A 144,179-nucleotide genomic window follows, 5' to 3' on the forward strand; every position below is an offset into this window, starting at 1 on the left:
GCATTTTCCAACTCAAAGCCATCGTGTTATGGAAACAGAAATTGATTATCCTCCTTTTTTATGGATGGATCTGTCTCGTTTTCCCTTTGCCCCCCTTTTTTATGTAATGTGTCCTGTCCAGCCACATTACAATCATCTTATTTTTGAAGAGATTTTGTGTGACTCAGTTACTTTTTTGTTTGAAAATGTACATCTATTCTGCACAGTCATGTAACTTTTCTTTATTTTTTAAAAATGTATCTTCAGGCTTTTTATGCCTTTATTGACAGAACAGCAGGCTGACAGGAAAAAAGGTGAGAGAGATGCGGAGTGACAGCAAAGGTCATTGGGATCTGGGCTCGAACCCAGGACACACTGTCTGTCAGGGATGTCGCTCCAAATTCGGGGCCCTGGGTTCAAGGATTCACTGCGGGCCCCCCATGAATGTTCTTCATAGGGGGAGGGGGTTTAACCCATTAAGACTGGGAACGCATTATTACACGTTATTGTAATAATGAAAACTATTGAAAAATAGCAGATATACAAGCTCACAGCGTGGCAAGCGTGGCACTGAGTGCTGCACTGCGAGCTTGCAGATCTGCTATTTTTGAAAAATCGTGAAAAAGTCTTTGAATATATTTCAAATCCTTCTAAGGTTTTTTGAAAAACATATGTTTAGAATGTCAGTGGTGCTCAAACCTTTTCATGTCAAGGACCCCCAAAAAGATATGTATTTGGCCACGGACCCCCATCTCAAAATATTTAGTTCCAGGGACCACCCAGAAGCAAAATTTGAGTTACAAATGTTTGCTTAAAAATTACATATATTCAATGATTTGCACACATATTCACAACTTTTTCAAAAATAGCAGATCTACAAGCTCGCAGCACGGCACTGTGAGCTTGTATATCTGCTATTGTTCAATAGCTAATGTATAAAATAATTAGGGCCCCTCCTCCTTGGGCCCTAGTAACTCATCCCACTCCACCCCCCCCCCCCCCCTTGTGAAGCCCCTGCACACTGTCAGGCTACAGTCCACTGAGCCCAGGTGCCTGGACCATTATGCCAGCAGTGCTAGCCAATAATGCTACCCTTTCTGTTTGAAAGAACCTAGATTGTATTGAGGCAACATTGGTATCCTATCTAAACACTACTGCCAGAGGCCTCATGCACCCAGCAACCGTCAATACAATTTCTACATAAGGATTGTTTGTGCACTTTCAAATATTGTAATGCACTCAGAATGCATTAATATGCTTTTTTGCTTTCCTCTATGACAGACCTATACTGTTCCATTATTTTTTTGGCAACCAAATATTTCCCCCAATTTCCACACTCATTCCAGTCTATCATCCCCTTATTATACACAAGCAAGCACACACATAAAATACTCATACATACATTGCAAAATAGACAACAAAAAGGACATACATACATAGCCTACTGTACATATGAAAAAACAACCAACTAAAAAGGTTGCTTGCCCAATGCTGCTGGTAAACCCTCTTACAATCATTTTGTTGTTGTTGTTGTTATTTTCCCATCCAGCATTTTATAAAACCATGGGCTCTATTTTCATTCATGCCTTACCCCTTATCCCTAACTCTTTGAAAAACATTTGAATATTTCATATACATGATCTACAAGCTCACAACATCTCGTTGTAGATCGTTTATTTGAAGTATTTTAAAATGTTTTTCAAAAAATGTAAAAAGGCAAAGGAGTTTAGAGATAATGGGTGAGGCATGGACAAAAATATAGCTGTGCGTGTTTGTTTTTACAATGAGATACTTGTAAATCAATCACAAAGCATACATCAGCCTGTGATATAACAACAGAAAAAGATGACACAACGTCATATTTTCAGAGCATGAATGGGGGCCGAGGGTGTGAGGGCCTGGGGGCCTACAGCTCATCACAGACTGACAGCCCACCACAACTACTGATGACACAGGGGCTTGTTATCGATCCACAGCGTCTCCCACATGCACACGCTGCAGCTGACAACTCCAATAAACCTCTGGAAACACTGCAGCAAGGGGCGTCACAAGGGGGGGAAAGTGGGACTGAGTTACTAGGGCCCAAGGTGGAGGGGCCTTAATTATTTTATGCTTGAACTATTGAAAAATAGCAGATATACAAGCTCACAGCGATCTGCTATTTTTGAAAAGTTGTGAAAGTTTGTGCAAATCTTTGAATGTATATGTATTTTTTAAGTGAACATTTTGTAACTCAAATTTTGCTTCTGGCGGGGTCTCTGGAACTAAATATTTTGAGATGGGGGTCCGTGGCCAAATATATATCATTTTGGGGGTGCTTCACATGAAAAGGTTTGAGCACACTGACGTAGAAACATAGGTTAGGCACAAAGTTTCACAATTAAAAAAAAGAAAAGAAAAAAGCAGATCTAGAAGCTTGCACTCGGTGCCGCGCTGAGCTTGTATATCTGCTATTTTTCAATAGTTAAAGCACAAAATAATGCGTAATAATGCGTTTCCAGTCCCAATGGGTTAAATCTCCACCCCCTATGAAGAACATTCATGGGGGGCCCACAGTGATTCCTTGTACCCAGGGCAAAGAATTTGGTGTGACACCCCTGACCGCAGCCTCTCTGTGTGCCTGTGTGAGAGCTCCTGATGTAAAGCAGTTGCTCTCAAAGTTCTTCATGTCAAGGACCCCCAAATTAATATATATTTGGCAGTGGACCCCCATGTGAAAATACTTTGTACCAGGGGAACCCCATACTAAATCTTAGTTGTTAACATGTTTCTAAAGCGTTTCGTTGCCCCTCGGTTTGTTCTTGTGCCCCTAAAAGAAATGGCATGCCCTGAGGCCACAGTGGCCTTAATGCCCCAGCAGCAGACTGTACTACTTTCTCCTCTGTCTCTGTCTAGTCAATATGAAGACAGTAGTGTCTCATTCTTGTCATGTAGACACCAGTGTCTTGTGTTGAGTCCCCATTTTTAAACTAATCCAGTATCTTTGATTAGTGCAGGGCTAATAATATACATACATTGGCTATCACAATAAATGTGATAGCCAATATATAGGATTAAAGTGGTTAAACTGATTAACTAATTTGACTGGGGACACCCCGGAAACCCCCTCAAGGACCCCTGGGGGGCCCTTACCACACTCTGGGAACCGCTGGTGTAAAGGGCACACACATAGCTCTAACAAACAGCTCAGCTCTTGTCAAGGCCACTCAATAATGATTAAGACATTTGGTCAATAAATCAGGATCGATTTGCTGGAAATTGTATTAAATCTCTCCATGAGTGATAATACTACAGCAAAATACTACAGATTTGTGTAGGTACTGTAGTAACTTGCAAAAAGGACAAAGATACCATTGTTGAATATTTACCTCTGTTGTTGTGGATGTTTCTTTCACTTGTAAGTGAGGATTATGTTAACGACGTGAGCCTCATTAAAAGTAAATTGACTCCCCATGACAAAACAGAAACAACTAAAGCCAGAGAGAAACAACAGAGCTAAGACTCGAGGACATCATTTACTACATGTAGCCTATTGCTATTTATAGCTCTGTTCCAATGAACAGTTTTCCCCTTCACAGATTATGGAGCAATACACATACACATGCATGGCACTTATGTAAGCCATATTACTTCCATCTTTTGTTCAGGAGGTTCGGTTTTAGATCCTTCCAAGGGGTGGTTGCATTCATAAAATGGTGCATTTATATAGCACTTTACATAGATTGTGCATTACATTCACGCACACATTCATACACCGGTGGCGGAGGAAACCATGCAAGGCACCAACCTACTCACCGGGAGCAATTAGGGGTTCAGAGTCTTGCTCAAGGACTCTTCGACATTAACTCAGGGGGAGCCCGGATTCGAACTGGGAACCCTTCGTGCTCTAATAACGGTTTCTCTACCCCTGAGCTATGCCTTCATAATCATTACCTAGGCTCAGTGGTGGAAAGTAAATACATTTACTCAAGAACACTTGAGTTCAATTTGAGGTACTTTTGAGGTACATTTTAAACTAAATATGTCATACTTCTACTCCACTACATTTCAGAGGCATATATAGCACTCTTAATCGCACTAAAATCATTAAAAAAGGGACTTCTTCCACCAGTGCAGTGGTTCTCAACCTTTTCAGGCCGCGATGTGAAAATAGCAGATCTAGGCCACAGATCGTCCATTTTCACAATTTCTGCCTTTAATAATTGACAATTTGGCATTTTAGAGGTATAAAAAGTCCTTTAAAAATGTGCAGATACCCTCTATACACTTAAACTTTGTTGGTTTGTTTACTGTTGAGTGAGAAAACAATGTTTCAAATTAAGTTAATCATCTGGGGACCCCCCAAAATAATTTGGAGACCCCACTGCAGGGGTCCCGACCCACAGGTTGAGAACCACTGCACTAATGGATGGGTTGACTCACTAGAGGGGTCTTCAACAGGGGGTCCGCGACCCCTAGGGGGTCCGCGGAGGTACTGCAGGGGGTCCGCGAAATTATTGCTTAAAAAAAAACATTTATGTTAAGAAAATAAATCATGATTCTATCCATTTTGAATAGCTTGAATACATGATTACTATGCAATTGACAGATTGTTGATATTATTGACATTGGTTCTCAGTTAATAAGTAGTATGTTTAGAAATGGTAGTGGTACGGCCCACCCTGCTCGCTGTAACTTGTACATGTTTAAAATAAAATAATATGTCGTAGCCCCGACCCCCCCACCCTACAAGGTGGTAGGGGGTCCCTGCTCCATCTCCCCATCAGTTTGGGGGTCCCCACCCTGAAAACGTTGAAGACCCCACTAGACAGTAGGCAGTAGGCCAAGGAGGAAAAAACGGAACTGGATTTGAAATGCAAATCTCTCATTATGTGTGAGCTCCCGACAGAGAATCATTCATCACTCCATGTTTATGCAAATACATCAGTCCAGTTCACACACTGCAAAACCTTGATACGCCAGGGCATTTTATTGAAATGAGTTACGGCTTCATATTGCAGTACATCACAACGATGAAATGGCAATTAGTGGTACAAAATGATGAGTGCATCAATTCTGGGTTCAAGGCATGAACCAAGTGAGTCATACTGCAATGTAAAAAATAAAACAAATCACTAGTTAGTAAAATATAGTGAATACATTCTAATCCAAAATCAAAACTATGTACTGTATATGTATGCTGAACAAAAGATAAAACCTTCTACATCAGGGGTCTTCAACGTTTTCAGGCCAGGGACCCCTTAGCTGAGAGAGCGAGATGAACAGGGACCCCCACTACATATTGTATAAAATTGTGTTGCAGAAGAAAGAGTTTCATAAATTTCTTATAGACAGCTTAGACTTGTTTGACAGCACTGTCATCATGTTGGAGTAATGTGTATTTTCAGACATTTACCAACTTGAACCATCAAATACTTTAGTCTGGTCTTCTTTGACAGAAATAGCCGATCTACAAGCTCGGAGCGTGAGGCGTTGAGAGCTTGTAGATCTGCTATTTTTGGCTAAAGTTCTCCTAGGAATAGGGATGGGAGGGTTCAAGTTGTTAATTTAAAAGAATTATCGTATCACACAAGGATTTGGTGGTCCCCCTGTACCATCTCTGAGGACTCCCTAGGGATCCCGGACACCCTGTTGAAGACCCCTGGTCTACATACAAATTAAAATGTTACGTGAGCCGAGAGAGCCCTCTGCTGGCGAACATACAGAACAGCAAAAACGCTGTATAAATGAAAATGCCATAACTGCAATATTGAGAGACAAACAATGTAACGATTGCATTTTGTACATGTAATATTGATTCCAGCTTGAGTAAAAGAGATACGTTGTACACTGACGTGGCTATAGGATTCCTAGGCTTTGAGCCCTCAGCATTCAATTCAAGGCAACATTGTGTCAATAGCTGCTGAACAATTTGGACCGAAATGATGATAATGGTTTAAAAGAAATGCAAAAAAAAAAAAAAAAATACTATAAAAGAAGGTGCTAATTTTTGCAAACAGGACTAAAGCTGTGGTCCGTTAGTTGACACAGAGGCACTTTTAACATTTGTTATTAAACTCTATATATATAGTATATATAATCTTGGCAAACATCTAGCATTATGCAGTAGCACAAGGATTGTACGTGTGTTGGAATATAGTTTTGTTTCCACTAACTTGAGTGACATTGGCTGATTATCAACAAGAGGAAAGTGATATACTGTGAACTAACATGCGTGACGGGGAAGAAAAGGCTGATGTAAGGACATGGGAAACGCTTTAAGCTACGAAGCATGTGATACGTTGTCCTTATGGCCGGTGATCCTTCATGTGTGTGTTGTTTAGTCACTTCCACCACACAGCTTCAACAGCAGCTTCTTGTAGTCTCCAGAGGTGTCACCCTAGGGAAGAGAGGGGGGGGGGGGGAGAGAGAGATAGTTAGTTCCCAATGAAACTCATACGGACAAATTCACAATCTCAACTCTCTGTTCCATCCTTGGGTCTGAGGCGACCGCGGTTTTCCTGGTGAACCCAAACACAACGGTGGGGGCCGATGGGCAAGGAGGGTCGCGAGCTTATGAGAAACAACTAAAATAGACCTTAAACCTGGCGAAAACAGTTGCGTGCATTAGCGCAAGGTGTTACATTATAAACTACATTGGAACAAATGTTTTGGACATACAAGGTTTCCACCCGACAGCAACGTTATGTACTGCATATTGTCCAGTCTAGGGATGGTACGATATGAAACATTCATGTCACGATTATTGTGACCAAAGAAATTGCGATTTACGATAATATAGCGCTAATCAAAATATCCCCAACATCCGCTATCCTGGGCTGGAACATTTGCCAAAAAATAGCCGATCTACAAGCTCACAACGTTGTGAGCTTGTAGATCGGCAATTAGATCGGCAATTACCAAAGAGATTTGGTAAAGAGTGGGGTAAAAAAAGACTGTATAACGTTATTACCAGGTCCGTTTGGTAGCGGATATGCAGCTCAACAAATAAAAGATGAATTGATCCCAGTGCATGACGCAGGATAATTCTATGATATGTAAATGTAAATCTCCACGATGTGATTATTGTGAGTGTTTTTTTATCACGACAAACGATAAATAACGATTATGGTCCCATCCCTAGTAGTCCGGTCCTACTCTGCTCCATACGTACCGAGATGGCGGTGTAAAGTGACTTGCCGTAGACCTTCACATACTCCTGTCTGATGTCCAGCATGTCCACCTCAGAGCGGGTCACCATGACACGGATGAGTGTCCTGTCTTTGGTCCCCGCTCCCTGTCAACAGAAATACTGCACGTTGCATATTATGCCCACAAACGCTTTGTTTGATCTACATTTGTGTTTTTAACAGTGGTTCTCAAAGTGGGGTCCTTCAGTGGGTTCCAGGGGAACAAAAAAGCAGTTAACATAGCCTGAAAATTACTTAAATCCTATTTTATACTTAATATATTCGTAGTTTCAAACATGCACAAAATGTACATAGGACCCGCAAACTATTTTTACTAGAATGAAATGTTTCGGTCAAAGACCTTCTTCAGGCATCTGCATACTTAGGATATTCAAAAATAGCCGATCTACAAGCTCACAACGTGTCGAGATAAGACGTGCTGTGAACTTCTACTGTAGATCGTCTATTTTAGAATGTTTTAGATGTTTTGAGAAGTTTTGAATAATCGTGAAATAACACATAACTTATGGGAGTCCCTGGCACAAAGTCTTTTCAGATAGGGGTTCCCGGCCAGATACGGATCGATTTGGGGGTCGTTGACATGAAAATGTTTTGAGAACCACTGGTTTATACAATGGAATAGAAAGACAGTAGGTCACACCGTACCGCCATGGCCTTGTGGAGTCTCTCAGCGAAGTAGGTCGGGGTGTTCCTGATGCATTTCACTGCAAAGTGACAGGAGACATCAGTGTTTAGACACTAAAACAGATGCTTCACTTCAAAATACCACTAAGATCATAATGGAAGAGTGTCATCATCATTGTACATTTGATAAGTGATTCAGCCAAACCTCACTAATCTGCATTTATCTGAAATGTGGGTCATTCGGGGGTGGTCAAATTGTCAAAATGAGTGGTTTCGGTTCCACGTAGCACGCACTAAAATCCTCAGTGTTCTGAGCATGTTACAAATGGATTTGGGTGGATTTTTCCATTCTCAGAGTAAATTAAACACAGAGGACTTTACAGTAGCAACACAGTAAAAGTCCAAAGCTCCAGCGTTAATGGAATATATTATTTTCTAAATGATGTTTTTTGAGCAATGGAGCACTTTGGATATCATGTCCAGAGAGCTACACGTGCACTGGGCGAGACATACAGGACAAACTCCACAAAGGAAAAGCATGCAGAATAGCAGACGTTACTCCAGTGAGAGTATGTGAGGTTTAAAGGTTTTAAGAACCAAATAAAGTAAATTCAATAAAACAATCATAAAACACCATTAACAAACTATATGTCAAGTGAGGACTTCCGCTTTAACCTTTTAAAAAATCCCAAGTGAAATTAAAGAAGACAATCTGAAGGTCATCGCAAGCCTAAGGGCCCAAAATAAAATAGGCTTCTTTTACCAGCCTCAGTTCACAAAAGGGGCACAGTGACAGTATAGCCCAGCCAGGGCTACTTACTTTACTGAGTTTTTGATCAAAACAAACTTTGAACAAATGAAAGAGGGGAGATTACCAAGAATAGCTTTGTAAAGGAAAATGTATCGGTGCTGTTAAAGACATCAAACCAACAAATTAATACAGGGAGCAATGGGTCCTGAATGCAGAGTTAGAGCTCTCAGTGCAAGCATGATACAGAGGATCTAGTTGGGCTAATATAGTGGGACACGCAAATCTATAAACAAGTGTCACTTTAATCTAGATGCAACAAGAAAAGGCCAGAGGCCAACTATTTTGATGAGTGACGCTCCTCTCTAAACACTGAACTATTTTCTACTCAAGACACCCAGGGTGCTCCGTAAAAGAACATAGGAAGCAGAGAACGCTGAATCACAAGGCACGGCACGGCACAGGGAATAGGAACGTTCCCAGTGCGCCTTTACCATAGACATTCATGGCAGAATCTAAGTCACTGGCAGCAAAAAATATATACAGATCAATTTCTGAAAATATTGTGTAAAAAAGCATTGCAGATGCCATAGCACCCCAAATCATAACTGACTTCGGAAACTTCCCACTGGACTTCAAGCAAGAAGTTTGACATTTCTCTAATATAAATCCTTGTTTTGAGTGGTCTCTTATATAATATTGTACTATTTTGAAATATGGACTTTTGATATTCACTTTTAGTATTTTTACACTGGCGTGTTGATTACTTTCACTTAAGTCCAAAATCTCAGAACTTCCACCATTGTTGTGAGTGTGTTTACATTGAGCGTACATGAAGAACTTACCAACTGCCACCATGCCACTCTCCACATCTCCAGACATCTCTCTGCAGATGCTCTTCTCAATGTCGCGGCCACACATCTGCTGGTACTCGTGGAAGACTGACGGAGACAAGAGTTATATCGGTTATAGTGAAACAATATTGTCAATGTCACATATCACTAAAACATTAGTAATAGTATTTAATATCTTCAACCCCCCCCCCCCCCCCATACAATAAAAAAAGACTCCAGGCATACCTGCACGAAGATGAGGCTTACTGCGGGCACATAAGATCGCATTGAACTGAGACTCATCTGTCCCTACTTTATTCTCCCCAGCAGCATACAGTTTCTGTTAGAAACACACACACACAGAAACACACACACACACACACACACACACACACACACACACACACACACACACACACACACACACACACACACACACACACACACACACACACACACACACACACACACACACACACACACACACACACACACACACACACACTTACTTAGATCGATGCTCTAATTCAGGAGTGCCCACACTTTTTTGATGTGTGATCAACTTTTAAACTGACTAGCTCAACATGATCTACCCATTCAAAATGTTTTAGCTGAGGGCCTGAGGGGGGCTTTGGAATAGCAGCACTGGTGTTAAATTTTAGACAAACACACTTACTGTAAGGGGGAAATAAATGGGAAATACTGGGGGAAATGTCTTCATCCCATCCCACACCCTTAGTGATCTACTGGTAGATCACGATCTACCTTTTGGGCACCTCTGCTCTAATTGGACATTCTAAATAGTGAAAGGACTACCGCTCATCTGCCAATAAATTTAGGGGAGGACCTTCTTCAGGCATCCTTACTTCATTTAACTGAAGAAGCTTGCACTTCATTTAACTGAAAATAAAGAACTTGATTTTGCACAGTTTTGAGTGTGCGGAGACTCCCTTACATTTTTTTCTAATTGGACATTGGACACTAAAATAACGATCAGTCTTTAAATACAATCTTCACCTGAGCATCCTGTTTGGCCATGGAGACATCCACATTTTCCCTTTCATCTCGATTGCCCTGGAAGAAAAGAACAATTTAAGTTTTCAGCAGGCGGTGCAAAGAAATCTTAAATCTAATAAACTATGTCCTCAGTGCTGTCTTGTCTGAACAACAAACATCAGCAGATGCCTACTGTACCTGACAGAGGGAAACCAGGAGTCTACGGAAGTGTCCTGAAGTGTCATTGCTGATGGCATCCTCCAGGGTCTTTCCATACTCTGGATGCAAAAGTAGCACAATACATGTGACCATCACCTCCACAATAAACAACAGCAGGGTTCCCACACATTTTTACCAATTCATTTCCAAAACTTTTCCAGAATATTTAACCCAATTTCCAGGACTATATAACAATAATTCAGCTCAATAACAAGTCGCTTACTCCTATGCGCAATGCCCAAAGACAGGAAGTGTATGCCAGTGGTTCTCAACCTTTTCAGGCCGTGTTTTAACTGGGGATCCGGCACCCTGACGAGCACTAAGAGTTGAGGAATTTTGCATAACACGGTTCTATTGTGAAAATAGCAGATCTACATGCTCACAACGCCTGGCGTTGCGAGGCGTTGTGAGCATGTAGATCGGCTATTTTCACATTTTCTGCCTCTAATATTTGACAATTTGGCCCATGTTTAATTTGTCATTTCAGAGGTATTAACAAAATCAATAACCAAAGACAATGCATAGCTAATTTTTCCAGGACCTTCCAGGACCCTTGATAAATTCCAAAACTTTTCCAGTACTGGAAAAATATTTTTCTAATTTCAAAATATTCCCAGGAATTTTGTGACCGTGGGAACCCTGCAACAGAGACATAAAGTACAAATGACATACATTTGTTCGGTTAACCGCCTCCCCCCATTTGATTTACTTATTAGTTGAGCCAGTCAAAGCTTTTTGTACACCAGAGGGCGCTGAAGACACTAAAACAAACCTGTGGCTATTACACATGTTGTAAGTAACGGCTCTGTACTTAGAGGTTGGTAAGAGCAGGAGTCCATGAGTAAGTGCAGCTGCAAAAAGCGTATTGTCCCACGAATACCTAAAAACTCGAAAAGAATCCAAAACATGTGACCTCTTTTAGTAGACCAGCGATGGCGTGCTACAGAGGAGGGGGCGAGCTGGCTTGTTTTGAAACACAACAGCGTATTGTGATTGCCCTTGTTTATTGTAGGGGCTCTGTGAATCCCACAATGCAGCACAGAAATTATACAATCCAATTACAATCATGCGGCGAGAACTATGCTGCTCATCATGGATACCTGAAACAAAAACAGAAATGATGAGTTTTGGGGGCACTCACCAGATTTGTAAATTTGATTGATTTCGCGTATCTCTGCATTGCTGCGAGATGACAGGATCTCAATCAGACATGCCTCGTCTGTCCCTGCACCCTGCAAAGGGAAAATAAACACCTTTAAATTAAAGCCGCTTTGTTAGTCAAGTAACGCAAACAGACTGCAAACCAGCTTGTGTGGTAAGAGAAAGCATACTGGGGCTGTTTGCCATCACTCGTGATTGAATTTTCCGTTTGTCTAGTCTGTATTGTCAGAATGGACGGAACTTCTTCTGGTCACATTGTGTGATGAGTCACACCATTGCTGACGTACCGTCTCCCAAAACAAATATTGTGTCATCTACTAGAACCATGGAATTACTGAGCCTCTGACCTGTATGGACTCTCTCAGTTCAGACGCATCGAAATGTGCAGGAGACTTCAGCGTGGCAATAACCAGTCTCTCATAGTTTCCAGTAAGCTCCGACTTCAGATCATGGAATATGTCCTATGTGGAAAAAACAGACACTTGAAAGTAAGGTCACCCGAGATATAACTTCCATATAGTGCTCCGTAGCCCAAGGAAGCACTTTCAACTGTTTTGCTGTAGCTCCTACCTTCCCATAAGTAGTTTTGTAGGCAGCAACCAGTGGGACCCTCTGCTTACTGCTGCGACTTCCAAGAAGTTCAGTGATAGCTGACTCATCAGTGCCTATTCCAAAAAGTTAATAGTTAAATTGTTATTATTATTTTTTTTTTATAAAGGATTGCATGTATAAAGTAAAACCCCATTATTCAAACAAGTGCAAGAATATATGCTGACCAAATCCCTTCATTGCCTTGCGGAGAACCTCCACATCCCTCAATGGATCCGCTCCTGGGTAGTCTTTAATGGAACCCCTGAATCCTCTCTAATAACAAACATAAGAAAAATACATTATTAAAAAATACAACAATAAAATAAATAATAAATGTTACAATTGCAGACAAACATTTGAATTAATCCAAACATGAGGTTCGTACATTAACAGGAGAGTGTGGAACGGCAGGGGCACCTCCTCCATGTCCCGGCATAGAGGGACTGGTTGCTGGGGCACCGGGGTAACCAGGCATTGGCTGTCCTGGTTGCGGCCCCCCTCCATATCCCTGGGGGGCCCCTCCCGGCCCCCCTCCATATCCCTGGGGGGCCCCTCCCGGCCCCCCTCCATATCCCTGCTGAGGACCTCCTGCCGGCCCCCCCGGATAGCCCTGCGGAGCCCCTCCCGGCTGGGAAAAGGAAGGACAGTCATTAGCGCCAAGTACACAGTGTACATAACTTATCTATAGAACAAACTAATCATCACAGCCAGAAACATTGCATCTCCAAGTTTCACATTTTTTTTTCGCAAAGTAAATCCCTGCTTCATCATATCAAGACTGTGGCACAAAACTAGTGAAAATAGCGGTTCTACAGTTCTTGTAGATCGGCTATTTTCACTATTTTAAATCGTTTTAAAAATAATAAACACAAAACGAGCGGCTTTGTACATACAAGGTTTCCACCCGACATAGGCCGACAACGACGCAATGTTACTGTGAGAGGAACTTAGTAGAATGCACAATACGTATAAGGTGTATTTGAGGAAATAAGAGATTTTTCTTAAGTCACTCCATATGCTATTAATCCTTTGACAGTAAGTTGAAGGGGTAGATAAGAGATTAAATGTACCATTCCAAAGCCGCCTGCCGGTGCTCCACCCCATCCTCCTCCTGGAGACAAGGGATTCGTTACATAACGCTCAAAATGACGGGGTTTCACTTACAAGCCAACCATTCATTCATTCAGAAATATGATATCATATTACAGTCAGTTGTTTACCATTGGCACAAATGTTAATGTGAACCAAGGAAAATAAAAAAGGCTCACGTTAAACGACGAGTGTGTCAGCCTTACCTCCTGCTGGCGGCATAGAGGGATAGCCCCCTGCTCCGGGCTGTTGCTGTGGTGGGTAGCCCCCGGCCTGGGGAGGGTAGCCGCCCCCGGCCTGGGAAGGGTAGCCGCCCCCGGCCTGGGGAGGATATCCGCCTGCTTGGGGAGGGTATCCGCCTGCTTGGGGAGGGTAGCCCCCGGCTTGGGGTGGGTATCCACCTGCCTGTGTGGGTATTAGGGTTGTCACGATCATGATATTTTAACTCGACAATTGATTGTCATATACATATAATTGCCATTAATGATTTGATTGTGTATATTGTCTTTGAACATCGGCAACATAAGAACAAAAGTTACTTTTCTTTTTGCTTTTTAGGCTTTGTAAACAACAATTGCACAGGTCAGATATGACACATAACAAAAGAAATGACTGGCTCTGATCAGCACCAATCATCAAAATAAATAATTTACCATTATTAAACAGGCCATATACAGTATTTTCTGGACTATAAGGCGCACCTGACTATAAGGCGCACTGTCAATGAATGGTCTATTTTCAAACTGTTTTCATATATAAGGCGCACCTGACTATAAGGCGCACATAATAGACGCTACCGTTACGTTATGCATCCAACAGATGGAGCTGTGCTAATGGGAATGTCAATGTCAATGAATGATCCATATATAAGGCGCACTGGACTATAAGGCGCACTGTAGTTTTTTGAGAAAATTAAAGGCTTTTAAGTGCGCCTTATAGTCCGGAAAATACGGTAATTAATAATTGTATACTTTACAAAAACTATCCAAAAAGAGCGGAAAGAGTCAGTCTACATGCTCACAGAGTGGTGCGACGCCATGAACGTTGTGATTATGTAGATTGGCTACGTCAGCTTTTTTTAATGTAAGAACATTTTTAACCATTACAATAAACTGGAAAGCATCTGTGTCATTTCAGATGTTTGCATTGGCTATTCAATCAGACAGCAGACATGAGCTTGTACATCTACTATTTTTGGAAAAATCTTTAAGTGTGAGAACCGCTGATTAGTTGAATCAGCCTCAGGTCTTAAGAAGATAATTTATGCAGACGAATGGAAACGATTCAGAATATCATGGAAAAAGAGAATTGTGATTAGGATTATCTCCGATAATTGCGATTACCATAGGTCAGTGTTTCTCAACATTTTTTCTGCATGGGCACACTTTTTATGTCCCAAGAATCCATGGGCACACCAACATACTACGGGGGTGTAAATATCGCCACTGTCGGGAAGAAACCTTGTATCTCCAAGTTTCAAATTCGTAAGTTTCTTCACAAAGTAAAGCCCTGCTTCATCATACAAGGCTGTCGCACAACAGTAGTGAAAACAGCAGATCTACAAGCACACAACGCCTCGCACTTGCAGATCGGCTGTTTTCACAAGTTTAAATCATTTTTAAAATGATAAATACAATACTGCTTTCAAGCAGTTTCACCAAAGGTCCCCAGGCACAGTGGTTGAGAAACACTGCCGTAGGTAATAAACTCTACCTGTGGTGGGTAGCCTCCTTGTGCAGGAGGGTAGCCCCCCGCTGCTGGTGGGTAGCCCCCTGCTTGGGGTGGATATGCCCCTGGTTGAGGCGGGTAGCCCCCTGCTTGAGGTGGATACCCACCGGACTGATTAGGGTATCCAGGATAGCTCATCTTTATGACCTAGGGTTGAGAATGTGATTATTAGTCCAGTGGCGTCAGTTCAGAAAAAGCTAAGGTATGGCAACATGACAGTCATGTTGCCATACCTTATCAACAGGCATGATTCATTTATTTTGAGTAGTACATTTTCTTTTTTTCCCCCCGTTTCTACGGTTTCTTGGGCTGGATATGGCAGCCTGGAACAGTTGTTCAAGTGCAGCTAAACTTGGCATGTTAGTAAACGTGCCACAATTAACAATAATGCATTGCACCTGTGCAGCTGACCTGCAGAACCTGGGAATATACCATTTTGTCAAGATGAATAAAAATGTGGAGAATATAATTATAATACCTTGTTGAAGTGACCATTTTGTAAAATTTTGCATTTGTAGTTATTTTACTGTATTTTAACAACATAATAACCAGCACAGATAGACAGAGACATTTATGTATTTATATTTAAAAGTAACTTTTATTTTCCCCCCTGGACCCAGGGTATGGCAGCTGCATACCCCTGCCATACCCAATTGACGCCCCTGTATTAGTCACAGTTTAGTTACCTTGGCTATGCTGTGACTGAACTGATACTACATCATTTATTATTAATTGCTACATTTATTATTAACCATGCAGATAAAACTGTGATTTTATACCTGCTGCTATTATGTTTTTATTTTATATACCTGCTGCAGTGCTGATTTTTTTCCATCTGCACAAGAAGCCTTTCTGCCTTTAGTTCATTAGTGCTATTATAGTGTAATGGCATAATACTGTACTTTGTTGGAGCTGTGTGCAGCTCCCTATACGTGGCTGTGTGGGTCTGTGTGTCTGTCTGTGTGTCTGTGTGTATGTAGCCTGACTTTGGCGCGTAACTAGTGCCGCACCATTTACGCCACTCGCGCAATATATACATCAAAATGTGCGGCTCGGCCGGGAATGGTGTTCTATTACCTTTCGTTCCGATCCGCCTTACCATGCCGACGTAATCGGCAAAAAACAACACTTAATTGTCCCCATTGACTTATAATGGGACAATGCAAGAAATCACTTTCAAGTATTTTTCTCTCGTAAACCATAGGAGCTACAGTTTCAAACCTCGGAGAGGAGATTCATAATGATTTTAAGAATGAATCGAAAAATAATTACATCACTCGGCCTCATGGTGGCGCTTTAACGGCCCACTTTACGTTTTGCCCCGTAACTCTTGAACCGTGGATCGGAAAATTAAAATTCTTTTTTCCCTGGATTCCTTGGGTCAAGACGCATCTCCCCATATGGGCCACGCCCATTTGCGCCAGGATAGATTTTCCGCCATCTTGAATTTTCTCCAAAACACACTTTTTGCTCCTTTTCCTACATATTTTCTTCAAATGTCACAAAAATCGGTACACATGATCTACACACACACACACACACACACACACACACACACACACACACACACACACACACACACACACACACACACACACACACACACACACACACACACACACACACACAGCTCCACTTCACACGGGTGTGATTTTTGGAGCTGTGTGAAGCACAGGCTCCCTATACGTGGCCGTGTGGGTCTGTCTGTCTGTCTGTGTGTATGTAGCCTGGACTTCCTAAACTTCGGCACGCTACTAGTCCCACAGTTTTGCCACCACACACTCGCGCCATATGTCAAATCGACCGGCTTACTCGGGAATCGTGGGCTAGTAACTTGCTAAGAGAAAGGTTCAATAGTTTAATTGATATTAATTTATTAGTGAATTAATTTTCCCCATTGACTTATAATGGGAATCGCAAAAAGTCACATTCAATTATTTGTCTCTCGCAAACCATAGGGGCTAGAGTTTCAAGACTTGGAGAGGAGGTTCATAATGATTTCAAGGATTAAATAAAAAATAATTGTGTCATTTGGCCGCATGGTGGCGCCATAACACCCCACTTTACGTTTTGGCCTGTAACTCTTGAACCGTAGGTCGGAAAATTAAAAATATTTTTTCCCTGGATTCCTTGGGTCATGACGCATCTCCCCATATAGGCCACGCCCATTTGCGCCATGATAGATTTTCCGCCATCTTGAATTTTCTCCAAAACACACTTTTTGCTCCTTTTCCTACATATTTTCTTCAAATGTCACAAAAATCGGTACACATGATCCACACACACACACACACACACACACACACACACACACACACACACACACACACACACACACACACACACACACACACACACACACACACACACACACACACACACACACAGCTCCACTTCACACGGGTGTGATTTTTGGAGCTGTGTGAAGCACAGGCTCCCTATACGTGGCCGTGTGGGTCTGTCTGTCTGTCTGTGTGTCTGTCTGTGTGTCTGTATGTAGCCTGAACTTCCTAAACTTCGGCACGCTACTAGTCCCACAGTTTTGCCACCACACACTCGCGCCATATGTCAAATCGACCGGCTTACTCGGGAATCGTGGGCTAGTAACTTGCTAAGAGAAAGGTTCAATAGTTTAATTGATATTAATTTATTAGTGAATTAATTTTCCCCATTGACTTATAATGGGAATCGCAAAAACTCACATTCAATTATTTGTCTCTCGCAAACCATAGGGGCTACAGTTTCAAGACTTGGAGAGGAGGTTCATAATGATTTCAAGGATTAAATAAAAAATAATTGTGTCATTTGGCCGCATGGTGGCGCCATAACACCCCACTTTACGTTTTGGCCTGTAACTCTTGAACCGTAGGTCGGAAAATTAAAAATATTTTTTCCCTGGATTCCTTGGGTCATGACGCATCTCCCCATATAGGCCACGCCCATTTGCGCCATGATAGATTTTCCGCCATCTTGAATTTTCTCCAAAACACACTTTTTGCTCCTTTTCCTACATATTTTCTTCAAATGTCACAAAAATCGGTACACATGATCCACACACACACACACACACACACACACACACACACACACACACACACACACACACACACACACACACACACACACACACACACACACACACACACACACACACACACACACACACACACACACACAGCTCCACTTCACACGGGTGTGATTTTTGATTTAATGGTGCCTTCCTGTTATTTGACTTTGTCTGTTTTCTTTCCTTCTCTATTGTATTTCCTTACACTTAAGTCTTCCTGTAACAGCAATGTTGAGAGCTTGCTCAAAAATATATTTCTCCCACTTTTTTTAACACAATTGTAATCATGACATCGATGATGATGACAATAAAGTTGATTGACTCTCGTTTGTCACCTATTAGTACTAGTAAGACACCTCAGGGTGACATGCGACCTCGCCCTAAAGGGCGAGGTCGCGCCAATTCTTGACTATCTGGCCAACCACAGTGTTTCTCTGACGATTCTAGTTGTTATCATTCTGGGGGGAGTTTGTTCATGTTTTTGTGAGGGTATCAACCCTAGGAGACACGGGGAAACATGCAAACTCCACACAGAAAGGCCCTATCGCCAACCCCATCGAGGGTGTGAGCGATGGGGCCTAAACATGGAAATGTGGAGAACACTATATATGGAGATAGTCCAGTCCATCATGTCATAATGGGACTACCGTCATAGACAGTAGCCATTGTTAGGCCGGAGTCAATGGCTGTGTCTATGATGGTAGTTCCATATGACATATTGGACTAGACTATCTCCATATATAGTGTTATCCACATCTCCATGTTAGGACTCATATATGGGCATAAAAAGTATGTCATGTGACATCACTTCCTGTACAGACAGTCAGCCATTGACTCCGGATTAACAATGGCTACTGTCTATGACGGTAGTCCCATATGACATATTGGACTAGACTATCTCCATATATAGTGTTATCCACATCTCCATGTTTAGACAGCCAATGACTCCGGCCTAACAATGGCTACTTTCTATGACGGTAGTCCCATATGACATGATGGACTGGACTATCTCCATATATAGTGTTATCCACATTTCGTGTAGCTGCCCTGTACAGGAAGTGATGTCACAACTCGCTGACATCACACTGACATCACAGAGGATACGGAAGGACGGTCACGAGGATACGGAAGGAAGGAAGGAAGGAAGGAAGGAAGGACACTCAAGCGACACGATTCTTCAGAGTATATGCGACCTTCGGTCGCAATTATGATCTTTCTTCTGTCTCTGTTTCTATCAAAGTATGCAAAGTAGCCTATATAATGTTATACGAGTTTTTAAAAAAAAGGTTTCCAATGTAAATAAGCTGCCTGGCTTTCTTGGATCTCCTTTTAGTTTACATTGTAGGCTACCAGTGAACTGCACTGTCATGACACTGTACCTTTTCCTATGCAAACTTCTAATAAAGTCTTAAATACAAATAAAACAAAAGTGAGTAGGCCTATAAATAAATATGAGTAACACAAGTTCGTCCCATGCCCCGCCTCGTTTAGGCACATAATCATAGAGTTATAATAGCACATAATACTGTCATCTGATCTGACTGGAGGAAAGGGCACCTGTTGCGTTCCTGCTGCAGCAAACAATCGATCTATTAACATTCCTTGAGAGTTTGTTCAAGGACATGTACCCGTCAGGCGGACAGGCTACGCCCTTCCCCCCGCTCATTCTACTGATTACTACTGTCTCTCTGTCTGTCCTGTCGCTGATCCAACATGAGGCCCACCCACACCCAACAGCATCACAGCAAGATTTGCAAGTACGCAAAAAGGCATTGTAGTTCAAACAAGCTTGCTTTCTAGGCCTGAATCGCCAGTATAGTTTGTGACAAAGATTTTTACCCTCCCATATTTATACATCTATACATACAGTATATATATATACATACAGTATATATATACACTAGTCTGGTAATATTGTACTGTATGTTGTCGTCATCCACTGTCTCTGTTACATAACATACATCACTTTGTCTGTGTCACCCGTCTATCGTCTAGCAAGCATTCTAGACTAGCATCCGGGGTGACCGTCGTCAAAACAACACACGAGCAGCCATGGATCATTCCGTCAGACAAGTCACTCATCATTCATTCATCACATTCATTCACCGCAGATCTTATTACAGTATCTGCTTACCAGAAGTCAACATTCTGTTCAGTTTTTTTTAGGGGGAGGGCTTTGATCCACTCTGTTATAACATTAACCGTGAGCGTTCATCGGGCTAACATGGCTAATGTAATCCAGATAATAGCCCTGCACTCTGTGTGATACCAAAACAAAACCACGTACGTTTGTTTCTTAAATGCACTTCTTATATTAAAACGACACGTTAACGATTTACACTAGCATAACGTCGGTTTTGATATCATATCCCGTGCATACTTTCCATGATAAATAGACATGAGATGAACTTACTGTAGAGAGCAGTGTTTCAGCACAGCAGATTCAGGAAGGGAGGACAGTGTGAGTGTTTAAGCTTGTATAAAGCAGCTAAAGTGGGTGGGTCCACACAGTTTGTTTGTTTCCTTCCTTTTTACAATACACGGTGTAATAACCTTTGAACGCGTTTCAAACATCAACGATAAGGCTACCTAGTGAACACATTAGAGTCTAATGATTAGATTAAAGTACTTGAAATCTTTTTCAAACTCATTATATGTTGGTTAAGTTTCTTGTTAAAAAAAAGTTCACTTCAGTGACAGGGGCCTGGTCTCCAAGTCAGACAAAAAACAACAACATTGAAATGGAAACATTGAAATTAAAATAATTATCAGTTAATCAATGTAAAGGCAGTCCAGCAACACTGTTTGTGTTTGTTCCAGTTTGACACTGTCCATGCAGTAGTGATCTGTCACTTTAACAACACAGACCACATGTGACAGTTGGCTGCTTAATTCTTCCACATCAATGTGGGCCTAACTCTTGGCTACTGTTCCTATACATTAATAAATGTTCAGATCAGGGGTCATCAATGTTTCCGTTCATCTGTCTGTGTCAAAGACATGTTTTTTCCCTCTTTTACTATTATAATGTTCTTTTTTGATCATAAGATAAGCAATGGTTGACACTAAGGTCTCAGAGGAACTTGCCCATTGGGCAAGTAGGCCTACATGTCATGTTTTACTTGCCCAAACACCTGAAAAAGGTCTTGCCCGAAAAATGTAAACTGTGATTAGGCACCGGATGAAAATTCTAATTACTGTTCATCTAAACACTTTTTTACTTAATGTGTGAATTCTGGGTCTGTGCAATATGGACATACCTCAATATGTATGCCAAATATCCATAGACATCTTGTGTTGTGTTTATAGCAAACTAAAGACAGTTGCTTCCCCCACTCAATCACAAATGCCCATTGGGCCACCTGAAAGCGAACTGAAACCAATCATTTTATCTTCTTGCATCAAGCTATGACACTATGTCATATTAGGACTTAGGAGTCCAACTCGCACTAGTGCTTCTCAAATGTTTTATTTGCAACTCTTAGAGTTGCACTCTTAGGAGTGTGGATCCCTAGCATCCTTTAAAATTGCCCTGAAAAACCACTTGCAGACAGCAGCCGTTCGCAACTGGTGAAAAAAAAGAAAAGAACCTAGCCCAGCCCTACCCTCCCCTGCCCCTTCTTTGTATATACTTACTGTTTGTTTAGACTTACTGTTTTCTTTTTTTTTGTTCTTTCATTTTATTTTATTTACATATCTACTGCATAGTACTGTGTTCTATTCGTCTGTCATTCAATGTTATATGAGATACTTTAATGGTTTCCTGTGGAAATAAGCTTAGTCTTTTCTAGGATCTCCTTTTAGTAGACCTTGTACCAGTGAACTGTACCGTCATGAAACTGTACCTTTTCCTATGCAAACTTCCAATAAAGTCTTCAATCAATCAATCAATCTTAGCTATGAGAGTGTACAAAAGTTCATTTGGTTCCATTTGTACACCCTCAGAGTTTCAAACCTGTTGTGTTTCTGGTATTATTCACTCATTGTGTATGTCTGTGGCAACAATTTAATTACAAAAATGTTGACCACAATCCAGCATGGCAATGACCCCTGGTTCAGATTGATATAACGTGTATTCATTTAGTAATTATTGCATGTAGATAACTTTATAATTGTATTGTTGGCACAGTGGTGGAAAGCAACCAAGTACAGTACTGTACACTTATAGGTACTTACATTAAAAATGTTACTTTCCTTTTTAAATTTTATACTCCACCCAGAGGCAAATTGGACTATTGTGGGCTACTTTTACTCCACTCAAATCATTTGACAGTTTTATTAATTTGCAGATTTACCCTATTAGGCCTATTATTCATGCAAAACATACATTAGCTGCTTATATTTTTGAGCGTTGCTAGCTGCTCCAATAGCCTACGTGGCTTTGCGTGTATGTCCATGTATGTATAGGCATGCAAAATGGACAGGCCATACTTATTATGTAACCTGGCCTAGTCTGCGATCGGTGCTGTTTGGTGCTGTCTGTGTGGGTTGGCACTCTGTTGAGGTGCCAACTTGCACTTTGTTATTTATATCAGGTCGCACTTGCCGGTGGTGACATCATCAAGAACGCTGCTCCCTCATTGGCTAAAGGCCCTGCCTTTGTGCTGTCAGCCGGAAACAGACAACACCGAAAGTACTCTATGACACTATGGGCCCTATTATGATCCAGGTCTTATGCCTTAACTTCTTTACCTTTTTGTCACTATTTTGAAAAACATTTTTAAATACTTCAAATGCTGATCTACATCTGCATGTTGTGAACTTGCAGATCAGCTATTTGAAATATTTAAAAAACAAAAACAAAATAGTAAAAAAAGGCAAAGAAGTTAAGGCATAATAAGGCATAAGACCTGGTTCATAATAGGGCCCTATGTCATATACTATATGCCTCCATACTCTCCATTTGTAATCCTTGGGTTTAATAGAAAGTTCCTTTCTTGAATTTTGTCTTGTATTTATTATACTAGAGTTGTGCATAAGGTGAGCCGCCTGGATCATCGTGTTTCGTTCCGCTTAAGCATCTCCATCAAGTGGACAACTCATGGGCGCCCGCTGGCCTACTGGCCCAGGCGCATACCTCTTAGGCATTGCCACATTGGCGTGGATCCCTGGCGGCGTCATTGGTTCGATTCCCGATCCTGACGATCTTTGCCGCATGTCACTCACTCCCCATCTCTCCCCCCATTTCCTGTCAGTCTACTGTCCTATCAATTGGCATAAAAGCAAAAAACTAATCTTAAAAAAAAAAGAAAAGAAAAGTGGATAACTCATTTGGTGAAGTATGGAGATGATGGTTTGTCATCAGAATATGTAACTGATTGAAGCTCTTATGTGGTGTGGAGACACCGGTGCGTCTTCAGAGACCCTAACTCACTGAAACCCTTGTCACACTGTTTACACTGGAAGGGCCTTTTTCCAGTATGGACACACTGGTGATTCTTCAGGTTACTTGACACACTGAAACCCTTGTCACAATGATTACAGACGAAGGTTTTTTCTCCAGTATGGACACGCTGATGTATCTTCAGACTCCCTAACTCATTGAAACTCTTGTCACACTGTTTACACACAAAGGGGTTTTCACCACTGTGGAGAGACGCTGGTGCTTCTTCAGAGTTGCGAACTTGCTGAAACCCTTGTCACAATGTTGACACACAAATGGTTTTTCTCCAGTGTGGAAACGCTGGTGTGCCTTCAGGTGACCTAACTGACTGAAACCTTTGTCACACTGTTTACACACAAAGGGTTTTTCTCCAGTATGGACTCGATGGTGTGTCTTCAGGTGACCTAACTCATTGAAACCTTTGTCACACTGTTTACACACAAAGGGTTTTTCTCCAGTATGGATACGCTGGTGTGTCTTCAAGTGACCTAACTCACTGAAACCCTTGTCACACTGTTTACACACAAAGGGTTTTTCTCCACTGTGGACATGCTGGTGTCTCCTCAAGTGATGTAACATACTGAAACCCTTGTCACACTGTTGACACATAAAGGGTTTTTCTCCTGTGTGGATACGCTGGTGATTCTTCAGGTTACATAACACATTGAAACTCTTGTCACACTGTTCACACACAAAGGGTTTTTCTCCAGTATGGACATGCTGGTGATTCTTCAGGTTACCTAACTCGCTGAAACCCTTGTCACACTGTTTACAGACGAAGGGTTTTTCTCCAGTATGGACTCGCTGATGTACCTTCAGGTTACCTAAATCGCTGAAACCCTTGTCACACTGTTTACAGGCGAAGGGTTTTTCTCCAGTATGAACACGCTGGTGAATCTTCAGGTCTCTTGTCCGACTGAAACCCTTGTCACAGTGTTTACACTGGAAAGGTTTTTCTTTGGTGTGGACATGCTGGACATGATGTGTCGATACCTCAATGAAACTCTTATCACACAAGAGGTTTTCCTTGCTGTGTAAGTCTTCAAATGTTTCTTTACTTCTCCTGGCTGCGTTGAAGTCCTCGCAATATCTCGGTTTTCCTGTGTCTCCTTGTTGCTGGCTGGTTACACAGCTGGTGATCGGACATGAAGATGAGGACAGCTGTCCATTTCTCATCATTTGACTGTAGAGGTCGTTGTGGCTCCTCTGCATGTTTTCATGGAGGGTGACCCGAGACGTGAAGGTGTATGGACACTCGGAAGAGGACACCTGTGTCTTGGAAGATTGATTCATGGACACCGCTGCGGCCACTTGGACTGTAAATTGCAAGGGTATCTTTGTCTCTTGCTGGCTGGGAAGACTAATAATTATATTCTCTGTCAATCTCTTTCTCCCCCTATATGTCTCTATATATCCTTGCCTCTCTGACTGTCACAGTATCCTCTGTCAATAAATCTCTCTTGATCGTATACCAGACTAAATGTGACATTTAAAAACTGTGTCACATCTTATTCAGGTCGACCAGAGCTGTGGTCTGACGTCACACAACACAAACAATTTACATCATTCCTAATAACACCGATTTGCTCATCTGACAGTTGCAATTCATCCATCTGTGAGTTTAGTTGAATCATTGAATCAAGATAATGACCGAACCCAGAAGTAAAGGCAGCTGGCCTAACCCTAACCCAAACTGGGAACTGAATTCTGTCTTACTTATTATAACATAAATGGTAAGATATAATAATATCTAACTATTAATCAACCGAATGTCTATCCATCTGTCTGGAACTAATCCTCTACGTTTGGTGAGGATTGGTCAAGCTTCATGACCTTTTGCACACATGGGTAAGGCATAAACAGGTAAGGCTGCACACGGGTAAGGAGAGTAAGGACGGGTAAGAACTAGTCTAATAGTATGTATATACATTCACATTTGTTCTCCTTTTTAGCCATTAACTATAAATAAGTTGATGATGACGTCACCAAGAATGCTGGTCCCTTCTTGAATTCTGTCTTTAATTTATATTACATTATTATGATGTCACTTCTGATGATGTCACTCATGTATAGTAAACTTGTAAACCTTTTTAAAACCTTCAGGAATTTCATTACTTTACTTTACATTATAGTAGTCTAGACACAATTTAGTGTAAATTGTGCACTGTAAAATGCTACATAATTACTTACATTACTTAATGATGCTAAAGATAAATATAGGCCTACACTGACTGTGTGGACACACACGCACAGTCGCACACACACACACACACACACACACACACACACACACACACACACACACACACACACACACAGACACACACACACACACACACACACACACACACACACACACACACACACACACACACACACACACACACACACTATAGCCTACACTGTAACTTTTTTAATGAGATTGCTCATTACTCACCATAAACGCTAGATGGCAGCAAACTAATATGTTAAGATGCTGTTGTTTTTTATCAACATATTTGGCTATCATAAGTTGTTCCTTAGCGGCCTACTGTTTTTATGATAAAAAGGCGGACTATTTTTTTTTATTGCTCACCATGAAACATTAACAAAACTAATAAACTGATTATGTGCATATTACCTTCATTTTATTTCACCATATATTGAGAGAATAGCCTATGTAACACATAATAATAATAATAATAAACTTGATTTGTGTAGGCTCTCAGGTAGTATAGGCACATATATTATACATACATATATTACCACAAGAATCTGTTAGTTACAGAGACTATTGTGTACTGTTCTACAACTGGACACACTACTGCAGAGCACAGCACAGTGGAGTTTGTAAAAACATGTAATAAAGTGCTTATCAGGTGACATCACATCAGTGCTTCTCAAACTTATACATTTGGCACAGGCCCCATAACTTTGAGAGCGTAGGGACAAATTGAACCAATTGGACCCTTATGGGCCCATGATTCGGTTCCATTTGTAGGCGTAGCCTACACTCACAGTTACATACCTGCAAACATCCATTAATTCAAACTGTCAATACTTTAACAGTACAAGGTGAGGACCCCTTGTACCCCATTAATGACCCCTTTAGTCCATGCATGGGCCATACGAGATGTCGGTATCCGAAAGGTGGCAAAGGTTACCATGCATTTTTGAAAAGCTCTATATCTGTAGATTATATTTTGGTATGATAATTAACCTTTCTGAGACACAGCTAAATTGGTATTGTCAGCCGCTAGAGTTGGTGTAGGCCTACTTTACTATACAGGGAAAAAGCAAAAAATGAATCTGCACTGTAGCATACGAAGGGTCAAACAAGGGGTTTTAATGATTCTGAATCCTTTGCAAGCGTCTGATTTGCACTAAAAACATTCCTTGGGCTAAAAACGGCCCCACAAGACTATGGTTTAGTGATGAAAAGTGATGAGTCATCACTTTTCACACTTTAGTGGGGGCCGTTTTTTCCCTCTATAGTAAAGTTAATGGGACACACCAACTCTAGTGGCTGATGATAACACCAATTTTAGCTGTGTCTCAGAAAGGGTTATCATAGGCCTATAATCTGCGGATACCGACATCTCGTATGGCCCGCATGGACTACTTGTGGTTGTGGTCCCCGGGCCCCACTTTGAGAACCACTAGCCTACTACTTCTTCGGCCTATAGGAACTTCATGGCCCCTGCTGGACCTCCTATATTGTGTGACGCAATAATCGGGACCGGGAGAATATGCAATGTGAGCAGCGTTCCTCCTTGCTCAGCCTGGCTGGAGCGCAGGCACAGGCAGCGCATAGATTTGGGACTGGCAGTCTGGCACACACAGACAGACATTCTGCCCTGTCATGCTTTCACTGCGCTCCCCCCGTGAGCATAACCCAGGGACCGGGGGTCCCGTAGAGATCCTGAAGCGAATGCATTACAATTAAAGGATCCATAACAATCCTGCAGATGATCACACTGTCTGTCACACAACAAGAAAGAAGTGGAATCGACTCGGGGGTGATCTCTTCAGACAGAAATACAGCTGTTCTGACGGCGCGGCGCAGAAGAATTCTTTCTTTCTTCCACACATCAACAAAAAGATAAAGCCAATATGATGTCCGCTATAGACACGGGCCCCGCGTCTGTGTACCAGCCCGCACAGCTGTTGAACTGGGTCTATATGTCCCTGCAGGACACTCAGACCAACGCGTTTGACGCGTTCCGAACCGATCAGTCGGACACCGGCTCTCCTTCTCCAGCGGACCTGAAGCGCAGCGCGGTGGAGCAGCTGAGCTCCAACTATCTCAACAACTTCTTACAGCTGAGGAGTGAGGTAGTGAATCCACTTTGATTCTTTTTATCCACTTTGATTCTTTTTATTTATAACTTTATAACTTTAATTTTATTTTCTTTACATATCTACTGCATAGTACTGTGTTCTATTCGTCTGTCATTCAATGTTATATGAGATACTTTAATGGTTTCCTGTGGAAATAAGCTTAGTCTTTTCTAGGATCTCCTTTTAGTAGACCTTGTACCAGTGAACTGTACTGTCATGAAACTGTACTTTTTTCTATTGCAAACTTCTAATAAATTCTTCAATCAATCAATCAAAAACCGTCATGAAACTGTACCTTTTCCTATGCAAACTTCTAATAAAGTCTTCAATCAATCAATCAATCAATCAAAAACAGAAACACTGTTGTAAAGTAGGCCTACTTGTAAAATCCTCAGTGGTCATTTAACTATAATGAGAAAATTGATAAATTAGGCTACCACGAGATTGTACTGTGCGTAGGCCTACTAAAGCTACTTGTTGTAGGCCTCTCATGCACCTGGCTAGTGTCTACTGACAACTGATGTCTTTCAATAAGGCTTTCCCGTGGATATTATTGTTAATTAGATTGGTTGCTATAGGCAACGCACTATTGTTCTAGATCAGAGAACTTTTATGCCAGCTAAAGTGAACCTGTTTTTGACAACCTTTTGACTGAAGTTATCTGGGTTCTAACTAAGGCCAGATATCTTGGACAATATAATGTCCAATCAGACAGGATTGTTCTGTTCACTTGACATCATAATATAAAAAATAAATATATAATTTAAATGTTCAGCGTCAGTACAACCACACTGATTTCCCCGAATTTCACCACTCTAGTTATTATTATTATTACACGTTCACATATTTCATACTGCAGGCTATTTTTGCTGCCCATAGGTCAGCTAAAAACCTCACCTGCATACCTCCATTGGACCTGCCCTGCGGTGACAGGGTAAAGAGCCTAGCATATGAATATGTGTTTTGTGCCCCGGTATACTGCCCGTGTGTATTCAGACTGTTTCGGTGTCAGTGTGCAGCTGAGGGAGGTATGGCAGGTTGAGAGAGAGAGGCCTCTGACAGGGTTTTAAATAGATGAATGTAAAAGGGTTCACCCGGGTCGCCCTATCCTCTCTTGGTCAGAGGAGTAGCCTATGCATGGTTCCCTGAACTGAGCCTGGTGGTGCCATATCTGCAAGGAGAGGATTGAGATATATAGGCTATGATAGCCTATATCGGGGACGCGCAGAGAATGTTAGAGAGGCAGGGACTGAAATTTCTAAAAGGGCCTTTTGGTGAAAATAGCAGACCTCCAAGCTCACAACGCGCTGCGTTGCAACACAGCGTGAGCTTGGAGGTCGGCTGTATTTGTGTGCTTGATAACACACTAAACTACAGTAAGCATAATCAAGTCAATACTGGAGATGCGGAGTACGGCATGGATTTCTACACAGAGTGGGCAATTCTTTCAACATAAGATGCTGCATTCAAGTTCAGGAGAGTTTGGACAAGGCAGGTATTGCATGGAAAGGAGGCATTTTAATTTCTTTCACCATAGTACTAAAAACTGCATTCATGGTCTGGAGAAGGCACTTTTTACAGATAGGTAAAAGGGCAGGGGCTCAAGCCCCCTTTGATGTCTACTGTAAGTGTGCACATGCCTGGCCTATATGCATTATGCCTTCAATACAAATAAAAGTTTACAAACGGCAGCAAAAATTACATTAATAATTTCACTTCAATTACCGAGTTACAGAAGCATTAGATGGCGGTGGCATTTTGCAATCCAGAGTGATATAGTGTTCTGAACTCTTTCATCTGTGCCTGCTGCTGGTGTTTAGTTGACGGTTTATTAACCAAGGGAAACCCATGACACGATGACAGTGTAGCTGTAGCAGACTGATGTCTAGGACAAAACATCACCCATCCAATCCCAATACAATTCCTTTTTCTGTGATAATGTGCCACTGTCTGTGTCGCCTGGTTCTTCAGTTCTTCTTTCTCTCTGGTACCACAGAACCCATGTCCTCAAGGGAAACAATGGCGCCGATTGTTATCATCCCAAACTACCAACAGGACCAGTTGGGGAAAAAAGAAAAACGCACACAACAAGGGCATTTTGTTCTGTTAAGGAAATGGACACTATAAGCTTGTAGAGTAAATGTGGTGCATCTGCGGAAATGAAATAATGTCTACTACTGTCTACTGTCCTCTGTACAGAGGAGACAGACTGGCACATAACAGAAACAATCAGTGTGTGATGGACTGATAGGGAAATGGCCTATAGTCAAAAACTGCTCTTTCATGCAATGTTGCAGTTGTGTGGTCCCATGTTTCTGCAGAATTATAGAGTACAGGGACATGCTGGGATATTTCTCAGTTTTCTTATTTTCTTCTGAAATTAGACTTGTTTATCAAGACACACCGTTTAGTTATCAGTGATATATTAATACTCACACCTTTTTCTTTCTTTCTCTGACAGGCCTTGAACAATTTCTACAAGGGGTCCTCGCCATACGGGTCCCTCAACAATATTGTGGAGGGCCTCAGCTCGTTGACGGACCATTTCTCTGACCTCTCCCTATCCCCAGAGACACGCAAGTCCAGCAAAAGGCCTCCACCCAACTACCTGTGCCACCTTTGTTTCAACAAAGGCCACTACATCAAAGACTGCCCTCAGGTGAGATGGTTCACGATATGGTTTCTGATGCTTTACCGGTATGTCTCGTTCTGGCATAGGTACAGTCAGGCACGGGGGGGTTGGTGGGCACAGAGACAGTAGCTTACTTCGAAACAGGTGTGTCATGTATCAAGTGAACTGTATATCAAGTTAATTTTCAATGTCTTGAAGAACTAGTGTTGCATTCTAAAAGGATTGAAAGACATTTACAACTTCCCTACACTCTAGGTTAGGTTTTGCTCATCGGTGTTTCATTTGAATTAATTCAACATAATCACATTCACCAATCTCAAATCTGACAGTGGCTTACTTCGAAACAGGTGTGTCAGTGTCATGTATCAAGTGAACTGTATATCAAGTTAATTGTCAATGTCTTGAAGAACCAGTGTTGCATTCTAAAAGGATTGAAAGACTCAAATTCCATACACTCTAGGTTAGGTTTTGCTCATCATGTGTTTCATTTGACTTTATTGAACATAATCACATTCACCAATCTCAAATCAGAATCTGATGTTGGCAGGCTGGCTTCTTTCAAATGTTAAAGTGATTCGACAGCACATTATTGTATATGCACATATTTCAGTTAGTTGTACCACCACAGGTTGGTAATGAAGAGCAGATGCTAGATTGGATCTGTAAGCCAGCCTTAATGAAAGACGATAGGCTTTTCTGTGGACCTAAGCAAAAGCTACACTCAAAAAGGGGCCTGAAGTATTACCACAACCTTTAGTGCACCTGGAGTTGCCTATTGATCATTTTCAAAAGGAAATACCTGACATTTGTCAGATGTAATGAAAATGGATCAAATGATTGATGGGCAGGATGTAAGAGGTATGCAGCGTTAGAAAAACTACACATTGAAGTCCTTTTCAACTCAAAAAAGTATTTAGTTAAGGTCAAATTCTATATGCACTGTTACCTGTAAGTATAATGGTTTCATTTTGTGAGCCAAACGGAAAAAAAGATTACTTAATTGGATCTTCAAAAAATGTGTACCAAATATCTATCTGAAAATACAGAGTATCTTCCTTTTCCCTGCTCCATACATTTTCAAAGAATATATATATATATAAATATAGAACATTAAATGATCATTTTAAAATACTGTACAAATATGATTGTCCCACAACTTAACTGCAATGCAGCAGTGTTACTTACCAAAGATGATAGATATGGAAAGTTATGCCACCATCATTGACTCCCTTTGTACTGGATCAGGATACAGTATACCGTTCTCTATGAGAATGGCCATCGGTCACAAACACAAACAGACCTGAGCACATAGCAGTGAATGAAGCTAAATGCTCAAACATTGTCATTACTCTTGATTTCAAATATGAGCACTGGGTTATTACAACAGTTCTAACATGTTCTTCTGATAATCATGAATTAACACATAATTACACTACAGGGACAGTCTGTGGTTGTGATACAGTATGTGTCACCTGCTCAACATCACTAGTAGTATTATTGAGGCTACATGATTTTTTTTTTTTTTTAATTTAGGGTTTTCTTCAAAGAATATGTACTTTTTTTTTAAAGATTTGTTTTTGGGCTTTTATGCCTTTATTGGATAGGACAGTAGACTAACAGGAAATGGGGGGAGATATGGGGAGTGACATGCGGCAAAGGTCGTACAGATCGGGAATCGAATCGGCGACGCCGCCAGGCATCAATGCCTACAGTATGTGGCAATGCCTATGCGTTATGCGCCTGGACCAGTAGGCCAGCGGGCGCCCCGAATATGTACAGTTTTGAAGAAGGTTGATGTGTGAATGGTAGTCAAAAGGAAGAATGACTCACTGAGCACTGAACTTTTAATCTGTTATGAAATGACGCAAGTAATGTATAAGTACAGTACCACTTTTAATCTTCCTGGGGTCTCCCCGTCTCCAACTCTTTAGTTAACAGAAAATGCATTTTCTGCTCGAGATACCAATCGTATCCAATCCTTAGAGAGAACTTGCACAGGACACAGATTAAACAAGTGAAATTGGAAGTGATGATGACACAAATAAATGTGTGGACGAAAAAGAAACTGTAGTGGCGTTTCCATAAAGCCTCTTAATGCGCATTTACGGCTTATTCGCAAAATCTTTTTATGGAAACACTTCAAAATGCATAATAAATGCATCATAACGTTTCATTATCCGCAAAAAAAAAAAATATCCGCTTGGAGGAGGTGGATTTTGAGACTTTATCGAATAAACTAAATGTGCATTTGTGAATGGAAACGGGTCAGACAATAAATGCGAATACATTATGACGTTCTGGTTCCATATCGTCCTCCAACTTATCACTTTCCCCTGCCGCTTAACGTCCATTGTATAGCGTTTATAGCCCACAAAACAAACCGTTTGTTTGTTACACACGGTCATGCCTGTTGCGTGCCAAAAGTGGCCGATCTACAAGCTCACAGCAGCTCGCATCCGCGTCTCCGCGCCGCACTGTGAGCTTGCAGATCGGCCACCTTCCAGAGGACGCTGAAACTTGCAGGATGAGCACTCTGTCAACCCATGCGACCATCGCTAATTCGAATGACACCCGCAAATGGAAATGGGCTAAATTTGCTTAGTCTTAATACACATCTATACTATAATTTTGCGAATGTCTGAGTGAGTGAGTGAGTGTCTGTCTGTATGAAACAGCGTTTCTCCTCGGTGGCTGGAGCAATTGATCTGAAATCGCATCACCATCAGCATATGAACACACCTGACATAACTGTGAAGGCCGTTTGTCACTTTCACAAATCGTATGCTGTATAATAGCATTTTTATGGTGTATCTATATCTATTTAGCCTACAGTACCTTTTGTGACCACACATGTTAAGGGAGGGGCGCTGTTGTTCAGGTCATGCACAATCACACCCAAACCCACACACACACACACACACACACACACACGGGGGGGGGGGGGGGGGGGAGTGTGTGTGTGTGCAGGCGGGCGGGGGGGGGGGGGTTCTGGCCCTGTTACAGATGTTGTCCAAAATCATGCAGATCGGTACACAGTATCTCTGTAGCCGTAAATGGAACGGGTATTTCTTACATTGATGCTCCTACATATTAGCATGCAAGCACCAGTTAAAGTTACTTTCCATCCCTCATATACTGTGTGCACAGTGCACATCCCATAATCCACACACTGCACATCATTTCGGAGCTCATATCTTTGAACGGGTAAGGGCTAGTTTCTGATAATTCGGCTCCCTAATTCCAATAAGTTTATGGAAACATGGCTTGTAACACCATAAGATTTAAGCTGATGAATGTGGACAATCTTCTGATTGTATGATTCTTCAAAATGGTTTATTAAAGAGACAGTGACCCCTATTATTGACACTCTTTAGCAATGATTATTATCAGAATATAGAGCTGTAACCTTTTCACAAAGACACGTTACACAGACACTACCTTTAACTTAACACAGAGGATTTTTCTGTGTACACAGTCTGTGGAATGCCTGTCACAGGCCTCCACAGCTGACTGGATTGGATAAGAGCAGCGAGGGATAGGATAGGAATCAGAGAATGTCATGGCTCAGTAAGAATGGAGAAGAAACACACAGGAAGTGGGTGCACAGGGGTCTCCTCTCTGCTTTCACAACCTCTCAGCCAGACAGCCAGCCTGAGTCACTGAACTGTAACGGTCTGTCTCTTTGATAAGGCAACGTAGTGGGAATCTATGGCAGTTGTTCTCAAACATCTTCATGTCAGGGACCCCCACATTGATGCGTATATTATGTCCACATCTGAAAAGATTTAGTGCCAGGGACCCCCATAAGAGAAGAATTGTGTAACCCCCTTCCACTCGACACGACAAGCCGACCGACAAGCTCACAGGGTGAGATCCACTGATCTATGGAAGTCTGCGGGATTGTACACTCCTGCTGCTATCGCTGATTAGCGAGAGAAATATACCATATCTTTCAATGTTGTGTTTCAACTGACAGGACCATACCAGTGGTCTGGCTTTGACTACAATACGTGGCATATTTGAGATTACTGCAGACCATTTTTCAAAGCATCCTGTGGTTTGTTTGATTGTGGAGGAGTCACTAGATTCCATTCATTTCAGTATGGTATGAAAGGCAACTTGAACCCCGTTCCCACTTGCTTGAAATGCCTGCAATTTAATGGGATGTGAAATCTTGGCATGATGTTGTAATGTGCATTGATTTTGAATGCTGGTATATTTGGTACTAGCAATATCGTGTCACCCTACCTAGTCACAATTACTGCATTGAAATCACAGCACTTAAGTGTGAACACGGAGCGTCACTATACCAGATGTCATGTCAGTGTTTACATAAGACCCATTAGTTCAATGAATAAAGTGTTGTTCTCATCAACAAAAGGCTTCATATACAGTAAACCATGTTGGCATCATGGCCCACCTACCACTGTAAATACTGCTATTACAGTGATATTTACCACAGATCTCCTTTGTTTGTTTAAATCACCCTCAGACCTGCTTTGACAGGTCTGAGGTCTGTCTCTATGATTTTGTCCACTGTGTCTGTCTGACACAGAGATTGATTTGAAAAGTCTGGCCAAACATCCCTGGAGAAAAGATTGATTTATAAACAAAACAAGGATTACTCCTTGACAGTGCAATGATGTTCAGCTGAGGCCGATTAATTTGTTCAGATAAGTTTGGCAGCGTTTTAATTACTTTTGAGAAAAATCTGAAAATATTGTCGGTATCAGCCAGTAACATGCAAGTCTCCTAGTGCCTAGACCCCTGGGAGATGGATTGCTGAGGTACGGTACCACTACTTGCCACATGACTTGCCGCACCCAATACATGCTTCTCTTACCCTGGCGGTGCCTGGGGTCGAACCCATGACCTTGTGGTCCATAGGCGAGAGCTCTACTGACTGAGCTACCCGGACTATCAGCTAAGTGGTCAAGTGGGTGGGCCGCGAATGCTTTCGAAATTTTCACACGGGCTCCCTCTGATCCAGAAAAGGTTGGGAACCTGCGCACTAGTCAACATCCTGTCAATCTGGCTAGCCGTCGCCAGGGAAAAGTTCTGTCGCTCTTTTCCCTTGCAGCAATGCAGAAGTCTGTAATGGAGAGACTAACATCCTGTTGACAGGCAGCATAGGCAAGAATTGGAACCTCGCAGTGAGGGTGAGTTTGTCCAAGGATTACATGGAGTTATTTACGATTCTCTTCACAGCCCCGCCCCTTTATATGTGCAAAATCTGGAAGCCATTTCTGCTGGCTTGATGTTCCTCTCTTGCTCTGTTGTAGGAAGATGATGTCAGACTTTTATCATGTGTTGCTGAGCTTCGAACCCAAAGCGGTGATTAAAGAGCCGCCCTCACGACAAAGAACTCCTCAGTTGAAGCTCAGCCGAGTATCTTGCAGCTAATGAACAAACTGCTTATTGTGCCTGTCGGGTGGAATCCATGGCATTTGTAGTGTGTGCAAGTCAACTGTTAATATGTACAGTATAGATTGATTACTTGTTGCCTCAGCCTGCTGTTGTTATAAGTACTATGTTCTATCCATCATCCATCTGTCTTTCAATGTTATATGAGATACATAAAGTGGTTCCTGTGCAAATAAGCTGTAAAGCATCTCCTTTTACCTTGTACCAGTGATTTGTGCTGTCATGAAACTGTACTTTTTGGAGTGGTGAAAGCACTCCCAATAGACAGGTATATCCGTGGGTATGTCCGTGGGTGGGTGGCTGGGTGGCTGGCCGTGTCCGTAGCCTGGCAATACCTTGAGTGGCCACACACAACACACTAGTTAAAGGAGGGGCGCTGTTTTGTGCAGGCCAGGCACACTCAACACACACACACACATACACGCACGCACGCACGCACGCACGTACGCACGCACGCTGCTCAGATTCACCACTCCACTTCGAACCGAGGTTTGATTTTTCTATTGCAAACTGCTAATAAACTCTTCAATCAATCAATCAATCAATCAATCAATTAACTGTTGGTTAACACAAAACAAGACATGCCACAGACACAAGAGAAAGAAAAGGGGCATGAAGTGGATATTTACAATTACAAATTAAGATATCACCCTCTTCAGTCAGTCCTCCAGCTGTTTATGTGTTGCCTGATGGCTGTTTATTATATTTACCCCATCATTCTGCATATTGTAATAAATATGTCACCGGGCCACCCTCTTACACCCCTGCCCCCAAGGTCATAACATTCCAGTGACCCTTGGCCAATTAAGCTGCCGAACTCTGTGGTGACTGTAAAGTGAATACACAAGTGACAATGTGCTGACAGTAAACGGCTGCATGATGGGAAGGGCTTGGGCTAAATAAGGAGTGCATTGTTTCTGCAGAGGGGCTGCCGCACCAAAGGTCAGGAAGTCAGGCCGTATTGTTGGCTGTGCGGACGCTGGCCGCAGTCATGCAGTCATCCCTGTCTGTCTGTCTGTCTGTCTGTCTCACTGTGTCTCTTAGGGCATTAACGAAAAAGTCGATAAGTCGACTCAGTCGACTTCATTGCACAAGTCGACTCCCACCAGAGAAAGTAAAATCACACCCGTGTGAAGTGGAGCTGTGTGTGTGTGTGTGTGTGTGTGTGTGTGTGTGTGTGTGTGTGTGTGTGTGTGTGTGTGTGTGTGTGTGTGTGGATCATGTGTACCGATTTTTGTGACATTTGAAGAAAATATGTAGGAAAAGGAGCAAAAAGTGTGTTTTGGAGAAAATTCAAGATGGCGGAAAATCTATCATGGCGCAAATGGGCGTGGCTACGGTTCAAGAGTTACAGGCCAAAACGTAAAGTGGGGTGTTATGGCGCCACCATGCGGCCAAATGACACAATTTCTTTTTATTTAATCCTTGAAATCATTATGAACCTCCTCTCCAAGTCTTGAAAGTCTAGCCCCTATGGTTTGCGAGAGACAAATAATTGAATGTGAGTTTTTGCGATTCCCATTATAAGTCAATGGGGAAAATTAATTCACTAATAAATTAATATCAATTAAACTATAGAACCTTTCTCTTAGAAAAGTAATAGCCCACGATTCCCGAGTAAGCCGGTCGATTTGACATATGGCGCGAGTGTGTGGTGGCAAAACTGTGGGACTAGTGGCGTGCCGAAGTTTAGGAAGTTCAGGCTACATACACACAGACAGACAGACACACAGACAGACACACACACACACACAGACCCACACAGCCACGTATAGGGAGCCTGTGTTTCACACAGCTCAAAAAAAAAGAAAGAAAAAAAAACCCAACGCAAGGCGTTGTGAGCATGTATATCGGCTATTTTCACAATTTCTGCCTCTATATATTTGACAGTTTGGACAATGTTTAATTTGCCATTTTAGAGGTATTAAAAAGTCCTTAAATTGGCACTTTAGAAATGTGAAGATACCCTCTATACACTTAAACTTTATGTTGGTTTGTTTACAGTTGAGTGAGAAAACAATGTTTCATATTGAGTTAATCATCTGGGGACCCCCCCAAAATAATTGGGGGGGTCGTGTGTGATATGATGAAGTCATCAAACGATAAAGTCGACTTCAACTCACCTTTTACTGAGTCGAGTCGACTTGCAAAAACCACAAGTCGTTAATGCCCTAGTGTCTCTGCAGACTGTCCCTCTGCCAGAGAGCCAACTGGTCCCTCCTTCAAAGGGGCAGTGGTCAGACTCAGACACACAGAGATGTCCGGACGCAGAACATGGTTTTGGGAGTCACAAGCGCAGCTGAGGCGCAGTGTGTCATTATTTAGTGTTTAATAATGTTTGAATGGAGGGTAGATGACAGGTTTGATGAACGACTTCAGACAGAGAATCCTTTGGCGATTTGCAAAGGGGCAGAGAGAGAGAGAGCACCTTAAGTCTGCTGCTTTGAAGTTTGAAGTCCTCTCGTTTCTCACCGGTTCACTTGTAACGTTTTCAGTCTCTTGTTGAAGCCTGTGAAATCTGCTTGAAAACTGTGAAATTGGATGGAGAAAAGAAGAGAATTAAAAGCCTTGAAACCCCCCTCCAAAATAAGCCATATTTATTGTTTGCCATTAGAATTCAGACTAAAGATCCACATACTTACATTGAGCAATGGATATCAATGTTGTTATAGCTATAGTTGTTATATAGCATTGGCAAATGTACTGCATCTCTAGTGATGTAGAGAGCGATACAGCGATACACGGATGAATGTGCGACTGGTGAATCTCAACACTGGCTGAAAGAGATTGCTTTGGTCCTTTTGTGTTTGCTGTTGATAAAAGGTGTTATCTGTCCTGAACATGGTTTCTGTTGCTCTTGGCCTGGGACTCTGCTGAGGATGGAACAGCAGGACGAACAAGATAGAGGAAACTCTGGAATGTGGGCTAGATAGCAGTGGTGGGAAGTAACTAAGTACATTTACTCAACTATGAAAATAGCTGATCTTCAAGCTCACAGGTTTTGTGATCTGCTATACAGGTTTTGTAGCAATTGTAGCAATTATTATACCTTAATTGTCAAAATGTTTAAGCTTGTTCTAATCATGTATACCGGTACTATACTTGAGAACATTTTGGAAAGAATAAGCCAGTTTAACACAGAGGTGCCTACTCTTTCTTGATGCCCACCCATCCTGTTACCGATGCCAATACTGTTACTTTTACTCAAGTAAAATGTGAATACAGAACTTTTACCTGACAGAGTGGTAATGGTACTTTTACTCAAGTTAAAAATGTGAGTACTAGATAGACTCTCTCTGTCTGATAATCAGTGACAGTCATGTGATCAGAGACAGATCACAAATACTGCACACACAGCAAGGAAAGGCAAGTTAAAGGGCTTGGCTTCAAAGTGTTTCTGTCTACCTTCTCTGTTGCTGTGTTCACATAGATGACATCCTGTGTTGTTTGACCTTATAGTAACTATACGTTTCAGTGGGAGCGGGCCACATTTCATATCGTTGCTGTTATTATAGACACATTTTCACTACAGTGCCTTCACAAATGCCATGTTTTTAACCGTGCTAAAGCAAGGACTTTGTCTGTGGCAAGTCACCCATTCTAAAGTGTGTGTATGTGGAAGAGAATGACATCATGAGGCGTAGCCTGTCCTCCTTGTTTGGTTCCCTCAGTGGTCCGTCTTGAATCCTGCACAGCACGGTATTTAGAATTAGTTGAACAATTCTTTATTATTTAACCTGTTAAAACCGAGATTTGAGCTAAAAGCAAAAGCATTATTGTATACTTTGTGCCGCTCTACGAGCTTGTAGATCTGCTATTTTTGTAAAATCTAGAACATTTGTACAATACATATTCAAAGTGAACATGTTTAACTCAAATCTTTGCTTCTGGGGGGTCCCTGGAACGAAATATTTTGAGATGGGGGCCGGCAGCCAAATACATATAATTTTGTTGGTCCTTGACATGAAACCAAGCAAGTATACCTATTTCTGTCAATTCGTTATTGACAAAATAAAAAGGCACTTCTCGATTGTTCGTGACCTCCTCCATGAGCAAGATTAAGTCGTTTATTGGTTCTGAATCTTGGTTTCCATTACATTTTCGGATTTAATTGCCCCCGCCCTCTTTTGAAATAAAGCCGGTGATAAAAATGTTGCCGTTACATTTCTTGTTTGTCTGGCAGCGCACCTGCCCCCCGTCACTCAACCTATGTGAAACATAACGCCGCTGTACAGCTGTATAAGTCGTCAACTTGACCGCAGTCCTGACCTGTGCTCGCTCAGGTTCTGGGGCACGCCGCCGTGTGTCTTATGGCCATCACCATCCAGTTGATTTGATAGACCAGTGGTTCTCAACCTTTTGAGGCTGTGACCCCCAAAAATTATCATATTTGAACTGGGGAGCCCCCATCCTGACAAGCACTTAGAATTGTAGAAGTTAAGGCATTACATTTTGGGACTGAGTTTCTAGGGCCCAAGGTGGAGGGGCCTTAATTATTTTATGCTTTAACTATTGAAAAATTAGCAGATATACAAGCTCGCAGATCTGTTATTTTTGAAAATACCGGTATGTATTTTTTAAGCGAACATTTGTAACTCAAATTTTGCTTCTGGGGGGTCCCTGGAACAAAATATTTTGAGATGGGGGTCCGTGGCCAAATACATATCATTTTGGGGGTCCTTGACATGAAAACGTTTGAGCACCACTGACATAGAAACACATTTTTTCTTTTTTTTTAAACGTAGAAGGATTTGAAACATTCAAAGACTTGTGAGTGAGTGAGCTTGTATATCTGCTATTTTTCAATAGTTAAAGTGCTCTTCTTTCCTTCAACACCAAATCTCGACGCCAGAAAAAGCAAATCTACAAGCTCGATCGATATAGCTTGCAGATCGCCTACATTTCCAGGCCCATGTTCACCCCGAATAGTGGCCGCCAGTGTTCAGTTTTAACCACTTGAACCGCCATACTTTGGGGAAACAGGGAAATGCTGTTGTGTTAAAACAGGACATAAGATTGCTTCCATTGGCTAAGCATGGGGAGCGTCTCTCATTTCCTTGAATCCCTGTTCAGTGGTTTGTTCATCATCGTTGTATTTGTTTCGTCTCTTCTTTAGTGGTATGCAGTGGTTCAAAGTACATTTATTCAAGTACTTTCTCGGGTAGTTCAACCCCAAAATAGGTAACAGTTAACCAGTGGTGGAAAAAGTACTCAAATGATTTACTTAAGTAAAAGTATCAATATTGCAATGTAGAAATACTCTGTTAGGGTGCCCTCACACCCAAATACCTAGAGTGGAATCCGCCAATGCATTTCAATGAGAATGGAACGTTTTTTTTTTGCCAGTAGAGGATTTCTGCAAAAAAACGCTCCATTCTCATTGAAATGCATTGGCGGATTCCACTCTAGGTATTTTGGTGTGAGGGCACCCTTACAAGTAGAAGTACGGAATACAAAATGTACTTGAGTAAAAGTACAAAAGTACATCAATAAGTTCTTAATACTTAATCTCTTAATACTAAGAGAGTATCTCTATATTGTGGTGCTTGTGGGTGGGGGACATTTCTGCATTCAAACTTATGTGCAATGCAGGAATGCCATGTGCAGCGTTTATGGCAGCGAGAGCAGCTGTGCATGAACAAAACCAGGGCATGTCTGTAAGTGTAGTTATATCTTTATATCGCTTGGCCTCACCCTATCTATACATAATGTTCCCTGTTGCTGTCTTAATCTATACAACAGTAGAACAGTACCTCAGCTAGCTGCAGTAGTCCCTACAGTATATCGTCACTGTCGGGCAGAAACCTTGTATCTCCAAGTTAAAAATGTGTACATTTATTCGCAAAGTAAAGCCCTGCTTCAACATACAAGGCTGTCGCACAAAGGTAGTGAAAACAGCCGCCACCGCGAGGCGTTGTGTGCTTGTAGATCGGCTGTTTTCACTAGTTTAAATCATTTTTTAAAATGATAAATGCAAGACAAAGAGTTTTGGACATACAAGGTTTCCACTCGGCAACGACGATATGCAACTCCAGCACAGGCAGGTTTAACAAAGTTGTAAAGTTATGACAAACCCTGAGTTGTGTCTGAAGGCATGGGGAAGGGTGCTTCAGTCTGGTTTAGCTAAATTCCTGAAAGTCAGATTAAAATTCTGACCTATTTTCCTTGTTCTTTCTTGAAAACTACAAATGATAGGAGCTTAAAAAAAAAACACCTGTGATGTGACTGTAACAACAAAATAGTGTCGCCAGGTTGAAAGTTGTGAAACAGAACCAGAGAACCTACACTGCCTATCTCTGTGGATGTCATTCTGGGCATTTTGTCTGGTGTTTTCCTTTCAGCAACAGCTGGGCTCTGCTTGTGTGACGTCGAGGGTCCCATCCAAATGAAACATGGCCAGCTTTGCAAGAGGGCTTTGGGTTTGTTAGTGCGGCGTAATTGACCGCACGGTATCCAATGGGTTCGCTGTTCTCATGGTCTTCGGGATGGATTGATGTCCCGCGGGAGTGGGGGAGAGAGAGGAAGGTGAAAGAGGGGGAGAGAGTGTGTGTGTGTGTGTGTGTGTGTGTACTCGTATTACTATACTAGCAAGGGCAACATTTCTCCACATGTATAGTAGGCTACAGTTTGAGGAATTTACATGTTTAATGGTAAAAAAAAAATACAATTACGAAAAGCTTTACATTGGGGTTAAGATCAGGATTAGACATTTTAGGTTTAGGGCTTGGGTAAGAGTTTTTCTGCTATTTTTACTATGCCATCCTAAAATGTTGATGTCCTCAGTAGTATGGTATACAAACGTGCGCGTGTGTGTGTGTGTGTGTGTGTGTGTGTGTGTGTGTGTGTGAGAGAGAGAGGGTGTGGGGGGCTTCCAGGCTTTGGAGAACCCCATTGTTTATCCTGATGGTTTCCAGATGATGGCAGAGGGAGGTGGCCAGCCTCCCGGGCCCCTCACACCGGGAACAAGGATCCAGACCCAAAGATATCCTGGCACAGAATATGGTCTCTCTCTACAGGGGCGTCACACCAAATTCTGGGCCCTGGGTACAAGGATTCACTGTGGGGCCCCCATGAATGTTAACTATTGAAAAATAGCAGATATACAAGCTCACAGCGCGGCACCGAGTGCCGCGCTGCGAGCTTGTAGATCTGCTATTTTTGAAAAATTGTGAAAATGTGTGCAAGAAACCTATGTCAAGGACCCCCAAGATGATATGTATTTGGCCACGGACCCCGATCTCAAAATATTTAGTTCCAGGGACCCCCAGAAGCAAAATTTGAGTTAGAAATGTTCGCTTAAAAAATACATATATTCAAAGACTTTCACAACTTTTCAAAAATAGCAGATCTATAAGCTCGCAGCGCGGCACTCGGTGCCGCGCTGTGAGCTTGTATATCTGCTATTTTTCAATAGCTAAAGTTACTAGGGCCCCTCCAACTTGGGCCCTGGTAACTCAGTCCCACTTTCCTACCTCTTGTGACGCTCCTGTCTCTCTATACCTTGCCACAAGGAGCTCTCGTTTGACCCGGAGAGAGAGAGAGAGAGAGAGAGAGAGTGTCTTGTGATATACTGTAGAGCAGTGAGACTACCTGGAAATGCACTTGATGGAACATGTGTTTTCATAAATTCAACAAAGTGCGACATAAAGTACATCTTGTTTCTTAAGCCGTTTCACATATGTTGCGGTTTTCCACATGCAAAGATCCGTGATAGAAGATGGAATTAAATAAAATATATTATATATATAACTGAAGGGGTGGGGGATAACATGTGGCCCCATGCTTCCTTTGTACTCGGCAGAAAGTGATGAAATATAAATAATTAATTCAAACGACAGGCTTCTACAATAACATTTACGTACTATTAAAAACAGACCCTCTCTGAGATGATGGAACAATAACGTGCGTCCAGTAAAAGAGTTGCGCAAAAGCTTCACGAGGCGTTGCTGTCTGGCAGCGACTTCGTGCATCCATACTTCAACTTGGTTTCTTTTTTCTTAAATGAATTCTCTACTACTTTGTCATACAAGAGTGTCGCACAAAAGTTGTGAAAATAGCGGATCCACAAGCTCACAACTCTTGTGAGATTGTAAATCTGCTATTTTCCCTATTGTATATAAAAAAAAAGCGGATACAAATGGAGGGGTTTTGGACATACAAGGTTTCCACCCAACAGCGAAGAAGGCCAGGGTCATTTTATTCACAGGAATTGTCCCCACCCATTCTAGCCAGGTCCATTCGTCCACACAATGCGGTGTCATCTTGTGACATGTCCATGTGTCAAATGTCAAAGCAACATCTTTGTTGGGACCGGTGGAAACAGTGGCGTGTGCCATGCCCTTTGGTGCTCCATGAGCCCGCTTGTTTTGCTTGCTCTGTTGAGTGAAAGCCGTTTCCTCCTCCAGGAAGAAGATGCACTCTGCCAATGTGGGCTTAGGAGAGAGAGAGCACTGTCAGATATGTTATCTTGTGCCCCTGCCCCACTATCCTCCCACAGCGCCTCACAGTGGCAGAAGCACTACAACTACAGGCCACTAATCACTCCATTCCACACCACACAGCCATATGGTGTACAGTGGTATAAGGCAGTGGTTATAAACTTAAAAAAAAGAAAGAAGGATAAAAAGGTAACGGTGCGAAGTGAGCGGTGCAAACACGACACACGTGCGCATATCTCCTTGTATGGTCCGTAATGTCTGTGACATCAGTTACTTTGTGTGTATGAGCACGGATCTCCATACATGGTGCTCTGTGCTAATTATTTTGGCTGCTTTTTTGGCAAATCTTTTGGCTGACACACACAAAGTGAAACGTAGGAGCAGTTTGTGCTGCTCAGAAACTAAGCCATGATGACTAAAACATAGACTAAATACATTGACAATTTCGTTAACAAATAAAAACTAGATGATGATGTTAGGGAGGGACTCGTGGAGAAGACAAGTCATTTTATGTTCGGTTGCGGGTGTCGTGCACTGAAAATATCTACAAGCTCACAATCAAGCATGCAACCAAGTGTAAAATCAGGCATGACACCCATGCTAGGGTCACAAACAATACAAGCTGTTGCTAAGTCGCCTGTGACCTAACAACAACAGTTTGTATTGTGTGCGATGTCATACCATAGCAACAGTTTGTATTGTGTACAGTAGGCCTCTATATATAAGAAGCTGTCAAAAGATTAAGCTGCTCGGATTGTGGTCTTTGTCAGAGTTGATACGCCAAGATCGATAAAGTGACAGAGAAGGATTTCCTTGTTTAAAATAAATTATATAATAAATTATAATTCAAGTAGACAGCCATGGACTCAAATGGGGAATCAAACAGACCAAACAGGCTGATTGTCGATGACGGTGTCACTGATGACGATAGCGTGGTCTCCCTCTCTCGGGCCAAGATGGATGAGCTGCAGCTGTTACCTGGAGATACAGTGCTGATGAAGGGAAAGGAAAGGAGGGAGACGGTGTGCATAGTTCTCTCCCACGACACCTGTTCTGATGAGAAGGTTTGCATGAACAGGGTCGTCCGCAACAATCTGAGGGTCCGTCTGGGCGAGGTCATCGACTTCGATCTGGTTCCCGTTCCCGATGTGAAATACGGAAAAAGAGTCCGTGTTCTCCCAATAGATGACACTGTAGACGGCATTACTGGAGACCTGTTTGAGACCTACCTCAAGCCACACTTCCTGGACACTTTCAGGCCTGTTCACGAGGGCGACATCTTCCTGGTCAGGGGTGGCATGCGTGCTGTGGAGTTCAAAGTAGTAGCGACTGATCCCTCACCCTACTGCATTGTGGCCACGGAAACGCTCATCCACTGTGAGGGGGAGCCCGTCAAGAGAGAGGATGAAGAGTCCCCCATGAAGGAGGGAAATGGAAAACACAACACATGTGCAAATCTCCTTGTATGGGCCGCTCTGTCCGTGACATCAGCTGTGGTGATGTCGGTCTCTGCGTACTTTCTATGGCCATAGTCTCGTACCACGGACATATGGAGATAGGGAGTAGGGACCTACACACAAAGCCAGACGTAGGAGCGGCTAGCAGCACTGCTCAAAAACTCCCAGGAGCTTGTTGGGAGGGCTCATAAAGTGAAAAACAGGTGCAAAAGGTGCTGAGAAGATAATATTTTGAAATGCAAAACAATGCTTTGGATGAATTACCAATCAAAGGCTGTGTTTCGTGCAATTATTTCTGTTAAACACGTTCTGAAACTGACAAACCAAACGAAAGCCTCTGTATCCATGACGTCATGGACAGAACGGCATTTGATTGGTCTGTTATGTTTGGCTAACTCGTGACATCATGGTCAGAACAGCTTTTGATTGGTCCGTGCTAGTCCGTGATTGTGTTAACACGAAGTGAAACATAGGAGCAAACACGACACACGTGCGCATATCTCCTTGTATGGGCCGTTCTGTCTGTGACATCAGTTACTTTGTGTGTATGAGCACGGATCTCCATACATGGAGCTCTGTGCTAATTATTTTGACTGCTTTTTTGGCAAATCTTTTGGCTGACACACACAAAGTGAAACATAGGAGCAGTTTGTGCTGCTCAGAAACTAAGCCATGATGACTAAAACATAGACTAAATACATTGACAATTTCGTTAACAAATAAAAACTAGATGATGATGTTAGGGAGGGACTCATGGAGAAGACAAGTCATTTTATGTTCGGTCGCGGGTGTCGTGCACTGAAAATATATACAAGCTCACAATCATGCATGCAACCAAGTGTAAAATCAGGCATGACACATGACATGCTAGGGTCACAAACAATACAAGCTGTTGCTAAGTCGCCTGTGACCTATCAACAGTTTGTATTGTGTGCGACGTCAAACCATAGCAACAGTTTGTATTGTGTACAGTAGTCCTCTATTATATAAGAAGCTGTCAAAAGATTAAGCGGCTCGGATTGTGGTCTTTGTCAGAGTTGATACGCCAAGATCGATAAAGTGACAGAGAAGGATTTCCTTGTTTAAAATAAATTATATAATAGATTATAATTCAAGTAGACAGCCATGGACTCAAATGGGGAATCAAACAGGCCAAACAGGCTGATTGTCGATGACGGTGTCACTGATGACGATAGCGTGGTCTCCCTCTCTCGGGCCAAGATGGATGAGCTGAAGCTGTACCCTGGAGATCCGGTGCTGATGAAGGGAAAGGAAAGGAGGGAGACGGTGTGCATAGTTCTCTCCCACGACACCTGTTCTGATGAGAAGGTTTGCATGAACAGGGTCGTCCGCAACAATCTGAGGGTCCGTCTGGGCGACGTCATCAACTTCGATCTGGTTCCCGGCGTTATGAAATACGGAAAAAGAGTCCGTGTTCTCCCAATAGATGACACTGTAGACGGCATCACTGGAGACCTGTTTGAGACCTACCTCAAGCCACACTTCCTGGACACTTTCAGGCCTGTTCACGAGGGCGACATCTTCCTGGTCAGGGGTGGCATGCATGCTGTGGAGTTCAAAGTAGTAGCGACTGATCCCTCACCCTACTGCGTTGTGGTCACGGGTACGTTCATCCACTGTGAGGGGGAGCCCGTCAAGAGAGAGGATGAAGAGTCCCCCATGAAGGAGGGAAATGGAAAACACGACACATGTGCGAATCTCCTTGTATGGGCCGCTCTGTCCGTGACATCAGCTGTGGTGATGTCGGTCTCTGCGTACTTTCTATGGCCATAGTCTCGTACCACGGACATATGGAGATAGGGAGTAGGGACCTACACACAAAGCCAGACGTAGGAGCGGCTAGCAGCACTGCTCAAAAACTCCCAGGAGCATGTTGGGAGGGCTCATAAAGTGAAAAACAGGTGCAAAAGGTGCTGAGAAGATAATATTTTGAAATGCAAAACAATGCTTTGGATGAATTACCAATCAAAGGCTGTGTTTCGTGCAATTATTTCTGTTAAACACGTTCTGAAACTGACAAACCAAACGAAAGCCTCTGTATCCATGACGTCATGGACAGAACGGCATTTGATTGGTCTGTTATGTTTGGCTAACTCGTGACAACATGGTCAGAACAGCTTTTGATTGGTCCGTGCTAATGATTGTGTTAACACGAAGTGAAACAGGAGCGGTTTTCACCGTTCAAAAAAAAAAAAAAGTAATCACGTCGGTTTGGTATGCATTTGACCCCATAACTCTGAGACTCTCTGAGTTACAGACCTGTAAGAGTCCATTTGGTTCCTAACTATTAATAATTGTTGTTGGGGAACACCTGGAAATCAATTAAATTCAATTCAAAGGAGCTTTATTGGCATGAAAAAACATACGTTTACATTGCCAAAGCATTTGTCACAAATTAAAACTATACTGTGTAAGTTGCTCAACTAGTGGTCAGTAGCGTTATAGCAAACCGCGGTCGCGTCTGCTTTTTTCGGCCGTCTTTCGCCGCGGACCGGGCCTCCAGACCACCGCGCGTCCGCCTCGCCTCGCCGAGACCTATCCATAGAGGTCTTTCGTGTCCCTCTACGAGCCTCGGTTGGGGAGCTACATGCTAAACTCCTAGCCCAGTGTAAACACTGCAGTGTACTTCCTGAAGAGCTCGGCAGTGTATGATCTGGGCTTTGATTGGCCGGTAGGGAGACACGTGTACAGAATGATGCATATGACGTAATTTTGCAGGGCAAAACAGCCCCGGTCACGGCCACCAGGGCTCAGTAGAACACATATAAAGAAAAGGCTTTGGGAGCTTAAATGAACAGTGTGGGTGTTCTAAAACTTTTGCGATTTAATAATTAGGACAATTTTAAGATTTGTTTCATTAAAAAAGTTACATAGTATAGCTTTAAATAAAAACAGTTGAAAATGGGGAAGTTGGGGAACATATATACATTGGGAGGGGGTACAGCATTGTGTAAACAGAGCTATGTCGCATTGTGACATTTTATATATATACAGGGTATAAAGCTTTTGGAACAAATAACAGCATTATTTTTTTCTCAAAATGCATTTAAAGTTAGCAGCTCTGTTTCATACTGTATGTGCAGTAGAAATACCTCACAACACACTGCAACGCCACGCGCTGAGAGCTTATGAAGAGATTTGGCATAGAGGAAATGGGACCAAAAGGCCTCTGCTACCCAGGTCAACTAAGAATATAGGATGGTTAAGAGTTGAGAGAAGTATACAGTATAAACACGAAAAATGAGCAGACAAAATTGGAACTGGAAATTTTAAGCTGGGTTCTCTCTCCTGATTGGCTGAAATTGGTAACCTACATGAAATTGTTCTGTTATTAAAGAGCAGTAGAGACCTGTTACTAAAAACACACTCTGTATAGCAATGCTTAGTATCAGAATATAGAGCTTTAAAGGAGTAGTTCACCCCCAAAATGACTTTTTTTCCATTGATTACTCATTCCATGGAGACTTGAGTTCAATAATATTTTTTGGTATTTGTCGCATTTCTAAGGCAATAATTTGATTACAATACATTTACCCCCATTGATTCCGGATGGGGACCAAAATGCATTTGGGTCCCCATCCGGAATCAATGGGGGTATATTTACTATAATAGATTTTTGTGTCTTAGCAATGCAACAAATACAAATAAATATTATTGAGCTCCATGGCATGAGTAATCAATAGAAAGAAAGTAATTTTGGGGGTGAACTACACCTTTAACTTTAAAAAAGAAAACTTTTTGTTAGAAACAAAAGAAAATCACTTTCCCTATACTTTAACTTGTACTTCTAAATCTTACATATGGTCTCACTATGATATCAAAACAAGACTCCCATCCAGTTCAATACAATCCTGGCTCTTTGCCCTAATTATGACATGCCCTACTTTTCAGCCCAAGTGCATTTAATTCGATCCAGCCTTGTTGGGATGATTTTGTTTATGATTGGTTTAGGATTCTGTCATGTTATACAAGTGCAAGGGTTCATCTGGGTTTGATTTCCTCCTCGCCGGAGTTCTCCGGGTCCTGATTGGCTGGCCGGGGCCAGCTGGGAGGGATGACAGAGAGCCTGAGGTATTTGTCCTGTAGTTGAGCACAGGGGCGTCACAAGGGGGGGAAAAGTGGGACTGATTTACTAGGGCCCAAGGTGGAGGGGCCTTCATTACTTTATATTTTAGCTATTGAAAAATAGCAGATCTACAAGCTTGCACTGTGAGCTTGTAGATCGGCTATTTCTTTTTTAAGTCGTGAAAATGTGTGCAAATCTTTGAATATTATGTATTTTTTTTTACTTTTGTAACGTTTAACTTTTGTTACACAAATTTTGCTTCTGGGGAGGTCCCTGGAATTAAACCTTTTGAGATGGGGGTCCATGGCCAAATACATATCATTTTGGGGGTCCTTCACATGAAAAGGTTTGAGCACCACTGACGTAACATAGGTTTTTCAAAAAACCTTCAAAGACTTGCACAAATGTTCATGATTTTTCAAAAATAGCAGATCTACAAGCTCGCAGCGCGGCCCTCGGTGCAGCGCTGTGAGCTTGTAGATCTGCTATTTTTCAATAGTTACAGCACAAAATACCGCAGTGAATCCTTGTACCCAGGGCCTAGCCCTGACCGTCCTGGTGCCGCCTCAACTTGAGGAGTAGTGGGCAATCGAGCCCTTAACGGTTTGAGCTAGGAACGTCAGATTTCAAAAATAAAGTGCTTACCTAAGCCAACTTTGATAACAATTTGACGCTGCACAACGTTCATTACACGCCGCTACCGGATTGTTGAATAAAAAGCATTTTTGTCCGAAATTATTTTGCTTAACATAGGACTTCCGCCTCTAGTGGACAGTCGCGTCATCGCATCATCTCCGTTCACTACAATGATCAACCGGAGATGACGCGACTGTCCACTAGAGGCGGAAGTCCTATGTTAAGCAAAATAATTTCGGACAAAAATGCTTTTTATTCAACAATCCGGTAGCGGCGTGTAATGAACGTTGTGCGGCATCAAATTGTTATCAAAGTTGGCTTAGGTAAGCACTTTATTTTTGAAATCTGACGTTCCTAGCTCAAACCGTTAAGGGCTCGATTGCCCACTACTCCTCAAGTTGAGGCGGCACCAGGACGGTCATGTATATGACCGTCCTGTATTCAGGGCTAACCCAGGGCCCAGAGTTTGGTGCGACACCCCTGGGTTGAGCGGCCTCCTCCCATTGGTTGCTGCTCAGGCTCGGGCCTCCTTTATGGTCTCTGGGGAGCACAGCTGGAGGGAGGGGAGCTCTCAATCCTAATGGGAAAGTTAAACCTCTTTTTTTTCTCTTCTTCTTCCTTATAAATAATAATAATAATACCAGGCATTATTTACCTTTCTATTTGATACATAGTTGTTGTTTTGTCTTTTTTTTGGAAGCTACAATGTAAAATCCTTTGTTAATTTAACTCTGTGTTTCTCAAACTTTCAACTTTCAAGGTCTCCCCATAACTCTGACAGTGTACAAATGGAACCAAATGTTTGGTTCCATTTGTACACTGTCAGAGTTACAGAATTGTAGGGTAAATTTAAACCCCCCCTAAAGGAACTCACAGAGTCCCTGGAATCCACTTTGAGAACCACCGATTTAGCTTACATTTGTACACACTCAGAGTTGCAGAACCACACGGGTCCATTTGGAGTCCTGGTGGTCCCCAGACATGACTTTAAGAACACCCTTGCCCTTCATAAGCCAGGTTTTATCTTGCCAGTGCAGAAAAAGGAGACTATAGTGCTGATATCCCCCATCTACACCTGTGGTTGTTTTTAAATAGTAAACTAAAATAGCAATTCAGGCCTATATAGAGCATCGCAGTGGGCGTGGTTTACTGGTCCCACTAACAAAATCTCCCGTTCATTTTCCTCATAGACTTGAACGAAAATATTTATAACAATTATGTTAAGCCTAGAACCAAGCCATCCAGGATTGCAGTGAATCATGACCATAAAACCTTTGTTTCTTTGAAAAGATTCACTGCAATCCTGGATGGCTTGGTTTTAGGCTTAACATAATTGTTATAAATATTTTTGTAAAAGTCTATGGGGAAAATGAATGGGAGATTTTTTTAGTGGGATTAGTAAACCACTTCCGCTGTGATGCTCTATGTCTATTAAAACGTATACTGACACATTTCCCAACGTGGAATATTTCAAACGTTTCCAAAGTAAATCTGTGTGTTTTCCTTCATGCAGTGACACAAACCCTATATCAGCGTCCCATTCAGGGGTGTCGCACCAAATTCTGGGCCCTGGGTACACGGATTCACTGCGGGCCCTCCATGAATGTTCTTCATAGGGGGAACACATTATTTTGTGATTTAACTATTGAAAAATAGCAGATCTACAAGATCTCAGCATGGCACTGTAGATCTGCTATTTTTGAAAAAACTCGATTTTTTGTTGTCAGTGGTGCTCAAACATTTTCACGTGAAGGACCCCCAAAATTACATGTTGTATTTGGCCACGGACCCCTATCTCAAAATATTTTGTTCCAGGGACCCCCCCAGAAGCAAAATTTGAGTTACAAATGTTCGCTTAAAAAAATACATATATTCAAAGCTTTGCACACATTTTCATGATTTTTCAAAAATAGCAGATGTACAAGCTTGCAGCGCGGCACTCGGTGCCGCGCTGTGAGCTTGTATATCTGCTATTTTTCAATAGCTAAAGTAATCAAGGCCCCTCCAAATTGTGCCCTGGTAAAACTCAGTCCCACTTCCCCCCCCCCCTTGTGACGCCCCTGGTCCCATTCCCCACTCCAAAGTCTCCCCTCCTCTTAGCCACCAGCAAAGGCTGCCATCAGTTCCCCTTATAATCACGCCGTGTTTTGAGTTGGCCGCCGGCCAAAGAAAACCGCGTAGGTCAGTCTCCTACAGCAAAAGGTGATGAGAAGCGAAAGCCAAACGCTATTCAAAGCCTTTGAGTTTTACACATTGAAAGTTGCCCCACATTACACGATCTGAATGAAAGATAGCCGTAGTGTGTTGACAGGCTTGTAATGGATGAAATAAACGTGGTAAATGGTGTTAACCGATATGCATACTCATCGTGATTGAAAAAAGCACTGTGAATGCAAGCAGGGGTGTGGCACCAAATTCTGGGCCCTGGGTACAAGGATTCACTACAAAAAAATCAAACCTCGGTTCGAAGTGGAGCGGTGAACGTTTATACTATGTGTTCTAGAGCTATGAACTCTGTGATCTATACATTCTTCCAATTCTGAATGAATGAATGATTTTATCTGTATGGTCTCATTGGACATTTTCAATCATCCAATCATCAGACCGGGACGGACATTACACACATATTCTGGATATACGGGACAGATAAAACCTGTTCATTCTGGACTGAAATGACCATATATGGACATGAACGGGACACACATGGGACACACATGTACGGGACAGATAAAACCTGTTCATTCTGGACTGAAATGACCATATATGGACATGAACGCAACACACAAAGCCACTCCTTGGAAGCGGCTTTCAAACTTAAAAAGTACTTCTTTCACCATTGGTTTCCCCTCGTATACACCAGGCATTGCTTTTTTAGTTTGAATTTAATTTGTTTTGTTCCACAGGCTCGACCAAAAGGTGAAGGTTTGACCCCCTACCAGGGGAAGAAGAGGTGCTTTGGAGAGTACAAATGTCCCAAGTGCAAGAGGAAGTGGATGAGTGGAAACTCCTGGGCCAACATGGGACAGGAATGCATCAAGTGCCACATCAACGTCTACCCTCACAAACAGGTAGTGATCCATAATCCAATCATTCTAAAAGTTCCAATGTGCTCAAACTCATTATGTTGATACAGGGTTCCCACACATCTTTACCAATTAATTTCCAAAACCTTTCCAAAACTTTTCTAGAATTTTTAACCCGATTTCCAGGACTATATAACAATAATTCAGTTCAATAACGAGTCGTTTACTCCTATGCACAATGCCTAAAGACAGGTAGTGTATGCCAGTGGTTCTCAACCTTGTCAGGCCGTGACCCCCGAAATAATCATATTTGAACTGGGGACCCCCCACCCTGACGAGCACTAAGAGTTGAGGAATTTTGTATAACACGGTTTTATTGTGAAAATAGCCGATCTACATTCTCACGCCTCGCGTTGCGAGGCGTTGTGAGCATGTAGATCTGCTATTTTCACAATTTCTGCCTCTAATATTTGACAATTTGGCCAATGTCAATTCAGAGGTATTAACAAAATCAATAACAAAAGACAATGCATAGCTATTTTTTCCAGGACCCTTGATCAATTCCAAAACTTTTCCATTACTGGAAAAATATTTTTCTAATTTCAAAATATTTCCAGGAATTTCATGACCCTGTTGATAAAGCCTAATTTAATGGTGTTGCATCGTACAACAGATACGACGTGTTGTGATCTTACAGGGCCAATAGATCGGGGAAATGGATTATGTGGTAGTCTTGGGAATGTTTGGCAATTAGATGTTCCCATTTCGATCCGCAGCCTCTCCTAGCCTAGGTTAGTGTCAAAGTGTCCTTGAACAAGACACTAGTGCTCGATAGATAAACCTGCTGCCGTCTCGTCCGTCTCTACCATAGACATAGAAAGGTAGACGCCTCCTCAGCTCTGGGGCGTTGGTAAAAGAGGACTGGCAAGAGGTGCGGAACTGTTGAACTATGGAAGGCACTCTGCCCCCTGCAGTTGGAAAGAGGGAGTCCCGCATCTGATTGGCCTACCGAGCATCCATCCTTCAGAATTCCGGAAGCTTACCAGTCCTCTTTTACCAGTCGCACCAATGAACTGCAGCGGCGGAGGAGGTATCTAGCTTTTATATCTGTGGTCTCTACTACAGCAGAGGCTACCTTTCCACATAGCGTCTACACCGTCTGCTGCGTAGACGCGTCGCCATGGGAACCAAAGAGTTCAGTGAAAGGGGTGGGACCCCATCGCCGACGGCTGTTTGCTTAACAATTTGGACCGCAACGGCGATTACATCATAGCGGCCGTAGTCCCGCCTCACGTCGCGGGAGTAGAAACGGGGTCCTTAAATTCCCCAGGCACTAACTGAACTGACTGAAGGGTCCATTTGGATCCATTTCTACACTCTCAGAGTTAGAGAACTATAAGGGTCCATTTCGACCACGGGTGGTCCCCTGACATGATGTTGAGAACCGACACCCCGTGACCCTACTTACTTTTTTTGCCTTTTGTTTGTTGCACTTTTTAACCCCCTTCAAGGATAATTTTCTCTCAAGTCGTTAACATTTTATTGGGACATTTCACTTTGAAAACAAAAATGCCAAATTCATGCGCATCGTGACGTGTTTTTCGTTTTGAAATCAGGTATTTTGACAAGGTCATACAATGGAGCATAAATTAGCTTTGTACCAAGGGTATGATGGATCATTCAAAGGAGAAGGATCCAATTCTACAATGAATAAAAATAATAATAGCAGATAAAAAGTTTGCATTTTTTACACTCATCTATTCACATACTGTACATTTTCATTTAGGGAGATTCAAATATCAGCACAACATGTGTGATGAAGGCTTGTAAGCCTGGCTTGTCCTCACAGTCATTATCCCACACACTCAAACAGGCAGTTGGACATACTATACATGTCTCTGTGTCACTCTCTTTTTCTCAGACACCTTGACTGAAGAGTAAAAACAAATCTTTAATAAAGACATTGGTTTAAGAAAGCACCTGTCTGTAGTACTACTGTCACTGTACCTTTGCATAATCATATTGGGGCAAAACCTTGCACAATCCACACAGAAAAAAGCCTGTTTTCATTATGCATACATATATCAGTTTGGTTGCATATCGGTTATCTGTGACTGTCCCCTCTCTCTAATCCAGGGGTGCCCACACTTTTTTGACTTGAGGGCTACTTTTAAAATGACCAGCTCAACATGATCTACCCACTCCAATAAAGATGTACCTGAGGTGGCTTTGTAATAGCGGCACTGGCGTTACATATAAGACAAATATATTTTGGAAATAGTGGGGAAAAAGGTCATCCCATTCTGTATGGAAGTGGTATGTTTTGTTTTGGGGGTTATTTGTAACCCTACTGACTCTTGAAAACAAAGCATTGGGTGGTTTGCTTACTTTAGAAGCCATGAAGGGAGCTGACAGGCCCCTTTTGTGTCAATCAATCAGTCACCTTAATTCAAGTGACAGATGTGACAGAATTGTTCATAAATATTTTTCTTTACATTTTAATTAATATTTTTAGGGCATGTCATGTGATCTACCTGCACAGTCTTTGTGATCTACTGGTAGATCACAATCTACCTTTTGGGCACCCCTGCTCTAATCGGTTATCGTATCAGACACAAAAAAAGCCTATTGGTCGGACACTAGCACCAACCTGCTCATCAGGAGCAGTTAAAGACTAACAATCTGTGATTTTGCCTTTTAGAGACCTCTGGAGAAACCTGATGGGCTGGATGTGTCAGACCAGAGCAAGGAGCATCCTCAACACCTGTGTGAAAAATGCAAAGTCCTTGGCTACTATTGCCGCCGTGTACAATAACACTACTTGCCTTATGCCCACAAACCTCCCCAAAAGCTTTACCAAGAAGGGATAACTAGTTCAGTCACTAAGACTTGATCAACAACTTTATAGTACTGTATTTCAACTGTTTATCCCCTGTAATGTGTGTTTCTTGACAGTATGACACAGTATTAGAAGTTCACTGTGGTGGAATTTGTGTACAATACCTCAGCGGAGTCCAATAGTTTTGTTTGCTGCGGTCTTGTACATTTGTTTCTTCTTGTTATTTTAATGGCCCCTTACAATTATGTAAATAGGAATTCTAAGTCTTAAAACAGCGCATCATATCAACTGTGAATTAAGAAAATGTGGATCTTTTCTCACAGGGCAAACCCGTTTGACCAGAGTTTGAACTGAAATGTTTGTTTCCACTTGTATGTATATTACAGAAATAACTGTGTACCATGATGTTGTCTGTATAAAATATGCACCAATTATTTACTAAAAGGGATAAATTGTGTATCTGTATTATGATCAGTGTTATAAATGGTACCATTTTATATATATATATATATATATTTGAAAAGCCATTGTTGTTTTGATGATTATTACCGCATCATGTGAAGGACTCTATTAACCAAGTAACGATTGTATCTTTTAGGTTTTAAGAAATCACACCTCTTCCCCTCCCTAGTGTGTGTGTGGGGAGATTATATACCTACACCTTGTGCTTGAAAACGCCAAAGTGCTCTTTTTATACATGGCAATAGTCCAATAGCCATGTTTACTGGAACAATACTGCACAATACAAAAATACAAACGGAAGGCTGGATATGCATGCTTAGATTCTTTTTCTTAAGTTCTATCAGGTAAACTTCAGATAAAAAGGGAAAATTGGACCTTGTTTGTGTATAACAACATTTTATGTGCCTTAGTTTGAGTACCCCATGAAATGGATTTAATTACAGTATATATTTGAAAATGTTTGTATTAAAATATATATTCAACAATTTCTTGGCTTTTATCTGTTTGTTTGTTTTTCACTTTCAATAAATCCTGAGGGGTGGTGTGTGCAAGCGTATAACTTATCCAAAAAACGTGTTTTCTTAACATTAATACAAAATCTCTGTGGTTGATACGTTAATATTCTGGACACATTTTGGCAAAGACAATAACAAAATTCCATACCAATAGTTCAAAATATATTATAGGTCAGTATAATCATACTATATACTTCCCTTGAGTCTAGGGTTCATCACATCGCCCTGCTCAACGGTGTGAGAAACAGATGAGACAAAATGCAAAAATATATTATCGTACTTTAATGATGATGAAATGTAGCCCTGAATGAAATGCGTGACGAGGTGTACATTTCACACTTTCGTTCTATAATCCCAAGTTCACATTGTTAAGTGCTTACGACCCGTAAAAGTATGGAAATTCTACCCAAGAACCCAAGAAAACCAAAGTAAAAAACAAAAGTACTGACCGACACTGTTAGGTAAACTACTGTCAACGACCAGGGGTGCCGCAGTCAGTGCACCCTGACCAAACAGTAGAGCCACTGTGCCATCGACCATTTCACATTGAAATCACAGTAGGGGGTGAGAGGCCGAGACCATGTCGGCTCTCCGCCTCAAGATCTACTCTACTAGCTCTCCACAATCTGTGACAGTGATCCTCTTGGAGGTACGCCCAGACCGAGACCCAAAGGCCTCCACTTTCTTGACCACGTCCAATCCGTCCTTGACATTGCCAAAGACAACATGCGCGCCATCCAGCCTGAGGGGAGGAACGAAGAGGTTTATTATTATGATTATCACCGCCCCGGACAGTGTCAAAATTCATGTTACTTTGACCCTGTGATTCTCAGTCTTTCTCATTTCAAGGGCCCCTCGGTTTGTTATGCATTAATTAGCCCACGGAGCGCCATTTGATGAAATGTTTTGTTTTATCTCTGTGGGGCCCATGATTCCACACGGTCAAATTTAACTCGGAGATGTTCATAAACTGACCCTTCCAAATGGAGCCTTGTGGGTCCATTTGGTTCTGTACTTTGTAAACTCTCAAGAGTTACAGATCTGATAAGGGTCCATCTAGAATCCCTAGCTCTGGTCCAGAGCGTCGGGTGGTCAGCTCCACTGACGCTCTGACAGACCCGTAGGAAAATGACTAGACCGCGATTTCTCAGCCCCTACGAGCGTTCAACTTGAGTCAAAATAAACTAAACTACTTCGCTACTCACCAAACCAAATGTAGTTTTGCATTGTTGAAAGTCTGTTCTCCGTGGTGGGAAACCTCTCAGCACCCCACCCACTCTGCAAAATACACTATTTTTGGCATGAAATAAAACACATCCAACTCGACCGCCGCTTATTTCCGGGTTGTGAACCATTGTGTCTGCAGCGGCCGCTGGGTGGCTCGAGGTGGGTGCGTTTTATTTCATGACAAAAATAATGTATTTTACAGAGTGGGTGGGGTGCTGAGAGGTTTCCCACCGTGGAGAATAGACTTTCAAAAACGCAAAACTACCTTTGGTTTGGAGAGTAGTGAAGTAGTTTAGTTTATTTTGACTCAAGTTGAGCGCTCGTAGGGGCTGAGAAATCGCGGTCTAGTCATTTGCCGACGGGGTCTGTCAGAGCGTCATTGGAGCTGACGCTCTGGACCAGAGCTAGGTAGTCCCCAGACCTGACATTGAGAGCCTGTGCTCTAGCAGTAGTAGCCCTTGCGATGTTCTGCGTTTTAGCACATACCACTCTGTTTTAGCGGTGCAGATGAAGAACTGAGACCCATTGGTGTTGGCTCCGGCGTTGGCCATGGACAAGATGCCTAAGACACAAAGATACACAACAGTCAGTGGTGTAAAGCAGTGGTTCTCAACCTTTTCAGGCAGCGGCCCCCCAAATAATCATATTTTAACAGAGGACCCCCCACCCTGACGAGCACTTGAGTTGAGGCATTACATTTTGTATAGCACCGTTCGTTCTATTGCAAAAATAGCAGATCTACATGCTCACAAGGCTCACTTTGTGAGGCATTGTGAGCATGTAGATCGTCTATTTTCACAATTTCGCCCTCTAATATTTGGCAATTTGGCAAATGTTTAATTTGTCATTTTAGAGGTAAATTAAAAAGTCACTAAATTGTCAGTTTAGACATGTGCATATACCCTCTATACACTTAAACATTATGTTGGTTTGTTTACTGTTGAGTGAGAAAACAATGTTGCACATCATCTGGGGACCCCCAAAATAATTCGGGCCGACCCACAGGTTGAAAACCACTGGTGTAAAGTAAATTTACTCATGCACTGTACTTTTACTTTACTTGGGTATTTCCGTTTCTAAATACTTTATAAACTTCTACTCAACTACATCTCAGAAGCATAGCATATGTTGTACTTTTTTTACTCCACTACAATTATTTGACAACTTTAGTTACTAGTTAATTTGCAGATTATTATACAAAAGATGTATGAATATATACTTCAGGTATTCGAAAATATACGATCTACAAGCTTAGCTTTTTATCAGTGCTGTGGACAATTGGGTGTAATCTGATGAGTAAAATGATAGATAGATAGATAATACCTTTATTATCCCAAGGGGGAAAATTTGTTGCCCAGAGGCAGCACAGCAGTATAAGGTTATTTACAAAGTTACAGAGAAGTATGAAAAAAGATAAAAAGAAAAAACAAGAACAGAGTACAGTAAGTACAGTAAGAGCAAGGTACAACAGGAAAGGGAACGAATAATATATATACATAAAGTGTCTTAAAGCACGACTATCAAAAAATAATACAGTGCCCAAATCAAAGTGACCATACAGTCAATGCTAGTTAGTGCAACAAGTATCTCTACATCATGTCAAACACAAGCAGAAATACTAAAAGAAAACTACTAACACAACCTAATAGTGCAGTGTCCAAAGGTCAGAGCAATAAAAACAACTAGCAAAAAAGAATAAAAATAAACAAGAAAGGGTGATGCGGCAAGACGCACAAAAAAACACCCTCCCTGGAAGGTCCTTAGAGGTCAAAGTCAGTGCAGATATAGTTCCAGTAAGGAAAAAAAAGGCTACCATCGTCCTACGTTAGGAAGGTAGTCCTTGTCAATCGACCGTTGTGTGTCACGTTGTACAGCTTGAGAGCAGCCGGTACAAAAGACTTTCCTAGTCTCTCGCATCGTCGACTTTCCTAGTCTCTCGCATCATTGTCTCTCGCAATGATAAGTAAAACATCCTTCATAGCAAGACACAAATCCAAATATATCAAATCAACAAGATTCATGGGGAAATTACGCAGCCTTGTTTGCAAATTCAAACCTCATGGTCAATTTGGGCAAAATAGGTCATCTCACAAACCACACTGAGTTGATTATGTTCAGAATGAGCAGTTCAATGGAGACATTACTTGCACAGCACTGCCATCTGGTGGAGAGCAGGAAGTATGACAGTACCACACAGCTGGGCTACACTGAACAGCTGCAAGTTTACAATTAACACCATTTAAATAAAATATATGATCAAAGGTTAAATATATCCCTAGTGTACCTGCTCCTGTGTGCTTCAGTTTGAAGTTCTCATCAGGGAACTTCCATCCATAGATAGACTTTCCCCCTGTTCCGTTGTGGTTGGTGAAATCCCCACCCTTTGATCACGAAAACAACCATTCATCAATTGGACACCATGATATCCACAATACTGAATACTTACAAAAAAAGGTATAGTGGTATGATTATACAAATCTGTTTGTTCACATTAGCCACAAGCAACTCTAGATCCTATTTTGAATATCTGGATCCTAGCGTTGCAATACCAACCCTTGACAGCCCATACATCCAAACGGAAGAGTCCTATCTGATTGTAGTAAACTTTAAACTCACCAATATTGTACCTGCATGGAAAGCAGCTTGAATTATCTTCTCTCTATCTACAAAGTTTTGTTTCATAAAAATCCACCATAGACACGTTATGAGCTACCTTCTGTCAATGAAATTCCATGCAGTCTTTTTCTAAGTGTTGGAGTTTGGAAGCGCTCGTTTTCGAAAGCACAACGTCCTGCTGCCTCCTGCATTATGTGCAATTTCGAAACGTTACTTTGTTGGCGAGTTAAACGTTTACTACAATCAGATAGGACTTTCCCGTTTGGATGTATAATCTGTCACGGTTTGGTATTGCAACTCTAGATTCCAGATATTCAAAATATGATCTAGAGTTGCTTGCGGCTAGATTCACATCATGCATCATCATGATGATCTTACCTGGCACATGAACTGGGGAATCACCCTGTGAAAGATTGATCCCTTGTAACCAAAGCCGTGCTCTCCAGTGCACAGGGCTCTGAAGTTTTCTGTGAATAAAAACAATAGTCAAGAAGACGGTCGTCTTGTCACCACCACTCACATTTTCTCAAGATATCAAGTCATACAAGGTTGCAGCCTGCGTGATATGTGACGCAGGCATTTGCAAGACCATTTTTCACAGCAACCAATCTGACATGAAATATAGGGTAAAATCAATAGAGTGTGACCTTTAATACTAAATAAGGCCGTGTTCCATTCATTCATTGTCAAACAGAGTCAGAGTGGTGCTATTGTTGTGCTTGTTTTGCTCAGTGGAAAAGATTCTGCAACACTGAAATGCAGTTAGACTTCAATTATTAGTGTCATTCAATGTTGTATGAGATGCATAAAGGTTTCCTGTGTAAATAAGCCGAAAAGCTTACTGGGATCTCCTTTTAGTTGACCTTGTACCAGTGAACTGTACTGTCACGAAACTGTACCCCTTTCTATGCAAACTTCTAATAAAGTCTTCAATCAATCAATGTTGACCCAACTCTTTCATGTCAGTATGATTGCCATGATGCAGCCTAGTGGGGTTTACCTGCTGTTTTGGGCACAACATCAGCATTCAACTGCAAGAATAATAATCAAAAAGATAAATGAAATAAAGTAGGAGAAAACACTTAAATAAAACACTTATTTATTTCATATATAGGAATAGCCCTAGAATGTCTCTGATTTTCGGTCGATTGACACTTTGTGTGTTAAAGTCTAGGGCTAATATAGGAATATCTCATAATCGCTATTATACCAACCAACTAACAATTAGTTGCTTCTTATGAGTGGATTTCAGGGACTCTCTAGGTTCCTTTATGGGGGTGACAGGGGGTCTAAATTGACTCTTACAAATCTGTAACTTTGACAGTGTACAAATGGAACCAAATTTTGGTCCCATTTTGTACAGTGTCAAAGTTAAGGAGAGACCTTAAGATTTCAAAGTTTGAGAACCACTGGTTTAAAATTAGATTATGCAACTGAACTGAACTGAAGAGACAGACACGAGACTTAACTGACCTCGAAGGTTACTCTTCCTAGTGGCTCGTTGTAGCAGCAATGTCAAAGTAAACCACTGGGTTCTTGTTGGCCGCTACGGGACCACTGCTGTACATCCGCGCGGCGGTGAACGCCAGCGAACATACTTTGATCCTGTTGGATATTAAAAGCATTTCTGCTTGGGTTACGAGTTATTAAACTGCAAAAGAAAAGGCACGCGTAACACTACTGTACTGCACGCATGGATGAATGCATGTAATGTTATTCAAGTTGTTGATCAGGAAGTAGTTCTTCTTCTCCTTCCTCATCTTCTTCTTCTTCTGCTGCTGAGTTTGAAGTGTTGCATTACCCCGCCATCTGCTGGATACCAGTTGGTTTGTGATCAAAGTAGTTCAAAAATATAGCCTGCAATCGGCTGTTTTCCCCTCCACAGAATCCTTGGTCACGATTCACCAAGATGGATGGCTTGATCATTTATATGCTTAAAAATAATATAAATATTTTATAAAGTCTATGGGAAAAGTGAATGGTCGATTTTTAGTGGCACCAGTAAACCACGCCCACTGCTGTGCCCATAAAGCTCAGCTGTTAAAAACACACTAATCACACTGACTGACTGACTGTGATTGGGGCAACGTTTTATGTGTTTTACGAGTTTTATGTTTTACGTAATTCTTCATAATGCAGGTAACTTGTTCCAATACCTCCGTGTCAGCAGCATTGAGCGCTATTATCCTTGGATCAAGACGAGACTAACGGATAGCCTAGTATGATAGAGCGATAGTAAAGCTGGCAAGATCAGCTGTGGACAAGTGTAGGCTAGTTACTTTGGAGATATTCTAACTAGCCTATATTATATTTATAAAGCGAGCGATGATGCCCATTGCACTTGAGTTTGTATTGAAATTGGTTCACTCAAATTTGAAAAATAAATGAATAAATAACTTAATTCATTTTGAATTTCCTACAGAGCCAGCCAGAGGCTATGCCTGGGGGCTACACCTTGCCAAAAAAGTGAGTCAAACAGTACTTCATTTCTAATAGCCTTTTATTAAATTTAATATCATTAATGACTAGTGGACATTAGATTGATACTTGATGCATTGATTGTTATGATGGTGCCATAGCCTTTATTATCAACATCAATTTGTGACAGTAGTAGCATAATTAATTCCCAGTAATCACTTGTGTGTAGAGTAGACCACAATGGAAACAAGTCCTCAGCCCTCAGGACTGTTTTGTTTTGTATTTTATTTTTTGTTATCCTTTTAGCCCAAATGTATGACTGTACTGTACCGTGCTGTTTGCATAAAGTATTCATTCAATCAATCACACCCAGCTAAACTCGAAGACAATGGGCAGATGGGCAGATAGATTCTGTCTGATCACTCACTACCTCTTCAAGTACTGTTTTCATTCCACCACAAATGGTTATTCATTTGTTAAACCTTATGTCCAGGACACCACATTTATACATTGGGCTGTGGACCCCCATCTGAGGGGGTTTTCTGCCAGGAACCACCATTGGAGATTTTCCTAGATTTAAAAAAAATACAAGGGCCAATTAATAGCTGCCTAATTTGCTCAGGGACCCAAGCATTGCCAGGAATGGAAATATCATACAAGTCCAGAGCTTGATGTTTCTGCTGACCCCCTAGACTACTGTGGGTCATTTTTCACTAGTGTCCAGTCGGTTGGTCAATCACCTGATCTCTATTGTCTTTGTGCATCCTTCTCATCAGGAAATGGACTGTGAAGGACTTTGAAATTGGTAAACCACTGGGTAAGGGCCAGTTCGGGAACGTCTACCTTGCGAGGGAGAAGTCACAGCAAGCCGTCGTGGTGCTGAAGGTGTTGTTCAAGTCTCAGATAGAGAAAGAGGGCATGGAACATCAGCTAAGAAGGGAGATCGAGATTCAGTCCCATCTCAGGTTGGTTTTATGGAATTGGCATTAACGATCCTACATGCCTTTCATAAAATGTTGTACTGCAAAACCAAAATACAATTCAGCCCCTGTTTACTCTGTGGACAAATGTATTATCAGAGGAGAGTCAGAAACTGCAACTAAAGTAGCATCTGGTTCCATGATCAGATTTGTCAAGTAGAACAATGTTTCCCAAACTGGGGGATGGGTTCCCCAGGCGGGTTCCCCAAAACTATCAGTTTAATTTGCAATGTTGATTTCTCACTCAGTAGTGAAGAAACGAAGTGTATACAGGGTATTGGCACATTTCTAAAATGAGAATATGAGGACTTTTGGTTTACCAATTAATACCATAAATATTGAGTAAGAAAGATGCACTCCCCAGTTCAAATGATTATTTTCGGGGGCCATGGTGTGAAAAGTTTGGAAACCCTTGACGCATTTAATTAAATAATTATAATACTGTCCAGTTAATGTTCATTTTGATAAAGTATACCCGGTTGACTGAAAGTCTAGTCTTTCAGTATCTGTGGAGGTAAAAGGTCCTCATTAAGGGGTGTCACGAATCTCCAAATCCAGTTTGATTTTAGAATTACAAATCCAGTAAATGATTTTAATTGTAATCCTGGCAGCTTTTGCAGCTGATGAGGAGACTTGAGCTGCTGTATGAGGTGCACCATGTAGGGTTTCCATGTAGGGTTTCTTGTGCAACTGTAGTGTGCAGTCTTCACATCAAACAGCAGGTGCCTTCAAACTCTTCATTTAGGTCACAGATTACAGTAGATGGTTGCTCAGTCCAGACACATGGCCATCAGTGTTTACTATGTGGCTATGCATTAAATAAGGTTTTAAACTTAAATTGTAAGTGTGAATGTTGCCATTAGAATTGGTTGTATTTACACACATTTGTGACATTGTTTGTTAATTTGCAAATTAAATTATCGTTTCATTTATTCTAACTTTGACTACTGCAATGTCACACTTCCCTCTCCTCAGACACCCAAACATCCTGAGCTTCTATAATTATTTCCATGACCGCACACGAGTTTTCCTGATCCTTGAGTTCGCCCCACGTGGTGAGCTATACAAGGAGTTGCAGAAACACGGACGATTTGACGAGCAGCGCAGTGCCACGGTATGACTCAATGCATAGCTTTATAAGTGATTAAACTAATTCTAACGATTATGCAGTCTATTGGCAGCCAGTGCAGCAAGCACCGGTGTAATATGTGATCTTCTATACATCTTAGTTAGAAGTCTGGAAGCCGCATTCTGCACCAGCTGTAGGCGGTGTATACTGTAGAAGAGCGATTCAGGCTGGAAAACAATGATCCAGCCGTTAGGAAATAAAAGCCTATGTTTTTTCCAGGTCTGGAGGTGTAAATTTACTTGCAAGATCAGCTAATCTTGGTAAAGATTTGGTATAGAGGCGAGGGGGGGAAACACAAGTTACAGAGCCAACTCTGACCCGTTTTACCAAGTGCCGAAGGCTTAAGTGGTTAAAATCGGTCTTTGTTTTGTGACAAGGTTATGACAATGTGGTCTAATTCTAACATTTTAAATTGTCAGTACATGGAGGAGGTGGCCGATGCACTCAAATACTGCCACGAGAATAGAGTCATTCATCGTGACATCAAGCCAGAGAATCTGCTTCTTGGCATGCAGGGGGAGCTTAAAATAGCAGACTTTGGATGGTCCGTCCATGCACCTTCTTTAAGGTAAGGAAATCGCATGTAATCTGGAGCTACTGTGATAGGTAGGTATTGTTCATCGTATTCACTTTTTAAGTACAAGTATACTGTCTCTGTTGGGTGGAAACCTCATAGGTCCACTGTTACTTTTCAGGATTCAATATAATAAGATATCAATTTAGTAAAAAGTGAATAAGTATGCAGGTAACTGGAACATATTGATGAAAAGTACTAAGTATTCAATGTTGTCTGTCAGGTGGAAACCTCATATGTCAATCTGTTTTCAGGATTCAAGTAAAAAATGTGTAAAAAGAATTGCAGATCTGCAAACTCAAAACGCATCGCCTTGTGCCATGTTTCGACCTTGTGAATCTGCTACTTTTTTGCTGTAGTATGATCAAGTAGGGCAAAAAAACAACATAAAAAGTTTAGGATTAGGTATGAGGTTTCTGCCCGACAGCAACGATGTACGAAGCGGTTATTGGCTGAATAGATGGGCTATGCTAAAAGCATAAAATGTACATTTAACCTTTTCAGGCGACGCACCATGTGTGGGACACTGGACTACCTGCCCCCAGAGATGATCGAGGGGGGCATCCACAACGAGAAGGTGGACTTCTGGTGCATTGGAGTCCTTTGCTATGAATGCCTGGTTGGCAGCCCACCTTTTGAAACGAGCGACACACATGACACATACCAAAAAATCAAAAAGGTAAACAATTGGTTTAGATCTATTCCTCTGGGGAATTAAAGTTTTACAGCCTCTGCTAAATCAAGCTGTTGTAGGGAACTAACTGAACAGAGGTAGAGTTTTTTTAAGAAAGCGATGTACAGTACCAACAAATTCTTTGCAGATCTACAGTACCAACAGGTTCCCTATGTGACCGGCTGGGATTGTAGATCATCTATTTTCATTCTTCTTTTAATCGAAACCTATTCACATTCTTCCCATGAATTAGTTTTATGAAACAACACAATTATCCCCCAAGCAGGCTTCTCGTTTTTCGATTAAAAGATCATCTATAGAATAATCGTTTGCAGCTCTAAACGGAGACGATGTTTAACTCGACGTTGATATCATTATTGATTGACATTTGATATTTTCAGGTGGACTTGAGCTTCCCATCGTTTGTATCAGAGGGAGCCAGAGACCTCATCAGAAAGCTGCTGCGCTACCGTCCGGAGGAGCGACTGCCCCTGCAAAAAGTCATTAACCACACCTGGGTGTGTGCCAACTCCACACGGGTCCTACCCCCTGCCTGGCGATGAAGACACAATTCAAGACCATTTTAATCAAATTTAAAAGTTAAATAAAATTTACACTGGTGCATATGGTTGTTTGTTATGTGTGCAATAGAATTCGGTTTCATTTCACTCTTGTCCCCATCGGTATTTGTTTTCCAGGTTGACCTTGAAATCATTTGAGGTCAAATGCTTGGAAATCACAACATCCTGTGTCCTTGGAACTATTAGAAACTTCTTGTGATCAAGTTCTCGTTAGCTGTACAGTGTACTTAATACATATATTTAATTATCAATTCGATAGAGATTTAACATAATGTTCTTATTTTGATCATAAGACCCAATTATTACTGAATGTCTTCAGGATATGTATGCCATGGGGAATCCTGAGCTAATAGAAACGGCAGGCTTTCTTTTTTCTATTCCTGAAAATGTTAGTGTAAGCCATTGTTCTCATGATGATAAAAATATATAGAAATAAATAGAGAAATCTGCCCAACGACGATGTCCCTGGCAGATGGGTTTTTGAAGTATTTCTTTTTTGCTTTTTTATCTTATGACCAATTATATGAACATACGGTAGGTTGAAAAGTGGTGAATTGTCCTTGAAAGGGATACTCTACTTTCAAAAAATCTCTAGGTCATTTTATCATCTAATCAGGCTTGTGGGAAGCCAGTTATTACTGTGGTAACTTTTCTGACACCTCCCGCTTAAAACCCAAAAAGCCAGAAGGATCATGAGGCCGTGCTTTCACGGTCTGTAATCGTACTGAAAGTTTAGATCAAGCAGGCTTTTGCCCTTCTGCTCCATGGGAGTTTTTTCCTCCCTGAGCCTGCCTTAGGACACCTGCGTTACCCAGTCAAACTCCCTGGACAGATTTATGTAATTGACTTGATTCAGTATTTTGATATTTGATATTCATTTTTATCAGACACTCTGCATCCAGGGCCCATTCCTATACAAACCCATTGTAACTTCAAACTCCATTTATTCATCAAAAACACTCATCTTCTTTTCTGGTGACTCATACTACCCTCCGAATACGTGAGTGAATACAGTGTCTGATAAAATGAATGTCAAATATCTAAATATTGAATCAAGCAAATTAAAATCTGTCCGGGGTGTTCCCCGGACAGAAAAATGCAATATCCCTTTAAGCTTTATATACATTTAGGGTATTTTCAAAAACATATATATTTTTTAGACATGTTGAACTTGTGAAATGGGACTTTTACTTTTGGTGCTTTATATTTTGTCATTATTTTATTCAATCACATGTTTTATACAGAATTTACTCCGAGTATCTACATTGCACTTTGATTAAACAAATGCATATAAGAATCCTATTGGGGTATTCAATGTTCCAGTATAATTCTACAGGATTCTTAATATTGTTATAATTTTATAAATTCTGTCACCTCTATCATAATCCTATATAAATGATATTGGAACATTCTCCAAAATATTAGGCTGCTGCCTATTGGATTTTAGACATGTTCAAATTTCAAATAAAATGGACACTTGTGGTATTAAACAAGAAAGGACTACTTCCTCCGGCGGAGGGACTCGAATCTACCTGAGAGGCGGAGCAATATACGACACACGGCCCTAAATCTGACCACATTCGCGCGACTCGCGCTTCCTTTAAAATCATCTAGAGTTCTAGACGATCTACAAGCTCACGTCGCGCTGCAAAGCATTGTGAGCTTGTAGATCTAATTGGTAGATGATTGACTCTCCTGCAGTGAGAACGCAACTTGAGACCAGATAGACAGGACAGCAAGCTACTTTTCAGCTTCAAGACAACAAGAGGTGAGGTGAGTTAGATGTTTTTATGTTTGTTTTCTTCTCAAGTATGTAGACTAGCCTATATTTACATTAGCCGTTGGTGTAAGTAGCCTACTAGTAGCATATTAGCCTTTAATATTAGTTTTTTATTTGATTCATTCTACGTATTTCGCTCGAAGCCATGTTGCAGGCCTACAGTTCAGGGCGGGTAGGATGCAGGCAGGTGGTATTAATTAGCTATTTTACTATAAGTAATAATCTAATAATACCTATGGACATTCATTTTAATGGCACGATAAAATATAGGCTATTGTATTCAAATATTATAATTCTTAAAAACAGCATTGGGAACGATGTATTATTTAGACCTATATTTAAAATATGAAGAAAGTTTGGAGCGGCATCCAGCATCACCAATTTGGGCGGGAATGGTGTCTAAGAATGGACACTGTGTGTGTGTGTATGTGTGTGTGTGTGTGTGTGTGTGTGTGTGTGTGTGTGTGTGTGTGTGTGTGTGTGTCTTGCAGCCTAATAACTTTATCTTGTACACCCCCCATCTCTCTCTCTCTCTCTTTCTTCTTTCTCTTGCTTTCTTTCACCCAGAATTCCAGACCTAGGCCTACTGTATAATATGTGATTATTGCCCAGTTGGAACAGGCCAATGGCTGACAGAGATAGGCTACTGTTCACCACTGGAGGGAAGAGAAGAGAAAGATGTCAGGCTTCATATTCTTTCAAGGTATTATTCTCTACTTCAGGGGTCTTCAACGTTTTCAAGCCAGGGACCCCTTAGCTGAGAGAGAGATGAAGCAGGGACCCCACAACCTGTTCATAGATTCCATATAGTTTCATTGTTTGACAGCACAATCATCAGTGTATTTTGGATTCATGTCAATTTGTGTTTTCAGATATTTAACCACTTGAACTGTCAATACTTAATAAACTTGACCTTTCACTCACCTTGCTCTTTTCCCCCTCTACACCTATGCTCTTTGCCAAAAATAGCTGATGCGAGGCGTTGTGAGCTTGTAGATCTGCTATTTTTGGCTAAAGTTCTCAGAATATGGACGCTAGGGTTCAACTGGTTAATATAAAAAAGGAGACAAAAATGTTTCTATCACTCAAAGATTTGGAGGACCCCCTGTAGTAACTCTGGGGACCCCCTAGGGGTCCCAGACCCCCTGTTGAAGACCCCTGCTCTACTTTCTGATGGTGAAATTAAAGGAGTAGTTCACCCCCAAAATGACTTTTCTTCTATTGTTTACCGGTACTTATGCCATGGAGACTTGAGTTCAATAATATTGTTTGGTTTTTGTCGCATTCCTAAGACAAAAAATAAGAAATAAAAACGTACCCTGCCGGTCTCCCCATCCAGGGCCATGCATTCGGGTCACCATTCAGAATCAATGGGGGTAAATTTACTATAATCACATTTTTGTCTTAGGAATGCGACAAATACAAAGATAAAACTATTGAACTCAAGTCTCCATGGCATGAGTCATTTTGGAGGTGAACTACTCCTTTAAGACCTACCTACATGTTTCGATGTTTGTGTGTTTATCCATGTCATCATTATAGGTCTTGTATTGGAAGCCAAGAATATGAGACAGTGGGTGTAAAAGGTTTTTTTGTTTTTGTTTTTTGTTTTGTTTTTCAACTGATTATATAAATCTTATGAGATGTTGATAAAATGGTTGGTTCCATTTTGCCAAGAGATATCCTGTTCCTGAATAGTTGAATTTATATTACATTTTGCCATTGATTTTAATGGGAAGATGAGAAAAAGTCAGCCCAAAGTTTGGCACACTATTCCTCCCGTTTCCGCAGCACACACTCGAGCCATAATAGTCCATAATAGCCTATAGTGTGTGCCAGCGGCTACGTCATTGTAGTCCTTAGCGGCCATTTCTTGGGTCAAAACACAGGTGTTTCAATTGTTTGATTGCATAGAACTAATGCTATAGTCTAATCAGAACACCTGTGTTTACCCAAGAAATGGCCGCTCTTAGAACTACATTTGGCACACCCTATAGGATGCTAGACGGAAAATCAAATTAATATTTTTTTTATAAGAAATTGGTAAAAAAAACAAAAAAAAAACATTTGACAGCCTATACATCCAAACAGAAATGTCCTATATGATTGTATTAAACAATGTTAAACAACTTTGCCACTAGAAGCCACTCGATTTGCCATTGACTTTATGCATGCGCATATCTTCACAAAAAGAGATGTATACAAGGACACATTATGCAGCAACAAGGTTACATCCACAAAGTCACAGCATAATCCTCATGATACCAGTAAGTCGGGAGATAAGGGACCGCCACTTTTCCAAAATGTTGATATATTTTCAAACATTCTAAAAAATAGTGGAAAAAGCGGATCAATGCGTTGCATCGCAACACGTTGTGTGAGCTTGTAGATCGGCTATTTCCACTATCAATGTTCTTTTTTTAAGTATAAAGTTGTCAAATATGTCAGTCATTTATTTCTTTGTATATTTTGGTCATGTGTCATATCTGCCATGTGAAACTTCAAAGCCTACAAGCCAAACAGAAATGTAATTGTCAATGACAAGCGCTACTATTTGAGTGACGATTAATTGTCATGTCTAATCGTGGCAGCCCTAGTCCATGTCCCAGGCTGGACCACCAGAGGACCACGGTAGGCAAATCAGAGACAGGTGGGGGCGGGGCTTTTCGTACGCAGCTCTTAAAAACTGCCTGCGTCGTGCAACACTAGGAACTGGTTCTGTTGAATTGAATTGTAGTCCTTGGATAAGTCCTGGAAAAGACACGCTGTGATTGGCAAGTCGTTTTTTTTGAGTGGCAGTCTGCCCTCGACACTTCCGCTTTTCTGCCTATCAAGTTGGACGGGTCACTCCAATCATCTGCAGCGGTGGATGAGGTATCTAGCTTTTTATATCTGTGGCTGACACGCCACTAGAAGGCCACCGGGTCTTTATCCACCTCTGGGTGGAAGTTACACCACCTCTCTTCCCAGTAGCTGCTCACAGGAAGGGCCAGCAGGCAGCGTTAGCTGTTGGTATACTCCATCAGTGAGCTTGTGTGCAAGTTTGCCATCGTAATTGAAGCACACAGGCCCCAGAAGTTGCGAATGCATGTTAAATCTGTACTTAGTAGATTAAAACGGTGGTAGTTACAATTATGGGTCAGTTCAATGTCATGGCCGTTTTGTGAACACCTGGTACAGTTTTTAAGTTGCTCGATTAGATATTTGATATTCATTTGATCAGACACGCTCCCTTCCTCTACAACTTCAAACTCCATTTTTACCATGATAGATAGATGAATCGAAAACACCCGTCCTTGGTTCTGGTAACGTGAGAGGGCCATGTTTTTTCAATTACTTTTTTCATTTATTTTTAACAATTATTTTATTGTATTTCTTCTTTTAATTTTTTCAAAAGAATAGTATCAAATGCCATTAATCCCATGTTGTCATTTCCTCACTTTAGCACATCATAATGTCTCTCTCCACTAGATGGCACTAGATAACACAGAATGCATACATGTACCTTTATGTTTACACATAGATCCTGTAGTGTTTGAGACCTCTGTATTGACTCTTCGCCCTTCATTTGAGCTCTCTACCACCCAACCCCTACAGCCCATGATCACTGTTGCTGTTACTGTATTTTATAGAATTTGTGTATTATATGTATCAGTTGTGTTTTTATTGTTTGTGTACTGGATGCTCTGTTTGCCAAAGACAACTGTCCATTTCAAGTTCAATTGAATGGATAACAAAGTATTCTTTATCTTAATTGTCTATCTGAAGAATAAACCGACTAAGGTTACATATATATATTTTTTTTAATTGATCCAGGAGTCCATAGAGCGGTGACCATGCAACACTGGTTCCACAGATGTGGACAGCATAACTGTTTGGGCCTTACATGGTAAGTAGCCTATATGTTTATAACCCTATAAATAAAGTGGATTGGATATGGTACAGTACATGGACCTACTGAATCCATGCCCTACCCCTTATGCCCAATCTTCTTTGTCTTTTTTTTACCATTTTGAAAAACATGTAAAAATACTTCAAATAGCCAATCTACATTCAGGACAAAAGTTCTAAATTAATATCCGTTGTAGTGGGTATCAAACAAGTTAAAATGTCCTTGATATGAATTAAAATAAAATACTTTAAACTGGACAGAGCTGCCTTGGATCCTTTCTGAGATCAGTTCACCACCTTATTTTTTATCTTTTTTGATACCCACTACAATGGAAAAGTACTTTTGTCCTGTAATTAACTAAACCCTCCCCAAAGAGCACCTGTTATCAGTTTGCCATATACTCACAGACCGACAGAGCGCTTCTTGATCTTTTATCGAGCCAATCTACATTGACACATTGTGAGCTTGCAGATCAGCTATTTGAACTATTTAAAAATGTTTTTTCAAAATAGTAAAAAAAAAAGCCAAAGACGTTTGTTTAGGGATTCAAGGGTTGGCCAACCAGGGTTGTATGCTTGGGGCATGTGGTTTCTGTAAGCTTGGGGCACGTGGTTTGGGGCAAACCCCAGAAATGAAAACTCTTCCTGAAATCCCAGACTCTCTTCCCAAAACGAAGTGTGTGATAGAGGCTGGCAACGCCAGGCAATCTCTGAATAAGTTGTAAATTATGCTGAAAAGGCAGAGAGACGCTCTTTTTCACGGCTACACTCAATCGTGATGGTCGCCCTTGGTCGGCCCCGGTTAGGATTTTAGTTTTGCGATCTCCTTCCTGTAATCGTCACACACACATGGCTTCCGGGGCTCTTCAAAATAAAACAACAGGCTATGGCGGCAGGCGTTGTGTTAAATGCACTGTTCCCAGAACGGGACATTCAACTGTGTGCGGCCGCAACTGGCCGCCTGAGAAACAGAAGGCTTGATATGTGCCGAAGTGAGCAAGACACCTAACCAGGGGTCATCGCCATGCTAGCTTGTGGTGGACACAGTAGCCCTGAATGACCATAACAGGTCTGTAACTCTGACAGTGTACAAATAGAACCAAAGGGACCCTTACAGGTCCCTTTGGTTCCATTTGTACACTCTCAGAGTTAAGGGGGTCCTTGCAAATGAAACGTTTGAGAACCACCAGTAACTAGATGTGTCATAGTGTTGTAGTAAACAAGTGTCATACAAAGTCAGAAGAACACATGGAAACTTGACATTCAGTAATTGGTTCTCATGATTAAAATCAGAACATTATAATGGCGTGTAAAACAGAAAATATACATTTTGCCACGGACAAGGACAAGTCTTTGCCACGGACATATTGATGACCCCTGCACCTAACCTACAGGTATATTGTTATCATTTACAAATGACATACTGTAGATCAAGGGTTCCCAAACCTTTTTTTTAACCTAAACAGACTGGTGAAGAAAGCAGGCTCTGTCGTTGGGTCCTCTCTGCAGGGGGTGGAGGAAGTAACCAGGGTGCGCACTGCGAAGAAGCTAGATTCCATCTTGGAGAACTCCTCCCACCCCCTCCATCTAGAGATCACCAGTTACTGGAGTAAGAGAGGAAACGACCGCTTTACCTACCCAGTACGGAGATGTGAGAGATTAGGAAAATCTTTTGTACCGGCTGCCCTTAAGCTGTACAACGAGACACATAACGGACGCTTGAAAAGGTCTCCCTTCATAACTTAGACTTACGGAACCATTGCTGTATTGACTTTGACCTCTAAGGAACTATTGCTGTATTGACTTTGACCTCTAAGGACCTTCCAGGAAGAGTGCTCATGTGCGCCTTGCGGTGACACGCTTCCTAGTTTCTTCTTTTTTCGCACTGATTTTTGACACTGCACTATTAGGTTGTTAGTGTTGGTAGTTTCTGAGTATTTCTGCTTTGTTTAACAATGACAGTGAGATACTTGTTTGCACTATCTAGCATTGACTGCTATGGTCTCTTTTGCAAGACACTTTATGTATATATACTTATATATTATTCGCCCCCTCTATTGATGCACCTTCTCTTTATTGGTACTGTACTGCTCTTGTCTTTGTTTTTGTTTTGTTTTTTCCCTCTTATCTATCTTTTCTTACGTCTCTGTAACTTTGTAAATAACTGTATACTGCTGTGCTACTTCTGGACAACTGAATTTCCCCCTTGGGATAATAAAGGTATCTATCTATCTATCTATCTGTCTCAGGGCACCCCATGATTCTTTTTTTAATCCGAGGCACTCCTACATTATAATTTTCACTCCCAGCACCTTATATTTATAGCAAATCGTCGTTGTCGGGTGGAAACCTTGTATGTCCAAAACCGTTTGTTTTGTAATATCATCTATAAAATGTACTAAGCAGATCTACAAGAACACAACGCCTTGCATCGCGAGGCGTTGTGTGCTTGTAGATCGTCTGTTTTCACTAGTTTTGTGCGACAGTCTTGTATGATGAAGCAGGGCTTTGCTTTACCAAAAGACGTACACAATTGAAACTTGGAGATACGAGGTTTCTGCCCGACGGTGACGATATTCTAGTGATTATGTTGTAAGGAAAACGTTGAGATAATAGCCATTTTGGTTAGAACTGACTGAAAATAACTTTGTACTTCAAGTTTAAAATGATACTAAATGTTTTTTCAAGTGTCCAAATAAATTCCAAATATTGTCAAATTATCTCGCGGCACCCCTGGACTACCATCACGGCACCCCAGGGTGCCCCATCACCCACTTTGAAAACCCCTGCTGTAGATAGACGAGGGTCTACTCTAAATGCAGGGATCGATCTTTAAATGTTTCATGCACTCTTTGAAAAGGGTTATGAACCTTGAATCTCGAGTGTTCATTTAACCAACGTAAACTATATAAGAGGTCAACATTTAAAAACGCTTTCAGTGCCACCTTTTCACCACTAGAGGGCGCCCAATGGCCATAGAAAACACCATTGACAAGCGTTGTATATTCACAAGCCGTGCGCAGCCATGACGCGCCTGAACACTTTCCTTTGTGTCATGAACAGGGACAGGATGAAGTTAGCTTGAAGTTAGCTATTGGCTACCAAGCATTTTAGAAGCCCTATTTTCGGCGATTTAGCCATGATTAAACCTTGCACACCTCATGGATATGCATGGAACAGAGAAAATGAGCTCTAAAGATCCTGGATTGCATTGGAGTGGATGGTAAATATCGGCGGCGCGACGCTCTCGCGGGCCGTGTAAACAGATGACGGCTGGCGGCCCGGCTCGAAAAAATAAATAAATAAAATCATTTTTTTTTAAAAGCCGAACTAGTTCAGGATAGGCACCCAGGACGGTCCAAATTGTATATATATAGGCACTATAAGAGTTAACAGTGCCATGCCCAAAATTGGAGTGAAATGTTCTTTCACTCCCAATTTGAACGCTCTGTGTTAATGAATTAACACGTCTATTAATGTTTTATTTGTAATAGATGTGTGTATTCCACAGAGAATGCCACTTTCTCAAGCCCCTGGAGGGTTTGTTACTGTAGGCATTCTCCTTCATTGTCTTTGTGTTCGATTTTTTTTATTCTGTTGTAAGTGAAAACAAACAAACAAACAATGAGGATTAGCTTGTAGCCGCAGTGTAATTGTGTAAAGATAAAATGCTCATATTCGCTTAAAAAGAAATCAGGAGGATGTGTTGTTTTAGCTAATGATATATGCAGCAGTGGTGAGAAAAGTACCCAAATGTCCTACTTAAGTAAAAGTGTCAATACTGCAATGTAGAAATCTATGTAGAAACAAGATCATGCGACGCATTGTGAGCTTGTAGATCTGCTATTTTCTAATGGCCAAAAGATATAGGGCTGAAGTGGCGAATGTATGTTAAAGGACAACAATTTTAATTACTTCGATTTCAGTGGTTGGGGGCATGCGTGCAAGTGGCTAAATATGTATTTTTAGACATAATAAGCCGGCGATTTATTTATTACTAAGGGGCCCCAGCTAAATTCATATTTTATGAAAATCTGTTTCATCACTTTAAAGTTATACCATGTAACTTTTTTTATAAAACAAATCTTAAAATTGTCCTAACTGTTAAATCGCTAAAGTTTTAGAACCCCCACTCCGTTATTTTCAGCTTCTAAAGCCTTCTCTTTATATGTTTTCTATGAGCCGTGAGGGGGGGAGAATTTCGCGGCAAAATTTCGTCATCACACTACCGGCCAATCACAGCGAGGGTTATACACTGCCGGCCAATCACAGCGCATCTTGGAGTGGGGTCGCTAGGGCGGCCATATTTGTAGTCTCCCGTGTGTTTCTATACTCGGGTGCACGGTAAGCATGGGTGAAGGAGTGTATCTCCGGAATGGCTGAACGCACAGCAACCAGGGACCCCTCAAAAGATAGATCTCGGCGAGGTGGAGGCAGACGCGGGGGTGTGATAACCGAAAAACGGCCGAAAGACGCGGACGCGACCGAGGTTTGCTATAGAGCTACTGACCACAAGTTGAGCAACTTACACAGTATAGCTTTAACCGTATGTACATATCAGCTATTTGAAAATAGTAAAAAGGAAGAAAAAAAGAGAGAGAGAGCGATCTTTAAAAAAAACGTTTCTAATAGGAGTGTGTAAATTCCTGTAGGGCTATAGGTTAATTTGGGGGTCATTTATCGATTGATTGATTGGTGAGTGATCGCAATCGGCCGATAATGCCTCTATCGGCTTTGATCGGTATCGGCTTTGTCTCTATCGGCTTTGCCGATCTACAAGCTATATCAGCTATTTTCACAATATTTATCTGTGGGACTGAATGTGACCTCAGCTTCAACTCCAACAGGTTGAATTGGATACTAAGGGACCTCAGCCTGCAATCTCTTAATGTTTATACTTAATATACAATGTCAATGTTTTGTCAGAAGAATCATTAAATATATAAATGCTGCTACAGTAACACAATAAATAGAAGCATTTATGGATTTGACGCTGTGATCGGGAATATCGGTATCGGCAGATACTGATTCCAGTTGATCGGTGATCTGCATCGGCCCCGAAATTTGCATTCTATTTAGGCAGGAAAAGTCTGAGAACCATTGAATTGCGCCATACAGAGCAGTACAGAGCAGCATCTCATCCCTAGTACCTCCTGACATCTGCCTCCACATCCCACCCATGTTATTATGTGTTTACCTACAGTACTACTGTATATGAATGCATTATGCAGAACATAACAGCAGATCAATGTGACCACCGTCTCTGTGTGTAATTAACATGAGTAATTGCAGTGCTTAATTTGCAGAGCCACCCAAGGTTCATAATGGGCCTGTGAAAACACTGACCCATGACAATTGATTGATCCGTCCCTCTCTTAAAACCATTCTCCCTTCTAATGACTAAGTAATGAGGAGATCGTGTGTGTGTGTGTGTAGCCTCGCTGGCTATAACGCCGCTTTCAATCTCCCTTTCCTGATTGGCTGATGCTCTTTTCCTCCCCCCCCCCCCCCCACGCAGGCACGTGCACACATAGACATCAAAGGGGGCTTGAGCCCCTGCCCTTTTACCCGTCTGTAACAAGTGCCCTCTCCAGAAACATGAATGCAGTTTTTTACTATGGTGAAAGAAACGCCAAACGCCCTCTTTCCATGCCATGCCTGAAGGCAGCATTCAAGATAAATTGTCTTGTCCAAACTCTCCTGAACTTGAATGCAGCATCTTATGTTGAAAGAACTGCCCTCTCTGTGTAAATCCATGTTGATGTTACGCCACATCTCCAGTATTGACTTGATTATGCTTAGAGCAGTGTGGTATCAAGCACCGAAAATTGCCGACCTCCAAGCCGCGACGCGCTGTGAGCTTGGAGGTCTGCGATTTTCGATAATTTCACCAAAAGGCCCTTTTAGAAATTTCAGCCCCTGCCTCTCTAACGTTCTCTGCACGTCCCTGCCCCCACGCTTCTGTTGTCTCTTCCCCTCCTCCTCCCTCCTCTCCTCCTCCTCCTCCTCCTCCTCCTCTGTTCCCCTGCAATGGTGTCAGCTCCTCGCTTGGAGGCTCTGTTCCTTCACTCTATCCTCACTCTCTCTGCCTCTCTTTTGCCCCCCACCGCCCCCCTCTTCCCTCTCTCTCTCTCACTCTTCCTCTTCTCTCTCTCTCTCTCTTCCTCTTCTCTCTCTCTCTCTCTCTCTCTTTCTGTGTGCGTCTGCATGTGTGCACTCCTCAGTAATCAGCCACACAGACTCGCCTTTGGTGGCTGGAGACTGATTCAATATTCCACTGGGTAATTTATGCAGAACTAATTCTCTACAGGAATGGAAGGGCTTGGAGGGAGAGGGAGAGAGAGAGAGAGAGAGAGAGAGAGAGAGAGAGAGAGAGAGAGACACTGAGCGAGAGAGAGAGGGGGGGGGGGGGGGGGGCTGAGGGGAGAGAGAGAGAGAAGGGGGAGAGAAAAAAACATAGAGGGGAAGAAATCTGTGGTGAAATAATTATCCCCGGTGTCACTGTAGCAACATTCTGTGAAGTTGCTGTCAATAAAATATTGAACTACACAATCCATTTCAATTTAACCTCAAAAGGATGCTGCAGTGGGTTTGGGGTGGGTGGGGGGCCGTGGTGGCAGTGAGCACAAGTGCGCACAAACACACACACAAGCGTGTGTGCGCGCGCTCAGGCGCGTTTTAAACACACTGACTTACCCACCACCCACTAACGCAAAACACACTCTGAGGTGGTGGCTGCCGACGTGGGCTGCCTACAGACTGGCTGTTGGAAGGGAAGCACATCGTTGCCTGTACTCGTTTAACTTGTCAAAACAGCGGGGCTCCGTGTCTCCTCGCATTTGGATTTAGCAGGCTCGAATTAGCGCGAATCAAATGAAAAAGAGAGCTGGGGAGGGGAGGGGGAGGTTGGTGAGAGGATAAACAAAACGAGTATCGCATTCCTGTGAGAGCCATTTCGGTCAGAATACTGATTGCGGCCATTTGTGACCAAACGGGCTTGTGGTAGTAATAAGTGCCCTGCGCCGTCTGTATGTGTAGCTGGTAGTCGTGGTGGTATTTGTCTCACAGCTGATGTCATTAAAATTGGATGCACAGCCATTCTTGGCAGGTTCCGGGGGAAGAGACACACAGTTGATCATCAATCAGCACACGGCTTGTCTGAGATGCCTGGATTTGCACCACTCCTTGAGCATTTATAATGGATGCAACTGTATCCACCCACAGGCAGACACACAACGCTATAATCCACGGTTTATACTTCTTCGTCGTAAGGCCGCGCGGCACCCGTTGGAAACAACCGATCGACAAGCTCTCGACGCTCCGCGTCGGCGGCGCGGCGAGAGCTTGTCGATCGACTGTTGTCGGCGGACGGACACACCGTTGTACGACGGAGCATAAATTAAGCATTGCGAGAGGGAAAGATGATCTTGACTTGAAGTCATTTTCTGCCTCCCGTACAGCATTCAATTTTACATTACCTTAAAAATAATGAGCTCCCTGCTCTAGTTACAGTTCCCTGTCCAACTCTATACGCAAACCGGGGAGACACCTGAAGGACTCTTGACGACGCAGTGTACCTCTTTAGTGTCTGTCTAATGCCTGTAATTGGCAGGAACAGACAGGTCTTCTCTGAATTATTACCTGACAGATATTGTTCATCAGTTGTCACACCGTGTTGAGCCATCAGTTGTCAACCAGCCCATATCTTTCAGACAGATAAACACAGGCTGTTGAATTTGTTGCAGGAAAACTGTCCCTATAGATAGAGTGATGCTGTGCTAATGATCATCCTGTACGATTGGAATAATCGGACACTAGCCTTGACAGGTAGGGAAATGTGGGCATAATTTGCTGCTATACACCCGTAACGCGCACGAAATCTGTACACCACAGGAATTTTCTTTCTTTTTCCCGTGCACTCTCTGTGGACACTTTGCAGTGCTCCAAGACACTAACTCATTATTTTGCATCTTCGTCATTCTTATTAAATCCATACATCTTAGCTGAGGGCAACGCGCTAGAATACATACATGTCAAAACATTAGCTCTGTGCGTATGCACACGTGTGTATGCAAATGCATGTGTGTGGGTGTGTGTATGTGTATGTATATGCGTGCGTGCGCACGCGTAAAGCTGCGCACTGTCCTGCACTCCGGAGAGCCATGTGCAAAATGAATAATTTATCCAGATGAATTATAATGCCAGTATCTCCCACCACCAAGGCTTTTGTCTGCGTGTGATTCCCGCTCACATTTCAGTTCATACAGTTGGCCTTGCATAAACTAGATACCTCTCTGGACAGATTTGCATAGAAACACCCTGGAACGTGGAGAGAAGGGAGCAATTAGGATGCATGACAGTTCCTCCCCCCCACCCTGGATGCTCTGCTACCGTGTGAGACGGCAGGAGCTGATTGAAATGGAGGAACGTGGCCTTGTTCGGTGTGTCTCTCCTCCTTCTATCTCGCACATCCTCCTGGGAGGCAGGGCCAACTCCAGCCTTCGGGCCCGGTCCACTCTCCTCTTCTTCGCCTTCCTCTTTTTTCTTTTTTTTCCCCAATCCACTATTCATTGTGATTCTCTGCCCCAGACCCAGATTATAGCATGTCCGGGGGCCAAGGGTGGGCCATGGGTGGGACTTCTCTTAGGAGCGAGCGGGGCGGGCGTTTTCGTGGCACACAGGTTAACAACATCATCAAACACGGTATGATTAGTTAGTTTAGAGAATGCGGCGGGTCACATTGTGCAGTTGTTTGAAACAGGTGATGTTGTCCTCGCTGCTGCGTCTAGTCTGGGTGTTTGGAGCGCGCGGCGTGGGCGGAGGTTGACACAAATGAGGCTTCCAACTCGCAGAACCAGGAACAGATGGTGTTGGAAAATGAGGCACCTCTCAGAAGCATTGAAACCCCCTCCAAGGACCACCCCCCAGTTCTCTCTCTTTCTCTCTCTCTCTGTCTCTGTCTCTTTCTCTCTCCCTCTGTCTCAATCTCTTTCTATTTTTCATAAAGGAACCAGACCTTGCCAAGATTATTTAACAGTGACAGTGATTGCCACTTGTGTACTGCGTTCTTGTTTTTGTTGTGCTTGTCAACTATCCCAAGTCAGTCAGTGAAGGAGTATAAGATGGTCTGTCTGTGTGCTGTTACCGCCAGGGTTCTGTGGGTCTTTGCACCGATACGAGGCTTTTTGCACTCCAGGATGGAAGTAGCAGATGGCCAGGCTGGGTCACAGCACCTCCAGGGGAAGGCAGCAGAACACACTGCGTTTTCTTTAGCCGTTACCTGGCTTTGAAGTAGGCCTGGTTGATATGACTTAAAAAAAATCAATGCCACGATTATTTCAAACGTGTGCCTTGATTTTAAGATTAATTCATGGTTATGGCGTATGTTTGAAGCATATCTTTATTTTACGGAATCATTTAGGAAATGTTTGTGGTTAAGTGGTTATTGCATGTACTGTAGTTTCCCTTATTGACAATACACGAAAGGCTCTTAGATACATATTTCCTTACAATATGTTATGCAAATTATGTACAAGGCAAGCCAGAGACTCTGGGAATAAGTCAGGAAAAGCCTGGTGTTCACAGTTTGTAAAATAATTGGTTGAATAATGTATGTAATAAATCAACAAGCATTATGTTTTAATTCGTGTGAATAAGTAATGGATGTAATATAGCCTACAATACACTGAGAGTAAATGTTTAATATGGCAAAGCACTGCCTAACGTATTGTGCATTGACTTAGGATCTCTGCTTAAAGGTCAGCTTTTATGTGTTGAGAGCACAAACCTCGTATCTCCATATTTAAGGCGTAGTTTTACGTTTGTAACTAAAATTTTGCTTCTGGGTGGTCCCTGGAACTAAATATTTTGAGATGGGGGTCCGTGGCCAAATAAATATCATTTTGGGGGTCCTTCATATGAACCACTGACATAGTAGTCTCTCAAGAACAGACTAACTGAGCTCCAGTTAAGTGAAAAGGACCTTTTCTTTGACGATGTTTAGCCAGATTGCTGACATAGAAACATAGGTTTATCAAAAAACCTTAGAAGGATTCAAAAGACACTTATAGAATCTGGTCAAAATTCTAATTTTCACTTTAAAAAAAAAATAGCAGATCTACAAGCTCGCAGCCGCGCTGTGAGCTTGAATATCTGCTATTTTTCAATAGTTAAAGTATAAAATAATGATACACAATATTATGTACCCGTTCTGAATGGGTTAAAGGAGTAGTTCATCCCCAAAATGACTTTTTTTCCCCTGTTGATTATTCATGACATGGAGACTTGCGATAAATATTTTTTTTTTGTTTTTTTGTCGCATTCCTAAGACAATGATTAAAACATACAAAAATAAACCACGGGCGAGGTTGCTTGTCGCCCTGACACCTCATCCGCACTGCGTGCGAGCGAGCGACGCAACGCGATGTCCCGCGAAATACTGTCCGCATATGGTAGCGTTGGCAGTTGCGTTGCAACGTAGCCTGAACCAATCAAATAAATAAATAATAATATGAAGTGTTTTGGGGGCGGGACATGGCCATTTACCTCTATGGACGTCGCCGCAAAACCTCGCTCAAATAGAGGCTCTGCGAGCGGAAACCGGAGGGGTGGATGACGTCGCGGCACGACGCGTTGTTGCTCGCGCTAGGTCAGGACGTCCTCATTGAAACACATGTGTTTTAATGAGATTTCATCGCTCGCATCGCGTCGCGTCGCATCGCGGGCAATACGGATGAGCTGTGAGGCGTCTTACTAGTTAAGTCAAGTGTGTCTGTGGGTTTTACCAAGAGATTGTGACTGTTATATTAACCACATTGGATCCAACTGAACACATTTCTTTTTCTTCTGTAAAGTAAAACAGTTTTGGACATACAAGGTTTCCGCCCGACACCAACGTTTTGCTACAGATTCTCAATCGTGTTGAGCGTGTTATTTGACAATATAGCAGATCTACAAGCTCACAACACGTCACACCGCGACTCGTTGTGAGCTGGTAAGATCAGCTGTTCCATGGAATGAATCGTTTATAGGGAAATGTTTGTGGTTAAAGTGGTCGGTGCATGTACTGTACCTACATATCCTGAAAAGTTACAGTTTTGGACATACAAGGTTTCCAACCCCCCGAACAGCGACGCTATGCTACAGATTCTCAATTATTGAACGTGTTATTTTGGTTTCGCACAAGAAAAAAAACAAAAAAAACAATGTGATGTATGCAGTCTGCTCCATGGCCCGCAGTGTGGTTGGTTTCAGTCGACAGACGAGAGAGCTTGTGTTTCATTCCAGTCGTGTTTGCTTCCCTCCCAAGCTCCTGTCTCCTGCAGCAATCTGTCTGAAAAATGCATACATAACATCCTGTGAAAATAGCTTTCTGCAGGGACTCCACTAAAAAGCCCCGCTGTATCAAATGTTCCTGTCATTCTGGCTGGTAGGACCAAGTTGATGGCAAAACATTTGCATACTGGCACAATCTGAGAGATCAGAGCTCAAATAAATGTGTGGGGGCTGAGAACTTGTGCGTGTGTCTGTGTTAGGGATGGGGCGATATGAACATTTCATATCACGATTATTGTGACAAAAGAAATCGCGATTTACGATATTATAACGATAATCAAAATCCATTATCCTGGGGCTGAACATTTGCCAAAAAATAGCAGATCTACAAGCTCACTGTGAGCTTGTAGATCAGCTATTCTTTGGCAAAGACATTTGAAAGGGAGTGAAAAAAGACTGTATCAAGTACGTATATTATAAGTAGGTCTACATTTGACCAATTATAGAGGGTTTAAGTGGTACCGGATATGCAGCTCAGCAAATAAAAGGTGAATTGATCCCAGTGCATGACGGAGGACGATATCACGATATATATTAAATCTCCACGATACGATTATCGTGAGTGTTTTTTATCCCGATAAACGATAATATCGCTTATCGTCCCATCCCTAGTGTGCGTGTGTGTGCGTGTGTGTGAGTGCATGTGCATATACAGTACGTGTACACGTGTCTGCATTAAGCCCAATTTATACTTCAGAGTTTTTCGGTTTCGCCTCTCTGTGAAAATAACAGATTTTCAAAAAAAAAAAAATGAAAAAAAAAGAACGTTTTTTCGGTTGAAAATCTGTTCTTTTCAGACAAAGTATAAATGAGCCATTACTGTACCATCTGTTTCCTTGCATCTCCACTTGTTAATCTTGAATGGAAGTGCAAGAAGTGTTTCTTAATATGGGTGGCAGCCATATTAACTTCTTACACCCTCTCGTCGGACTTGTGTTACAACTGTACTCCTTTGACGTTTTTCTTTTTTTTCTCTCTCTCTCTGTCTACACCACATCTCATTGCCAAAAATGGATACGCTATTTTTGTCTAATGTTCCCCCCAGAATATGTATGTTGCGGTTCAAGTGTTTTAGACTTCTTACTGCACATTCAATATCAAGTACAGGCTGTTCTACTTGAAAAAACGGGCACGCTAGCTCTGCAACTATAGATCAATTTCTTCTTTTTGCAATTAATCGAATACTCGAGGAGAACATTTTAAAAATATATTTTGTAAAATCTCTATAATATACCAACGCATCAATTAACCTACGATGTGTTGTTTTTAGCTCAAGATAGACAATCTACAAGCTTACAACACGTTGAATCGCAATGCTTTGTGAGCTTGTAGATCGACTATTTACACCATTGGCTATTTCACTTTTCACCTGTGACATGCCTAAAATAGAAACACATTGTTAATTGATTATTTTATTAAATGGTCGCTTATCGAATTCTTTTTTAATAGTCGATTAAACCTATTGGTTAGATTTGTCCCGGTTGGTAACTTGGTACCAAGCTGTTAACTCATTTAACGCTGATCCCGAGTATACTCGTGACAAATACTCAAGTATTTAGAGTGCCGATCCCGAGTATACTCACGTAAAATACTGTATATAGAGTAACGCCGGTTCTCCTACCCTACAGTCCGTTGGAAGGTCCTGGCACGATCGGCCTCGCCGATTCATCATCATCACGGATCCACGTGCACAAAATAGTAATCCCATAACATGGAGGCCGACGATGGATCTCATCTTTAATGTCCATTTTCTCCAAACAACACTTTTAAAGCCAAGGATGGCATTAGATTCTCGCTACAATAACATAATAACAAAGGCAACGATCGGCCATTTTAGCAACGGCATGGGGTGACGAAGGCTTCCGTTGAATGACGTCATGACGTCAACCCGGAAGTGTTTACGCAATGGACTTCTGGCCTTCAAAATAAGATAATGGCTGCGTATGGAGCCTGCGAGAGGCACGCTGGACATTTAACCCGTTCATGTCTGGAGCACTAAATGGGTTAAAATGACAATGTCAATTCAATGTTGTCAACATCAAGCCCAGCACAATTTGACTTGATGTATCAGACACTTGATAATACATGCCCTTATTAAATCCTCTCCCCTCATTTAAAGAGAGAAGAAAAAAAAAACTAAATACAACTACAGGATCGGTATGCCAATGGCCAAAAAGACAATTAAGGCAGTGAAGGGGGTTATTTCATTACTGTCTCTCATCCCTAGTGGAAGAGGAGTATGGTAGATTCGATTCTCTAGATATGATTACCCAGCCCTTGGCTATGAGATAGATGAGTATGAATCAATTGCGCTCAAGGAGACTCTCACCGGGGCCGCTGCTAGTAGTTACAGAAGAGACGGGCTCCATTGTTAAAGCGGGGCTGCTCTTGCTTAAACAGACCATCAGGTAGTCTCATGGACTCCAAAGTCACACATCATCCCTGTGCTCTCTCTCTCTCTCTCTCTCTCGCAACGCACCACCTTGAATATTCATGTGTACTTAAGCCTCAAATACCGGGAACGCGCCCGAGTCGCTTTAGATTTTAACCACTTTAACCATTGTTTTGTGCTTTAACTACTGAAAAATAGCAGATATACAAGCTCGCAGCGCGGCACCGATTGACCCGATCTCTGACCCAACTTCTAAATCCTTCCTCTAAATCAGTGGTTCTCAAACTTCTTCATGTCAAGGACCCCCTAAATTACATTTATTTGGCCGCAGACCTCCATCTCAAAATATGTGGTTCCAGGGACTCCCAGAAGCAGAGATTTGAGTTACAAAAGTTTGCTTTGAAAAATATAGATTGAAAAATGCGCACACATTTTCACGATTCTTTCAAATATAGCAGATCTACAAGCTTGTATATCTGCTATTTTTCAATATTTAAAGCATTAAATAATTCGAGGCATAAATGACTTAAGGGAAAAAGGAAAACGGCGCATAATATTCTAACAGGAATGCCCTTTTCGCCTCGGCATGAGCCATGGTTAAATGAGCAAGTAGTCACGGGGAGGCCGGATGAGGAATGTTCTCAGCCTCGCTCTGCGTCGTCCAATCAGCTTTTAAATATGTGCCCAAGACAATACTAATCACGGCAGGCTGCTCGGCTCGCTCATTATAGGTTTACGTAATGCCTCTGAGAGCTCCCCTCCAGTCGTTGTCTCTGCCACAGCAGCCATGTAAAACACTGGAGCGCTATTGGTGCAACACTACATCCACTGGAACAAATGTACAAGTGTACATGGGTCTCCTACAAGGGCTTCTGTGTGAGGGGGGGGGGGGGCTCCGTGTGTTCTGCTCAGCAGAAAGTGACACAAGGCTGTTGTGATGTGTGAGGCGTTGTGATATTTCTCATCCTTTTACATTGTATCATCAAAGAAAAAAAACAAAACAACAACAACAAGACTCTAATGCAGGGGTTTTCTAAGTGGGTGACGGGGCAACCTGGGGTGCCGCGACAGCAGTCCAGGGGTGCCGCGATATCATTTGATAATATTTGGAATTTATTTGGACACTTGAAGAAATACTTTATATCATTTTAAACTTGAAGTACAAAGTTATTTTCAGTCAGTTCTAACCAAAATGGCTATTATCTCAACGTTTTCCTCGCAACATAATCACTAAAATATCTTCACTGTCAGGCAGAAACCTCTGTCGCACAAAACTAGTGAAAACAGCAGATCTATGGGAAAGTCCTGTTCTGGCGAAGCCCGAACTGGCGAAGTGGGGATTTGTCTCCTACCGTAGCGATCTGGCGAATCGATTGTCCACGACACTGCAAGCGGCGCGAAGGCCAGCAGACCTTGGTCCTGCTCTTCGCCCCCGAGCGCCGCAGGCGCGAGTGGCCGCGAAGAGCGGGCCAGGGCCGCGCGGCCGGCGGAGCGCCGCGCGAGTTACGAAGCCGTGGTGAATGCAATCGTTATATTTATGCCCAGGCCGTAAGGCCTGGGCAAGCGCACGATAAACGCCCTGTCCAGAAGACGTTCGCCAGATCGCTACGGTATCGGACATTTCCCCACTTCGCCAGTTCGGGCTTCGCCTAAAAGGTACGTGCCCAGATCTATTAGCACACAACGCCTCGCATAGTGCATTTTATAGATGATAAATACAAAACGAACGGTTTTGGACAAACAAGGTTTCCACCCGACAACGACGATATGCTATAAATATAAGGTGCTGGGAGTGAATAATTTTCACTCAATGTAGGGGTGCCTCGGATTAAAACAAATATGTATGTGGTGCCCTGAGACAAAAAGGTTTGGGAACCCCTGCAGTAGAGCAGAGTAGACAGGCAGACAGACAGACAGACAGACAGACGGACCTTTATTGATCCCATTAGTCACCCGGGGCAGCCGCAGCACAGCAGTTAATGTACAGATACAGAGTAAAGATACTGTACAGCTATGAGGAGCTACACAGTAGCTATGAGTCATAATATTAATAGGCATAAGAAGAAACAACATCACAAAACACCAGCAGCAATACACAAGAGTATACTGTATGACAGGGTTCCCCAATAGGCGGCCCGCGGGCCATTTGCGGCCCGCGGGGGGCTACTGTCTGGCCCCCACCAACCCCAGTAATAATGGTGGTATAAGAGCAGCAACAACACTAGTATATCGTCAGGTGTAAAACCCGTATCTCACAATGTGTACGTTCTTTCGCAAAGTAAAGCTCTGCTTCATCAAACAAGGCCGTCGCACAAAAGTTGTGAAAACAGCCGATCTACAAGCGCTTGTAAATTGGCTGTTTTCACTAGTTTAAATCATTTTTAAAATGATAAATGCAATGCAAGATTTTCACCCGACAACGACGATATCTGAACTGTCGCTGGAGTAGCGGGAACGCCACCATCGCCCCCTGCAATGCTGTGGCCCTTGGCTTGGTACCCTAGACATAATTTGGCCCTTGGGGAAAACTAATTGGGGAACCCATGCTGTATGACAATATGCTCCCGATACAGTATCCTGCACTGTGCAGAAACAAATACACCCGATCACAGTGTCTTTTCGACATCAACAGAACACACTGATATCAACACAGTGTTATCAGTACGACAACCTCACCCAACAGTGGATCAGCTGAGCTGTGTGCTTCACCGTAATTGGTCGAAGCACAGAGATACAGACAAACCCTGTTTGAGACTGCTGGCCCCTTTGGCGCCACGGGCCACGCTGTAAAAAACACACACACACACACACACACACACACACACACACACACACACACACACACACACACACACACACACACACACACACACACACACACAACCTCAAGGCATATTAGTTGTTTGCTCTTACACATACAGTACATACAGTACGTGTATAAGTGGAACTATGAAGAAGCTGTCATCCTGCATTCTCTAGTCTACAGTACATCAGTGGTTCTCAACCTCTTCAGGCCGCGACCCCCAAAATAATCATATATTAACTGGGGAACCCCCTACCCTGACGAGCACTAATAGTTGAGGCATTACATTTTGTATAATATTCTATTGTGAAAATAGCATATAGCATATAGATCTGCCTCTAATATTTGACAATTTGGCCAATGTTTGATATGTGTAATGTTTAATTTTTCATTTTAGAGGTATTAACAATTAAGTCCTTAAATTGTCACTTTAGAAATGTGCATGTACCCTCTATATACACTCAAACCTTATGTTGGTCTGTTTACTGTTAAGAGAGAAAACAATGTTACACATTAAGCTAATCATCTGGGGACTCCCCTAAATAATATATGGGTCTGTGTCCTAAAGTATATCAAACTGGTCCTTGAAATGAAAAAGGTTGAGCATCACTGCTCTATAGCAGGCATGGCAGTACTGTATAATATGTATGGATCTGATGGCGGAGCTGGGTGCTGGCACTTGACCTGTCTGTACTCCCGACGAATTCCTATGTACTCATGCCCAGTCAAACACGGGGGAGCCAGCGATGTTCGCATTGTTTGTTCTCCGTGGTTTTGGAATGGATCTGCCCGACTGGAGAAAAAGCAGGATCAGGGACGTGCTGGGCCCCTGATTCAGCCCGGGAAAAAGAGTTGGAGAGGCCCTCATTGCGCGCTATAGAGAGAGATCTCTCTCCATAGCGCTGCTGCTACTCAAAGATTTGCCATTTCAGATCATGACAAGTGACAAGCCAGTGGGCCAATTACGTGAGTTATATTTCGTCGTTGTCGGGTGGAAACCTTGTATGTCCAAAACCGTTTGTTTTGTATTTATCATTTAAAAAAAGAAAACAGCCGATCTACAAGCACACTGTGTGCTCGTAGATCGGCTGTTTTCAGGGCTTTGCTTTGCGAAAAAATGTACACATTTGAAACTTGGAGATACGAGGTTTCTGCCCGACAGTGACGATTTACTTTGTTGGCCAAAATGGAACGAAGGCCGACATTTTATTTGTATTTTTTTCCTAATGCCCGGCCTGGACCGGCCGGGAATGAACCGGCCGTTCGGGAGGGAGTTGGCCCGCTTTTCCCAATGGCCAGCACGTCCCTGATCCTCTTCCCGCCCCCTGGTGGAGTTCTTTCCTCTGACACAGTCAATACCACCCAACGCTATTGACCTGACATATTGACGTGAAGGGGCCTGGCTGCTAAGAGGCATCTGGCAATGGCAGATTGAGCACGCAGTCGCTCAGAAAGCAAGCAAGCAACCAGGCAGCGCTAGTACGGCAGAAAGGGAAAAGGAATCAAAAATTAGACCAGGTACAGTAGAACAGGGCTGCTATTAGTGCTGCCATCGATTATTTTCTTGGCGGTTATCCGGTCTTACTTATTCGATTAATGAAATAATTGAGAATGTTGTTTTCATATATCAACAAATCGATCTAACCACTAAAGACCTGCTATTTCACTAGTCACTACTAATTTCTTTTAAAAGCCTTTCACCTATAATGACATTCCCAAAATAGGTATCGATTATTAATAGATTGTTTCATTAAATGACCAAATATTGATTATTGTATTAAGTATTGTCTCTGCCAGGCCAAAGGCATGTCCCAGACAATTTTTTCGCCCCTGTCCGTCCGTCTGTCCGTGTGTTTTTTTTAAATAACTCCTACAAAATGTGTCCAAAAATCACACAAATGGCACAGATCTTCTCTGTAGTCATGTGATCAAGATGTTTCTGTCAGATTTTTTGGGATTCTATTCCGATTGACTCGATTAACTTTCGTTTTGCACAAAATGCCACACATCATGAATACACGGCCCAGTTGCTGGGAAACTTTGCATGCACATTTCCGCTAAGCCAAGGAAGAACTTTCATCTCAAATCTTTCAAATCAACTCATGGTGGTGCTACATCAGCCCACTTCACATTTTGGACTATAACTCTTGAACCGTAGGTCATACAATGAACATATTTTTTTCCCTTTTTGCTACTACTACTCCTACAGATCAGATTTGTCCAAAACTCACGCACATTGGTACACATTATCTCTGGGGTCATGTGATCAAGATGTATGTATGTAAGTTTGATGTTTCTGATCCTATTCCAAGTGGCTATTACCAAAGTTTGCTGGCCCTGGGTTGGCAACCCGGCCTGGCGGAGACCTGTGCTCAGAGGAGCACACTTTTGTAGTTAATTATGTATTTTGCTGCGGGCCCCCATTTGAAGTTTGTGACAGGGGCCACTGTAAGAGAAGATTTGACAAGTTTGTCTATTTGTGAGCTTGTCTATTTTTGAATAGACAAAGTATAACATGTTTAAAGTGGTTTAAAATGACTTTTTTCTATTGATTTGTCACGCCATTGAGACTTGAGTTCTTTTTTTCCGGATTTGTCGCATTCCTAAGAGATAAAAATGATTAGGCTATAGTAAATTTACCCCCATTGATTCTGAATGGGGACCCAAATGCATTGGGTGAGAATCAATGGAGGTAAATTTACTTCACCCTTGACCCTAAATGTAACCCCAGTGATTCTGACCCAAATGCATTTGGGTCTAGCCTGGCGGAGCCAGACGTTATTATCTGTGTTCATTCCTTCCACAGTATAACGTCTGGACTTCCGTTGATTGGCAGCGAGTATACCGATTATTCTCTGATCGGGGCCAATCAGTGACTGCTTCCGCACTATGCTTCCGCACAACAAACGTAGTCTTCCTGACAACAAGTGGAAAGCTTCCCCTGATTGGTCCATGTGTAGACGGTGACGTAGATGCATGCTGCTGCTGCAGCATTTTCAAAACAACAATGGCTGCCCTCGCGATGCAACAAGTGTAACAGTTAACGCTCTAACCATAAAACAAGCAATAAGTGCAGTTATTTCAGAGTTGGAATCAATTACAACAATTAAAAGGGAACACGGGGGATGCGCTAGTGGAGTTTATCGGCCGAAAAGACGTGTTTGTTTGCCGTGCTTCCGACTGGCTGAGAGATGTTCTGCTACGCTGATTGGTTAGAGGAGTCTGTCTGTCAAGGCAAGTACACCCGCCCACTTTTCAAGCTGCCAATAGGCCAAAAGTCCAGACGTTATACTGTGGAAGGAATGAACACAGATAATAACGTCTGGCTCCGCCAGGCTAATTTGGGTCCCCAATCCCCATCCAGGGTCTTATTTGGGCCCCTCATGCCTGTATGCTGCCTTTAATAATTAGTAAGTTAATACTTTAGTGTTTTACTTCAGAAAAAAATAAAGCTTATGTCAAAGTTATGTCCATGAATTGAATACCTTATTTGGGATGTTCCTTTTAGGCAGGGTGTTTAACTGTACTGTACTGTACTAAATTTCTATTGTATTGACTATACTTGGACTGTTCTCCGTTTTTGTCTAATAACATTTTCAATCAATCAATCAAGCTCTATTCTGTTAGTAATCATTTGTGCAGGAGCAGAGTGTCAAATCCCTGCTTATGGATGTAAAAGCAAAATGATGCCTCATCACGATGCTTATCAACAGCTGTCATGATGTATTGATTATTTCACTGCTACCAATCCCAACAATGGAAAACAATTGTCACAAATAGATAACAGACAACAGGTGGCGCTATACCACCAGTCATCCTGGTCAAAACAGGCCTTGACCCAGAATAAAATGTGAGGTATCATCAGTGTGGTGAGAAGACGCCAGTATGACAGGGGTGCTCAAAGTTCACAAAAAAACACTTTAAACCACTCGAACCCTATTTTATAGTTTGGCTATTCAAAAATAGCCGATCTACAATCAAATAAACGGTGTGAGAAAGAACACATTATGAAGCTTATAGATGATCTCTACAAAATGTTCACTATAGACAAATTCTCTTGAGGGGGTTCCAGGTGGTCCCCAGCTAAATGGGGGTCCATGGCAGTGGTGGAAGAAGTATACTCACATTTTGTACCACAATGTAGAAATACTCTCTTACAAGTAAAAGTACCAGAACAGTATGGGGGCATCAAAATTTCACAAGTTTCCAAAAGTATTAAAATTCTTTAAAAATAGCAGATCAAGCGACATGCACGTTGTGATCTTGTAGATCGGCTATTTTCAGTTGGGGCTGAACGTAGATGTCTCGTAATAATAATCCAAATCTACAAAGTGTATAGTAATAACACATCAAAATGGTACTTACGTATACTTGAATACATACTTTGCACCGTGGCCCTTATTATCAAACTGGGGTAGTCCTTGAAACACATTTTTGACCCATTCTTAATGTAAACAGATAACATGCCACTGAAATGAGCTATGCCACACACCCCTTCCACCCCCACCCCCCACCCTAGAGGCATAAAGAGGGGATTATGTAAAAGCAATTCAATTGTACGAGTGGAGGTAATGAACTCGTCCTCTTATCTACTCATTTGCGTATACAAGTATATTTATTTGCGTCAGTCGTCTGTGAATGTTAATCAAAAGACGTGCGGGGTACTCGCTTATTAGTTCGGGCCGGCAAAACTGTGAAATGTTTTGGACTTTGTTGTAGTCTTGAAGATCTATTGCTCAAGCGTGAGATGTCGTTGTGGATGCAACGCATCGTGAGCTTGTAGCTGTTGTACAGATTATCGTTTTGAGTATATTGTTTAAAACTGATGCTATAGGCCAGGGGTGGGCAACTTTGATGATGGCGAGGGCCACTCCAGAGGGCCACATTGCAATATGCACTGTACGATGCTACATCGTAATTTGTCATTCTAGTATCTCATGCAAAAGAAGCAAAAATAGCCGATCTACAAGCTCAAAACGCATCGCAGCGCGTTTTGGAATCCTGAATTATGTTTTTGTTATTTTTTAATTGGAATCTTGAACATTTTGATTTAATTTCAAACGCATTTAATGATATACTCATGTTAACTTTATGAATCCAAATACAAATACATTGGACATAAAAAAGTACATTTTAATATATACTAGACTAGTCATTAAGCTACTAATATAGACTGATGGAATTAAAGCAGGTCATGTTTGGAATTATAACAGCTGAAATCAGTTATATATCAGTATTCTGCTATTAACCTGCGCGCCGCATTAAGTGAAGGTGGGCCCCCGGGCCGCCAGTTGCCCATGTATGCTATAGGCTCTTGGTTTAGTCTCTGCATTTGATATACTGTATATTCTGCTCAGGATAAGAGCAACATTTTTAATATATCAAGGAATAAAACGTTGCAAAAAATATCTACAAGCTTTTAGTTTGTTAAAAAAATAAAAGATAAGCAAAATTGCAACCTTTTTTGTTTTAAAATCGATTACAGACTATTTGTATAATCGATTAAATCTATTAGTTCCGATCAACAGTTACACCCTATAGGCACGAGGCTACCGCTCAAAAACGAAAAATATATCAAAGCATCTCTTTTTCCCCTGCCTGTTCATCATGTGTGTTTGATAGTCTCCTCTCGGCGAGCCCTTTAATTGCACCACCCGAACACAACACACGTGTTTTCCACTTCAAAAGACAAGACGACCACTTCTTTCTCGTTTTGCGGTGGCCCTTCACTATTTAGGTCAGTGGTCTCCCGCTCCATTACATGTCCCGTTTGCCTCCACTGTGCCTAAATTGCCCAGCAGGCAGGTGCCATTAGAGCGGTTTGTTTGCAAGGTAAGCAGCTATGAGAAGTGACAGCAGTAGAATTGCTAATGCACTTTGGCTGTCATTTCTATCTGAGGGCCCCTGCAGGGAGGGCTCTGATTAAATTGATATTCAACCTCCTGCATGTTGTTGTGGGCCTAGCGTTCATTAGCATAGCGTCTCTGTTGGGTGGAAACCTTGTATGTCCAAACATCGTGATACTTCTCATGAAATGGTGCAGGGGAAAAGAATAACCCGTGTTCCAGTGCCGTTATTATTTAGTCACACAAGCTCTTGTTACTTTAATATTTTAGGTTCAATATTTACAAAACCCACAGATCAACTTTCAACCCCTGCACCAAATAGCCGATTTACAAGCCCACAACGTGTCACATCGAGCTGCTTTGTGAGCTTGTGGTTCAGCTATTTTCTTTTGCACAACATTGTCTCCTATACGACAACAATCAGGGCATTAATTCCTTCAAGAAATACATAAAAAAATGAAATAATGGAGATAGAAGGTTTCTGCCCGACAGCGATGATGGGGTAGATGACACAGAGAGAGGGCTGGCGTTAATGTTGGAGAAAGCATTTAGACACCGCTGTAACTGATTCTCTGATTATAATAGGGGGAGCATTATGTTGTTGATTAACGATTCAATTCATACTATTAGCAGTGCATGTATGAATACAAAGTGTGAGAGCACGTAGGAGGATGCACATATTTATTTTTAACAGTTAACCTACTCATGATGTGCTTTATGTACAGTGGATACAGTCTACTAATAAAAGTACATAGGAACTGAGATGAGGGAGTATAGTAATACAAACTTGTAATACAAACGTGCATGTGCGTGTGCGCATGCATGCTTGGAGGCAGGATGTTTATGTTTGTTTGCAAAAATAGGATTTTGCCATTACCTTTGTTTTGGTGTCTACATTTTACGGTCTTGGTATAAGGCAGTGTGAAAAGGTCAGTGGCGAGATGGAAGATGGTGCTGCTGTGTGTGTGTGTGTGTGTGTGTGTGTGTGTGTGTGTGTGTGTGTGTGTGTGTGTGTGTGTGTGTGTGTGTGTGTGTGTGTGTGTGTGTGTGTGTGTGTGTGTGTGTGTGTGTGTGTGTGTGTGTACAGTAATGCAGTGGCAAATCCATTGCTCAGTGACCTGGCTTTAACCTGAGTGGCTGTTTGACGGACCACACACTGGGACAGGCTGTCCATCAAGTGTGCACTCAGAGAGGACAAACGCGGGCTGACCTCGGCCAGTTCCACTCGCTCACACAAACACCACGCACACACTGGAAATACCGATATTTACTGAGGGTTCAGGGCACTGAATACACTTTAACCTCTATGCAGTTTATAATATACCGGTAGAAGGTCTGTTATTAGCATAGAACTGTACAAGTGTATACTCAAGGACAGCGATTCTCTCAACTATGGATGGGACGATATGACAATTTCATATCACGATTAATGTGACAAAAGAAATCACAATTTACAATATTATCGCGATTTCAAAATCCATTATCCTGGTTCGGAACATTTGCCAAAAAATAGCAGATCTACAAGTTCACAACGCGTCGCGTTGTGAGCTTGTAGATCGGCTATTTTTTGGCAAAGACATTTAATAGAGAGTGAAAAAATGACTGTATCAAGTACGTATATTATAAGTACCTTTTACCAATTATAGAGGGATTAAGTGGTACCGGATATGCAGCTCGGCAAATAAAAGGTTAATTGATCCCAGTGCATGACGGAGGACGATATCACGATAAATGATATCTCCACGATACGATTATCGTGAGTGTTTTTTTATCACAATAAAAGATAATATCGCATATCGTCCCATCCCTACTCTCAACCTTTTAACATTTTCAAGGACCCCCCTTAACCCCCCCCCCCCCACCCCCCTGCACCGGTTTGATATGCAATTCGGGCCCATTTGATACCATATCATCTCTGGGACTAGCCTGACACTGAATTTACATTTCGTGTCACTCGGTCCATTTGGTTCCATTTGTAAACTCCCAGAGTTACAGACCCTTGAAGGTCCATTTGGACCCTCTGGTGGTCCCCAGACTTGACGTTGAGAACCAGTGCTGCTTTAACCTATGTCGTTTAAAGTAGGTCTAATTATTAGCATAAAACAGTAAAACGTGTGCACTCAAAGGAGACAATTTGAGGCAATGACTGATTAAATATAACTTTTATTTCATGCAAATACATAGTACATTTGCATGCACGTGCACACATAGACATCAAAGGGGGCTTGAGCTCCTGCCCTTTTATCCGTCTGTAAAAAGTGCCCTCTCCAGACCATGAATGCAGTTTTTACTATGGTGAAAGAAATGCAAATGCCCTCTTTCCATGCCATACAAGGCAGCATTCAAGAGAATTGCCTTGTCCAAACTCTCCTGAACTTGAATGCAGCATATCTTATGTTGAAAGAATTGCCCTCTCTGTGTAGAAATTCATGCCATACGCCACATCTCCAGTATTGACTTGATAATGCTTAGTTCAGTGTGGTATCAAGCACTGAAAATAGCCGACCTCCAAGCTCACGAGGTATGCTATTTTCGATATTTTCACCAAAAGGCCCTTTTAGATATTTCAGCCCCTGCCTCTCTAACACTATCTGCACGTTCCTGTACATTTGTCATGCACACACAGCATGCGGCGTTGCATGGACCGAATAATCCCCTTGGCTGCATCCTCCTCCTCCTATTATGCCACGTTACCCTTAAAAACCCTGCAAGATTTCCCATGTTCCCCCGTAGCATTAGCCACAGTGTTAACACGACAAAACTGCGGCGATGATAGCTCCGGTTAGCACTAAAGCAAATATTTAAAGTCACTCGCTAAAGACATCATCATCACCACTGCAAATAAATGAATTGAACGCCCCGCTTATAGGCCCCCACCACCACCAACACCACCCACCACCACCTAAAAGGATATTAGATCCCCGGGGAGCACCTTAGCGCTTAGCAATCTGCACCCAGACTTCCTGGTGGCGCTTCCCCATCTTCTCCGCGAGACGCTAGGCTTCTGACTTTGAAGTCTAGCGAGGCCTGATGATAAATATGCTAATGTGTCTGGAGGTGACTCGACGTTAGCTGATAGCGCTGTGAGGGAGGGGGAAAAAAGGGCCACCCATCGTTTAATAGAGCGTCGCCGTCCGGTGGAAACCTTGTATGTCCAAGAGAGGGAAAAAAAGCGTTAATTTTCAGGAAATGGAAAGAAGAACCATGTGTTTCAATGGATTCAGTGTATAGGCCAGCTATTATTTGTAATGGTACAACAGTTTAGCACACAAGTCACAGACATTGTCGCTCTACGGCTATTGGAGATCGGGTAGGCCTACTTTTTTATCTCGAAAGGAAAAAGAAAGGAACATTTAAACTTTTCCCCCATAATCGATATATATATTTTTTTAAACTAAAATGAACGATTATCGTTCTATGTTTTTGAGGGGGAAAAAAGTGCCACCCATGGTTTAATATATGGAGAGACATGGGAGAGAGGGAGAGCCATCAGACCCCACAGATAACAGTCTTTGCCGTGACAAAGGTGTAATAAAGGAGTACTTAAAACTGTCGCTCTGCCCCGGATCTGCGGAAATATGAGCGCGGTGTCAAGTCACGGGACGGAACGGAGAGGTGGAATGGAGTCGTTTGAGTGTTTAATTGCATCAGGAGTTTGTTCACATTAGATGATGCAACTGTCAACTAGACTGTGCATCATCCACCGCCGGTGACCTCAGTGGCCAGGAACAACGTAACCAAGGGTGTCACACCAAATTCTGGGCCCTGGGTACAAAGATTCACTGCGGGGCCGGGCCCCCCATGAATGTTCTTCATGGGGGGGGGGGGGGGGGGGTTTAACCCATTTAGACTGGGAACGCATTATTACACGTTATTTTGTGCTTTAACTATTGAAAAATAGCAGATATACAAGCTCACAGCGAGGCTGCGAGCTTGTAGATCTGCTATTTTTGAAAAATCTTGAAAATTTGTGCAAGTCTTTGAATATTTCAAATCCTTCTGAGGTTTTTTGAAAAACCTACTGTATGTTTCTACGTCAGTGGTGCTCAAACTTTTACATGTGAAGGACTCCCAAAATGATATGTATTTGGCCACGGACCCCCATCTCAAAATATTTAGTTCCAGAGACCACCATAAGCAACTAGGGGTTCAGAGTCTTGCTCAAGGACTCTTCGAAACTAACTCTGGGGGAGCCCGGATTCGAACCGTGTTCTAATGACGGTTTCTCTACCCTTGAGCCAATGCCGCCCACAGTTAAAGTTCGTATCTTATACGAACAAAATAAAAGAATTTGGGGTCCTTGACATGGAAATGTTTGAGAACCACTGGGCTTGAGGAGGCTGCGTGACAAGAAAGAGGAAGTTATTTCCAAACCATTTTTTTTTCACGAATTTCACACCAAAGAAAAAGTATGTATTTTTATTATCATCTCCCGAGTGATATAGAAGCGTGACACCATGGCACTATCACCGCTATGAATTATTTAAAACTGCGAGCGAAACCGTCATAGAAAGACATGCACATTTCCGCAACGGTAAACTTTTACATCAAGCTTGAAAAGTACATGTGCCAGTTAATGGAATTCTGGAATTCATAAATGTTTCTGCCTGTAGGCTTTTTTTTGTTGTTTGCTATTCTGAAGGCTTCCAGCACTGTTGACTTGTGTGACTGAGACCTTCTATTCCGCAAATACAAACTGTGGCAAACTGTCTGCTGTATGCATGTGTGTTAGTGCAAAGCACCAGTGGTGTAAAGTGACTAAGTTCATGTACTCAAGTACTGTAACTAAGTACAATTTTGAGGTATTTTTGCTTTCTTCAGTATTTACAATGTTTAACGATTCTTTTACTTCTACCCCACTACATCTTAGAGGAAAATGTACTTTTACTCCACTACAGTTATATGAAAACTTACTTTTATTATTATTGCTATTATTACAAAACACACCATCCACTTCAATCGTAGCCTATATATATTTCGGCCATTTGAAAATAGCCGATCTACAAGCTGAAAATGCATCCCATTCAAAAGAAATAATAATACATTTTGAACTTGTGAAATGGGTACTATTACTTTTGGTATATTTTGATGCCGACACTTTTGCACTTTTTGCTCAAGTGCATTTTGAATACAGGACGTCTACTCGTAACAGAGTATTATCTACATTGCAGTATTGATACTTTTACTTAGAGGTGGTGCCATAGTTTTGTACTTTTTCTGTTTTGTATGTGTCTATGGAGTTAACATTACTGGTCCCTGGTCCCTGGAATAACATATTTTGAGATGGCGGTCCGCGGCAAAATACATATACAGTCATTTTGGGGGTCCTTGATGTGAATTTCTTTTTGAGAACCACTGATCATAGAAACGGATTTAGAAGACTTTTGTAGAATGGATCGGCCTCAGGTCTTAATGGGGTCGGTAGACTAAAACATGTGAGCACAGCGAGCCTGTGTGAGCCCTGAACACAGGTCTGATGATGATGCCCTCCAGGTGACTGCAGCAGCAGCAGAGCTGTCTCACAGCTGTTGGAGGTATTCTAATCTAACAGGCGGATTGTCACCATCCATCTCACCATATGACTCCAATAACGTGAGGCTGCTCACACATATTTGGGATATAGTATTAGAGAAGTGTGGTTGGGGGAAAAAAAGAACAGACCGTACTTACAGCAGGTGTGTGAGGGAACTTCACCGTTTGTCAAGTCCCATCGTACATTGTGATTTCTTTGGTCACTATAATCGTGATATGACATTTTCATATTCTAAAAGGGCTAGTTACATTCCTTGATTCTGATTGTCTGGTTTCCCTTTAATTGCTGTGGTAATATGAGACTATAATCCACACCTTGAATCAGTTTATTATTTCTTTCCAGTGCACCAATTATCTGACTGCACCTGTGTTGTTGGCAAAAAAGCTGGGAAGTTGGAACTACTTTCTTGTAGCTGGGAACTACGGTGCCATGGCATTGGTCCGAAGGTTCATTAGTCCGAAGGTTCATTAGTCCGAATTTGTTAAGAATACTATGCCTTTCTGTGTGGAGTTTGCATGTTCTCCCCGTGTCTCCTAGGGTAGATACCCTCACAAAAACATGCAGTAATCCTGGTCTCTATAAAGCCTCCCCCTGGCCAGCCGGGGCGCCTGATGGAGGGGAATGGAACTGGTTGGAATAACGTGTTCCTTCCACGCGCTACGTCCAACCGGGGAAGCTCCCCCTGTCAGGTGATAAGAAGCGGCCTGCTCACTCCTCATGCATTGAAGGAAGCATGAGCTCAGTTCGGGGCCCTCCCCAGGTTGGCAGAGGGAGAGTAGAGCTCAGGATCACAGCTTAGGCAATTGGCACCGGGTGAAAAAATGGGTTACAAAAATCGTGGGATAAAAATTTAGAAAAAAAAAAAAAAAGAATACTATGCCTAACCCTAACCCTAACCTTAACCTCAGTAACCCTAACTAAATTCGGACTAATGAACCTTTGTACTCATGGGCAGTCCCTGGGATCTACTTTCTTGCAGACCTTGTAGTGAATTATTAGTGAAATAGAACAGTTTTAATTGGTACATGTGTGGTACATGTTGGTACAAGCAATAAGCCACGCGAGGCTGTATTTTATAACGGCTGAGAGGCTGAGAGGGTCACCACGCCTCTCAGCCGTTATAAAATACCAGGTAACCACATGCCTCTTGTGGCTTATTGCTTCATTGTCCCATCCCTAGTCTCAACATTTGGTCTGTGAGTGATATTATTAATACTGTGGACAGAGCTGTAGGTGTCACTGCAGACATGGCTTTGAGCTCCGAGCCGTTCCGGTCCAGAGCACCACCACCACCACCAACACATCCACATCCACATCCATCCACCATCCACCCAGCCCCCCCCCCCCCCCTCCCCTTTGTAGGAGACTTGTCGTCATGGGCGTCACACCAAATTCTGGGCCCTGGGTACAAGGATTCACTGTGGGCCCCCCATGAATGTTAACTATTGAAAAATAGCAGATATACAAGCTCACAGCGCGGCACAGAGTGCTGCGCTGCTTGTAGATCTGCTATTTTTGAAAAATTGTGAAAATGTGTGCAAGAAACCTATGTTTCCATGTCAGTGGTGCTCAAACCTTTTCATGTGAAGGACCCCAAAATTATATGTATTTAGCCACGGACCCCCATCTCAAAATATTTAGTTCCAGGGACCCCCCCCCCAGAAGCAAAATTTGAGTTACAAATGTTCGCTTAAAAAATACATATATTCAAAGATTTGCGCACATTTTCACGACTTTTCAAAAATAGCAGATCTACAAGCTCGCAGCGCGGCACTCGGTGCCGCGCTGTGAGCTTGTATATCTGCTATTTTTCAATAGCTAAAGTTACTAGGGCCCCTCCAACTTGGGCCCTGGTAACTCAGTCCCACTTTCCTACCCCTTGTGACGCCCATGCTTGTCGTAAGTCAGATGTTCAGAATGCACAGGGCATTGTCTGCCTGGATGTTCGATGGGCTGGCAGCAAAAGGTGACATCTGGTGACTAATGTGCTCAGATGTGAATGCCGCTCCCTCCGTTTTCTCTGGGCAGCAGCTGCTCCGCAAAGGCATAAATGAGACAGGGGGTGTGTGGGGTGTGTGGGGGGGGGTCGGGACGGACAGGGGGATAGAGAGAGACGGGGTGGGGGGTATGGATGCATGCTTCATGGGCCCACAAGGGTGGGGAGGAGGGGGGATCAGGGCAGATCGCACTCTGGTGGGGTGCATTTGTGTACGTGTAACGCTTGATCGATGTTCTCGGCCGCACAACAGTGTCGCAGAAATGTGAGGGCGGAAATAGCAGATAATAATGCCAGATCGTGACATGCCGCGGACCCAAGGCGGTGCAACGGGCGCAATCTTGTAGATCTGCTATTTCTGGCAAGAATGGGGGGGAACACCTGATTGATGCTCGCGTCGCCTGTGCCGCGCGACAAAAATGGCAGATTTACAAGATCGCGTCGCGTCTCCTAGATCTGCTATTTTCACCGCATCAAGGGGTTAATGGTGCACTGTACACTCTCTCTATCTCTCTCTCTCTCTGTCTCTAGACGTGTGTGTCTGTCTGTGTGTGCGCGCGTGCGTGTGCACACGTGTCTTGTGTCTGCGAGTGCGCACTGGGCCAGCCGTCTGACTGTGAAGGGGTGTGTTCAGGGGGTGGAGACAGGGGCCAGTGGGGTGGGTATATGTCATGGGAAAATCAATGAGTTTCTGTCTGATTTTGGAGGAGGTAAAACATGGCCTCAGAATCCCTCCCCCCCTGTTTCTCTCTCTCTCTCTGTGTCTCTCTCTCTCTCTCTCTCTCTCTCTCTCTCTCTCTCTCTCTCTCTCTCTCTCTCTCTCTGGCCAAGCCGTGGCTGGTGTTTCAACAAAGAGACCACACAGGTCTAAAACCAGACCCTCGCTCTGTGAGGGTCTGGCAGCTCTGTTTCCTGCAACTGATTGACCTCTAGGTGGTGTGCAACAATTATGATTAAAATCATACTGTATGTATATACACAGTATATATTTTAAAGAATCGATAATTTAATACGATAATCGATTAATAATGAATGACTATTTTGGGCATGTCATCATAGGCGAGACTTTTCGAAAATGTTCAATAATAGCAATTCTTGCATTTCTTCTTGTATGAAATAAGGTCAAACAGGCTTAATCATTTGCTGACAAATATATAAAAAAAAAGAACGCTTATGATTATGATTAGCCTAATTGAACAAATTATCAATAGAACAATCGCCAAGAAAATAATCGATAGATTCAGACCTAGACTTCAACCTGGTGAGAGTCAAAGCCATGTCACGAATTATTAATAATTCTATTTATACATTATTTTATTTATTATTTTTTAACTAAATATCCCCTCTAGATGCTGTGCTGTAGCTCAGGGGTTTTCAAAGTGGGTGACGGGGCACCCTGGGGTGCCGCGATGGCAGTCCAGGGGTGCCGCGAGGTAATTTGATAATATTTGAAATTTATTTGGACATTTAAAAAAATATTTAGTATAATTTTAAACTTGAAGTACCAAGTTATTTTCAGTTAGTTCTAACCAAAATGGCTAATATCTCGCTTTCCTCACAACATAATCACTAAAATATGCTATAAATATAAGGTGCTGGGAGTGAAAATTAGGAATATAATAATGTAGGGGTGCCTCGCTGAAAAACATATTCATGGGGTGCCCTGAGACAAAAAGGTTTGGGAACCCCTGCTGTAGCTGTTCCTCCCCCATTTAGATTTGGGGTATAAAAAGAAATCTACCTTCCATAATAGCCTCATCACTTCTCCTTGTCATTGAAATATCATTGGTTGCATCTTGATACAGGGGGTCCCTAGCCACGGCACGCTGCTGACTGCTGCTGGCGAGAGACAGGCGGGCGTGTGTGTGTGTGTGTGGCTGTGTGCATGTGTGTGGGTGTGCGCGCGTGTTGCTACCCTGGCCCCATTGCCCCAGAGGTCACACCCAGTGTAGCCGTCCCCATGACCTTTGGGGCTTTCACTTGAGTATATTGTGAAACACCACTTCTGGCTTGGTTAAAAAACAACAACAGTTGAACCAAACAGATTTGGCTTGAAGCAGTGGTTCTGCAACCTTTTCAAGCTGCGACCCCCAAGATAGTCATATTCCCCTAAAGAATCATATTTTAACTGGGGACCCTGAAGAGCACTAAGTTGAGGCATTTTGTATAACATGGTTATATTGTGAAAATAGACGATCTACAGTCATGCTCAGCCTCTCAGACCCCAAAACTGGATAAGATTTTGTCTATTCCAAGCTGTAATGATGTTGGTACCACAGGAGAATTATCAGGCAAAGGTTGACCAAAGTAACACATTTTCTGCATTCTCTAATTGAGTAGACTTCTTGTAAATGAAGTAATGCAGATGTTTAACAATAATAGATCTAAGGGTCCACTATTTGGTTACCAACTCTCCATCATTTAGCTGGGGACCACCTGGAACCCCTCAAGGACCACTGGTTGAAAACCAGTGCCACAGGAGAATCTCGGCACCTAGCATTTTTAAGTGTTTCCATAAAAAGATTTCGTGAATTAGCCGTAAATGCGCATTAAGAGGCTTTATGGAAACACCACAATAGAGTCATTACCTGTCTCTACCTGACATAATCGCCAGGGTGGTTTGTTTATCTTTGGAACACAGTTCTTATATGACACGATCTAAGATTTTCCTATAGGAATTCCAATGCAAAAAAAAAACAACGCTGTGACCCTGGGGGAGTGGGAGTGACGTCAGGACTTCGGTACTCTTTGCACATCGTCGCTGTCACGAAACCTTACTTTTCAGGAAATGGGAAAGAAGAACCTGTGTTCCAAAAATTAGAGTACATCTTCCAGCGCTGGTATCAACAGCCTGCAGCATGTGGTCATTTGTGGCGTTCATATGGACACGCTGCTTCTTTGAGGACACTTGAAACCCACTTTAAAGGCGTCATGGGCTGCTTTCTATTAGCCGGCGCTGGGACTGCTTCAGATGTGACTGACTGAACAAGAAAGTGCATATGCATTCCCCCAAAGAATGTTAATGAAACACATTCCTCATGGTTTCTCATGGAAACCGGCTTGGATTTAGGGATAAGGAGCTCGGAGAGAAACGGGGATCACCCCGCACCCCTCCACAAAAAAGAAAAACGACCCCCCATAACCTCATACCCATCCTCAGGGGCGTCACAAGGGGGGGGAAGGGTGGGACTGAGTTACCAGGGCCCAAGGTAGAGGGGCCTTAATTATTGTATACTTTGCCGCGCTGCAAGCTTGTAGATCTGCTATTTTTAAAAAGTCGTGAAAATGTGTGCAAATCTTTGAATATATGTATTTTTAAGCAAACATTTGTAAATAAGATTTTGCTTCTGGGGGGTCCCTGGAACTAAATATTTTGAGATGGGGGTCCGTGGCCAAATACATATCATTTTGGGGGTCCTTCACATGAAAAAGTTTGAGCACCACTGACTTAGAAACATAGTTTTTTCAAAAAACCTTAGAAGGATTTGAAATATTCAAAGATTTTCACAATTTTTCAAAAATAGCAGATCTACAAGCTTGCAGCGCGGCACCGTGCCGTGAGCTTGTATATCTGCTATTTTTCAACAGTTAAAACACAAAATAATGAGTAATAATGCGTTCCCAGTTCCCCCTATGAAGAACATTCTTGGGGGCCCCACAGTGAATCCTTGTGAATTCGGTGCGACACCCCTGCTCATCTTTGTGAGAGAAAGGAATCACTTTCCTCGTGTGCGAGAGTATAATTCTGGTGAAGAAGATAGTAGGTGAAATGATGTAGAATTCTATGGTTTGCACCACGGTGAGGTCGTGTGGATCTACCTGTATGTTATGCTTGTTGTGACACATAAAGGAATCTAGGGAAGCATGCATTAATCCAGTGGTCTTCAACGTTTTCAGGCCAAGGACCCCTTAGTTGAGAGAGAGATGAAGCAGGGACCCCAACAACCTGTTCATAGATTCCATAAAGTTTCATCGTATGACAGCACAATCATCAGTGTATTTTGGATTCAAGTCAATTAGTGTTTTCGGATATTTAACCACTTGAACCGTCAATACTGAATAAACTTGACCTTTCACTCTGTACTTGGTCTGTCCTTTTTCCCCTCTATAAAAGCTCTTTGCCAAAAATAGCTATTCTACAAGCTCACTGCGAGGCGTTGTGATGAGCTTGTAGATCTGCTATTTTTGGCAACAGTTCTCAGAATAATGGACGCTAGGGTTCAAGTGGTTAATATAAAAAAGGAGAAAAAAAAGTTTCTATCACTCAAAGATTTGGAGGACCCCCTGCAGTAACTCTGAGGACCCCCTAGGGGTCCCGGACCCCCTGTTGAAGACCCCTGCATTAATCCATATTTATGAGAAAATAAATAAAGCATCTTCTGCACCCTAGTTCAAAAGTAGGGACAGTCATGCTCACATGGCATTTACATAGTTGTAAAAGAAAAGAAATACATATATATCGCTGACTTGCTCATATGCTTTTCTTTGTCATCTTTTAGTGAGAGAGACACATTAATAAATCTTAAGATGGCATCTTTTAATGGTAGTTATAGATTTTATTGCGCGGATAAAAGTCTTGGTCCAGAACAATGGAAGTGCATAGCGGCTTTGATTTAGTGGATCATGTAGAGGCTGCGTTGTTTGGCTGATTGTTTTCATAGAGGCTGTGGTCTCTCCAAAGGGTTCAACACTGTCTGTTAAACCCTCGATCTGTTCTTAGTAAAACAGACCTGAGTACTTTTACTTTACTGGTTTATTTAAAAATGTCAGTACTTTTACTTCTACTCCACTAAATCTCAGAGGCAAATATGGTACTTTTACTCCACTGCAATTATTTGAAAACTTTAGTTGCTAGTTATATTTAGACGATTACAAAACATACATGAACCACTTCAGACCTATTTACATTGCAGCCACTTGAAAATAGAAGCTTGCGATGCAACGCTTTGCATAGCCTATAGCCCATATAACAATCATCCTTCCATAAATGTATAGCCTGCTAGGTGCTTTACTGTATTAATATGTATAGTGGAGACAATTTCATTCTGGCATTTGTCAAACACCAAGGCAGAACTCCCTGTGAAAGTGAAGACCAATTCATTTTGAAGTCAACACGATAAATGGTAAATGGTAAATGGTGCATTTATATAGCGCGTTTAATCCAAAGCGCTTTACATAGATTGTGCATTACATTCACCCATTCACACACACATTCATACACCGGTGGCGGAGGAAGCCATGCAAGGCACCAACCTACTCACCGGAGGCAATTAGGGGTTCAGAGTCTTGCCCAAGGACCCTTCGACATTAACTCAGGGGGAGCCCGGATTCGAACTGGGAACCCTTCGGGATTTATACCCTTCGTGCTCTAATACCAGTTTCTCTACCCCTGAGCTATGCCGCCCGATATATACCACAATGTTGTATCTTAGCAGAAAACACAGAGTAACAAGTCAACTGCTATCTGGAGAGAGCAGATGTGGTATGATACAGCTCCTACATGTATGTGGAGGACGGCAGTTTGCCTTAATTACGAGGGAATTAATTATTCTGAGTTGCGTAAGAGGACAGTTTAGCTTTTTCGGTCATTAAATGTCATTAGTCACGCAATTCAAGCTGTGCCTCCGAGCCAAAGTCTAATTCGTGCGGAGCCTGCTCTCACACAGTGTCACGAGTGGATATCGTCGCTGTCGGATGTGAAACCTTGTATGTCCAAAACTGTTACTTAACCGGTGTTCCAATGCTCTTGTTAATGTGTTTCAGTGGTTCAATATTTATAAAACCCGTAGACATATACCCACTTTAACTTTCAAAATGTTTCAAAAATAGTGAACAAAAAGTTTGGTGGTCGGAGACTGTATGGACAGCCCTTTAGGTGAGAGACAGATGAAGCGTGGACCACCACTACATATTGTACAGTATATAAATGTGTGGCAGATTACATTTTTTCATAGATGGCTTCCTAGACTTGTTTGACAGCACTGTCAGTGATTTTGTATGTATTTTCAAACAAAAATACACTTTGTCTGGTCTTTTTCCCCCCTACACCAAAACCTCTTTGCCGAAAATAGCCTTCCTACAAGCTCACAACGCCTCGCAGAGCACAAGGCGTTGTGAGCTTGTAGATCTGCTATTTTCGGCAGAATTGGGATGCTAGGGTTCAAGTGTTCAATGTACAAAAGTTCCTATGACACAAAGATTTGGTGGCCCAGAGGACCCCCCCCCCCCCCCTTTTGAAGACCCATGCCATAGGCCTACTTTATGCTGATGGTGACTAGAAATGGGCAATATAATCGAGCAATATATCGCAATATTTTATTTCCCAATACTGTATCGATACTCCAGGCTGTAGTATCGCAATACTTTTGGAGGGGGGAAAAAAACTGGTCTTGATATTCCTCTAGATGCCACTGTACTATAGCTAGTATATAGTAATATATCGCAGTTTATATCACAATATATTGCAATAATTGCAATATGTATCGCATTGCAATATACCGTATCGTGATACAATTGTATCGTGGCCCAAGTATCGTGATACGTATCGTATCGTGAGTTCTTGCCAATACCCATCCCCTATGGTGACACGGAATTAATAGACAGTTCAGAGAAACCCAGAGGAACATACCATTTATATTCACACTTGAATTCAGTGCCTCTCTACAAAGGATAACATCTACTGTATGTCTGTTTGTTTTGTTGTTGTTGTTTTATCCCTGAGGACCATGATAGAATGCTGTTTGTCTGTACATCATTCACATAGAGTAGGAAATGTATAAAATAAATATTGTCGTTGTCGGGTGGAAACCTTGTATGTCCAAAACCGCTCCTTTTTTATTATAATTAAAAAAATATATATAATAATTAAAATAGTGAAAATTGACGATCTTCAAGATTCGAGGCGTTGTGTGCTTGTAGATCTGCTATTTTCACTACTTTTGTGCAACACTCTTGTATGATGAAGTAGGGCTTTTAAGAAAAAAAAGAAGAAAAAAAAACATAAACATTTGAAACTTGGAGATACCAGTGGTGTAAAGTAACTAAGTACATTTACTTAAGTAATGTACTCAAGTACAATTTTGAGTTATTTGTACTTTACTTGAGTATTTCCAATTTCCAGCACTTTTACTTCTACTCCACTACATCGAATCCAAATATTGTACTTTTTCTCCACTGTATTTATTTGAAAACTAGTTACTAGTTACTTTGCAGATACAAATTATAATATTTTAAAACACACATGAACCACTTTAGCCCTGTTTTATACCTTGGCTATTTGAAAATAGACGATCTACAAGCTCACAACACGTTGCGATGCGACGCGTTGTGAGCTTGTAGATCTGCTATTTTCAAACATTAATACTTTTACTTTTGGTACTTTAAGTACATTTTGATGCTAATACTTTCATACTTTTACTCAAGTACATTTTGAATTCTGGACATTTACTTGTAACGGAGTACATCTACAGTGCAGTATTGATACTTTAACTTAAAGGTGTATTCAGTGATAATGAAAGTGGCCGGGGGTCATCTTGTCCCTTACTGGCCTTACAGTGTGGAAATGCTTAGTTTTTTATAGATTTTTTACACCATTATAATGTTCTCGTTTTGACCATTAGACCCAATCACTGAATATCGGTAGGCCTACGTCTCCAGCTTCAGGATATGTATGATACTGATTTACTACCAGACTGTGGCATTTTATGAGTTCAGTAGTTTACAATCTAGGCATTTAGCAGACGTTCTTAATTCAGAGCGACTGTGGTTCTCAAAACTTTAATTTTGACCATCATAACTAAACATCATAACATAACTACGGCCATACTCTACCCTGATTGGTCGAGGACTGGCTGGCCACCTCTGAAAACCAAATCTAGCTATGTTCGTAACACGGGCCATGGTGGAAGTCCTTATATGGTCAGCACACATTCTAGTGAGGAGAATGAATGGAAAATGTACCAATTATATTTTTATTTGAATGAAATGCAATCACTGAATATACCTTTAAGTACAAAATGTGAGTACTTTTTCCACCTCTGGGAGATACGAGGTATCTGCCTGACAGTGACGATATGCGTGTATGATGTGTTACCGGCCCCGAGCTTGAGGCCCTGATAATAGCAGCCTGTTCTGAACAGGAGCAATGAAGAGATGGGAATCTCTTGGGGTTGTTAATCTTTCTTTCAAGCTTGCTCTCTCTCTCTCTCGTTCTTTTATTTATTTATCACTCACTTGTACCGTGTTCTTTACTTTTGTCAAGAAGAATAATTCCCAAATTGAAGCCTAAAAACATCTGTCTTTCTCATTTTATTTTTGTTATTTACAACTCCTTAAAGAGGCGGTGCCATAGTTTTGTTCTTTTTCTGGTTTTCATGTGTCTAGGAGGGACAGTACTTCATTAGACCCCCTGGTGTGGTTGTTATGAGCAATTATGTATTCCCTTTGTATTTGGGGTTTCTTCCTGGAGGCTGACACCTTGTGGGTCAAAAGTGCCGATCCAAAAACACAGATAGAGTGACATCATATAATCTTCCCCTCCCCTTTTACCATTCACCCAACACTGTGGGTGTGGCTAACTTCAGCTGGGTCAACCCCCCACCTGACAACCAGGCATACTTAATGTACTGGTGGGTGTGACCACATAAAAACCTAATTTTAACTCTTTCTGTACACTTTTTTTGGAAAAAAATCTTCATGGGGGAATCATGGCACTTCATCTTTAATGCCATTCACCAGGAATAACACGTTTGACACACATTCAAGAAAATTATAAAGTTTGGCAAATATCCAAAGTATCCATTTAGTGCTTATTGCTTAACCTGTTTTATACAAAAGATATGAAGAGAATCTTTCTTTCCGCATCTACAGTGATTCCCATCGCATTTGAGTTCAGGAGCACTTGTTTTGTTCACTCGATGTCCAGCGTATGTACAGTATAGTACAAGGATTCACAACTGTCTGTGTCTGTATGGAAAGAATGTATCACGTCGTGAACCAAAACTACCGCTCCCTCCACTCGTATCCGCCAATCAATGCAATGGGGGTGGGGCTTAGAGCTAACAAATTAATCAACGTATCTACTTTCAACCTGGAGTCACTGATTTGGTCCTTATAGCCGACATGTTTCACACATTTTGGTGCATCACATCTGGTATACATGCCAGTTTGTTCTATATTAGGTAATCACCATATTTGAATAATGACTGCAGCTTTTGCATTAGCCTGCTTTGCATTCATTTTGCTGATCACAGGCAAAGTGTGTTTTCATTATGGATCCTAAAAAAAGGGAGCTATCGGATGCAAATGATACCCATTGGCAATGAATGAATAGCGTTTTGGGGTAAACACTAACAACTGTATAGGCTAAGGTCACACTGGGGTTATCAAATGATTTAGTTTTTGTTATCTTTTCCATTAAATGTATTTATTTTCTTTGGTGAATTTATGGCCAAGCCCTCTAATGTGCCTCTTTGTGTTTTTACACATCAATCACGTAATCATTTACACAGTGTGGCCAGATCATAATTCTATTTACCATGGGGCAATGTAATGTGATATTGATCGCCCAAAGCATTAGCATTTATACAACCATCAATAGTGGAAAATAGTTCCCTCTTTAGTCACTATACCATGCCATGTGGTCAGGGGCGTCACAAGGGGTAGGAAAGTGGGACTGAGTTACCAGGGCCCAAGGTGGTGGAGGGGCCTTAATTATTTTATACTTTAGCTATTGAAAAATAGCAGATATACAAGCTCACAGCGCGGCACCGAGTGCCGCGCTGCGAGCTTGTAGATCTGCTATTTTTGAAAAGTCGTGAAAATGTGTGCAAATCTTTGAATATATGTATTTTTTAAGCGAACATTTGTAACTCAAATTTTGCTTCTGGGGCGGGGGGGGGGTCCCTGGAACTCAATATTTTGAGATGGGGTTCCGTGGCCAAATACATACCATTTTGGGGGTCCTTCACATGAAAAGGTTTGAGCTCCACTGACATAGAAACATAGGTTTTTCAAAAAACCTCAGAAGGATTTGAAATATTGATTTTCATGATGATTTTTCAAAAATAGCAGATCTACAAGCTCGCAGGCGAGTGTATATCTGCTATTTTTCAATAGTTAAAGCACAGGGGCCCCGCAGTGAATCCTTGTACCCAGGGCCCAGAATTTGGTGCGACACCCCTGCCATGTGGTTGCAGACGATAAATGGCTGTGCTATTGAAAATTCTCTTTTTCCTCTTTGCAGTGCAGTGAGGGGAAGAGGAGGCTCTGCCAGATCTCTATTAGCAGCCTGGGATTTTCTCCCATGTGTCACGGTGAGTGTAATTGCAATGTCACACTTCAAGGACTTCGTGTGGGCGGACGGGTGGTCTACCACAGGAGAGAGCGGACTATAGTCAAAATACCAATTAATGAAGGCTAGAGAAATATGACCTGAGCTGCTTCAGGTCTGTACCTACCAATGAGTGAGGCTGTCGATTGAAATTGTATCCCATCAGCCCTCAGTCGCGGGTCAGCGCACGGTGTCAGCAGCCGGCAGATTATGCTTCTTTCTCTCTCGCCGGATTGTTCTCATGCCCTTGAGCGCACATTCAGGAGTTCATCCTAGCACTTGCTCCGTCGCGTGTCTGTGGATTCACATAGCTTTAAGAGAGCCAAATGAGCTCTCCGTGGTATTTCTTTGTTATGGCAGCCTACTATGCAAAGCCGCCAAGTTCCGAGCCTCACACCTCAACGTTTCCACCGTCGCAGGGGTCAGCGTAGAAATGTAGGCCAGCTTCATCGTTGTGTTTAACGCCATGCAATGCAAAACTGTGCCACTTTGCAGCTCTCTGGGGCCGCATGCCCTCTGTGGTCTGACCGTGTCTCTCGTGACGGTCGGATCTAGGGATGCGACGATACGCGATATTATCGTTTATCGTGATAAAAAACACTCACGATAATCGTATCGTGGATATTTAATTCATCGTGATATCGTTCTCCGTCATGCACTGGGATAAATTCAGCTTTTATTTGCCGAGCTGCAAATCTTGTACCACTTAAACCCACTATAATTGGTAAAAGTTACTTATAATATACTACTTGATACAGTTTTTTTTTTCAACTCTCTATCAAATGTCTTTGACGAAAAATAGCTGATCTACAAGTGAGCTTGTTGATCTGCAATTTTTTTGGCAAATGTCCCACCCCAGGATAATGGATTTCGATTATCGCGATAATATCGTAAATCACGATTTATTTTGTCACAATAATCGTGATATGAAATGTCCATATCGTCCCATCCCTACTCTGGGGTGGCCGTATGCCCTCTGTGGTCTGACCGTGTCTCTCGTGACGGTCAGATCGCAGCGTCTTGTTTTTGCTCTAGCGCTGGGGTAGGCGAGGAGTGTGTGGTGTGGTTTATGGAGTACCCAAGCACAGAGTGGAGGGAGGGTGGAGGGGGCTTGGATGCTGACCACACCATGTGAGCCCTGAGGGATGGAACGTCTCAACCTTGGTGAGCACAAACCCTCACCGCTGCCACAGTTAATTACCACAGCGGGCCAGTGATCCTGCCTGGGCCCCGGCCCCGGCCCCGGCCCCGGCCCCACAGTGGCCATTTGGAGATAAGTTACCGTTTGCGTCATGCGGCGGGCGACCCAACGTGAATCTGGGGGATATGGACTCTCTGCTGCGTTATGGTAAACAGAGCGGCAGGGACCATACGTCCGTGGAAGACTTCCCGTAGAGGCACGCTAGCTGCTGCTTGCTGCTGTGTGGATTCAGTGCTGATGTCCAACAGATCTGAGTAAATGAATAAACACAGCTAAAAGGATGCATTGAGGGATTGAAGTCATCTCGCGTTGCTGCTTTTTTTAGAAGTCTTTCCTTTCCCTTTTAACTAGGAATGGGACGATAAGCAATATTATCGTTTATCGTGGTAAAAAACACTCACGATAATCGTATCGTGGAGATTTAAGATATCGTGATATCGTCCTCCATCATGCACTGGAATCAATTCACCTTTGATTTGCCGAGCTGCATATCCGGTACCTCTTAAACCCTCTATGATTGGTAAAAATTACTTATAATATACTGTACGTACTTGATACCGTCTTTTCTCACTCTTTATCAAATGTCTTGCCAAAAAAATAGCTGATCTGTGAGCTTGTAGATCGGCAATTTTTTTGGCAAATGTTTTGCCCCAGGATAATGGATTTTGAAATCGCGATTTCTTTGGTCACAATAATCGTGATATGAAACGTTCATATCGTCCCATCCCTACTTTTAACTCACATTTCATGAACCATTCATCATTATTAATGATGCATACAATTCTTTCTTTCTTTTTTTCTGATTAAACATTTTTCTCAGCTTTGACAACAGCCGAAGTTGTTGGCCATCTATTAATAAACACAAACCTGACACTTTCGGTAATGTGTTGCCACCAAGCTTTTGTTGTAATGGCCCGGCGGTGTGTTGCCGCCGAAAGAGAAATGTGCTGAAAAGGGATCTGATTTCTTTTTGCCTCCGCTTCAAACAGCTGGGTTCCATTTTCACACAAAATCAGAGCCTATCCTCTGGGTTTCCTGTGAAGACTGTATCCCTACCTAGTTATAAAAACACAGCATGGAATCCACTTAAGCCTCTTCACTGGCTATGTCTCATGTCACTTCGTGTAATATAAAGGTCCATTCAATAGAGAGATGGTGAAACCATTGCCACAGACTCTCTCGTTAAGATGAAAGTGAAAAAAGGATGATGAAAGATTCCCCCCACCTCCCCTCCTCGTCCTCCCCCACCTGTATGGATTTTATGCTGTGGTCAAATAATAGTAATGTTTCAGGGTTTGCTATGTTGCTATGCTGCGAGCTTGTAAATCTGCTATTTTTGAACATTTTTGACCCGAAGTGTCTTTTGAATCCTTCTATGATTTTTTGAAAAACCTATGTTTCTATGTCAGTGGTTCTCAAACCTTTTCATGTGAAGGACCCCCCAAAATTATATGTATTTGGCCACAGATCCCCATCTCAAAATATTTGGTTCCAGGGATCACCCAGAAGCAAGTCTATGTTCGCATTAACCAACGGAGAGTATATTTCCGGATTATAACTTATAAGCAATGTTATTTTAGTGTGATTTGAAAAGAAATGTATTTTAATTATAGGTTAGATTGAACTTCATTACACGCTCATGTAGTGTAACCTTTGGATTGTTGACGGTCTTAGTTGTTTTAAACCTTATCATCATTAAGAGTAAACCGTCAGTATATCTCCTCCTCGCCCAGGTCTTCATTACGCCAGAGTGCTCATAATGAACTGCACATTTTCCTACACAAACAAGGATGTAGTCCACATAATATTCACATATCCAGGTCATAGCGACAGTTCACAAGGACACGTCATCCGATGATTAAGACTAATTAAGTTCAATGTCACTTACAGGCGATTTTATGCGCGGGCGTACACTACACGCTCTCTCTCACTCACACACACAGCACCACACACACACACACACACACACACACATAAACACTGTACAGGAACAAAGTCTGCAATAATAAAGCAGTCGCATGCAACGTGAATTATTTTATTACAATAATATGACGACAGCGACAAAGACCGCGTTTCTTTCTTCTTGGTGCGTCTCATGCGAGCAAACTGGAGGGGTATATCCTGCTGCCACTTTGAGAGATCCCTGAATATTTCATGACGCCACTGGCGTGTCCCCTGCTTCGCCCCATGTAAGCCAGCAGCACGGGTCAAGATACTGTACTTAGTCACATAAATGATGCATTGACCTCAGCTATATCTGTACGAGACACTAACAGGCCACCGCATCGGCATCCGCCCCATGGAGAAAGAACCGCGAGACAATGCATCATGATGGCGATGGAGGTGGAGGCCAGGGGTGTCGCACCAAACTCTGATGGGTCCTGGGTACAAGGATTCTGTGCCGGGCCCCCCCCCCCCCCCCATGATTGTTCTTCACAGGGGGGGGGGGGGGTTAACCCGTTTAGACTGGGAAACGCATTATTACGCGTTATTTTGTGCTTCAAATATTGAAAAATAGCAGATATACAAGCTTGCAGCGCGGTACCGAGTGCCGCGCTGCAAGCTTGTAGATCTGCTATTTTTGAAAATTCGTGAAGTTTTTGAACATTTCAAATCCTTCAGTTTTTTTGAAAAACGTATGTTTTTATGTCAGTGGTGCTCAAACCTTTTCATGTGAAGGACCCCCAAAATGATATGTATTTGACCACGGGCCCCCATCTCAAAATATTTAGTTCCAGGGACCCCCCAAACACATTTTCACAACTTTTCAAAAAATAGCAGATATACAAGCTCGCAGCGTGGCACTCGGTGCCGCGCTGTGAGCTTGTATATCTGCTATTTTTCAATAGCTAAAGTATAAAATAATTAAGGCCCCTCCACCTTGGGCCCTAGTAACTCAGTCCCACTTCCCCCCCGCCCCCTTGTGACGCCCCTGGGTGGAGGTATTAGAGGTGGGAAGGGTGTCGTCGGTGAGCCTGAATTCAAGCCTTTCTTCCTGGCAATGATTTATTGAGGCCAGTGACAGTCTCAGTGGTCTCAGTATGCGGGATGACACCCGGGTGCTGCCCTTACCTCTATACTGCCATCCAATTCTCTCTCTCTCTCCCCCTCTCCCTCTCTATCTCATTTTCACTCTCACTCTATTTATGGGGCATTGCAGTGAACATGGCAGTTCAGTACGAGACAACAGCTTTCTTCAGTTCCAACCAACCTGTTCTACCCGCAGTGAAAAGGAGGAAAGCTTGCTGCAGTGTTGATTTCCGCCGGCACTAAACAGCGACGAAAAATGTTCGCCAACCACCTTTTTTTCACTGACGAAAACTAAATCAAAACCAAGACTAAATATATTTACATTTTCGTCAACAAATAAAAACTAGTCTAAAACTAGAAGCAGTGCTCTTCCGAGCACAGGTCTCCACCAGGCCACACAAATCAGCCTGTTATAGCGCCACCATGAGGCTGATTTAAAAAATGTGGGGCAGAGGTTCTGAATTAGCATCCAGGGAGTGTGTGTGCTCAGTTTGGCAGCGATCGGGCCAACGGCGCCGGAGATTAGCTGGTAACAACCAGGCCACACAAATCGGCCTGTTATAGCGCCACCATGAGGCTGATTTGAAAAATGTGGGGCAGAGGTTCTAGATTGGCATCCAGGGAGTGTGTGTGCTCAGTTTGGCAGCGATCGGGCCAACGGTGACTGAGATTAGCTGCTCACAAACTGCGAGGACGCACGGACGCACGCACGCACGGACGGACGGACGGACGGACGGACGGAGGGGAAAACATACTCTCCCTCAGCCTTCGGCTGGTGGAGACAATAAGGAGGGAGTGGGACGAGTGGAGAAGAGATCCAGTAGAACTAAAAGACAAGTCATGTTATGTTCGGATGTTGCACTCTGAAAATAGCAGATCTACCAGCTCACAACGTGTCGTGCTGCGACTTGTTGTGAGCTTGTTGTGAGCTTGTTGTGAGCTTGTAGATCGGCTCTTTTCAGCATGCAACCAAGTGTAAAATCATCCATTACGACACCATCAAGGCCTGACAAAATATATATATACCTGTATAGGCTATTTTTTAGACAAAATCAACTGTAGATTTAGTCGACTAAAATCATATATTTAGTCGACTAAGACTAGACTAAAACTAAAACTTGATGATTGACAAATGACTAAAAAAACAAAATCTAAATTTCCTGTCAAAATCAACAATGCAGGGAAGCTTGCTGTATTGCAGGGGTTTTCAAAGTGGGTGATGGGGCACCCTGGGGTGCCGTGACGGCAGTCCAGGGGTGCCGCGAGATAATTTGATAATATTTGGAATTTATTTGGACACTTAAAACAATATTTAGTATCATTTTAAACTTAAAGTACAAAGTTATTTTCAATCATGACTATTATCTCAACGTTTTCCTCGTAACATAATCGCAAAAATATGGCATAAATTTAAGGTCTTTGGGAGTGAAATAATAAAGACAATGTAGGGGTGCCTCGGATGAAAATAATATTTATAGGGGTGCCCTGAGCCAAAAAGGTTTGTGAACCCCTGCTGTATTGTAATGTAAAAGCCTGTTTTATACTTCGTTGCACGGCGGTGCCGTGTGCCAAAATAATTGACGATATATATACAAGCTCATACAAGATTGAATTTCTACTATTGTCAGTGTAGGATTTGATTTGTTAACCCGACACCGATGGCAAATGAATACACAAAAGTACACCCCCGACCGTGTACAATGCATAGTCAGAGTGGCGCGCCTTGTGCAAAGATGCATGCATGACTCCTCCAAGCCTTTGTTTCCCCCCCCCCCCCCCTCTCTCCAACGAACAGCCGTGGTAAAGTCTGAGACAAATTGCCGCGTGGCATTAGCGCTACAGTGAGGGATGAAAGTGCACAGAGCAAGGCAAACAAGCACCCCATTACAACCGCCACTTAGCCAACAAACACATCTATTACAGCGTGGCTGAGCGGGGGCTGGAGGTTGGGTCTTTTCTGCACACCTTCGACAAGGCGTCTATCCAGGCCAATGAGATTCAGGGTGAACTACTACAACCCGGGAATTTTCAACAAGTATGAACTGGGGAAAACAAAATTGTTGTTGTCGGGTGGAAACCATGTATGTCCAAAACCAGGGGTCTTCAACGTTTTCAGGCCAAGGACCCCTTAGTTGAGAGAGAGATGAGGCACAACCTTTTCATAGATTCCATATAGTTTCATCGTTTGACAGTACGATCATCAGTGTATTTTGGATTCATGTAAATTTGTGTTTTCAGATATTTAACCACTTGAGCTGTCATTACTTAATAAACTTTACCGTTGATTGATTTTTGATTGAAGGCTTTATTAGAAGTTTGCATAGGAAAATGTACAGATTCATGACGGTACAGTTCACTGGTACAAGGTCTACTAAAAGGAGATCCATGAAAAGACTAAGCTTATTTCAACAGGAAACCATTAAAGTATCTCATATAACATTGAATGACAGACAAATAGAACACAGTACTATGCAGTAGATATGTAAAGAAAAAAAGAAAAACAGTAGGTCTATACAATCAGTAAGTACAGTATATACAATATATACAAGGAAGGGGCAGGTAACAGTAAGTCTAAACAATCAGTATGTACAGTATATACAAGGAAGGGGCAGGGAGGGTAGGGTTGGGCTAGGTTTTTACCAGTTGTGAACGGCTGCTGCCTGTAAGTGGTTTTTTAGGGCAATTTTAAAGGATGCTAGTGATCCACACTCCTTTATGGCCTTCGGTAAGGCATTCCACATTTTTGTGGTGTAGCAGAAGAACGAGTTCGACCCTTTCTTTGAGTTGACTCTGGGTTGAACGTGATCTGTGGCACTGCCTCTGGTGTTGTAATTATGGACATCCTTAACGTTTTTAAAGTATTTTGACAGGTACTTGGGTATCATAGTGGTGTAGTGTATTTTGTACACCAGGCCCATTGCAAGTTGCTGTACTCTGTCATCTACTCTGAGCCACCCCACTCTTAACTGGTGAGTAGCGGTGAGGTGAGTCTGATTGGGAAGGTTAAGCAGGACCCTAATTAGTTTATTTTGGGCTGTTTGGAGTTTAGTTTTTAGGGCTTGTGGGGCGTCACGATACCATACGTGGACTCCATAGTCAAAGAGGGGCTGGATTATTGCACCAGCTATGGTCTTCAGTGTGTTGAAGTTGACCATTGGGGCGTTCACTCTGTTCTTAGTCTGCTCTTTTTCCCCTCTACACCAAACCTCTTTGCCGAAAACAGACGATCTACAAGCTCACAACGCCTCTGCTATTTTTGGATACAGTTCTCAGAATAAGGACACTAGGGTTCAAGTTGTTAATATAAAAAGGATTAGAAGTTTTGGAGATACGAGGTTTCTGCCCAACAGTAACGAAATGGTCTCCTGGCTTTTCTCCCCCTCCCCTCCCCTGCAGATGAATCTAGGAGGATGTGTTGCCCACTGTTTACATACTTGAAGATACAGTCTCTCTTCATCAGACAGTGTTTTATGGTCGTTCTGTAATCTGTAGTGCAGCTGAAGTCAGGGCCGGCCCTATACTCTCTTCCACTATCATTTTTTAACAGCAGACGGGGTGGACGCCACATTGCCAGTGTTGACAGATTTCGCAAAAGAAGCAAGCAATGGTCTCTTAATATTGTTAATATACACTTTAAACCAGGGGTCTTCAACAGGGGCTCCGGGACCCGGAGCTGATATAAGCTTTTTTTCTCCTTTTTAACACCACTTGAACCCTAGTGTCCATATTCTGAGAACTTTAGACAAAAATAGCAGATCTACAAGCTTGGAGATCTGCTATTTTTGGCAAAGAGGTTTGGTGTAGAGGGGAAAAAGAGCATACTAAGTACAGAGTGAAAGGTCAAGTGTATTAAGTACTGACCGTTCAAGCGGTTAAATATTTGGAAACACAAATTTACATGAACCCAAAATACACTGATGATTGTGCTGTCAAACGATGAAACTATATGGTATCTATGGGTTGTGGGGGGTCCCTGCTTCATCTCTCTCTCGACTAAGGGGTCCTTGGCCTGAAAACGTTGAAGACCCCTGCTTTAAACCTATCGAAATAGCCGGTCTAGATCACAACACATTGTGATAATGTGAGGCATTGTGAGCTCGACTCTTCAAACAATCAAAAAGTGAACTATGTGGAATATCTTTTAAGCATTTTAACCACACTGACAGGTTCATTTGGGCATCCGTGATATGAATATTTTTGAGAGCCACTAAGTTTAACAACACTAGGAAGCAAGCCAACTACTACTACTAAAGCAACTACACTTTAGAAATAAAGCGATGAAGCGGAGATGAAGCCTCCTCCCCACTTCATTTCCCCCCACTTCATCTTTACAGTCGCGCAAATGTATCCGAATATAAATAAAAATCATCTAAGCTTATTACCAGAAATAGACGTTTTGAAATGAAATGTAAATATGTTTTTAACTATATTTTGGTGAAAAGAAATGACGAACAGATGACAGCTTCCTTTCTCAGATTTTGGGAGGTGTATTTCCAGACTCTATATTGCATTCGGAGATTGTGGAATAGATGTAACGATATAGTAACTCAACTGAATCAAAAAATCTATTTTAATTTGCAATGATCTACTATATCGTTTGCAAAAGCAAAATATCGTACCGTTTTGGCTTTGTATCATATCGTTTTAAAATGCGGTAATCGGTATTGAATCGTTTTGCAATGCAATAACTGATTGTATGGAAACAAAGTATTTGTGCCTTGTATTTGGGTTAGGGCTATTAAAAATAGGGGTCTAATTACTTTTCCATTCCATATAGCTACTCTTGGGCTATCAATAAATGTGTGTAATCTCTGTGTTCATGTCAAGGTTTACTTCCATAATAATAGATTTTTTTACACGTTTTACACAGATTTAATTCCTTTGCTAAATAGTTACTACATCGATTTTAAATCATTGAATCGAATTGTATCATATCGCCATGGATGAACCAATATCGTCCGTGTATCGTATCGTTAACCATGTATCGTGATGCGTATCGTATCGCTGTTAAAATGTATCATTACACCCATACCAGTGTGTAGCTAAGCAAGAGCACTTCCACAAAGACAGGCTGCTCCAGTCATTGGGTAGCACTGCATCACAGTGATTAATGGACATCTTCATATAGCGGGCAACCACCTGACACTGTTAGCTTCCTGATGCTTGTCTACGTGTGGCAGCTGAAGATGAGCATGGTTTCTCTCTGTCTCTATCTGTATTTCTCTTCTTGCCCGTCTGCAGTGGTGGAAAGTAACTTTACTGGAGTATTTCCTATTTTTTAATATATACAGGGTTCCCACGGTCATGAAATTCCTGGAAATATTTTGAAATTAGAAAAATATTTTTCCAATACTGAAAAAGTTTTGGAATTGATCAAGCGTCCTGGAAGGTCCTGGAAAAAATTGCTATGCATTGTCTTTGGTTATTGATTTTGTTAATACCTCTGAAATGACAAATTAAACATTGGCCAAATTGTCAAATATTAGAGAAATTGTGAAAATAGCAGATCTACATGCTCACAACGCCTCGCAACGTGAGGCGTTGTGTGCATGTAGATCGGCTATTTTCACAATAAAACCGTGTTATACAAAATTCCTCAACTCTTAGTGCTCGTCAGGGTACCGGGGTCCCCAGTTAAAATATGATCATTTCGGGGGTCACAGCCTGAAAAGGTTGAGAACCACTGCCATACACTACCTGTCTTTGGGCATTGAGCATAGGAGTAAACAACTCGTTATCGAGCTGAATTATTGTTATATAGTCCTGGAAATTGGATAACAAATTCTGGAAAGGTTTTGGAAATGAATTGGTAAAGATGTGTGGGAACCCTGTATATACCTGTACTTTTACTCCACTACATCTCAGAGTCAAATATTAACTCAACTGTAATTATTAGAAAACTTGAGTTACTAGTTGCTAGTTAACTGTAAATAGATTTGGATTATTATTACAAAACATACATTCTAAAACGGCTAGTTCCATTCCTTGATTCTGATTGGCTGGTTTCTCCTTTAATTGCTGTGGTATATGAGACTATAATCCACACCTTGAATCAGTTTATATCAAACCCAGGTGGCGTTATTTCTTTCCACAGTTTTCCACAGTGCACCAGTTATCTGCACCTGTGTTGTTGGCAAAAAAGATGGGAACTACTTTATTGCAGACCTTGTTGTGAATTATTAGTGAAATAGAACAGTTTTAATTGGTACATGTCTATGATTTTTTATGTTGTCATATTGTAACCGTTTTAGAAAAGTAATAAGCCACGTGTGGCTACCTGTAACAGCTGAGAGGGTTGGAGACCACTCACCACGCCTCTCAGCTGTTATGAAATACCAGCTAACCACATGCCTCTTGTGGCTTATTGCTTCATTAACCACTTCATCCCTATTTAAACATAATTTAAATCTACATGCTCACATCGTGCGTTGTATACGCGTTTGTGTATCATTTTATACATTTGAAACCTGTGAAATAAAATGGGACATTTTGCATAATGGGTACTTCTACTTTTGGTACCCTAGTATATTTTGAGGCCAATACTTTTGTAGGCTACTTTTACTCAAGACAATTTTTAATTCTGGACTTTTACTTCTAACAGAGTATTTCTATTGTGGTATTGATACTATAGACTATGCACGTGACATCATCATCATACCCGTAATTTATGCGGGAACGCCTACTGAGTGGCAGAAAACTACTTTCTGGCCTTGACAGATACATCCAAACAGAATATCATTGCATTAAACAACGTTAAACTCACTTACACTTTGCCACTCACTTTGCCACTCGATTTGCCATCCACTTTATGCGTGCGCATACCCTCTATTACTTAAAGGAGTGGCGACACCGGCCGAAATGTAACATTATGATACAGTAGGTCATGTGGTGTTTCTTCAAACAGTCTGAAAAGGAGGCGGGCCGTATCAGTTAGCAGTGAATGTATACTTCGTCCGTCGTGCTGTGCCGCGCACAACGTGATGAGTTGTTGTTAGCGTGTAGCAGCGCCGCAAGGCTATTTTGTGTGTGTACACACACACACACACACACACACACACACACACACACACACACACACGCGCGCACAAACGCACACACACACACACAGAGTGTATGAGCCATGGACCTCAGTCCGGCCGCTGTGCTCCGGTGAGACAGCAGGACATGGCTTGCTCCGGTCGGTCTGGTGCTCCAGTCAGGTTTAGGGGCAGAGACAGCAGGGTATGGCCGACAAAACCGTCTCATAGACGGGGAGAAGCGTGTTGACCCTCGTAACGAATCTCTGACACCTTTTTTGAAGAAGACATGTATTTTTTTTTTTTTTTTTTTTCTAACCACTGATTTTATAGCGAATGCTGTATAATTTTTACCCCTAAAACTGATAGTTTTAAAGTTGGTTTAGAAAGTCGGAAACACACCTCGGACAGCTTTTGTTGGAGCAGTTTCAAAAGATAATGATATGGATACTCGACTCCGCGAGTCTCCGCCCCTCCCCCCATATTAAGCCCAATCAAATTAATGTATTGCCGTTACTGTACAGAAAGTACTACTTTCATTACAGTAACTACAATAAATTAATTTGATTGGAATTTGATAGCCATAATTAGCTGTTTTGGCCGTGTCACTCCCCCTTTAAGTATAGATGAGTACTTTTACCACCACTGCCCTTTTGTTTAGTTTCTTTTTCTCTCTCTCTCTGTCTCTCGCTGCTACCCATAGGTTCTTCCCCCGGGGCTGTACCTTTACGCCGTAATGTGTGTCATATCAATTCGCATACAAAAATGTGTAATTCCCTCGCTTTTTAAAGCACACTAATTGCTCTGGTGAAGAATCCTGACTGCTGTTGTCATGGTAATTGCCTTTTTGGGGGAGGGGGGGGGGGTGGTTGTCATCGTGGTAGTAATGCTCAAGTAACTGAATGTTCCTGCTCGTGATTAGGGAAACGGAGGAAGTTTATGATTACCAGTGGTGGAAAAGAAATCTACTTGAGTAATAGTATTGGCATCAAACGTACTTAAAGTACCAAAAGTAAAAGTACTCATTATGCATAATGCCCCATTTCAAGTTTAAACAATCTTTAATACAACATTTCTGTTGTTCAAATGTTTCTGATTTGTGTCTGATTTCCTCACGGTAGGGCTCAAAAGATGCCCTTGGTTCAGATGGTTGTCCTTGGAAAATAATCCCGATCCACTCAAAAGATCACAGTTTTTGCGCAGACTTCACTTTCCAACACTCGTGCCATAGGCTCCCACTATAAGGTTAAAGCTCTTTTTTTTTTTACACAAGTGAACAGTGCTTTTGTTTGCGATTACATCATCAACATGTCGGGTGTGACCTTCCAGTTACCCCGGAAGTAATTGGTGACCCATAAACTAGCGAACAGCGCCATCCAGAGTAAAATAAATAAGCAACTCGGGGAACTCGAGCAGCCTGGACCATCAAACATATAATTTTGCGAATGTCTGTCTGTCTGTCTGTCTGTCTGTCTGTCTGTCTGTCTGTCTGTCTGTCTGTCTGAGTGAGTGTCTGTCTGAGTGAGTGTCTGTCTGTCTGTCACAGCGTTTCTCCTCAGTGGCTGGAGCAATTGATCTGAAATCGCATCACCATTAGCATATGAACACACCTAACATAACTGTGAAGCCCGTTTGTCACTTTCACAAATCATATGCTGTATATTAGCATTTTTATGGTGTATCTATATCTATTCTGCATCTAGCATGAGGCATATCTATTCTGCATCTAGCATGAGGCAACATGTTTAACCAGCTCTGTGTGTGTGTGTGTGTGTGTGTGTGTGTGTGTGTGTGTGTGTGTGTGTGTGTGTGTGTGTGTGTGTGTGTGTGTGTGTGTGTGTGTGTGTGTGTGTGTGTGTGTGTGTGCAGGCGGGTGGGCGGTTGTCTGGCCCTGTTACAGATGTTGTCCAAAAATCATGCAGATCGGTACACAGTATCTCTATAGCCATTAAACGAAACGGGTAGTTCTTACATTGATGCTCCTACATATTATCATGCAAGCACCAGTTAAAGTTATCCCTCATATACTGTGTGCACAGTGCACACCCCATAACCCACACACTGCACATCATTTCGGAGATCATATCTTTGAACGGGTAAGGGCTAGTTGGCTATAACTCGTGAAACTGTGTTTTGGCAGTCAATGAGTTAACTCATTTTGCTGGGGACCTCCACTTTGAGAAGCACTTGTGCTAGAGAGGAGACTGACGATCCGTGGTGTTGTTGGGCCATCGTGTTGCCAGCATATTTCATGTTGTGCCTTGTTCCGTGGCATGTTCTATTGGCACTTTACCTTGACTGGAGAACGGGCTGACCACGGCGTTTCTCCCTCCACCGGTGCTGTAAAAAAATATATATATATCGTCGTTGTCGGGCAGAAACCTCGTATCTCCAAGTTTCAAATTTGTAAAAATGTTTTGCAAAGCAAAGTCCTGCTTCATCATACAAGACTGTCGCACAAAAGTAGTGAAAACAGCAAATCTACAAGCACACATGCGAGGCGTTGTGTGCTTTTAGATCAGCTGTTTTCACTAGTTTAAATCTTTTTAAATGATACATTTTTGTACATACAAGGTTTTCACCCGACAACTACTATATATTTGATGCGGGTGTTGCCAGGTATTATTATAAGCGACTTAGGACCTTTTTTTTCTGTAAAGTTGCTTGTAAATATTGGTAGTTGCGGGTTTTGGTTTGTCATTAAAGTGTAGTTGCTTATTTGGGCTTGTTTCCAAAGTGTAGTTGCTTGTTTAGGCTTGCTTCTCAAACATTTTCATGTCAAGGACCCTCTTCAAATGAATATGTATTTATCTAAAAGTATTTTGTGACCCCTTTCTTTTGAGAACACCTTGTAGATCAGCTATTTTCAAATATCCGACTCATAATAGGTTTAAAGTGTTCACGTAGCCAACTAATAGTTGCTCCTTTTGGGCTTGTTTTCACTGACCTATACTCATTTCTCTCGCAACAAATCTGGCAACAGTGATTTGACGCGGGCGAGAGTGAGGATGAAGTATATTCTCTGCGTGCCGAGCCCGAGCGCCAGAGGTCCCAGGGTGCGAAACACACGGCCGGGCCGTTTATCCGCTAGCATTAAATGGATGTGCCGGGTTCAAGGAGGGGTCAGGGAAATATAGGGGACAACATACGTCAAACAATACGTATAGGAAGAGAAAAGTAGGATCATAAAAAGCCTTTTATCGTCTGGCAAACTGGCCTCCCGGTGAAGGCAAGGAAGGGGGGAAAAAAAGAGAAAAGCCCTCTTGGATTGAGGAGTTTGATCATCATTACTGAACAACAAGAGCCACCCTCTGACAGTTTGGCGCCGATATAATGCTCAAATGAGAATGGTTCGGCTTTTCCATGGGGCCAAGGTTGAGATCATCTGTGCGTGTGCGTGCGTGTGCGTGTGTGCGTGTGTGTGTGTGTGTGTGTGTGTGTGTGTGTGTGTGTGTGTGTGTGTGTGTGTGTGTGTGTGTGTGTGTGTGTGTGTGTGTGTGTGTGTGCAGGGCGTCACAAGGGGGGGGACTGAGTTACTAGGGCTCAAGGTGGAGGGGCCCTAGTACTAATACTTTAGCTACTGAAAATAGCTGATATAGATCTGCTATTTTTTATGCCTTTATTGATAGGACAGTAGACTGACAGGAAATGGGGGGAGAGACGGAGAGTGACACGCAGCAAAGGTTGTCCGGATCGGGAATCGAATCGGCGACACCGCCAGGCATCTATGCCTATGTGCCAATGCCTAAGTGGTATGCGGCTGGACCAGTAGGCCCTGAATATATGTATTTTTTAAGCGAACATTTGTAACTCAAATTTTGCTTCTGGGGGGTCCCTGGAACTAAATATTTTGAGATGGGGGTCTGTGGCCAAATACATATCATTTTGGGGGTCCTTCACATGAAAAAGGTTTTAGCACCACTGACATAGAAACCTAGGTTTTTCCAAAAAACCTTGGAAGGATTTGAAATATTCAAAAACTTGCAAAAATGTTCACGATTTTTCAAAAATAGCAGATTTACAAGCTCGCAGCGTGGCACTCGGTGCCACGCTGTGAGCTTGTATATCTGCTATTTTTCAATAGTTAAAGCACAAAATCTGAGTGAATCCTTGTACCCAGGGCCCAGAATTTGGTGTGACACCCCTGTGTGTGTATGTGCGTGCGTGCACAGGTGCATGTACGGATGCACGTGCCTGTGCTTTGGCTGTCGCAGTGCCCTTAGGATGCCCTTGTGCCGTGTCAAACGTTTCCTGCTGTATAGAGCGATTTGCAGCAGGCAAATCGCCGTTTAGGTTTTCATAACGTTGAACCCTCTCTCGAAACATTGTCCTTAATTAAATGTCAGCCTCTCTCTCTTGCGATTTCCCCCCGCCCTCCCCTTTTTTTATGTTCTGTCGGGTTAATTTGTTTGTGCATCATTAGGTCTGTATTTTTTCGAGGAGGAGGACGACGACGAATCTTCACAGTTGAAATAGTAGAACATGGTTTTTGACCTTCCAGTGGAGGATGTTATTAAAATAGGATATCGTCACTGTCGGGGCAGAAACCTCGTATCTCCAAGTTTCAAGTTTGTACGTTTTTTTTCACCAAGTAAAGCCCTGCTTCATCATACAAGGCTGTCGCACAGAAGTAGTGAAAACAGCCGATACAACAACAGCCGACACAACGCCTCGCGGTGCGAGGCGTTGTGTGCTTGTAGATCTGCTGTTTTCACTAGTTTAGTTCATTTTAAAAATGATAAATACAAATCGAACGGTCTTGGACATACAAGGTTTCCACCCGACAATGACGATATGATTCTTGCAGCTGAAGGTAAAGCTTATCATAATAATACACTCTCAGTGCTCAGGCTCTCCACTCTCCACTGTACAGACCATGGAAACCTTTGGCAAGCTGGTGATGCTGTTTTTTAGGAAACCTGACATTTTGCTCATGTCTAAATTATGTACGTGATACTGAGTGTTCATTAGGGCTCAATTGGTTTTAGTAAATTATCCATGAGGGTCATATGTATACCATAATCTCATGAAGAGAATATCACCTCTTGTCGGGTGGAAACCTCGTACGTCCAAAACGGTTACTTCTACCACTTTTTGTGGTCAAATGTTCAGATACTGGATTCTGATTTGCTTAAAACAGTGGTAAATCAGTCAACAACCTTGAGTTGGCTCATGGACCCCGCCCACTGTTGTGTTGCATGATTGTAACTAAATAACCTTGCAAGTTACAACTGTGTTTTCTTTCATTTATAAAGGTTGTTTGGCACTCGGCTTTGCCTTGTGCCACAACCCTGAAACAGTGGTAAATCAGCCAACAACCCACTCCCTCTCATGGTAAATGGCTTACTTTTAGGGTTCAAATTAGAAAAAAGCAAAAGTAGCAGATCCACAAGCTCAAAAACGAGCTTGCTGATCTGCTACTTTTGATGCTTTTGTGTGACGCTGTAGTATGATCAAGTTGGGCGTTAATTTACGAAGTGGGGGAAAAAAAACACATAAAGTTAGAGTATAGACCGTTTTCCTGAGTGCTCCCCTGTAGAGGGCGCCGCTGCCATTGCCGCGGTGTAAAACAGTAGTGTAAGTACTGTACTTAAAGGAGTAGTTCACCCCCATAATGACTTATTTTCTATTGATTACTCATGCCATGGAGACTTGAGTTCAATAATATTCTTTGGTTTTTGTCTTATTCCTAAGATAACAAATATATATATTATTGTAAACTTGACGGTTTCCCCATCCAGTGCCATGCATTCGGGTCCCCATCTGGAATAAATAGGGGTAAATTTACTATAATAACATTTTTGTCTTATGAATGCGACAAATATATATATATATATTTTATTGAACTCAAGTCTCTATGGCATGAGTAATCAATAGAGAAAAAGTCATTTTGGGGGTGAACTACTCCTTTAAGTACTTTACTTGACTATTTCCCATTTTCAATCATTTTACTTCTACTCCACCACTGACTGCTGATTACACCGTAGCAATGGCTCAGGAAAACAGTCTATATGGAGATAAGAGGTTTCTGCCCCACAGCGACGCTATGGTAAATATGATTAAGTTCTTATAAATACAGATTGAGTGCCATATGTTACTGTACAGCACACACATCATTGCTATAATCCTGCTTACTGTAGGTAAACCACCACAATGCATTGTGGGGATCAAACGTCATAGGAGGATGCTATAGAAGCTGTTTGCTAACCAAAGAATAGCAGCTCTGCAAGCAGGGATGTCGCACCAAATGTGTGGGGCCTGGGTGCTTTAACTATTGAAAAATAGCAGATATACAAGCTCACAGTGCCGCGCTAGTGCCACGAGTGCCGCGCTGCGAGCTTGTAGATCTGCTATTTTTTTTAAATCGTGGAAGATTTGTGCAAGTCTTTGAATATTTCAAATTCTACGTATAAAAACAAAAACTATGTTTCTATGTCAGTGGTGCTCAAACCTTTTCACGTGAAGGACCCCCAAAATGATATGTATTTGGCCACTGACCCCCATCTCAAAATATTTAGTTCCATGGACCCCCAGAAGCAAAATTTTAGTTACAAAGGTTTGCTTAAAAAATACATATAGGCTATTCAAAGAGTTGCTCAAATTTTCACGACTTTTCAAAAATAGCAGATCTACAAGCTTGCAGTGCGGCACTCGGTGATGCACTGCAAACTTGTAGATCTGCTATTTTTCAATAGCTAAAGCATAGAATAATTAAGGCACCTCGATATAGAAGCTGTTTGCTAACCAAAGAAGTGTACTTTAATGGCAGCAGACATACAGTCATCATACTGTAGATCAGTGGTTGCCAAACCTTTTAGCTCCAAACCCCAAAAGAAAAATTTGATGTTTGACCCAGGACCGAAACTAGTGAAAATAGCAGATCTACAAGCTCACAACCAATAAAGTACAACCTTGAACCTTGAACCTTGAACAACCAGTGCTGTAGCTGCACCACATTCCTTAACCCAGTGGTTCTCAAAGTGAATGGGATGCGGTGATCCCCAGTCCAGGGGTCCTTGAGGGGGTTCCAGGGGGTCCCCAGCATAGCATCAACATTAGTTCAAACATCAGCATTGCATGAGACCACTTTAAAACTATACAGTAGATGTTGGCTATCAACGCGTCACGTGTGATCGTGTGTTGTGAGCTTGTAGATCCACTTTTTTATATATTCTTTTTATAAATCTCTCCAGCTCTTTAATAAACAGGAAATACATTTTCAGGTCGGACCCCAATTTCAACCCATAAGGAGAGAGACACACATTTTTCAGCTTCAGTTTTATGGTGTTCCAGTTCCAATTTTGTCTTCTCATTTATTTTTATTTTTATTTTTTGTTTGTTTGTTTCATCACTACCAATTTCTCTTGTGTATCCTGTTTGGATTCTTTCTCTTGACTGGATGAAACGTGTATCTGAAAATGTATTTTCTGGAGAGACATGGAGACCCCTGTTACTGAGAAATGATTACGCTTATTTAAAATCACAACGTTGTTTTTTTGTTTTTTTTTTACAACAAGGGTTCATATTTTAGAGAAAAGATGAGTGTTAAAATGTTTTCATTTACTTCTTTCTGTCATTTTAGTGATTTTAACGATTTTGATTTGCATGCATGCCCCCAGGTTGGGGGCATGCATGCAAGTGGCTAAATATGTATTTTTAGACACAATAAGCCCATTCCCAAGATGCACCACAATGGTGGTGTAAATGGTAACAAAGAAATTGCCGGCTTATTGTGTCTAAAATACATATTATTTAGCCACCTGTACACATGCTCCCAACCAATCAAAATACTAAAATCGCTAAAACAATAGAAAGCAGTAAATGAAAACATCTAAAATATGAACCCTTGTTGTAAGAAAACAAAGTTGTCCTTTAATAATACATTTCGTTTGGCAAATATAACTTCCCCACCACTGAGCAATTGTAGCTTGTAGTGAATACTATCTGCAAGTTGTTATCATTTTGACTGGAGGTATTGTTTCAGACTATTTCTTCTATGGATGGCGTGTAGGCATTTTTCATCTTGACAGATAATGGAAGAATCATTGGGATCGGTCCCACAGAATCGCAACAACTCAAGCCACCCTGCAATTGTCTTGACAGCGTCCCTAGGAACGGAGGCGTTGCAGAGAACCGTACAACAACTGTCTGAACTGTACTGTATCTCTCACTCTGCGTTTTTCACATTAATTCAATGCATATCCCTCTGCCTGGGAAATGACAACACTGCAGAGAGAGAGAGAGACGCAGCCTGGAGTTACACTTTGATAGACACAGTGGTCTATCTCTTCCGTTGACTTCAGTGGTTGAAATTGTGACCCCCCCGCCCCTCCCCTCCCCTCCACTCCCCATCCCATCCCTCCTCCCCTCCCTCAGGTCATTTCACTGGGCCTTATCAGCGCCAGCCAAATGCAGGGAGTCTGGTGCAGAGGGGCAGGGGTGTCACAAGGGGTGGAAAAGTGGGGCTGAGTTACTATAGGGCCCAAGGTGGAGGGGCCTTCGTTATTTTATACTTTAGCTATTGAAAAATAGCAGATCTACAAGCTCACAGCGCGGCACCAAGTGCCGCGCTGCAAGCTTGTAGGTCTGCTATTTTTGAAAAGTTGTGAAAAATGTCTGCAAATCTTTGAATATATGTATTTTTAAGCGAACGTTTGTGACTCAAATTTTGCTTCTGGGGGTCCCTGGAACTAAATATTTTGAGATGAGGGTCTGTGGCCAAATATCATATTCACGTGAAAAGGTTTGAGCACCACTGACATAGAAACATAGGTTTTTCAAAAAACCTTAGAAGGATTTAGAAGACATTTATCTAATCGGGTAAAAAAATGATGCGTTCCCAGTCTAAATGGTTTAAATCCCCTCCCCCCCTAGGAAGAACATTCATGGGGGGCCCGCAGTGAATCCTTGTACCCAGGGCCCAGAATTGGGTGCGACACCCCTGCAGAGGAGACTAAAAGGAGATGATTTGCGGACAGTCTATAGCGCGCTAACACTCTACATGCTGTCCACATTGTGGCTGCAAAATGCACTGTGGAGATGAGACAAGGGAAACTCTCATTCTAGATGGATCACGTGCAGAAAGGAAGGTGTGCCGCTCACTCTGTGCGCCTGTGGAACGGGAGAAATCGCTGCCGAACTCCACAGTTAATATTGTTTTTTATGTGTAAATGCGACGAATGCGACAGAAATGGCTGATACGTCGTTGTGTGGTGCAGTGATATGTATTTGGCCACGGACCCCCATCTCAAAATATTTAGTTCCAGGGACCCCCCAGAAGCAAAATTTGAGTTACAAATGTTCGCTTAAAAATACATATTTTCAAAGATTTGCACACATTTTCACGACTTTTCAAAAATAGCAGATCTACAAGCTTGCAGCGCGGCACTCGGTGCCGTGCTGTGAGCTTGTATATCTGCTATTTTTCAATAGCTAAAGTATAAAATAAATAAACTCCACCGTTAATATTGTTTTCTTGTGTAAATACGACGAATGCTACATAAATGGCTAATACGTCGTTGTGTGGTGGTGCAGCGACGGCGTTCCACGGATAAACGTAAGCTTGGATGTCACTGCCTGGGGGTCATACGGTGATGCAACCTTTTTTGCGGTGCTATCCTGCCCTAACAGAGAAAATCCACTGGCCACAAGCGTTTGATGCAGGGCAGCCTCACGCAGCCCCACCTAACTCTCCTCGGACCGGTGGCACAAAATCCATATCCTCTTAGGAAAGGGGGAGTCCGATAAAATATATCGTCGCTGTCGGGCAGAAACCTCTTATCTTCATGTTCAAACTTTTTTGGGTGTTTTTTGGCAAATCAACGTCCTGCTCGATCATGTTACAGCGCCACACAAAAGCATCAAAAGTAGCAGATTCGCAAGCTCCAGCTTGTAGATCTGATACTTTGCTGTTTTGGATGTGTGAGGTTTCCACCCGACAAAGACACTAATATGAAATCCATCTGGTATCTGAACTCTGTCCATTGTTGCTTCCAGATCAATGAAAGAACCGTCTTTTGAATTGGCAGCAATAACACCCCAAATGATGGGTCTAACTAATGCCTAAGCTGTAATCCTGGGTACTCTCCCTCTGACCAAGGGGAGGCAGTATAGAGACCAGGATTATTGCATGTTTTTTGTGAGGGTATCAGGGTACCTAAGGGACCCAGGAGAACATGCAAACTCCACACAGAAAGGCCCTTTCGCCAACCCCACATATAGAACCCCACCTAGGGTATGGCCGCTGATTACGAGGAGGAGAAAACCACCCCCCAGCGCCCAACGGAAATCGAACCCAGGACTTTCTAGCTGTGAGGTGACAGCGCTATACCGACTGCACCATGTGCCCCGCAACATGTTTATCTTGACAAAAATGTCCACCACAAGCAAAACAACAAAATGCTAAAGTAGCTCATCTACAAGCTCACACCGCATCATGTTATGGGCATGTACTTTAGGTCTGCCATTTTTGCAATTTGCAATCTGAAAATGATATCTTTTGGATTTTTTTTTTATTACTTCTTAACCTTTTTGCATATAATGACAAATAGGGATGCCAGGGTTAATGTGGTTCCATGTCAGTCAAAAGGAGCATTTGTTGTAAAGTAACTAACATTGTTTCCTGTGTTTATTTTTGACCCGCCTTGCAAATGTAATCACATTGTGATGATTCAGATGCCCTTCTGATAAGGTTCCTGTTTCCCAACCAGCATTTAGGGAGAGCGGGAGATACTGTCCTTTTATCCTCTCAAATGTAACTCAATATCATAGAAATAAAAAGGCTTCAGGGATACAACAGTTAATCGAATTGATTGATAATTGATACGTTAATACGATTAATAATCATTAAAAATGTAATGTCATTACAGGCAAAAAGTGTAATTTCAAAGAAATGCTTTGCATTGTAAGATTATAGATACACTATTATTGCACTGAATTGTAAAATTATGCGTACGCGGCTAATCGATTTTCCAATCAAACAACTAATTGATAGAATAACCGCTAAGTAAATAATCGATAATTGTAGCCCTGTAGGGTTCCATATAAATGTAGGCTATGTCTTAAGTATGCCTGTACTTTTTGTGTAAAGAGGACAAAACGAGCCATTCGTGTGTGTGTGTGCTGTGAACATGTATTTGTGGTGTAGTGAACGTTAAGTGAGACTACAGAGCTATGCAGACATGTGGTTGTTGCTCTCTCTGTCAGTATGTCAGGTGCCGTGTTTGTGCAGCCTGTTGCCCGGCAACCTCTTCCAAACACACTGCTGGACGTGGAAAGCTGTAAAGCTTGAAGAAGTGGATGGTGTCACACAAGCGCGCACGTGTGTGCGTGTGTGTGTGTGTGTGTGTGTGTGTGTGTGTGTGTGTGTGTGTGTGTGTGTGTGTGTGTGTGTGTGCAGGGGTGTCGCACCAAATTCTGGGCCCTGAGTACAAGGATTCACTGCGGGCCCCCATGAATGTTCTTCATTTAACCCATTTAGACTGGTAACACATTATTTTGTGCTTTAACTATTGAAAAATAGCAGAAATACAGTACAAGCTCACAGGGCTGCACCAAGCGCCACGCTGCGAGCTTGTAGATCTGCTATTTTTGAAAAATTGTGAAAATGTGTGTCTTTGAATATTTCAAATCCTTCTGTTTTTTTTTGTTTGTTTTTTAACTATGTTTCTATGTCAAGGACCCCCAAAATGATATTTATTTGGCCTCGGACCCCCCATCTCAAAATATTTAGTTCCAGGGACCCCCCAGAAGCAAAATTTGAGTTACAAATGTTCGCTTAAAAAAGGCATAATATATTCAAAGATTTGCACAAATTTTCACGACTTTTTAAAAATAGCAGCTCTACCAGCTAGATCTGCTATTTTTCAATAGCTAAAGTATAAAATAATGAAGACCCCTCCACCTTGGGCCCTAGTAACTCAGTCCCACTTTCCCCCCCCTTGTGACGCCCCTGTGTATGTGTGTGCGTCTGTGTGTGTGTGTGTGTGTGTGTGTGTGTGTGTGTGTGTGTGTGTGTGTATGTGTGTGCAAACAGGGACTGCTGCTGCCCTCCATGGGGCTTCAAAAGCTGTTGCAACTCGTCCAAATGTTTTCCTTTTCAGACTTTGACATGACACAGGCTGACGCCGCAAAGAGGCTAAGCAAGGTTTAAGAGAAGACGGCGCGCGATGTGTTATTTATTTCTGCATGAAATGACAACAGCCAGTCGGTTTTATCAAAGACAGTGATCAATCCTGCGATGGGCGGTAAGGATTGACGCTCTATATGGATCCAAGTTCTTCTGAATGAACTACATTTAGCAGAGGATATTTGGCAGTTATATTAATCGTGTGTATCAAATGTATGATTTAAATCACATGTAACATTTATTACAAGGGGTCAGGGACGTGCTGGGCCCCTGATTCAGCCCGGGAAAAAGAGTTGGAGAGGCCCTCATTGCACGCTATAGAGAGAGATCTCTCTCTATAGCGCTATAGAGAGAGATCTCTCTCTATAGCGCTGCTGCTACTCAAAGATTTGCCATTTCAGATCATGACAAGTGACAAGCCAGCGGGCCAATTACATGAGTTATATTTCGTCGTTGTCGGGTGGAAACCTTGTATGTCCAAAACTGTTTGTTTTGTATTTATCATTTTAAAAATGATTTAAATTAGTGAAAACAGCCGATCTACAAGCACACAACGCCTCGCACCGCGAGGCGTTGTGTGCTTGTAGATCTGCTGTTTTCACTACTTTTGTGCGACAGCCTTGTATGAAGCAGGTCTTTGCTTTGAGAAAAAAATTACAAATTTGAAACGATACAAGGTTTCTGGCCGATAGTGACGATTTACTTTGTTGGCCGCCCAGCCCCCAAAATGGAACGAATAATTTTATTTTAATTTTTTTCCTTATGGCCGGCCTGGACCGGCCGGGAATGAACCGGCCATTCGGGAGTTGTCCCGCATTTCCCAATGGCAAGCACGTCCCTGCAAGGGGTTGTTCTGACATGTTGTAGGGAACCAAGCTGACCATATTAACATAAGAGGGGGGGATCCGCTAATCTCCTTTTGATAATACAATAACTGAAGAGATTTGTCGTGACCTTTTAAACACACGTGACATTTAGCAGTTAGTTGAGTAGCTGGGACCCATCTTTCCAAAGATAAGGAGAGTATCTCATTTAAATGTCACAGCATTAGACAAAATACCTCTGAAATCGTTGAGGAAAGGCTGTCCTTAACTGAGATAGATACCTAAAGAGAGAGAGAGGGGGGGAAGAGCCTGTAAGAAACTACAAGGCAATTTGTGGCAGTGTCTCATTAAAGTCCTGTAATGCCTTGCTAATAATTAAACGCTCACATGTAGCTGAAATTGACTGAGTGTATCTCAAGTTATCCAGACGAACACAGCACGACATTTCAGCTTTTTATGTTTTTCCATCAGTGTTCGGGCAGAAACCTTGTATCTCCATATACCAGTAAGACACCTAAGGGAGAAAAAGGCGAGGTCACGTCATGTCTTGGCCATCTGGCCAGTGATGTATATCGGACCAGTTACCCATATATGGAAACCCCTGATACCCATATATGGAGATGCTGTGAGAACCCAAACAATAATTTGATTACATTAAATGTACCCCCATTGGTGGTAGGTACATTTACTATAATCACATTTCTTTCTTAGGAATGTGACAAAAAACTAAAACTAATATTGAACTCCATGAGTCTCCATGAGGTGAGTAGTCAATAGAAAAAAAAATTGGGCTGAACTAAACAAAAACTTAAACACATTAAACTGAAAGTGGTTCGATAAATATTTAACCAAAGAAAATTGTTAACAAGAGCTTGTAGCTGAATAATAACTACGTTCAACCCATCAGGAACACATTTTCTTTTCCTTTTCTTCTTTTTTTCCCTACCATTACCTGTCTTTGACATACAAGGTTTTCATCCACCGCACCGGCGACAATGACATGCTTTTGACTATAATTGAGTTTACACTCTGCCCTGGGAGTTACGAGGGGAATAAAGGGGGATATGGAAATAACTAGTTAACCTTGTGTCAGGTAATACATAAAAGCACAACAAAAAGGCAAGTCTTCACATAGCAACGTAGCTAACCTAGCCTCTCTTCTCTCTCTCTCTCTCTCTCTCTCTCTCTCTCTCTCTCTCTCTCTCTCTCTCTCTCTCTCTGTCTGTCTGTCTGCGAGGAACAGAGGGATGCCAAGGTGGGAATTGTTACACTAAGTGATTTTATTAAGTGGAACACCCACTGTGAGCTCAATCTGCCATGCGGGGATTGTTTGACGCAAATTATACATAATTCCCGGAGCATGACAAAACATCTAGGACCAGTACATATGGTTCAGCAGTATGACACCGTTTTAATAAAGACAATAATAAGTGGTGTTTGTGAAGAAAAGTAAAGCGTTTGATGTATCAAAAGAATTCCCGGATCTCGCTGACGCCCAAGTGTGAATCGTTCACATATAGTGCTGGTTGTTATTATTAGTGTTGGTTTCCGATTTCTGATTTGTGCAGGCCGGCTGGTATCATGGTGGAAAGTAACTACCGTAAGTACATTTGCTCAGAGACAATTTTGAGGAACCTTAAGCCTCTATCATAGGCTAGTACAGGGTGAAGAGCTATCACCTCACCGCGGTGTAGTTTTCTAGCTATCACCTAAAAATGTATAACAAAGGCTCCCTAGGTGATAGCTAGAAAACTACACAGTGGTGAGGTGACAGCGCTTCACCTTGGATTATGATGGAGGCTAAACGTTTCAATTTACTCAAAGGCAAATATTGTACTTTTTACTCCACTACAATTATTTAATAATAATTCAATAGTTACTTAGTTGTTACTATTCAAATGTAGATACAAAATATATATTCACCACGTAATTTAGCTTTTTTTCTTTTTTTAATTGGGCCTTAAACGTAATTTAAAAAATATGAAATGTATTATTTTGGACTAATTCGTGACCTAAATGTAGGTGTAAAATCAACTATCAAACAATAAATAAATGCCCAGTGTTCTGCAGGGCAGTGTTGATTTTGTCGACTAAAACTATGACGAAAAATGTTTGTCGACTGCGTTTTTTTCACTGACGAAAACGAAATAAAAACTAGAAGCAGTGCTCTTCCGAGCACAGGTCTCCACCAGGCCGTGCGTCCTGGTGGTGCTACTGTATTATAGGCCAATGTAAAAAGGGTGGCATGTGTTCTTCACCTTAGATCTTTCATGGCAATCGGACGCTGCATGCATGATTTGAAGCATTGTTCCAAAAATATGTTTTGCTAAAGTCTACCTGCTGGTGGCGCTATAACAAGCCAATGTGAAAAAGGTAGCATTTGTTCCTTGACCTAGTGGGAATATGTGTGGCAAATTTCACGGTAATCGCAAGCATGGTTGATGATTTGAGGCATTTTGTTCAAAAACGGAGCAATCCTGCAAACTTTGGAAGCTAATATTAGCCAATCAGGATGGAATATGAAATATCAGACGGATCGTACTTGATCACATGACTATAGAGATACTGTGTACCGATTTGTGTGATTTTTGGATAAAATCTCAAGGAGTAATATCCAAAAATGCGTTTTACATAAGTCGGCCCAAAGGTGGCGCTATAAAGGGAGTGCACTTACCAAGTTTGAAACTGATCGGTGGAGTTATAGGTAAAACCACAAATCGGCCTGTTATAGCGACACCATGAGGCTGATTTAAAAAAAATTAAGTGGCATTTCTTCCTCGGCCTAGTGGGAATGTGTGTGTGCGATTTCATGATAATTGCACTTTGCGTTTGTGATTTGAGGCATTTTTTTCAAAACGGCTCAATCCTACAAACTTTGGAAGCCAATTTTAGCCAATCAGGATGGAATATGCAAATTCGGATAGATCCGTGTCGATCACATGACTGTCGAGATACTGCCTACCGATTTGTAGGATTTTTGGACAAAATCTGTAAGAGTAGTGCACAGAAATGTGTTTTGCGAACATCGGCCACTAGGTGGCGCTAGAAAAGGCCCATTTGAAAAATTTAGGGCAGAGGTTCTAGATTGGAGTCCAGGGAATGTGTGTGCTCACTTTGGCAGCGACCGGGCCAACGGCGACTGAGATTAGGTGCTCACAAACTGCGAGGACGCACGGACGGACGAACGGACGGACGCACGCACGCACGGACGGACGGACGGACGGACGGAGGGGAAAACATACTCTCCCCCATGCCTTCGGCTGGTGGAGACTAAGCTGTAATGACTAAAACTTAAAACTAAGACTAAATATATTGACAATTTCGTCAACAAAATAAAAACTAGACTAAAACGTTAGGGAGGGACTAGTGGATCATGAGTCATTTTATGTTTGGTTGCTCTCAGGTGGTGCGTGCTGAAAATAGCCGATCTACAAGCTCACAACGTGTCGCACTGCGACGCGTTGTGAGCTTGTAGATCGGCTATTTTCAGCACACAAACAATTGTAAAATGTCATTACGATGCCATCAATGCCTGCCAAAATACATTTTAGTCGACTAATTCAACTGTAGATTCAGTTGCCTAAAATCTTATGACATTTAGTCGACTAAAATTAGACTAAAAAACGAATACTTTTCGGGTGACTAAATTATGACTAAAACTAAATTACATTTTATTCAAAAGACTATGACTAAAACTAAATCAAAATTTGCTTTCAAAAACAACACTGCTGCAGGGGCCCCACACTGTTTCCGGTTACAGAAGGAAGGCTCATGTTATGTTGGTTCGCCTTGTGGCCGTTAGCAGTTCTACATGCTGGATGTCAGTTCTGTCTGCAGCAGCAGCATTCTCCTCCTCACTACACACTACGGTTGCAAAGGAAACATGCCTTCCTCTTCCTTCCTTCCTTCCCCCTCTTCCCTTTTTTTCTGCTCCCTCTCTATAACCCCCCAGCCCCCGCCCCTTCCCCCCTCCCCCCTTGTCTTTGCCCGTGTGGCCTGGGGGAACAGTTGGCTTTCTGAATGCTCTTCTCCTCTTTGTGAGCATACACACACAGTGATTGGCTTGCCCCGCTCTTCCCCCAGCAAGCAGCATGGGGGCAAAGGAAGGCAGCCTATTGCTGCTGCTGCTGCTGCTGCTGCTGCTGCCAGTGTTGCCACGTTTGCTTATTATAAGCATTGATGTAAATTAACGAAGTATTTACTTAAGTACTGTACAATTTCGAGCTATTTGTACTTTACCTGAGTATTTCCAATTTCCGTTACTTTTACTTCTACTCCACTACATCTCGGATTCAAAATTTTGTACTTTTACTCCACTACATTTATTTGAAATCTTAGTTAGTTACAATGCAGATATAAATTATAATATTATTACTAGTAAGACACCTCAGGGTGACATGCGACCCGCACTAAAGGGCGAGGTCACGCCAATTCTTGGCCATCTGGCCAGCGATGTATATAGGTCCAGTTACCCATATATGGAGACCCCTATCCATATATAGAGGTCTGTGTACTGTATATATGGTACATCCCTCTTTTATGCCCATACATGGAGATCCATGGAGAACTAGCCAGACAAATATGGGCTGTCTTCCTCCATATAGGGGCATTCCCATATGAAATCCTGTTAGATGGGCTTAATATTGATGACTCACTATCCCCTCACTATTTTACCACTGCCGACGGTCCATTTATTCAAGTGCTGTACATGGGTACAATGTTATGAGGTACTCTTACTTTTATTTAATACGTTTACTCCAGAGAATCTCAGGGGCAAATATTGTGTACTTTTTTACTCCACTACCATTATTTGACAACTTGAGTTACTAGTTGCTTTGCAATAACGAAAAAACATCGCATGGATGCAACTGGGACGTATCCTCAGTGATGTAGCCCAAGCTCATCGGGGTTTCGGGTCTCGCAACATCATACCCCTCACCTGGGTGACCCAGCCGGGGTTGATCAAGTCCCGACTTACGTCCCAGTAGCTACCCACGATCAGTCCCATTAGGGAAAGACAGGACCATTCACTCACCACTCCAGAACTACTCTGCCAAGACTAGGAAAGGAAGTCTGGCGCTAGGAAGTACTAGGCTCTGTGGATTTACTCCTGTCCGGGCCCCTTCTACGTCTCACCAGGTCCACTCCTGCTCTCACCAGGTTGCAGATTTAGATGAATACAAAACATGCATTAAACACTTAAGCCCTATGTTGTGCTTCAGATATAAAAAAAAATAGCCCATGTACAATATTACACTGTGTCGCAATGCGGTGCTCAGCGTTTTTTGGAAAGGGTTTGAAAGATTTTGAATAAAAAAAAATGTACTTTTACTTTTGTACCGTGAGTATATGTTGACGCCAATAAGTTTGTACTTTTACTTAAGTAAAACTTTCAATACATGCATTTTCCTATGTTGTTATTGGTAATTTAACTTAGAAAGTTTAAACACTTTTCCCACCACTGCCCTAGCCCTAACGGGGCAGGCACACGCGCTCACAGTCCCGTAACGCATAACAAATCCCAGTAATCGCAAAGTTGTTTTAAAAAAGTGGGCACCGGGCATTAAAAATGTCCCGTCAAGTTAGGAGTTCTCCGAGCTGAATGGCTGGCTGGGACGGGGAACACTGGTATGGTTGACTGCTGCCAAAGGGAATCATGTAACTCTCATGTCTTATTCCATTCATTATATTACACTCATTCCAAGTATAAGCTAAAGAAAGTGAGGCAAAATATGCCAACACTGCTCTCGAACATCGTAGTAAGTAGCCACTTGGGTATTAGGCTTCCAGCACTATTCCTCTCTCTCTCTCTCTCTCTCTCTCTCTCTCTCTCTCTCTCTCTCATTCTCTCTCTCTCTCTCTCTCTCTCTCTCTCTTCTATCTCTCTCTCTACCTCCCCATCCTGACATCACCCTCTCTCTCTCTCTTCTATCTCTCGTTCACATAGTGTTCCTCTTTCTCCTTTTGTCTCTCTCATTTTTTCCCAGACCTTACTTGAGTGCACAGTCCTCCAGTACTGTTTTATTTTGTCACGATAGAAATACTGTACTTTTGACATCCCCCAGATGTATTAGATCAGATTTTGATTTTTTATTTTACATTTTTGTGCTGGAAATGTTTTATACATTTCAATACATCAATGCATTGATATTAACAAAACATACATGTACTTTGTAACTTGCACTTTTGAATACTTTAGAGCAGTGGTTCCCAAACTTTTAAAGCTTGTGACCCAAAAGAGAGATTTGACGTTTTGTCCCGGACCCAAACTAGTGAAAACAGCAGACCTACAAGCTCACAACGCGAGACTTCGCGCCGTGTTGTGAGCTTGCAGATCGGCTATTCTCACTACTTCTTAAACATTTGCTTTAGAGTATTTACTTGAGTATCGTAAACGTTGTCCAGCGCTGCCTGTGGACCCTCAGCCAGGGGCGTCA

At 42.1% G+C, this 144,179-nt stretch overlaps 6 protein-coding genes across 6 annotated transcripts; 4 read left to right on the forward strand and 2 right to left on the reverse strand.

The window, feature by feature from the left end:
- Nucleotides 1–4,924: 4,924 nt before the first annotated feature.
- Nucleotides 4,925–20,727, reverse strand: LOC308303438 (annexin A4-like). Its single transcript, XM_080747803.1, has 16 exons — nt 20,639–20,727; nt 15,144–15,305; nt 13,637–13,835; nt 13,412–13,452; nt 12,727–12,969; nt 12,527–12,614; nt 12,321–12,415; nt 12,098–12,211; nt 11,731–11,821; nt 10,569–10,648; nt 10,392–10,448; nt 9,621–9,714; nt 9,387–9,482; nt 7,815–7,873; nt 7,133–7,255; nt 4,925–6,358 (listed from the first exon to the last, which is right to left on the reverse strand). The coding sequence occupies exons 2-16, from the start codon at nt 15,294–15,296 to the stop codon at nt 6,299–6,301; spliced, it is 1,593 nt and encodes a 530-aa protein (XP_080603929.1). The 5' UTR covers nt 15,297–15,305; nt 20,639–20,727; the 3' UTR covers nt 4,925–6,298.
- Nucleotides 20,728–27,689: 6,962 nt separating this feature from the next.
- LOC308303670 (zinc finger CCHC domain-containing protein 24-like) lies at nt 27,690–56,615 on the forward strand. Its single transcript, XM_080748118.1, has 4 exons — nt 27,690–27,922; nt 30,390–30,587; nt 53,506–53,670; nt 56,327–56,615. Exons 1-4 carry the CDS (start codon nt 27,701–27,703, stop codon nt 56,438–56,440), a joined length of 699 nt encoding a protein of 232 aa, XP_080604244.1. The 5' UTR covers nt 27,690–27,700; the 3' UTR covers nt 56,441–56,615.
- On the forward strand, nt 45,283–46,920 carry LOC308303758 (transitional endoplasmic reticulum ATPase-like; the record flags this gene model as incomplete). The annotated part of the gene is made up of 2 exons (XM_080748253.1): nt 45,283–45,885; nt 46,915–46,920. The coding sequence occupies 2 exons, from the start codon at nt 45,283–45,285 to the stop codon at nt 46,918–46,920; spliced, it is 609 nt and encodes a 202-aa protein (XP_080604379.1).
- On the forward strand, nt 47,005–52,753 carry LOC308303759 (transitional endoplasmic reticulum ATPase-like; the record flags this gene model as incomplete). Its single annotated transcript, XM_080748254.1, has 2 exons — nt 47,005–47,590; nt 52,710–52,753. The coding sequence occupies 2 exons, from the start codon at nt 47,005–47,007 to the stop codon at nt 52,751–52,753; spliced, it is 630 nt and encodes a 209-aa protein (XP_080604380.1).
- Nucleotides 56,616–57,727: 1,112 nt separating the features above from the next.
- On the reverse strand, nt 57,728–62,990 carry LOC308303319 (peptidyl-prolyl cis-trans isomerase A-like). The gene is given in 7 exon segments (XM_080747668.1): nt 57,728–58,183; nt 59,155–59,230; nt 60,953–61,049; nt 61,663–61,751; nt 62,285–62,315; nt 62,758–62,789; nt 62,792–62,990. Coding segments are annotated over 7 exon segments (582 nt in total). The 5' UTR covers nt 62,910–62,990; the 3' UTR covers nt 57,728–58,044.
- A 731-nt stretch (nt 62,991–63,721) lies between these two features.
- LOC308303761 (aurora kinase B-B-like) lies at nt 63,722–67,621 on the forward strand (the record flags this gene model as incomplete). Its single annotated transcript, XM_080748255.1, has 6 exons — nt 63,722–63,750; nt 64,479–64,667; nt 65,658–65,796; nt 66,231–66,379; nt 66,890–67,064; nt 67,460–67,621. 6 exons carry the CDS (start codon nt 63,722–63,724, stop codon nt 67,619–67,621), a joined length of 843 nt encoding a protein of 280 aa, XP_080604381.1.
- Nucleotides 67,622–144,179: the final 76,558 nt, after the last annotated feature.

Source organism: Nannobrachium achirus (genome assembly GCF_963921795.1).
Source record: "Nannobrachium achirus genome assembly, chromosome: 18".
Lineage (NCBI taxonomy): Eukaryota > Metazoa > Chordata > Actinopteri > Myctophiformes > Myctophidae > Nannobrachium > Nannobrachium achirus.

Excerpts from the sequence above, each read along its gene's own strand:
- LOC308303438 (XM_080747803.1), bottom strand. The coding sequence starts at position 15,296 with ATGAGCTATCCTGGATACCCTAATCAGTCCGGTGGGTATCCACCTCAA. Across the intron at positions 13,836-15,143 it reads AAGGAGGCTACCCACCACAG|GCAGGTGGATACCCACCCCA; the intron begins GTAGAGTTTATT and ends ATACCCACACAG. Across the intron at positions 12,212-12,320 it reads ACAAAACTACTTATGGGAAG|GACATATTCCATGATCTGAA; the intron begins GTAGGAGCTACA and ends TTTTCCACATAG.
- LOC308303670 (XM_080748118.1), top strand. The coding sequence starts at position 27,701 with ATGATGTCCGCTATAGACACGGGCCCCGCGTCTGTGTACCAGCCCGCA. Across the intron at positions 27,923-30,389 it reads TCTTACAGCTGAGGAGTGAG|GCCTTGAACAATTTCTACAA; the intron begins GTAGTGAATCCA and ends TTTCTCTGACAG. Across the intron at positions 30,588-53,505 it reads ACATCAAAGACTGCCCTCAG|GCTCGACCAAAAGGTGAAGG; the intron begins GTGAGATGGTTC and ends TTTGTTCCACAG.